Source organism: Eubalaena glacialis, chromosome 3, assembly GCF_028564815.1.
Source record: "Eubalaena glacialis isolate mEubGla1 chromosome 3, mEubGla1.1.hap2.+ XY, whole genome shotgun sequence".
NCBI lineage: Eukaryota > Metazoa > Chordata > Mammalia > Artiodactyla > Balaenidae > Eubalaena > Eubalaena glacialis.
Window position 1 is genome coordinate 78,531,628 of NC_083718.1, and position 144,179 is coordinate 78,675,806.

At 37.2% G+C, this 144,179-nt stretch overlaps 3 protein-coding genes and 2 pseudogenes across 3 annotated transcripts; 4 read left to right on the forward strand and 1 right to left on the reverse strand.

Moving 5' to 3' along the window:
- Positions 1-5,117: 5,117 nt before the first annotated feature.
- Positions 5,118-6,092, forward strand: LOC133087041 (olfactory receptor 6K3-like). The gene is given in 1 exon segment (XM_061183808.1): positions 5,118-6,092. A coding segment is annotated over 1 exon segment (957 nt). The 5' UTR covers positions 5,118-5,135.
- A 7,440-nt stretch (positions 6,093-13,532) lies between these two features.
- LOC133088081 (olfactory receptor 6K2-like) lies at positions 13,533-14,495 on the forward strand (annotated as a pseudogene).
- Positions 14,496-19,672: 5,177 nt separating this feature from the next.
- LOC133087042 (olfactory receptor 6K2-like) lies at positions 19,673-24,589 on the forward strand (annotated as a pseudogene).
- A 6,241-nt stretch (positions 24,590-30,830) lies between these two features.
- SPTA1 (spectrin alpha, erythrocytic 1) lies at positions 30,831-101,265 on the forward strand. Its single transcript, XM_061185863.1, has 51 exons — positions 30,831-31,067; positions 32,142-32,267; positions 33,927-34,067; positions 34,862-35,008; positions 36,853-36,986; positions 37,542-37,686; positions 40,247-40,401; positions 41,348-41,483; positions 41,585-41,686; positions 43,174-43,311; positions 43,905-44,015; positions 45,358-45,435; positions 45,581-45,736; positions 47,072-47,276; positions 54,297-54,478; positions 58,200-58,443; positions 59,728-59,850; positions 61,440-61,657; positions 62,478-62,570; positions 64,291-64,428; positions 65,651-65,802; positions 66,438-66,624; positions 67,833-67,934; positions 72,322-72,413; positions 73,297-73,441; positions 74,964-75,145; positions 77,121-77,220; positions 77,335-77,532; positions 78,334-78,477; positions 79,014-79,117; positions 79,570-79,732; positions 79,995-80,126; positions 80,640-80,777; positions 80,963-81,067; positions 82,122-82,330; positions 83,523-83,643; positions 84,243-84,364; positions 84,857-84,989; positions 85,503-85,600; positions 86,363-86,535; positions 87,134-87,210; positions 90,108-90,317; positions 92,678-92,974; positions 93,803-93,915; positions 95,077-95,094; positions 95,564-95,615; positions 98,014-98,201; positions 99,095-99,148; positions 99,527-99,673; positions 100,455-100,599; positions 101,140-101,265. The coding sequence occupies exons 1-51, from the start codon at positions 30,831-30,833 to the stop codon at positions 101,263-101,265; spliced, it is 7,236 nt and encodes a 2,411-aa protein (XP_061041846.1).
- Positions 101,266-107,083: 5,818 nt separating this feature from the next.
- On the reverse strand, positions 107,084-108,009 carry LOC133088083 (olfactory receptor 10Z1). Its single transcript, XM_061185864.1, is given in 2 exon segments — positions 107,084-107,523; positions 107,526-108,009. Coding segments are annotated over 2 exon segments (924 nt in total).
- Between the last annotated feature and the right edge of the window lie 36,170 nt (positions 108,010-144,179).

The window sequence follows — 144,179 nt, forward strand, 5'->3', positions numbered from 1 at the left end:
GCACCAAAACATAAATATTGATCAAAGGAACAGGATAGAAAGCCCAGAGATAAACCCACGCACATATGGTCACCTTATTTTTGACAAAGGAGGCAAGAATATACAATGGAGAAAAGAAAGCCTGTTCAATAAGGGGTGCTGTGAAAACTGGACAGCTACATGTAACAGAATGAAATTAGAACACTTCCTAACACCATACACAAAAATAAACTCCAAATAGACTAAAGATCTAAATGTAAGGCCAGACACTATAAAACTCTTAGAGGAAAACATAGGAAGAACACTCTGTGACATAAATCACAGCAAGATCCTTTTGACCTACCTCCTAGAAAAATGGAAATAAAAACAAAAATAAGCAAATGGGACCTAATGAAACTTCAAAGCTTTTGCACAGTAAAGGAAACCATAAAGAAGACAAAAAGACAACCCTCAGTATTGAAGAAAATATTTGCAAACAAAGCAACTGACAAAGGTTTAATCTCCAAAATATACAAGCAGCTCATGCAGCTCAATATCAAAAAAAACAAACAACCCAATCCAAAAATGGGCAGAAGACCTAAATAGACATTTCTCCAAAGAAGATATACCGATTGCCAACAAACACATACAAGAATGCTCAACATTATTAATCATTAGAGAAATGTAAGTCAAAACTACAATGAGGTATCACCTCACACTGTCAGAATGGCTTTCATCAAGAAATCTACAAACAATAAATGCTGGAGAGGGTGTGGAGAAAAGGAAACCCTCTTGCACTCTTGGTGGGAATGTAAATTGATAGAGCCACTATGGAGAACAGTATGGAGGTTCCTTAAAAATCTAAAAATAGAACTACCATATGACCCAGCAACCCCACTACTGGACATATATATCCTGAGAAAACCATAATTCAAAAAGAGACATATACCACAATGTTCATTGCAGCACTATTTATAATAGCCAGGACTTGGGAGCAGCCTAAGTGTCCATCGACAGATGAATGGATAAAGAAGACATGGCACACATATACAATGGAATATTACTCAGCCATAAAAGAAATGAAATTGAATTATTTGTAGTGAGGTGGATGGACCTAGAGTCTGTCATACAGAGTGAAGTAAGTCAGAAAGAGAAAGACAAATACCACATGCTGACACATATAAGTGGAATCTAAAAAAAAAACAAAACAGGTTCTGAAGAACCTAGGGGCATGACAGGAATAAAGACGCAGACGTAGAGAATGGACTTGAGGACGTGGGGAAGGGGAAGGGTAAGCTGGGATGAAGTGAAAGAGTAGCATTGACATATATACACTACCAAATTTAAAGTAGATAGCTAGTGGGAAGCAGCGGCATCGCACAGGGATATGAGCTGTGTGCTTTGTGACCATCTAGAGGGGTGGGAAAGGGAGGGTGGGAGGGAGGCACAAGAGGGAGGGAATATGGGGATATAAGTATGCATATAACTGATTCACCTTGTTATACAGCAGAATCTAACACAACATTGGAAAGCAATTATACTCCAATAAGGATGTTAAAAATAAAAGGAAAAAACAGGTTAACAAACAGGACATGTTTGTTAACAGGATAAAATAGAAGTCATACTTGATTTGTGTAGAGTTTAGACAAGTATGTTCACAATGTAAAATTTTATTTAGATACATATTTATAAGTTTTGCACTTTTGTACATGAATTATCATTAAAATTTTTTTTCTGAAAAAAATACACTATTATATTTCCTTTGGGGAGGGGATAAATTTTAGTTAGCCAACTATCTCTATATTTTTCTTTTTGGTTTTATATCTTTTTCTTGATTAAGAAATTCTTCCCCATATATATTTTGTCTAATTATTATTTCCTTTCTTCTCTTTTTTAATCTCTTTGAAGTAATTTTTGGGTGTGGTGCAAAATAATGATTTAAAATTATTTTGTTTTTTACGTATCCACTTATGTCCAGATCATATTAAATAAATCATCCTCTCCAGTGATACAATACCACATTTTGCCACAAGAAATGCTTCATTTCTTCCCCTATTGGTTTCTGGAACTAGCTATCTACCCTCTAACATGTTGACATATGCATGTCCTTACACAATATTGATAGGGTAATTGTAGCTTTACAATAAGTTTGAATATCTAGCAGTTAATTATTTCTCTAAGTAAGCCTTCATTATCCAAATTTTCATGGTTATTTTCAAACATTTACTGTGCCACATGAAATTTTAAATTATTTTTTTATAGTTACTCATCCTACCACAAACAGACTCCATTGAGTTTGCTTTTAAATAGGCAGATATATTTTGTTACATTGGAACAAATACAATCTTATGTTAATAAGTCTTCTCACACACAGAAGAATTCCATTTTTACAGCAAATAGATATGTTTTTATTTATGTTCATAAATTCATAAAATTTTTGGAGGTATTTCTTATGGCAGCAAGGTGAGAAGAAATTATAGGGATTTCAGAAATAATGAGTGGAAGGAAGTGGTATACAAGAAGCACATACAAATCTTTAACACATTTTGTGGTGAAAAACTGGTAATATAAAGAGTTCAGCAGAATCAGTAGAAACAATCTGAAGGAAAACCCTGTGTATATTGGAGAAAAAACTTTCCATTCTTCCATCTTGTTTAGTGTGGCACACTTCCAAATCACCTGTTTCATGGAAACTGTTCCTTTATCTATTCATTCATTTATTCACAGTAATTAACATGCCAGTAAGTCTCCTTCAGCATGTCTTATTTCTAGTGTTTTTGAAAGGAAGGGGTCCAATCAAGGCTCTTCTGTATATGATACACTTTCAACTCCCTACCTGAATGGAGACTGGCTGGTTAAATCATAATGATGACAAGAAAAGGGGTAACAATGGTTACCAGAACCTGTAAGTCTTCCTTGGAGCACTGATTCCCCTTTGATCTGGAGATCTACTGAGAAAAAACTGCAGATGCACTCTGATAATTGACCCCATGGGGAAAAAAAAAGATTGCTTTCTATTTATTACCAAGGGATGAAGCCCCAGTGGAACTCATTTCCTTTTTAGTATTTTTCTTAAGATGGCTATAACAACCCTTCCAGAGAAGATGAAGGAACATTTAAGAATGCAGAGGGCTTCCCTGGTGGCGCAGTGGTTGAGAATCTGCCTGCCAATGCAGGGGACACGGGTTTGAGCCCTGGTCTGGGAAGATCCCACGTGCCGCGGAGCAGCTGAGCCCGTGAGACACAATTACTGAGCCTGCGCGTCTGGAGCCTGTGCTCCGCAACAAGAGAGGCCGCGATAGTGAGAGGCCCGCGCACCGCGATGAAGAGTGGCCCCCGCTTGCCACAACTAGAGAAAGCCCTCGCACCGAAACGAAGATCCAACACAGCCATAAATAAATAAATAAATACTTTAAAAAAAGAAAAAAAAAAAAAAAGAATGCAGAGACCCAGGGAAAAGGATGACCCCTACTGTATCTGGCGGAGGTGAGTTGAGGGTCACTGAGGTCTGGAAAGGAAGTATTCATTTCCTATGTTGGGGATGAGACACACTCTAAAGATTCAAATAATGAAGATTTGGACAGGCTTGAATTTTGGCATTGGACTAGGGTTTATGAGAAATCCCCATCTTTGGAGTTCTGGGCTCTGCATATTTATAATCAGAAATAACATCTAGTTATTCAGAGTTTACAGCTGTCTAAGATATAAGTGCTTATAAGTTTCCTTCCTACCAGTCTTCTGGATTTTTTTACCTTTAATTATGTTTGTAAGTCTGATCCAAACATATTCATTAAAAAATAGCTACTTTCAAGTGCTTAATACATGCCAGGGGTTGTGAAAGACAAAATGTTGATACTGCTGTAATAGAAGCTCACAGTCTAGTGAAGTTAAACAAATAAGTTACAATAAGACATAATAAGGATTATGGTAGAAGCCTTCTGTAGGACACACAGATGAGAATAAACCCAGGTGTGTGTGTGTGTGTGTGTGTGTGTGTGTGTGAATGTAGGGAAGGAGATGAGACCACAGCAAGAGTTGTAGAGCTTCTGATAGGAGGCAATGGCTGAGCTGAAACTTGAGGAAAGCCTAGGAAGTATTCAAGTGAAGAAAAGGGAGTAAGAGTGGCTTCTAAGAAGAGGGTTAACATTCACATAAGCAATGACCCAGGAGAAATCATGGTGAACTCTGAAAACTGCCATAGTGCAGCATGAGAGAGTGGCAGATGGGGAATATTGGATATACAGGTCTAAAGTTCAGGAAACATACCTGTGCTGGAGATCTGAAAGAACTGAAAACTACGGAGAGTATGTGTTCATCAACAACAAGGAAGGACATGGTTTTAGGGACCACAGCAGGAAGTTGGAGCACAGAGCCATTTATAGAATGGGTCAAGAAGATGAGTTTATAACACATAAAATAAGAAACAGTGTTACAACAAAACACCCGAGAGGAAGCTTCCATTCAGGAAGAAGGCAAACCTGGAGACGGTGGTTTCATGAGAGCCAAGGAAGATAATCTTCAAGTACTAGCAATCAGTAGTTTCTGATGCCAAAGTGTAGTTGTAATGTAATGACTGAAACTTTTTCACTGTTTTGCAGTTACCATGTCACTGATACATAGGACAGAATGGCTTCTGTATATAGTAGAGAAAGCAGTCACACAGCAAGTGATTGAGGAGTGAACAAGATCTAAATGACAATTAATAAATTGTTAATGACAATTAACGGTTAATAAATTGTTAATATTATTCTTTTAGAAAGCTGTTCAAAGTAGGAAATGATAACTAACAAATATGGATCGATATTAATATGATGGACTTTGATACATTAATTCCTTTAATACTCATAATTCTGCACTAGTATTTTTCAACTACAGAAGACTCTGAGGCTCAGAGAGATTATGTAACTTGCCTATTTACCCAACTAATAAGTGGCAGAATGAAAATTCAGGCTCAGAATGTTTGATTTGAACCCATGCTACTAATCATCATGCTATATTGTCTCTCAAACAAAAAGATGAGAGATATAGACAGGTTATCAGTTATTTTGAATCTGGGAAATGTCAAAACACAAAAATACCAGGTAACAAAATACCATTTACATTTATGCTGCACTGATTTTCTTCTCTGTTAGTTGGGTGTACCCTCTTCTTCGTTCACAGGTAGCTCTTCTGGGGATATGGAGAGTGGAAATCTATCGGCAGTGACTGAGTTTATCTTCACTGGGGTCCCCAAACTCCAGGATAGTGGCCTCCTATACTTTTTTCCTTTACTTTTCATCTACACATTTATTGTAATCAAGAACCTAATGAACCTAATGATCTTCTTTGCTGTAAGGCTGGATGCCCATCTTCACAATCCCATGTATAATTTCGTAAGTATCTTTTCATTTCTTGAGATCTGATACACCACAGCCACCATTCCTAAGATGCTCTCTAATCTGATCAGCAATAAAAACACCATCTCTTTCATTGGCTGTCTCTTGCAGATGTACTTCTTCCATTCACTCGGAAACACTGAAGGAGGCTTGCTGACTGTCATGGCCATTGACAGGTATGTTGCCATCTGAAACACACTCCACTACCTGACCATCAGGACTCCCCGACTATGTGCTTAGCTTTCTGCAGGATCTTGTATCTTTGGTTTCCTCATCCTTCTACCTGAGATTATGTGGATTTCTACCCTACCTTTCTGTGGTCCCTACCAAATCCATCAGATCTTCTGTGATTTCCCTCCTTTATTAAATTTAGCCTGCATGGATGCCTTTGTGATCTTGGTGCAAGATGTGATTCATGTTCTCGCTAGTCTAATAACAGATCTGATTATTTCTCTTTCTTACATTCGAATTGTCATTGTTATCCAGGGCATCCCTTCAGCTGAGGGTCGTAAAAAGGCCTTTTTCACCTGTGCTGTGCACATTGCTGTCTTCCTGCTGTTTTTTGGCGGTGTGGCCCTCATGTATCTTAGATTCACTGCTACTTATATACCATTCTGGGACACCACCATTGCTCTAACATTCTCTGTGCTTGCTCCCTTTTTCAATCCCATTATATATAGCCTGAGAAATAAGGACATGAAAGATGCTATTAAGAAGCTCCTTTGCTCCCCAAAGGTGTTTAATATATCTGGTATGTAATTTAGGCTGCAGTCCTCTATACAAATGGAACTTCTTCACAAAATATTGAGCCCAAATAGACTAGGGTTTCAAAGAATTATACAATTAGTCCAACTTTCTTCACCATAAGCTGGTGAATAGACTGGTAAAGAAAGTCCTCCGAGGATTTACAGAGATGACAACAATAACAATTCTATTTCTGACTTTCTAGGGTCAGTGTAATTTTTTTTCTGTATCTATAGTCTTGTTTATTTGATTTTAATTTACTCTGTTATTTCAAAATGATTAATTGTATAAATGTTAATATAATACTAATAGGTATTACCTTTACTACTCAATGCCTTTCTTTGATATCTAATCTGTCTTTACAATACTCTTAGTTTCCTTATGAAACCCATGTAGTTCAGTGACAGTACATGATAACTCTCTGTGTTACTAAGATGATTTCTCTAAGCCCTTTCAATAAGTTACTGGACATTAAGAAGAAGCAAGAATTCCTGGCACCCAGGCCATTGACTTTATCCCCCTATCTCTGTTTCTTTTTCAGTCAGCTTTGCTGACATTTAAAATACATGTACTGGCTGGCTTACTTCACTTAGTATGATAATCTCTATGTCCATCCATGTTGCTGCAAATGGCATTATTTCATTCTTTTTAATGGCTAACATTCTATTGTATAAATATACCACATCTTATTTATCCATTCATCTTTAGATGGATATTTAGGTTGCTTCCATGTCTTGGCTATGGTAAATAGAAAAGAATATATATATATATATCTATATATATATATATAAAGTGCATATATATATATATACATATATGTGTTATATATACATATATATATCTGAATCACTTTGTTGTACACCTGAAACTAACACACATTGTAAATCAACTATACTTCAATTAAAAAAAGAAAAAATATATGTACTGATGTGATCTGCATGTGATGCTATCATGACTGGGACATCATGGACTGCATTTGGTATTGTGTTAACTACTATAATAAATCAGTTAGGAAGGTCAGATTCCTACCCATGGAAACTTATTATCTTATTTAGAATCAATGCAAGAGAGTGTTAAAACATAATAAATGCATATATTTCCATCTAAAGTCAATCAAATTTATTAATGATTTAATCCACCTCTCTAAAACATTGTTTATTTTTCCTTCCATGTTGTGCTAAAATATATACTTTGTATAATATTTTTAAGATAATATATATGTGATATGATAATAAATATGTTAAAACAAAATTATGTACTAAAATGTATTCATGTTTCCACAATATATTTAAAACCATCAGTTTAATTATAGTAAAGTATTTCACTGATTGGACATACAAATTATTTCTCCATTTTGTTTCTCTATTGTTTGTTTCTCTGTATTGTTTTTTGACTATCACCATTCTTATAAATATGGCAATTATCATTTTCTTGCATAAAGTCCTTTCCATTTTCAAAAACTTCTGTTTCAAGATAAATTTCAAGAAATTGACATTAAAAGCAAATGTGCAAATATGTTTATAGCTCTTGGTAAAAATATTGCTTTTGTAAATGGTTGCACAAATAATGTATCAATGTAACACTTTTGATACAACTTCAATAGTATGGAAACTGATGTATAGATTAAATGAAAGTCTAGTTATTCTGTGGAGCATATCAATTCTATCACTGGCAAGCTGAAATTGCAGTACAACTATAATAAGAAACTGGTAATTTGAGTCTTTGGTCCCAATTCTTCACATCCCTGCAACAGATTTATAAATTCATAACTTTACAACGAATGGATTCATGGTGAGTAGCATATACTTTCCTGCCACACAGATTTGGATTGGGCTTTTCCTTTAATTGACTATTGAGATATCAATGAATGTTACAGGTATTGAATATGTTCCTTTGTAGTTAGGTTTGCTTCAGATAGCTGCTTCCCTTTCATCACTGGACCCATATGAAGCCCTGTCTCTGAGAGTCACTGGTTCAGAGAACGAGAGATATGTGGAGCTGACCTGAACCCAACCTGCCTGAAGCCTGGTGCCTGGAGCCCAGAACGCAGAGCCCAGAGCCTGAAGTTGAGCATAGCTCATCCTATTGCAGCTGACTAACAGACTTATGTGTGTGAGGATAAATGATTATTGTTTCAAAATCCATGTGTGAAACACTTAATAAATTACTGTACTCTGCTGTGTGTGGGCTTTGTCTGACATTGTACCATCCTGAGATTGCAAAAATTTAATAACTAATGCTTCTTATCTGAATGTTAAGATATTCTTTCGGGTTGTAGGTATTTTAGAACTGTGTTGTTAATAATCTTTTAAAATAATTATATCATTTCCAGAAAGATTACCTGCATCAGATGTGTAGTTATTTAACCATGCTGCCTGTTCTTTTGTATGTTAAAGAACTTTTACACATTAAAGGGATTTGAGATCATTTAGAAATAGAGCAGGGGCTGAGTAGTGGAAAGTAAAGAGATGCAAAGGAGTCATTCTTTGGACGTTACATTCTCCTTCCTATATTTTTTCTTCATTGTGTGGGTGGCTTATAGTCACGTTGCACTTGATCTGTGCTTGAAAATAAAGTTATGGAATTAAAAAATCTTTCAAGGTAAAATGAAAGCTAAAAAACTCTTCAAACCATGTGGGAAAAAGAAATATGCACAACAGACTGAAGAATTTTAACAAGTAGAAAAGACAATTCTACATTTTTATTCTTGTTGCTTGTCGTATGTACATAAGCAAAATGTTTTGGGTTAGTCCAAATGTGGCACAAAATTCTTATTAATTCTATGTGATATTCTTTAACTAGTAACTGTTGTATTAGGAAAATTTGTGAGAGTGTTTTTGTCTGAAATCATAATACCACTTATTACTGCATATTTATTTAGCTTATTTTGAGTAAGAAAAGTCATTACATTTAAAGAAATGAAGGAAATGGATTACATTTTGTTAATCTTTTTTATTCTCAGAAATTTTAGTGAATAAATGAATGAAAATGGAAACAATCTTAATGGGAGTAACATACAAAACTATTGATTTGCTTTAACTTTTGGGGCACTGTCCTGCCTGTCATTTCTCTTCCCTGAGCTTTGTGCACAAAAAAAGAGGCAAAAGAGGGAAAAATCAACATGATTAGCTAAAACACTGGCTACAAATTTCAATATGGAACTAATAGGTGGAGCATATGGAAGGCCAATTATTTTTCCTAAATTTGGCTGAATGTCTTAGAAATAAGTAAGTAGATGTAAGCCCAGATCACTCTTTTTATTGTTCCACCAATCTTCTCCCCTCTACTGCATTAACATTCTTCAGATCTGACTCTTGGAATTTCAGCTTTTGATTTAGTTAAAAGCTAATCCAATCAGAAGTGCCATAGAAAAGGAAGTTAAACAAACAAACATTTATTTCAATGACTCAAGTTCCTGGATTTTCTCATTTTTCCTGGATTGGAGTTGCCTCAGATTGGGGTTCTCCTAATTACAGGCCTGAACTTTTTTCCTAATTGGAACCATTACGTGAATGATTGTTTTCCTACTTATCTTAACTCACTTGTGTAGAATTCCCAAGAGTCCATCTTCCCTTTCTAGTTAGGCTTAGGAAAAGATATACTTGTACACACAAAGGTGTGGGGGAGAGGGAAAGAGCTCTACAGGAAAGTCAGATCTTTTTAATCACTGACTGATGAAGGAAATATAGTTTAGATGGAGAGCTCAGGGTAGAAACATAGCAGCAGAGAAAAAGATGCTTGTCTCTTGTCTCAGTAGCTTTACATGGTTCACCACATCAGGGTAGAGAAAGATAGAGTCTTCACCCATGTTTATTCCAACTTTGGAACCCAACAGCAACAAGGTCAGTAAATTAACTAATTTTGGGGAATGATAGATATCCAGAGAAAGAAAAATACTCACACATGACAATAGACCGCCCTAGTATGAATGTAGATACTGTGAGTAACTGTTGGGAAGGCTGGGCAAGGGGGAATCAGGCAAGATTGTTATAAGGCAAGTTAGTACAAAGAAAAATGATTTTAGTTACTAAATTTCCCAAGAAATGGGTGGGATACAAAGGTGGTCAAAGCTCATGGGATGGCTTTAAAACAACAAATGAGCATTGTGATTGATTTCTGAAATGTTTCAGGAATCAGTGTTTCAGGAATCAAGTGAGATTTCTAGTTCACTGTTAGGTATTAACGTCACTGACAATTGTACTAGACTTTACTGAGTTTTGGATAAAGATAGAGTGTTCACTGGGGAAAGTCTAATAGTTTTTCTTTTTGGTTTCAATTTTCCTTACCTTTTCTTTGGCTAGGCCACATCTCTACAATAGAATAGGGAATTAGACCTGGGTCTGCTCAGGGGCACTTTCTTGAACTAGTAGACCAGTTTAGTTCATAGGACCATAGTCACAAGATGTGGTGACTACTACTGGGGACATCAAGACTTATGGGAAAGATCAAATATGCATATGAAAAATCAAGAACACTTAAAAGGGAAAATTATTTAAAGAGGAAAAGATATGTAGATATATAAATATTACAGGAAATAGAGTGATTAGAGACATGTGAGATTAGCTTGTTAAAACTAGAAAAAACACATGTAGAATTTGGTTAGTTTAAAAAGGAGGCAGATTGGGAGACTGGGATTGACATATATACACTAATATGTATAAAATGCATAACTAATAAGAACCTGCTGTATAAAAAAAATAAATAAAATTCAAAAATTCAAAAAAAATAAAATAAAATAAAATAAAAAGGAAGCAGAGCTTGGAAAGAACAAGAGGATATTTCAGGCAGGAAAGATTTCTTTCAGGAATATTCAGAGACCAGAAAATGAAAGTGACATGTTTGGATTAATAACAGGTTTACTAAACTGGACTGGTAATGAATAATTTTTACAGCAACAGTAGATAAGATGGCTTTGTTTTCTGCTGAAATAACAAAAAATCGTTTCAGTGCAATATTAAAGAAAGACGATGTAGTTGGGAGTTTGATGGGACTTAATCACATAATCAATGAAGAAATATATCTATAGCTAATATAAATAATAGACCATTAATAAAGTGCCCTTTCCTAATGCACACACAACACAAGGTTATTAATCAATGACAGACAAAAAGGGAACTTATTTTTTTCCTATCTCAGTGATTAGAAAAGTGTTATCCTAGAGGATTTGAGATTGTTTCCTTTTTAAAGGACGGACAATTTAGAGGAAGAAAATGATGAGACTGTAAAACTTATGTATAGGTGTGGAAGGGGAGTCACATGAGTAAACTGCTGCTCTAGCAAGATTAATCTTGAGGGAATGGAGGCTTGTATGAGAAAAGTAAGACCGGAAGCAGAAACATTTGGAAACCCATTACAATAGTGTAGACATTATGACTAGACATTGAATTAGGGGTAAGACAATGGAAATAAAAGATATTGGTAATACAGCAAAAAAACAGTTAAGCAGACTTTGATGATTAATTAGGTTTGAGACATGATGGGACAATAGATGCAAAAATATGTAAAGTTGGTATCTAGAAGAACAAAAATAAGAAAATCAGCAAGGGAAATTGGTTGAGTGTTGGGGTTAACAAAGTATCAGACTGAATGGCTTGAACAAGAATTTATTTTCTCACAGTTCTGGAAGCTAGAAGTCTGAGATCAAGGTTTTGACTTGATTTCTTCCAAGGCCTTTCTCCTTGGCTTGTAGATGGCTGCCTTTCCTTGAATTTTCCTATGAGCCTCCTTCTGAAACTGTGTCCAAATTTCCTCTTCTTATGACACTGGTCATATCAGGTTAGGGCCCAACCTAATAACCTCATTTTAATTTAATTATCTCTTTACAGACACTATCTCCGAATACAGTCACATTTTGAGGTATCGGGGTTAGAATTTCAACATATGAATTTTGGGGAAAGGACCCAATTCACTCCATAACGGGTGGAGGTGGCAACTTTGGGTCAAGGTGAGGCGTCTAAGTGGGAGAGTCCTAAAGAAAATGTGGGGCTCAGGACTGAGATACAAAACAAGGAATTCTGGAGTCACATTAATTAATGAGAGTTGAAAACCTAAGGAGCTGATCAATAATCTTGAGTAAATGAGTTCTCTCTGAAGAAGGGAATATGGAATGAGAAACAAAGAACAAAGATAGAATTTTGTGTTATTTCCATAAACTTGGGAGGTGGAAGACAGACTAGCCAATGAGGTAAACCTGTATAATATAGTGTGGAATAAGCAAAAGAAGGAAAGACTTCCAAGGATTGGGTGATTGACCTTCAAAGGTTAGTGGCAACAAAGACAGAGGGAGGCCATTGAATTTTCAATCAGAAAGTCATTGGTATAATTTAAGAAAAGAAATATGGAAAGTTGAAAGATAGTTGATTCAAAGGGATTCAGGAGGGAATGAAGACAGTAAATACGTATTAACATGATAGGAAATAATGATGTTGATACAAAGGAGAGAAATAGTCTGAATAGAGATAGGACTGTCCTCTCAAGATAAGATTTGTGCATATTTGATAGCAGAAGAGAGGAAATCATTAAAGAAAGTAAAACAAATGGTTCTGAACAGGAGATAAATGAATAGGACAATATATTAAAATGTGTTGTATTTAAACTGTATTCTACAGAACACTACAGCTCTCTCTCTCCACCCAACCACCCCATATACTTATACTAGAAGAGCTTTGCATTTATTTCTTGACATAGTCAGTTTCCATGAATTATTTCATTTGACTAAAGGCTTCTGATACAAAATACATTTGAGATCCATTTTCCTAGGAGATGGAAAAGGAAAAGAGAGATGAAAGAAAGGATGTGTTATTTAGAGGCAAAAAAGGGAGGAAGATGGTGGAATTTATTAATGATGTCTGTCTTCATCATTAAAATATTCAATTAAATCATATGCCAAGAATCAGATGAGGAACTGAGAGTTTAGAAGGAAGAATTTTGAAACAGTTATGGGGAGATTGTTAGAAAATCAATAAGACTTGAATATGGGCAAAAACATCACCTTGCTATTCTTTCACTACCTCATCTAGTTCTTTCTTTGTCTAAATGCAGTGGTTTTAAAATATGGTCCTCTAATCAGCAGGATTAGCATTGCCTGGAAATCTGTTAGAAATGAAAATTCTTTGACCCTACTCCAGACCTACTGAATTAGAAACTCTCAGGATGGGGACCCGTAATCTCAGTTTTAACAAGCCCTCCAAGTGATCCTGATGCATGCTGAATTTTGAGAATCATTGGTCTAAAATACTGGCTGTGTTTTCTGACTGTATTTTTTTTTTCCATACTCCAATTTTAGTTGTAAGTATCTATGGAATATGGAATATTCCTTCTTCTTCTATAGCCCAAATACAGGGATTTATTCAGATGCTGGCATTTGGTAAGTGTACTCACTCTATGACCAAATAGTAAGCATCTCCTAGAAGGCTTGAGTGCAGTAGGAATTGAAATCTCATTTCTCACCTGGAGATGGAGAGCCCCAATCAAACCACTGCTCAGTTTATCTTCTCTGCTTTCCCTTATTCCTGGGGAGATCCTGTCATCTGTTTTGTTCCACTGCTCTTCATTTATGTTTTCATTGTTGTTGGAAACCTAGTCATCATCACAGTGGTCCAGCTGAATACTCACCTCCACACTCCCATGTACTTTATTAACTCCCTTTCTTTTCTGGAGATCTGGTAAACCACAGCTACCATACCAAAGGTGCTGTCTTGCCTGCTTAGTGAGAAGAGTATTTCCTTAAGTGGTTGTCTCCTGCAGATGTATTTCTTCCATTCCACAGGCATGAGTGAGGTTTTGTCTCTTGACAGCTATGGCTTTTGACTGTTACCTGGTCATCTGCAGCCCTCTTCATTATCCCACTATCATAACCCCTAAGCTACGTGCCCTGCTGACTTTAAGCTGCTGTATTTGTGGCTTTATCATGCCCCTCACTGAGATTGCCTGGATCTCCACACTGCTATTTTGTGGCTCTAATCACCTTGAGCATATCTTTTGTGACTTCCTCCCAGTGCCAAGCCTGGCCTGCCCAGACACACAAGACATCATCATGATTCAGGCAGTGGATGTTGTCCATGCAGTGGAGATCATTACAGGTGTGATGCTCATTTTCATGTCCTATGTTGGTATTGTGGCTGTAATTCTATGTATTCGTTCAGCGGAGGGTCATTGCAAGGCATTTTCCACATGCATCTCCCACCTCACTGTCTTTCTGGTTTTCTTTGGCAGTGTGGCTCTCATGTACCTACACTTCTTTGCCACCTACTCCTTATTCTGGGATACAGCCATTGCTCTGGCTTTTGTAGTTTTGTCTCCCTTTTTTTAACCCCGTTATCTATCTGAGGAATAAAGAGATAAAGGAAGCTATAAAAAAGCACATAAATCAAGCTAACATCATTTTTCATAAGACCAGGGACCTCAAGTAAGATCTAGCAGTTGGGAGTCTATATAATTGTTGGAGCCTTTTTATCCTCAGCTCTCTGCAATACGTCTTTCCCATCAGCCTTTTGCTAAAACTGGTCTCCCAAAAGTCACCAATAAACAAAATTCACTAATAACTGAACTCAGTAATTTCTTTCAAACTTTATTCAATTTGACATATTTTGGATCTGACTTTTTTGATTAAGTTTTCCGCCACTCAGTTTATTCAAGGTAAATTTAAGTTGTGGAAGTAATCTGGGTAAAAATTTACTAATTTTAACAGAGTTGAGACTTCTGTTTGTAAGATATGGTAATTGAAAAACCGTCTTCATAACACTAAGTTCTCTCCATGGTATTCCCAATGGATATACTTGAAGAATAACCCTAATTTCTAATTGAGTATTCATGTATTGATAAATAGCAGTCTAGATGTTTTTCAGCAGGTTCTATTATGAATCCCTTGTATGATTTATATCTTGGCAGTACTACACAATATTAATTCCATGTCTGTGTCAATAACAGGCACTAAGCCCTGTGTCTACCTCTAATGAGCCTGTGTGTGTCAAGTTAGTGGAGGCTGTTTTGCTGAACCCCAAATCAACTTCATTAATATCAATGACCACTAGAAATGAGGAGAATGGATAGGGCTCTTTAAAACTGACAGAGAGAGAAACCCCATAAAAGGGTTGGTTGCAGTTCTGTGGTAGTTAAGGACTATGGCAAAGAATCTCAGGCCAAAAAGGTCACTGAAGAATATTTTAAGTGCAATAAATGAACAAACAAAAACCTTGGCTCTAAAAAAAAGTTAAGTAATATAACTAATCTATTCATTAGCTAATCAATATTTTTTCATGATAAATTGAAAAATGTAATCCTTGGTTTCACTGTAATCAAATGTTTTGTACTTATTAATTAAGCAATAATATCAATAAATATCTACTGAGTAAATAAACCAATATCACCATGCTGCATTCTGATTGTCCCAGACAACTGATCAACCATATTGGACAGCAATGCTTCCCTTTCAACCTCTTCTCCCTTGGATTTCAGGATGCTGGACTCTTAATTTTTTTTAATCTTATTTTGTTTGAGGGCTCTTTCTCTTGTGGATTCTTCTCTTTATACATGCTTCATAAAAGATGCTTTCCTCCAAGGCTCACACCTCATGGGGATGCAATAATAAAGCTGATTACTATGCAAATGTTAGTAGATTTTCACTCTTCCCTAGCCCACCTAGGAATCCTATGGTAGTCAGCCTCACTTCCCCACTAGTGTGCCATAGCCATGCCCTCATCCTCACCCTTAAGTCTTATGATACTTAAAAGTCAGATGCAAAGACAGAAGTAAAGGGAAATGTCTTATAAGAAGAGGATAATGCTATCTAATAAAGAATTCAGATAGAGAAGAGAGAAAATGTGAGAAAAGTCATAGGTTGTGGGTGGAGAGGTCTTGGTAAATGAAAGTCTTCAGAAAGTATACTTAGTGTAAGAAAATAAGGGAAGAGGAAAAAAGGGATACGAGAAGTGTTGCTGGGTTTAAATAGTGTATGTATTTTTAATGTTCTACATAGAAAATGAGGAATGAAATTACTGATTGATTAATTATTTTAACTGTACTTTTCTAAGTACAATATTGTTACAGAATTGATATACATAAATCTCCAGCATATGAAAGGGTTACACAGTTTTCTTATCTGTTTTGTCTGTTTTAAGATTTTGTAGTATATAATCAATTTCTCAATAAAAGTCCAATTAACAATCAAGTTAAGAAGAATAAAGGGAACTTTATTTGAGCCAAACTGAGCATTATAACCAGGGAGACAGGCTCTCAGAAAGCTCTGAGAACTGTTCCTCTTGTTAGAGGTCAAAGGCACAGTCAGATACATTTTCGAGACAAAATATCATGCATCAAAATGGCATATTGATATTTTACATAAAGTTCAACAAGGATACATAGTCCAGGCAAGCAGTTACAAAGCAAGCATCAAGTCATCATGACTCCCTACAGAGTTGGGAAAGAACAATATTTTTTTTAAAGAAGTTACATTGCTAGGGTCAGAAGAAAGGGAAAAAAACGATCTTTACAGTCCAGCAGACACTCCCATCTTTGAGAAGTTCTTTTTGATGTGTAATGCAGATGCACACTGCACATTATGGAGAGAGAGAGGAGGCCCAAATGGACACACAGAGAGAATTTTATGTTTAAAAGTTCTTGTCCTGCCTTAAAATATAAAATTTATTTATCACTTTCCTAGTCCCTCAAAATTTATCATTGTCCCTAAAAATGCATATAGCTGAAACTACCTTTTTACATCCATACTTTCTCACCTTCTATCTGCTCTCCCAACTGAGACTACTTTATTTCTTAAAACTTAGATCTTATTGCTTTACTACGCTGCTTAAAAAGGTTCTAAGATTAAATACGCCCTCACTCCAAATTGTGAATGTAATTTTCCTAGCTAACCTGTGTATCTGTGCATGAGTGTGTGTGTTCATGTGTGTTGAATAAAGAAGATTCCAAACTGAGAGAAAAACAAAAGGAAAAGAAACAGCGTATGGTAGTGTCTGATGGTCAAAAGTAAGGACGCCATTCAGAGGGGAGATCATGGCGCTAATCTACTGGTGGAACTTCTTACAGTGATTTTTTTTGAATTCACGTTGCTGAGGGTTGAGCAGTGAGTTCTCTCACACTGCTTCCCACCTCACTAACCTGCTTATTATATTTTATGATATTTTGGGGAGATTATATTAAATACATAAATAAATGAATGAAAGAATATATAATCACTTACTGAAAATCCTTCATAACTAATGACGCATGTAATCTGAAGATGGCTATTTATGTTCACTGTTAACTACTTTCCATCACTTTTTTAAATATCAGAAATCTTATCTGCATGAACATATTGAACAATTAATTATTGAGCAAATTTTACATGTCAAGCAGTGTGGTAAGTTCTGGACAAAGATACAACCTCTACCTAAAAGAGTTTCCACTAAAGAATTGGAGAGGCCCATAAAAGTACAATATAAAAAGTAATAACAACAAAATTCATAAAATCATAGCAGAATTAGTAACTGTGCTGGAAAATCAAGAAAAATTGCAAGGAGAAATTGTATTTGTTCTGAGACATGAAGAATATTTATTATATACTTACCTTTATTTTTTAATCTTTATTTATATACCTTTAGAACTCTACTTGCATTTAATTTAGGAAAAGTTTTTGGTACAAACCAACATGGGCTTGAGGACTTGAGGCTGGTTTTAATAAGAACTATGGCCTATAAACCAAGTTTTCACTGGATTAACTCACTTAATCCTCATACAAACTCATGCAGTTGATATTATCACATCCATCATGCAGATCAAAAAACAAAAGCAAGAAAACAATTGAAGCAAACAGACTTTTTAAGTTCACATAGTTGGCTAATGATAGAGCAAGTAACAAAAATGAGTCCAGACTTCAAACTGCCATGCTTTTCTCACCACAGCAATACTTAATAATATTGTCTCAGCATTACTGCCTGTGCTGTTCTTAAACTCTCCTAATAAGCATATTTTAACTTATTCACCCCTTTAAAAAATGAGAATAAATAATTATTTTGATTATAACTAACATATTTATTTTCTCTATGTGCCAAGCACATAGTGTTTCACATCTCTTACTTTATTTAATACTTACAATATAAGTCATCTCATCTTTCTAATTTGCAGTTGAAAATACTGAGACAAAGAGCAGGTAAGAAATTTACCCATAAAAGTAGCCAAACAAGGACAGGAATCCCAACACTCTGACTCCAGAGACAATGGGCAATAACTGCTCTGAAGTTTCATTGTACTTTATCTGTACTGCTCTTATGACACTGCTTGCTTTCTACCTTGGATTATCATTAATACATCCAACTTGAAGCACTGTGTCATTGGTTCATATGTGCATTGCTCCCTGTGCCTAGCACTGGGCTCTACATAATAGTGGCCTCAATAAATGACTATTGAATTGCTTCATGACTTCTGATTTTCTGTACTGTCACATCTATGGAGAGTGCAAAAAGGAGGAGATGCTATGAGTTACCACTCCGTTGCTGACATTATTTTGCTCTTGTTAACTTTTCTGCATTTTGAATAATAGATTTTCAATTTGTCTATTGAAACAGAGCATCTAGAGTCCTAGAAAAAGAGAGTGTTTGTTACTCTTTTAAATTCATTTACCTTAGGGCAAGTAGGTATGAACAATCTAAAAATTAATTGCAGGCTGAAGGTTTTAAAATGTTGATCATTATACAGCTAGGAAACAATTTCTTAGATATTTTACTTATAAGTTCAGAATTTCTCCTCCCATCACTATTCTAACCTATTCATTTGCACATATTCATAGCCTGACGCAATTAACACTTTCACCACTTTTCCTCTGTAATATGAGTATGGTTACCTAATTATATCTCTTCCATCAGCCATAGGGACTTTGAACTATCTCTGTCTTAGGCATTTCAAGAAACTTTCTCTGTATGTAACAGCAACCTGAGAGGAATAGAAATGGTATATATCATATAATTCTAAAGAGGGAATTACATGCCAACTCTGTACCAATTGCTGTTCTAGACATTACATATAAAACTATTTTAAAAGGAGAAAAAAATCCTTGTACTCACAGAGTCTATATATGAAAGGATGGTGGACAATAATCTAAATAAAATGTAATTATATTTTAAATGGTAGTAAGAGATGGTAGGGAGAAAAAACAATAAGATATGGTTAGCAAATAAGGAGTTTTGGGGCTGGAATGTGATTAATTTTAAGTAGGGTAATCAGGAACGGCATCTCTCAGCAAGTATTATTTGAATTATGGCCAAAAGAAGTACAAGAAAATAAGTTCTAGGCATGTGACTATTTCAAGGAAGAATATTCTAGGTAGAGGGCATGGAAGTGCAAAGGCTCTAATTAAAGGGCATTCCAGGTGGCACGTGGATAGAGTGATTGGGGTGGGTGTGGAGACATAGATGATGAAGTCAGAAAAAGTTTTGTTGGGCCAGATTACATAGAACTAAAAGACCATTGTAAAGGCTTTTGCTTTTCATTTGGAGTAAAGTGGGACCCATTGGAGGGTTTTTGGCAGAGAAGCAGAATTATTTCATTTACCTCTTAATAGGATTTATCTTAGTTTGGTGCTGAGGATAGACTGAAAGAGGGCAATGGCAAAAGCAGACACTTTTGGAGGTTATGCAAAATCCAGGCAAGGGTTGATGGCTTGGGCCAGGGTTGCAGTATGAATGTTTTAAGAAGTAGTTGGTTCTAAAGGAGGCAAAAACATACAATGGAGAAAAGACAGCCTCTTCAATAAGTGGTGCTGGGAAAAATGGACAGCTACATGTAAAAGAATGAAATTACAACACTCCCTAACACCATACACAAAAATAAACTCAAAATGGATTAAAGACCTAAATGTAAGACCAAACACTATAAAACTCTTAGAGGAAAGCATAGGCAGAACACTCTATGACATAAATCACAGCAAGGTCATTTTTGACCCACCTCCTGAAGAAACGAAAATAAAAACAAAAATAAACAAATGGGACCTAATGAAACTTAAAAACTTTTACACAGCAAAGGAAACGATAAACAAGACAAAAAGACAACCCTCAGAATGGGAGAAAATATTTGCAAATGAAGCAACTGACAAAGGATTAATCTCCAAAATATACAAGCAGCTCATGCAGCTCAATATCAAAAAAAACAAACAACTCAATCCAAAAATGGGCAGAAGACCTAAATAGACATTTCTCCAAAGAAGATATACAGATTGCCAACAAACACATGAAAGGATGCTCAACATCACCAATCATTAGAGAAATGCAAATCAAAATCACAATGTGATATCACCTCACACAGGTCAGAATGGCCATCATCAAAAAATCTAGAAACAATAAATGCTGGAGAGGGTGTGGAGAAAAGGGAACCTGCTTGCACTGTTGGTGGGAATGTAAATTGATACAGCCACTATGGAGACCAGTATGGAGGTTCCTTAAAAAACTAAAAATAGAACTACCATATGACCCAGCAATCCCATTACTGGGTATATACCCCAAGAAAACCATAATTCAAAAAGAGACATGTACCACAATGTTCATTGCAGCACTATTTACAATAGCCAGGACATGGAAGCAACTTAAGTGTCCATCGACAGATGAATGGATAAAGAAGATGTGGCACATATATACAATGGAATATTACTCAGACATAAAAAGAAACAAAACTGAGTTATTTGTAGTGAGGTGGATAGACCTAGAGTTTGTCATACATAGTGAAGTAAAAGAGAAGTGAGAGAGTAGCATTGACATATATACACTACCAAATCTAAAATAGATAGCTAGTGAGAAGCAGCTGCATAGCACAGGGAGATCAGCTCAGTACTGTGTGATTACCTAGAGGGATGGGATAGGGAGAGTGGGAGGGAGGCTCAAAAGGGAGGGGATATGGGGATATATGTATACGTATAGCTGATTCACTTTGTTATACAGCAGAAACTAACACTACATTGTAAAGCAATTATACTCCAATAAAGATGTTAAAAAAATAAAGTATATGGGAGGAAGTGCATAGGTTACATGCAAAAAAAAATAAACACACCTCCACACACACACACACACACACACACACACACACACTATTTTAAATAAAAAGGATGAATCCTGTGGCCTGCCATTTCCAAATATTAAGTCGTACACCTATGGGTAGTAGGTTTAAAAGAGAGAAGATGGTAAATGAAATCAATGTATTTTTATGAGTTTTGTTTTTAAACCTAGGATTAAACCCGACATTAAAATGGGCTACATATAAAGCCTTCTAACCTGGTGGAGTGCCATGATACACTGTGGTGTCCTTTTCTCTGTACTAGCAAGAGAGCAATTCAACAATTTGGCTTCCTTTTGACAATTAGAATGAGAAGTCCATTTGGTCATTACATCTGAATCCTAAGAATCAGATTCCTTCAAATATCACCAGGCATCATGGGGCCCTTGGCATTGCCTTGGTTCTTAAAACCTGAGTCCCTAAATTCATGACTCACAAACTACTATAATATCTCAAGACTATAGGGGACTCTTTCCAACAGTACCAGGAGTGCTGTTGTGACATTCCCAGGACTTTCAGTGGCCAAGGTGACTTCTCTCTGGTTCTGTTTGAAATAATTTCTGCCCAAAACATCCAGTGATCTCAAATCATATCACAATAAACTTTTAGGATATCTGGTATGCAAAGTGAAGAGACCCCTGAAGCAGTTATATTAGGTCTATTCTTGAGGAGAGGGATATAGTTTATATTGTTTCTTTCTTTAAAATGTTATCTGTTGTCCAATGAGTAAGTACTAAAACTCTATATAATAAAGAAGTTGTAATTAAAAAAAAAAGTAGTTGGTTCTAGAAATATTGTGAAAGTATCACTAATTGATTTGCTTACTGATTGAATATGGGGTGTGAGAGAGGAGACAAGCTTGACTCCAAAGAATTTGGTCTAAAGAACTGGAAGAATGAAGGTTCCATTAAGTGGGATAAGGCATTTTTTTCATTTATATATTTATTCCCTATCTTCTTCCAAAAAGTATTGGAGATCAAGTAGTCAAACACTCTTTCCAACTCCAATTACATATATCATTTTCTTTCTCCACGTTATTTGTTTGCTCCACATAGGACATGCCCACTGAGAAGAACTGAATTTATTGCGCTCATCTACAGGAAAAAGGGAGATGACAAACTTTTTCTCACTTTTCAAAATTCAGGTCAAAGTTGCCATAGTTGTGAATTCAACTTGCTCAGCCATATGTTACTTACCTCTCCACTTTCAATAAAATTCATTTCCATTCATATATTTTTTATTATGTAAGTTTCAAGTGGAAAGCATTATAATTCAACATCTGTGTATGCTACAAAGAGATCACCACCACGAGTCTAGTTACCATCCATCACCATTTTACCCTCTCCCCAACTAATCCAATTAGCAGTTAGCCTTCCCCTCTGCTAACCACTAATCTGTTTTCTGTATCTGTTTTTTTGCTTTATTGTGTTTGTTTTTTTAAGATTCCATATATGAGTGAAATCATATATTATTTTCCTTTCTCCATCTGACTCATTTCATTTAACATAACACTTTCAAGTTTCCTTCATGTTGCTGCAAATGGCAGGATTTCATTTTTTTATGGCTGACTAATAATCCATTGTGTGTGTGTGTGTGTGTGTGTGTGTGTGTGTGTGTGTGTGTGTATCACATCCTTTTTATCCATTTGTGCATCAATGGACACAGGTTGCTTCCATATCTTGGCTATTGTAGATAATGCTGCCATGAATGTAGGGGTGTAAATATATTTTCAAATTAGAGTTTTTGTGCTCTTTGGTTAAATATCCAGGAGTGGAATAGCTGGGTCATGTACTAGTTCTATTCCTAATTTTTTGAGAAATCTCCATACTGTTTTCCATAGTGGTTGCACCAATTTACAGTCTCACCAACAGCGTACGAGGATGTCTCCTATATGTGGGCTGTGTATGCCTTTCTATTGTGTTGGAGCCATGACTGCTTAAGTGTGCTGGTGGGCAAGTCTGCCTCCCCACATTCACACATGTTTACTGAGCACTTATTAGTGTAAAACATCTGATTAAAATAGAGTTTAAAAAGGAATTGGAGAAGCAGACAAGGTATTGTATTATTAGCCATGATATAGAAAGTGCAAAATTAATTGCTATGGGAGTACCACAGAGAGAAAAATTTAATCTAACTAGAATAATTCATGGGAAGTATTGCTTGAGCTGAACCCTGATTTATTCTTTATTCTGAGCAGGAGAGGGGCTGATATAGAGAAAAGAAGTGAAGGAAATATAAAGGGGACAATTCTGCTAATTATAAAGTTGTGTTCTTGGGTAACAGAGGCTATTGACTATATAAGCTGAATCTTATGGTGTGGCTAGCTAGGAGAAATACAGCAATTTATGCATTTGGAATATTGGTTCTTCTTAAGTGATCCCTCTCATTGGACTGTATTACATAGCACATGGAACATAGTAAGCTCTGACCAAATACTTGAATGAACAAATAAAAATATAATAAATGAATGAATTGATTATCCAATTACTACTTCCTTTTTTCTTTCTATTTTTTTTTCTGCCCCACATTGAGAAGATTTTAAGTAAAAATCAGACAGCAGTGATTGAATTCATATTCACTGGATTTTTTTTTTTTTTTTCATTTGCAGGAAGATGAACTCTTATTTTTATCTCTTGCTCCTAACCTGTTCATCATCACTGGGACCCTTATGGTCTTCTTTTTCATCAAACTGGATTCCCACCTCCACACTCCTATGTATTTCTTCATCAGTGCCCTGTCCTTCCTGGAGATCTGGTATACTACAACCATCATCCACAAGATACTCTCCGATCAATTCAGTGGGCAGAAGACCATTTCTCTGACTAACTGCCTTCTGCATATGTATTTATTTTACTCTCTTGTCATTTCTGAGATTTACAAGCTCACCACCATGGCTATGGACAGATACCTGGCCATCTGCAACCCCTTCTATTACCCCACAATCATAACACCTCAGCCCTACACTCAGCTGACTGTAGGCTGTTGCTTCTGTGGCTTCTTCATGCCACTTCCTGAGATTGCTTGAATATCTACACTATTATTTTGTGGTCCAAATCAAATTCAAAATATCTTTTGCAACTTTGATCTCATCCTGAATCTGACATGCATGAACACTGATAGATTATTTTAATCAAGGTTGTAGAAATTGTACATGCTGTGGAGATCATCACAGCTATACTGCTTGTGGTTTTGGGTTATGTTTGTATCATTGCAGTAATCCTGCATTATCTGCTCTGTTGGCTGAAACCAAAGGCCTTTTCTACATATGCTTCCCACCTTGCTATTTTCTTGATATTTTTTTGGAAATGTAGCCTTTATATCCCTGTGCTTCTCTACTAAGGATTCCTTTTCCTGGGACACAGCCATTAGCCCACTCTTTGCAGTGTTATGGCCATCCTTTAACTCAATTATCTAGTCTAAGGAGTAAAGAGATCAAGGAAGCCATAAAAGTTCACACATGCCGATCTACTATAAAATAAGACAAAAGACATACCCATTAACAAAGTATATTTATGCCAGTATCTGTATTTATGTTTTCAGTGTGTTACTACTGTGTTTATTTTTTCTGTGCATTGACTCTAAGTGGGACATTTATCCATCCAATCTCTGTTCACTTAGGAAATGTCCTCAGAGATTGATTAATCATAGAATACAAAGAAAATGGGGCAAAGACTCACACAGTCCCGTCGTTTATTCTTTGAATCCAGAAGGACTCATAAAATTCTACCTCTGTCCTGACACTGTTGCAGCAAAAATAGAAATGAGACTTTTCTGATAAACAAGGAAAATAAGGAAATGATGAACAGGCTGGAGAAACAACATAAACAGGCCTGAAAGAGTTAAGCAATCTTGGTTATTCTTTAGCTGTTACTACTAACAAACACTTGTAGCTAGACTTGTCCTTCACAAAACTGATTATTCTCTGACTCCATATGAATTACTCTTTGCACTTGGCATTTCTTCTCCCCTTACACTCCCTTGTAGCACTCTTCATTTCAGAAAGAAGGTCACGAGCCATAACTTCAGTGACAACAGACCAGTTTGCTAAGCTGCCTGATGCCAGCTTTGGCCATGAATTTGCAGAAGAAAAGAAATGCAAGACCTTCACTACTTTGATCCTTATCACCTACCCCAGACCATGGGCCCCACGTATAAAATCTTTTCCGATTCCCCAAGGAGGGGGGCACAGTTCTCGAGGTGTTAGCCTACTGTGTCTTCCCTTTGCCTGGCAAAGAAAATAAAAAGCCTCTCTATTTCTTATCTTCCAGTTCTCTGTCTCTGTATTTTTATTTAGCATAGGTGCACAGGGAGCCAGATTTGGCAAAACATCTCCTGCTATAATTAGCTGAAACAAGAAAGAAACAGTCTTTGTTTTGTGTTTCTGTAACACATTTCTTGAGCTTCTACTTAGTATGATTTTTATTCTATCCTGTGTTATGGTTTACATGTCTTCTGTGAGCGCTCTAGTTTGTGAACTCTTTAAAAGTAGGTATCTTATTTTGTTCATCTCTATATTCCCCATGCCTGTTAGAATTCTTTGCCCAGAGAAATGCTCAGTAATGGTTCACTAAAAGAGTAAATAAACAGAAGTATTCTTTGTCTCCTGACAAAATTATAATTTATAAAAAAGTTATGTTATACAAAACTAAGGCTATTCACACATTCAACAGAGGATGGCAGGGGAGCCAGCGATAATGAATAAAGATAAGATACATAGTGTATTTACACTTAGAGTAATTTTTAATAGTGAAATGAAGCAATGTCACAGATAATCCACTTAAATTTCAATGACTGGCCTTTATTTACATGTTTAATAAGATTTTATTGATATCTTGGAAATCTAAACCCTTAAATATAAGAATTAAACTTCATAGTTTAGTCATGGTTATAAAGGAAATATGTCTAGTCCTGGCTCCTACTTTCCTTTATTCTAATAAGAAATATTTTTTTTAGTTGTGCTCTTTCTTCCCTGAGTAGGACCATGTCACCAAAAATGCCATTTTTATAAAGTTTGTAAAGATTTAGGCCTATATGGTTTCCTTAAGGGTTGCTGTACTCAGAGATAATTATCACTGGATGGAAACATTCAGCAATTTTATATAAGATTTTCTAATGATACATTGCAAATCATTCTTTAAAAGATAAGCACTTCAGATTTCTGATTCAGAACAAAATATTTGACTTGAAGTAAATGAAATATATGTGCTTGGCATTATTCATAACAATAAAAATTCTTTTTTGTGTATATTTAAATAAAGTGCTTTTTAATCAACCATCTAAATTAAGTCATATAAAAATTCTCTGGAATAAGTAGCCTTGTCATTACTATTCCCATTATATACTTAATAAAATTTAAGCAAATTTCCAATATTCATCTGATTATAAAATGGTAGAATTGAGTCTTCAGATTAGATGGTTTCAGTTTCAAATCCAGTGCACTTTCCATTATCCCAAGGTCTTTTTCAATTATAATTACATAGTTTGTTGTTAAAGGAGACATCATGGGTTTTGTTTTTTCTTATTCGCATTGAATAATAATACCAAATAAATAAAGCAGAAAAATAATAAAATAAGTAAGGGAAAGTGAGAGAAGATAATGGTAAGGGAAAAAAAGAGTTTTATTTTTTATTATAGGATTGTAAACTTTAATTATGTAATTTTCCTTATAGAGTTAAGGGACAAATAACTTTAGAGGACCCGAAAAGATAAGAGTTAAAGTGGATACAGTTCACTGCAAAAAGGTCTTTCTATTTTTTTGAATGACAATATTTAATATTTTAACCCATTTAGGAGACAACTATTTGAGACCTTTTAAAATGAGAACTAACTCTAGAGAAACAAAAATAAAATTTTAAAAATAAAATAATGATGACTTCTATTCCATGGGAAAACTTAGTTTTACGTTAAAGTTAACATATTTTTCCTTGTTGGTAAATGGGCCGAGAAAGTTGAACTCCAAAATATCCACAGTAAGCATATGAATTTTAGTGTTGCAAATTGGAGAGACTTTAGCATTTGGGGATATAAAGCATCTCTTGGAGTTTCTGAGTCCAGGAAAAGAAGATCTGATAACTGAGAAGAGACTCAGGCAAGCTGGGCAGTGCTGATAAAACTAGTGTGCGAAGCACAGTTCTGCCCAGAGCTGATAACCATGATCAAATAAAACAGCTCTCCAAATTACTCCCACCCTGTAAAACTGAATATAAGACTTCTCTTTAATGAAGCTGTCTGTGATCAACTCACGCTTTCCCTGTAACCTCTTAGCACTCATTTATATACATGGCTACATGCAATTTTAAAGATTATACATGATTCTAAACGTCTACAGTGTCTCTCATACATTCTTTACCTGTGTCCCCTGTACTCAAGGCCTCCATGTCCTCAAAGCCAATAAGCATTCTTGGAAAACTATAATAGTGGCAAGAAGGTCAGAGGTCCAAGTGTTAAGCTACCAGGGTTTAAGAGTTTTTCATCATGCCCTTCCATCAATCCCAAGGAGACACCCTGATACTTGTACTAATAATGGTAAACATGCTCAGAGACTGAAGAAACCCTGTCAATCTAAAGGGAGTGAGAAGATAGGGTGGGACTGAATTTAAAGTCAGCAGCAGCCAGAGTGGCAGCCAGGATGTTGGCACAGAAACTATTAGCATGAATCTCTACTGGGTGCGACAACTGAAAACTCAAAGAACACTTCTGTCTTGATGTATAAATTCTCTTCCTTGTCTCCTGTGCACTTTCACATTGATACCTGCTCTAATGACTATTGTTCTGGTCCACTTTTATTCTATTTCATGATGACCAATCCTGCTAATTGGGTCCTAATATTTCTTTGGTTACAATGCTATCACATGGTTGACACTCTTGGTGAGAAGATCCTGGAATAAGTCAACCAGAAATATTGGGGGACTAAGAGAAGATTGACTAAAACAGATGAGTGGCATGATGGTCACACTCACATGGATTTTATCTTTTGTTTAAATACTTACAAACCAAACAACCATGGCATGAGACTACCTCTCAGAGACTACTTTTGTTTTCTCATATAAAAATGAGGTTGATAATATCTGCTTCACAGAATCTTCTAAAGAGTAGAAATTAATGTAAATTAATCATGTCAGTATATAAATTAAGATACGGTAGATTCGAATTGATTCTTATCTCTTGGATAAAGATTAAAAATATATTTCCTCCCTAACCAACTCCAGTCAGAGTTTCCCTGGTTCACGTGATATAATGCATTCTCTAAGATTTGTGTTCATGCCTTTAGAACCCAAATTTGATTTTAATATAAAGGAACTATGTGAAAAAGTAAATATTATACTTTCAAGAAGAGAATTTAAAGCTCTCTCAACTTCATTGGGTGAGATGATCCAGGAAGAAAGGAAACTAGAAATGTAGGACCTTGATCTACCCTAGTAGACCATGAAAGCTAGATTATTCAAATTGGATTTATACTGGAATGAAGTTTGGCATGGATAGACCCACTGTTTTTTAGGAGGGTCTGAAACCATCCCACTGTTTTCTTTTGGTTTGTTTGTTTCATTTTTGTAAAGTTGCCTAAAAGAACTATATGTTTGGAGAAGAATTTCTGTTTCTTTTCTCTCCATTAAAAATAATACATAAATTAGGATGACTTTTATCCTACAGTTTAGAACTCTGTCCAATTTTCAAATATTTTATGACTTCATTAGTTTGTCAAATGAAGTATCCTAGTTTTTGTTTCACAAAATACAAATAAAAAAGCATATATCTTACTTCCTTTGTTCTTTTTATTTAAATGATTAAGGGTAACGCTAAATCAGACTTAAAAACCCAATCTGTGAGGCAAAGAATAAAATTTTCTTTCTATTTTGACAAAGGCTCTACAGCAAGAATTAGGATGTCTTGTTGCTTAAAGTCTGCTAAAAATTTGTAGTTGGGTTTTGACGGAGTCGTTGATTTGCATTTCCTAGAGATAGGTTAGAACAAGAACATACGTATGCCCTGAGTTCTTGTAATTCTGCACAGAATGTAAAGAATGGGCATCCCAGAATTCCTTCCTGATTTACAATTGTCAGATATAAAATCTAAAGCTAATCAAAGAAACAAAACACCATCTTAACACTGCCTCTATCTTACATCTATAACTGAGTTTTTTTCTAATTTTTCATCTAAAAATTTTGCTTTCATTTTTTGTAAAGTCCTGTTGAAAAACTTTGAAAACCATAGTCCCGCAAGCCGCTGAGTCACCCAGCATCTGTGAAAGTTAGCAGCTGCCTCAGCTGAATCTGTCTCCTGAAGATAATGTAGATTGTAGCTGGCGGGATTCTGGCCCAAGTAAAGGGCTATTTTTTTCTTTGTCTTGCCACATATGTAACGTTTCTCTCATCTCTATCTGAATTAGACTAGACAACTACATGTGAATTGTTTCTCTTTCTCTCTCTTTGTCTCTCTCTCTCTCTCTCTCTCTCTCTGTCTTTTGGATACATTTTATTTTGACAGGTTCTTGACCTTTAGGAAAAGCATAACACTTTCCAAAGGAAACCGTGAGTACAGAATTCTTTACAGTACAATTTGTCACCAATATAATTAGGAAAGCTGTCTCCTTTGACTTTTCTGTACTATCTTTGACAGGATCAGCAAGAATTGTTTCTTGATTCTTAAGAAGTAAAGAAGTTTAATTTTAACTCTTTTTATGAATGTCTCACTTTAAACAATGACCCTGAGCTTTTGACTATGCAGCACCAAAATCTAGCAATGACCTGTTTACATGGGTTCACATGGAGAACAACCTAGTAACTTGGAGCAAAGTAACACACAGTAAAGGTTTGAGTCTCCATAGAAGGATTTAATTCTATAGCCAAACTTGTAAAGGCCATCCACAGAATAGCAATTATGTATAGCAGAAGGAGACTAAAATTTAAGCTTTATATTGAATGTTTTCATTGCGGTAAGCTAGGAAAACTGTGCTTATATCCAGAAGAATGAAGGTGGACCCTATGGAGATTTTGCTGAATGCTGTCACAAATAGGTTGGATTCTACTATAGGAAAATAATATTTTATGTTGTTTGATAGTAATATAATGTTTTATATAGCAAAAGCCAATTACTGAGATGCTAATAATTTGAAATTTGTGATAATTAGGTTGCAAATGTGCCAAACTTTTGATTTGTAGTGTTTATAAATAAAGCAAATAAAAAGAGTAAACAATATATTAGTTATATTTTTATGTAAGAAGAATTCAATCTTTTCAAACTTTGGGATATATCATTCATCAAGTTAATTGCAAGCCATTTTTATTTATTCATTAAATTAAGTTCATCCTTATCAGTACATGTTAACACCTTTTCAGCCTTTGAAAGCCATAAAATTATATTTCTTTTTTATCAATCTGAAACTCTGTGATTTTGCTAATTTAAACTTGTCTTCGATTATTAGTCCAATAATAAGCATTTATCGAACTTTATTAAGTTTATTAAATTTATTAATGTTAGCACACACTTATGTGAAAAGTTGGAAAAGTTTTCTGAATGATCAAGAATTATTAGCCTAAGTTGTAGCTGTTTATGGTTAAAATTATATAAATGTACTACAGTCTTTCTAAAAACAGGCTTTTATAGGCTTAAAGATATCTGAACATAAGTCCAATATGAGTAAATGCCTTGAGACATATAAAAGGACAGTATACTAGAGATCTGAGAACCAGCAATAGGTAGAAGCTTTTTAACTTGCAGGCTATGGAGAGTGGTGGACCAAAGGTGCTGGAAACAGCAGAAGAGATCCAGGAGAGGCGTCAGGAGGTGTTGAACCGGTACCAGAGGTTCAAGCAACTGGTTGCTGAGAGGGGTCAGAAGCTTGAAGATTCCTATCACTACCAGGTTTTCATACGAGATGCAGATGACCTCGAGAAATGGATCTTGGAGAAAATCAAGATTGCAGGCGATAAAAGCTATGAAGACCCAACTAACATACAGGTCATTTAGTTTCATTGACTTCCCCAGAGTAGACTCTAAGATCTCTAGGGAGGGAAACATTTTCATAATGTAGGTGTACATCTGGTAAACTGTAGAGGGATGATGTAACAGAAAGATTAGACTTTGGGGACTGTAATTCTGTCTTTAAATAGCACATGTCTTCAACTCCTTAAGCCTCAATGTCTTATTTACAAAGGGAACTCATTCTAGATAATACTTTATAAACTCATTCTGAAGTTAACCCATGGGCCAAAAACTGAGAATTCAAAGAATTTATGACACACTACGTGATTTCAATATTTTGTGACATTAAGGATGGAATTGAGGTGAAGAGACATCAATGTTTCTGAAACAACTGCTCTTCGCTGTCCTCAGAAAGATATGATTTAACCAGGGTTTTTCCCAGATGACTATTCATGCCTCTTGTTAAGTTCAAATGAGAGGTGTCAGGTGGAGAGCTTTGGTGGAAGCTCCCACTCCTACTTGTACAATGTTATAGAAAGAGGCACAGTCAGGATCAGAAGAAAGGCTTGCATGCCTAAAATATGCAATGGATATTGGAGAGGAAGCACCTGGAACAAGAACAAAGTGTTATCTACTAAATGGATCAATTTATATATGACAGCAAAAGCATAATCTGGCATGCAAAAACCTCTCAATTAAAGAAAAAAGCCATTGTTGCCATGATCATCTTCCTCATTGTTCACTACTTTCAGTAACATTTAGTTCCTCTTTTCTGAAGAGGAAAAACTCTGTTACATTATTTCATTTCCACAGAAGGCAATTGAGAATTTAAAATAATATTTACTGGAAATTCCCCGAAGGCAGTGGGGACTGGAAAAAAACTTCCTCTATGGTCCTGGACATTGAGCCTGGGACCCTTTGAAAACCTAAGTGCAGTGGTGCCACCACCTTCTTTTAGGATAGGACTCCTCCAGGTGTGGTCATAGGTTATCACTTAATCTAGGTTGGGAAACAAGTAGTTCTGACTGTAAGAAAGAAGAGGAATAAAAGAACCTCCCTTCCAGGGTGACCAGGCTGCATTAGCCATAAACTCTGATTTCTAATCTTCAGGGGAAATATCAGAAACATGAATCCTTTGAAGCAGAGGTGCAAGCAAAATCGAGGGTCATTCCTGAGCTGGAAGAAACCAGGAAAGTTCGATTTCCTGAGGGGCATTTTGCCCATGAGGACACCAAGGTAAATTTATGGCAGGGCTCTGTGAGAGATGTTTATAATTAAGTTATTATGTTGATTATGTTATCAGAGTTTTAATTGATTACAACAGGTATAAACCTTGATATAACTGGATTGGAACCAGGGTACTGCCTTTTATCTTTTACTTGGGTTGGGGCAGGAAAAATGATGGGATGTTCTAGTGTTCCTTGGAGTGGGGAGAAGAGCTATGATACAAAGCTGTCATCAAATAGCATCACATTCCTGCTTATGCCACCACAGTATAGGTGGCTCAAGTTCAAACCCACTTCAACCCAGATGAATTGGTTTTCTGAAATGTCCTTTCTACTTAATTCTTCTAGCCTCAGGGTCCTTGTCCCTTAAACTCTCTAAACAAAGGATGCTCTTTCTTTGAATCTTCTCTGAAATCTTTCTCCCTTTGTCTATGATGCCTCTTTCTCTTCACAGCCCACATACTATGACTACTATTGTAGTCCTCCATACCCTCTCATCTGTTCATTTTGGGGGAAAAAAACCTCCTAAAATCCGTTGTCTTCCCTAAACCCTGAAGACTGAAGATCACCACCACTATGGAACCCATTATTAATGTATCAGCTTTTTTTCTGACTTAATTCATATACTCTTCCAACAAGTTTGTGTTGATACAGTCAATTCAGGTTCTTTTTGGTATAAGTGATTTATTTTACTGTTTAAATATTAAAAAAAATTTTCAAAACAAATTTGTGTTATATTTAAAAATTAGGTCTGTAGTTCCATATTTAGCATACAAATTCTAGTTTGCTTTACTGTCAACAAAACATGGTCAGGCGATACAGACATTAACCAGAATAAACCTTATTAGAAAGAAGACTCTGTAACAAGAAAATTTCAAATTTTATTTATTGTCATAAAATAGAAATCATTTTGTATAAGTTATACAAAAACCAATCCCTTACATTAATTAAAATGTTTGAGAAATGTTTGAAACATCTTCACATCTATCAGAATCACTGGGGCTATATCAGTCTGTACCACGGCAGGATTCAGAGATAAATGTGGTCTACATGCTACATGTTACCTTAGGGCCATGAAGTAGTTGAAAAATACAAGAATCTTGAAGGTATAACATATATGACACCTTCAATTGTACAGTATATGTAAAATCTGGTCTTCTAAGCTAACTTGGCATTAGAGCCCTCAACTATATACTCCCAAATTCTCATTGCTTTGGTGCCACTATTTCCTTTATAAGTCAGAAAAACGTTGTAACTCTTATCCTTTCTGACAAGCAGTCCATGCTAAGTTTTTTCTATGCCTTTTTCAGTACTTTGAACACCCTCTGCCCATTGTCTACCTATCAAAATTCTACCTATCCCTCAAGGTCCAATTCAAATGAGCACTCTTTCATGAATTCTTATTCTATCCTCTCTTATTGTCTGTAATCACTTCATCCTCTAAAACCCTAAAACATTATTAAGTTTTTTCTATTATGGAAGATCATATGGTTTAATTGCTATTCACATACATGTCCTATTTCCTCCTTTAAATATCTGTTGATCAATTAATGCCCGAGTGAAGGGGAGGAGGGATTTTTATCCAGGTCCCTCTCTGCACAGGTTTCTGAGTCTATACCTGCTGCTCCACAGCAGGTACTGTGCCTGAGCGGTTTTACTTTCCCCATAGGTCCTTCTGGAGGAACTCAGCCACCTGTGGGACCTGCTGCTGGAGCTGACTCAAGAGAAGGGCACCCTGCTGCTGCAGGCCCTGAAGCTTCAGCAGTACTTACAGGAGTGTGCTGACATCTTGGAGTGGATTGGAGACAAGGTATAGGACAAAACAGTATACATATAGGGCTTCCCATCCATCTGCCCCAGACATCCCATAGCCATTTAATGCAGGCCTTTCATGAAGAAGTCAGGATGTCTCTTCCTGGGCTTAGTTCCTTGGAAGAAAGAGGAATGTTGGCAAAGATTTAGGGGTATTCTGGAGGTAGTTAACATCGTAGGGGGATAAGTCTAAATGTATGAATCTGAATATGAAGAAGGCAAGACTTACACAAAAACTGCATTGAAAGATGATCTAGGATTGTCCCCGTTCTACCTTCCATGAGCCTTCACTCCTAGATTTTCACGCTTACTCTGTGTCCAGCTTAGAGCATTTCAGTTCTTTCCCTAATTCTTTGTCTCTCAGTACCAATAGCTAGGGAGGTTTTTATTTTCTACATACTTAAAGAATAATCCTATGGTTAGGACTGAACATTTACACAAGCAAGTGCATAGCACAATACTTTTGTAAATGCTCAGTATGTTGAATTGAGTAGAACCAGGATGAATTTATTTTTCATGTTCCAAAACACAAAAGGGTGTTCCCAGGGGCTTTTGCCAACAATGTTCCTGGTCTCTCCAAAGAATTACCCAAAAGACCACTGTTCCCTGGGCCAGAATGCCACCTCAGGAAATACACTGTTGTTTCTGGCTCTTTCCTGAAGGGTTTTCCCAAGTTCCACCAGTATCTCCTTCTGAATTATCCTGGGAATGTGAGCAAGGGTTTTGGGCATTTGACCTGCAGGAATTCCTAAATGTTTACGGGTGACTTAACAGAGTTTTCTCTGTCTACAGGAGGCTATAGTGACATCAGTGGAGCTGGGTGAGGACTGGGAGCGCACAGAGGTTCTGCATAAGAAGTTTGAAGATTTCCAAGCGGATCTGGCAGTTCGAAAGGAGAGAGTGAATGCAGTGAACCAATATGCCAATGAGTGTGCTGAGGTGAGGTGGGGAACAAGAGAACCAAGCCAGGGAAAGGGTTTGATCTTCAAGAAGACTCTCTGGCCATTAGTAGATGGGACATGAAAGATATAGGACATTGTGAGAAAGCAGAGGTATGCCTGTCCCTGGAGCAACATGCCCAGAGCAGTTTCCTCTCCTTTCTGAATTTATCCCTTGCCAGTCCACGGAAAGGGAGATGTGAGTGAGTGAGTGTATATGTGTTTACATAAAGGAATTCAATCCACAACGGGGTTACTCCTGCACCATGCAGTACATTGATTTCTCAAGTTTATGAAGCACTCTTTCTTCATGAAGAAGAACCAGAATAAAGTGGTAAAGAATATAAAATAATGGTGGGCTATCATAATATATATGATATCATTAAACTAATTTTTTTGTGTTTTGGGGGGGAAGGGAAAAGGAGGCAGATTTACCTTCATTTTCTTAAGAAAGTGCTTAAATAAGTTTTTAATTTCTGGGCATGTAAAAACTCAGTGTGTGAATAAATAATCCTAACATATGTGAGAACTGGGAAGTCAGTCTGATTTTATATGTACATGAAGGAATTAGAAATTCTAACAGTTGGCTATCGTGCTTCTCCATTTAAGGTTTCATTATAACTGCAGCTTGATAATGGGAATGATGTTTCTGTGTTAATAGAACCAAGATTTCAGGATGAATGGGTACTGGAGTAGGGAAAAATAACATATTTCTCAATTTTTTTCCAGGCCACGTTTCCAACAGTCCCCAAATTTTCTCCCTCTATCACCTTTTTCTTATTGTGGAGATTTTTAAGTTAGCTATTACTATCTGCCAAACTACCACAAAACTGAAAACAACAAACAACCTATATTTTTCAGTGAATCGGATTCACTGATTCATGATTCAGTGACTCAGCTTCTCAGCTGGGTTTTTCTGCGGATCTCACCTGGTATTCTTAAGTAACTGCAGTTATACAATGAGTCAGTTGGGGTAGAGGGTCTAAAATGGCCTTACTCCCATGTCTGGAGATTTAGCAAGGAAAATGAAGGTTTTCTCCATATGCTCTCTCATCTTTCAGTAGATCATGCTTTTTTATGTGTTCCAAGAAGGTAAGAACAGAAGCTGAAAGGCCTGTTGATGCCTAAGTGCTGGGGCTCATAGAATATCTTTTCTATTTATGAGCAAGGAAGGAGAAGCAGAAAATTCAGTCCGATGAGGCTTCAAAATAGAAATGGAAATGGGAATAAATAGGGATAGGAGGAGTAGGGAGACTTGGGCATTTAGGAACTACTCAAAATTGTCAAGTATCAAAATGGGCTGATGCTGCTAGTTTAATCTAGTATTCATAAATCTCATTGCTTCAGTTAGTTTGCAAAAATGTGTGAAGTTTTCTGCAAAATTAAGTTTATCTGAATGTCTGTATAATTCTGCAAAGAGGGAAATAGCTCTCATTATATTCTCAAAGGTATCAGGACCCCAAAAGAACCAAGACGCACAGTATTAGAGTTTTGAAAAATTAAGTCAGATTTCACAAAGGGAATTTTCTCTTCTTTTCCTTGGTTTCCAGGATCTTGAGGGGAGTTAGCAGACATCAACATGATGGAGTTCTGAAAATAATGAGGTTGGGCAACCTGTGTTAGTAGGCTAGTCTGGAGCTGTGAGCAAAAGATACAATATCTGATGGTTTGCTTTTCTAGATTTTGGTGATGTGGATCAAGTAAGAGTTAGGGAGCAGGGCTAAGGTGAAGTGTAATATCTGGCTAAATGACCATCCTCCACTTCTGACAAAGTATGGACCAATGTGAAATAAGAAATGTTTAAATGATTTTTTGCATTAGTCCAGCATTGACTTTCTCCCACAGGAAAAGCATCCTGAGATGCCCTTGATTCAGTCAAAGCAGGAGGAAGTGAATGTAGCCTGGGAGCGGCTCCATGGTCTGGCTCTCCAACGACAGAAAATGCTGTCCAGTGCTGCAGACCTCCAGCGATTCAAAAGGTAGGAATCTCACCAATGAACTGTAGGAAACTGCAATAGCACCATGTTTGTTATTTGTGTTAGCCTCTGTCTACTGTTAGCAATTAGTGGCCAATACCTCTAAAAAAAGAAACTCATGCGCTTGCCTTTAAGACAACAAGGGAGAGAGTAGTTAAGAAAATTGTGACCCACTCTATAGCCAAGTATGTGTCTAATGGAGCTTAAAGCAATACAAATAGCACTGGTAAATTAGTGATGGAAGCTCTGCAGAGGCAAGAAAAGCAGATTAAGAACCAGAAGGGAATGGAGGGTGAAGTTGGGAAGAAGAAGGACATTCGTGAAGAGCTGACCCAGGTATAGGAAGTATATCCGGAGGCTCAGTTGTCAGGATGCCCAAGTCTCTAACTCTCAATGGAAACCATTAAAAGCAAGAACACTTTACATTACTTTTTTGCTAGTGTGGGGGAAGATAAGGTAATTTCTGACTGAGTGAGCTAGACTGGTCCTTGCTGTGTGCTGTTTGCTCTGGAATGCCTGCCTTCTTCCTTTGCTGGAGCTCATGGAAATGTCTGACAGGGATGTGACTGAAGCCATCCAGTGGATTAAGGAGAAGGAGCCTCAAGTCACCTCTGAGGACTATGGCAAAGACCTTGTGAGCTCTGAGGCACTGTTTCACAGTCACAAGACACTTGAGAGGAACCTTGCAGTCATGAATGACAAGGTAAGCCTGTTGGAGGAATGGCTAATCCCATGAACTAGAAAAGGCATTTGGTGTTCATCTCATCTCCATAGGACACAGTAAATTCACTATTTCAATGAAGGAGAAATTTTGTGCCAATTGAATATACCTCCTTATTCTAGTGTATAACTTGTACATGAATCTTGGATATCTCTTATTTTATTTAATTATTTTTATTTAAATATACATATATGGTTTATATATGCTCATGCTTTTTATAATATATTTCATAATTTAAACCAAAATAGATAGCTTCAAGAATGGTTTCCTAATCTCACTCAATACCCTATGGACAGAGAGTCTTTTCTTTTATCTAACTACACTTTCTCCTGTTGGAGCTGAACCTTGTTTCTTTTTGTCCTTCACTCAGTCAAAAAGGGAGTAAGTTTCTTCTTCCCCTTTTATAATAAACTCAGACAGTTAAAACACATTACTAGCTCATGCAGCTGAATATCGAAAATAACAAACAACCCAATCCAAAAGTGGGCAGAAGACCTAAATAGACATTTCTCCAAAGAAGATATACAGATTGCCAACAAACACATGAAAGAATGCTCACCATCATTAATCATTAGAGAAATGCAAATCAAAACTACAATGAGGTATCACCTCACACCGGTCAGAATGGCCATCATCAAAAAATCTAGAAACAATAAATGCTGGAGAGGGTGTGGAGAAAAGGGAACCCTCTTGCACTGTTGGTGGGAATGTAAGTTGATACAGCCACTATGGAGAACAGTATGGAGGTTCCTTAAAAAACTAAAAATAGAACTACCATACGACACAGCAATCCCACTACTGGGCATATAACCTGAGGAAACCATAATTCAAAAAGAGTCGTGTACCACAATGTTCATTGTAGCACTATTTACAATAGCCAGGACATGGAAACAACCTAAGTGTCCATTGACAGGTGAATGGATAAAGAAGATGTGGCACATATATACAATGGAATATTACTCAGCCATAAAAAGAAATGAAATTGAGTTATCTGTAGTGAGGTGGATGGACCTAGAGTCTGTCATACAGAGTGAAGTAAGTCAGAAAGAGAAAAACAAATACCGTATGCTAACACATATATATGGAATCTAAAAAAACAATAACAACCAGAAAAAATTGTTCTGAAGAACCTAAGGGCAGGACAAGAATAAAGATGCAGATGTAGAGAAGGGACTTGAGGACACAGAGAGGGAGAAGGATAAGCTGGGGCAAAGTGAGAGAGTGGCATGGACTTATATATACTACCAAATGTAAAATAGACAGCTAGTGGGAAGCAGCTGCATAGCACAGGGAGATCAGCTCGGTGCTGTGTGACCACCTAGAGGGGGGGGGATAGGGAGATGCAAGAGGGAGGAGATATGGTGATATATGTATATGTATAGCTGATTCACTTTGTTATAAAGCAGAAACTAACACACCATTGTAAAGCAATTATACTCCAATAAAGATGTTAAAAAAAAAAAAAGAAAACACATTACTAAACCCACCTTTGGGTTTTCTTCTGGAAACTGGAAAACCCCGGTTCCTATACCTACAGTAGGTATAGACACACTAGAAATTGGAGCAAGCCTGTTTTCTTGAATGATTCCCATTCTTACTTCTTCCCGTCACAACTTAACCATAACTTAAACTAATTATGCCTGAGCTTCTACAGTGGAGTCAGCCCACAGGAAGATCCCTACTTGCTATGCTTTAATCATAGCTTTGTCCCTGGGTCCAGTTACTGAAAATGATTTCACCATTCTACTTCTTTTGTTCTTCCTCATTTTTCCTCTTTGGTCTTTTTTTTTTTTTTTCTAATTATGGATGATAAAATACCATGATTTAATGAATAATGATAATGAAATCTCAAGTCCTAGACAACACCTAATTATAGTTGGGTATAGTAGAAGGTCTAATGGTAACATGTGGAATTTGCCCTAGTAAGCCTGCTCCTCAAGAATTGTGCTCAAAACGGCCTGGCATTACTGAAATTTTCCTTGGCAGAAATGTCTTTCTGATTCCCACAATAATATTTATGGAGTTAGTATAGAGGGTAATGAAGGACAGATGTATGTCTAAACATTGCTTCTGACACTGACTAGCTCAATGACCTTGGGCAAATAAAATACTCAACCTCTCAGTTTTCACATACAAGGGGAACAAGAATAGTTTTGCCTCACAGTATTATTAAAGGAAGACTATAAAACAAGAAAATGCATATGAAGTGCTTAGCACAATGAGAGACAAAAAGTAATCAGTAAATTATTATTGTTAATATAGGTACATGAGTATATTAATATAAATATGTCAATATAAAAGCACTAATAAATTATTCTAATTCTTATGATTATTATGTTACATTCTTCCCATAAAACTTTGCCAAGAGGACCAGAATGCTTGGATTTCCCACTGTGTTTCTTTTTCTTTCTTCTTTTTTTTAATTATATAAGTTTCAGATGTACAGCATTATAATTAGACATCCGTATATACTACAAAGTTGCCATCCATCACCATACAGTTGACCCACCTTCACATACTAGGTTTCTTTTTCATCCCAAAGGTGAAGGAGTTATGTGCCAAAGCAGACAAGTTGAAGCTTTCCCATACTTCAGATGCAGCGCAGATCCAGCAGATGAAAGAGGATCTGGTGTCCAACTGGGGGCACATTCGCACCTTGGCTACCAGCAGATATGAAAAGCTGCAGGCTTCTTATAGGTGAGAAATCTTTCTTCTCTATTGCTTTACCTACCTCTAGGTCAAAGTATAACATCAAAAGCAGAAATAAAAGAGTGAAAGGAGTAAAATAATGAGTGACCCAGCCCTCCTTCCTGCTCAGTACAGGCAAAAGAAATTTTAATTTGCCAGAAGAAGTCCTTTGCAGGCTGATATAATCCTCAGCGTGACACCTCCTTTCACCTGTACCCTTCCTGTCTTCCTCTGTTTGTACAGTTGTAAGAAGCTATGAAGTGGTCCATGGAACTGAAAAATTAGCTGAAGAAACATGTCAAAATCCTGGCCCTAGTTAAGGAACTGGAATTAATTTCCAAGCTGAAGAACACAAAATAAATCTAGAATTATTTCCAGAATTTAGGTCAGCTTACAAAAAACCTGGACATCATTTCAGTAGTTAATTTTTATGATTAGTTATTAAATCACCAGAAAATAGTGTTTATCTTACTGATATGATTTAAAATGAACTGGTGAGCTTTTGATTTTTTTGAATAGGTAATCTTTTTTTTGTAGTTTTTGTTTTTACTGGTATGGTGAAGGGTGAACTAAAATACATGAGGGCTCCTAACCCTAACTCTAGTCGTCCCTTAGGCTTCCTGTTGGTTATGTTATGTCCTTATTTATTGGCCTCCTTGTGAGTACTTTATTCTACTTCAAGTGCATCTGGGATGTGACTTTGTGATGTTGGAGATGTCATGTCCAAGTGCTTCATCACACAATGACGCATCTGCCCTAGGAATACATAACCTGGAGTGAAGGATTTACAACCTGCACTGCTAAAGGAACAGGAAGTACATCAGAGGAATGGGAGGGGTAGGATTAGGGGAAGGTGCATGTTGTACATCTTAGCCCAACCCAACCCTGACTCTTTGTTCAAAGTCCATTTGTATCTGGTTCCTCCTTCCTGTCTTTTCCCTTACCTTTCCCTCAGGTACCAGCGGTTCTTATCTGACTATGATGAGCTCTCAGGCTGGATGAAGGAGAAGACTGCTTTGATCAATGCTGATGAGCTGCCCACAGATGTGACTAGTGGGGAAGCCCTACTGGACAGGCATCAGCAGCATAAGGTAGAGAGGAAAGGCCTCCCTAGTAGGAGGAAGAGGGCAGTTTCCAACAATGCCAGAAGGTTTCTTGCTGCATTTTAAAACATTTTGTCTCATGACCACAGAATGAGATTGACTCTTATGATGACCGATTTCAATCTGCTAATGAGACTGGTCGAGCCCTGCTGGATGCCAATCATGAAGCATCTGATGAAGTCATGGATAAGGTAATCTAGTTTAACAGAATTTGTGAAATTTTGATACATTTTAAGCCTTCACTTAATCCCATACTAATATGACAATCTCTGAAAGAGGACAGGAGACGTATAAACATCTTAATATGGGCCCAAATATCACCCTGCTTCCTTCATATGTTGCTTTAGCTAATTTGAGGCATTTGAAGTTCTCAGGACTTGATGTGTGCTTCCTCACCTCTGAGACATTACTTCATCAACCTAACTAATTTCATCACCTACCTTCTACCTAATTTGAAACCTCCATACCATCTTGCCTTGTCACATGTGCTCTGTTTTATCACTTTCCCATGCTCATCTCTAGATTGTGAATTCTTTGAGGGCTGCACCTTATTCATCTTTGGGTTCCCTAAGGTACCTAGCATGGTTCCTGGCACATGGCTCCCTTTCTTCTCTCCTCTATACAACCTCAAATCAAACTGATTTTCCTATATCTGTGTTTCTCAAGTCTCCATTAAGCAACAGGAAAGCTTTAAACACTCAGAATTCCACTGAATGAAGATTCAGGTTTGCCTTCATCCTAACCTCCTAGATCCCAAGGGCTCACCTAAACCTCTTGATCCCTGAGACATTTTACTCCAGTCACAGAGTCACAGGAACTCCTTGGGATGATAACTGAAATAAGATCTGCAGGCTCTTTGCATATCATTAGATTCCAAGCACAACCCCCAGTGCTATATGATGAAGGTTGAGATGACCGTATTTTCAGTTCATCAAGAACTCTATGGGAAAATTATAATACGGATTTTTATTTTTAACTATTTCCTGCCAAAGGAATAGTGGGACCCTAAATCCTTGAAAACTTACCTATTATCCTGGGATTCTGAGAATTGTTACTGTCTTTTTAATGGAGTTAACACAGCAGCTGTTTTAATAAGCTGGAATTTTTTGGGCAGATGCTTGGGCAGAAACAAAGGCTTTTATGAGTTTGAGACTGTCACTTTCACCATGATGGTTCTTATTTGCTTTTGGAATAGAATGCAAACTTCTCAATCTGATCAATTAAGTGACCTATAAACTTGAATTTCATTAAATGTTTACCTTTTTTAGACACTGCACTTTTCTCTGGAGCACTTCGTATAATCTAATGATTACGTGGAGTAATTACTTGCTTGGGGTATTATGTCCTCCTACAATCCTGATCCACACCTCCCTGCCCTTCAAATCTTTGTTTGATACAATACTTTCTACACTTCTACTCCTTGGTTCTTCGAATCAGAATTAATCTTTCCTTCTTTATTTATACATATTAAGTGTGGTGTACCTCTGTTATGGTATTTATCCCGTTTTTCCTATACTACAGTGATTCACTTAGATGTTGCAGCCTTAAGAGAAAAGCCCGTTTCCTATTCATTTTTGTATCCTTCAAAAAACCTTGCATTTATTAGATGCTCAGTGAATATAGGATAAAATAAATTAATTTAATATCTTCCTGGCACATTATCTCTTCCTTTCCAAAGATGGCAGTACTTACCTCCCATTGGGATGCTCTGCTGGAACTGTGGGACAAGCGTTGGCAGCAGTATGGGCAGTGCCTGGAACTGCACCTCTTCTACCGTGACAGTGAGCAAGTGGACAGTTGGATGAGTAGACAAGAGGTAACCAAGGGGCTCAGAAAGTGTCCAGAAGCCATTTCTCCTTCTCCTTACTTACTACTATCAACACCCTTACAACCACTTCAGTTCACCTGGGAACTGGAGGGTGAGCCACAAGGAGGAGAAAAGATTGGCCTTCTCTGTGAGGCTCTTGAAATTCCCTCGTGGACAAATGCACAGAAAAATACCTAAATACAAAGCAGAGAGTCTTTAAGCTCTACTGAACATGAGGTGAAATGAATATCCAGTTGTTAAGAGTTCAGCAAGAGAAAATGTAATGAGTCAGGCAGGGTTAACGAGAGATTTCCTGGAGGAGGTGAGTGGTCCTGTTGAGTATTTGAGATCTCAGAATAGTGCCTAGATTGGTTGGTTCAGACACAGAGACAAAAGTGATAAAGTTGTATGAGAAGATTGGGAAGGGACTCAAGCTCCTGCTGCTAAATGTTAGCCTCTATCTCCTCTCCTACTTTGTGCTAATTCCCACCTTGCTCTCTATTCCCCTCACCTCCTTCCTTACTCCTTTCTCAGAGATATTCTAAAGGGAATGTTTCTCACCAGTGAGGTACAGCTGGGATGTATCTTTCTGTCTTCTATAGGCCTTCCTGGAAAATGAGGACTTGGGAAACTCCTTGGGCAGTGTTGAAGCCCTTCTTCAGAAGCATGATGACTTTGAGGAAGCCTTTACTGCCCAGGAGGAGAAGATCACAGTAAGAAATGGGTCCTGGTTTGGGTATTGGCTTCATGTTTGTATATATCATCTCATACAATACCAATCCTTAGAATCACTCATAACTGTCAGACATAACATGAGCGTTGTTCTTTAAAGAGAAAACATCTAGAAAAATAATCATACCCATTTTTTATCAATACATTTCTATTCCACAAAACATATTTAGAAAGTTTTAATGATTTTGAGCCATTTACATTTTCTAATGAAGTGCATGATTGTCTTATTTTTTCTGCAGTATAAATAGAAACTATTGGATCCATATCCGACATAGAATCATAACTTAAAAGTTTGAATGTATTATTCACTTTTTATATATTTTCCCCTCCAATAATATCTCCATTTGGTTTTCTTTAGTAATATCTAGATATCTAAGTAGTATCTACTTTTTCCTATATATCTTCATCTATGTGTTTCTCATTTAATGCTACTGTAGTCTTCCTGTGAACTGTAAGTACAATGTCCCAGAAAATGTCTTATGTCAATACATAAGCAAGTCTCAGAGAAGTGTGAAGAAGACTTTATTTGTCCAATCTACTGTATGTTCCCTAGGACAGTGCTGACTTTAAACTTGTATGTATGCATGTATACCACCACCAACATCAACAACCACACTAACAACAAAATTCCAAGTCTTCTCTGTTAGTCTTCAGTCAATACAGAGCTTAATATGGTCATTCCCAGTCCATATGCTTGTTAAGTTGATTTTCACTGGTAAAAGCTAACCGTGTAAAATAAATTACTGTTTATAAAATGCTATTGTTTATTTTAGATCACTTTCCTATTCCCAATCAATTAATCCATCCTGAGCCCTAGCAATTTGGGGAATCACGAATGAATATGAGTAAAAATTCATGTCTATAATTTGTGACTCCATTCCCCATGTAGCTAGAGATATAGATGTAGATAAAAGTATATATGATATATGATGGATGGAAGGATGAATAGATAGACAGATAAATAGATAGGTAGATAGAGACTGGTGGCACTGGACGTGACTATATCAATAAAGCTTCCTCTTAAAAATTTAAGACTAGATCAGATATGCACCTCGTAGTGACATCAGGATTCATTTACTGTAAACTAGATTTAAAAAAGAAAAATTGTGACATAGAGAAGGTAATTAACCTGCCTGAGATACAATACATTTTGAAATACAATTTATTATAACAGAAATCAGAAGTAGGACCTAGATCTTCTGACCCTGAAACTTGTCTACTTCTGACATTGTCATGCTTCCTTTTTAAACAGCTAGCGAAACTGTGGCCACTTACTCAGTGGCCACTGAGGGAAAACCACTCTTTTTTTTTTTTTTTTTCCAGACCTTGGACAAGACTGCAAACAAACTGATTGATAATGACCATTATGATTCAGAGAACATTGCTGCTATCCGGGATGGGGTATGTCCAAGGTCCCAGATGTGCCTCTGCCTGCTTATGCACGGGATCAGGGAAAGTGTTAGAGCATGATAACCTTGGTGGGCAGTGAATCTCATGTATCCATATTTGATTTTGCTGACAGTGAGTTTGTTTATGGTTTTTGCAGCTGTTGGCCCGACAGAATGCTTTACGTGAAAGGGCTGCCACTCGACGCAGATTGCTGGAGGATTCATTGCTTCTGCAGCGACTGTATCAGGACTCAGATGACTTAAAGAACTGGATCAACAAGAAGAAAAAGTTGGCAGATGATGAAGATTACAAGGTAGGCAGGATTTGCAAACTGCAGACCCCGGACATGAATTTCATGGAATTAGTCTTGGAACTGAAAGGACAATAGCGTTCAGCTGGTGAGCCTCATTTTATAGGTGGAGAGACAGAGTCTCAGAGAAGGGCAATGACTCCTCCAAGACTGTACATCTAGTTTCTGGTTTTCCTACACTCTGTTGCCCATCACCCCTTTTCTCTGGCACAATTTCCAGTGGTCCTTAACAGAACGGAGGAAGGGAGGAACTCTCCTTATTTAGCTGCTTATCCCCTTTTCTGTTGCCTTCTGCACGCTTATAGTAGGAAAATGTTGTGTCTAATCATAATGTACAGTCAAGCTACCCGGAACTCAAAAGTAACCTAATGGTTTGATATAATATAGACTTACATGGTTTTGTAGCTGGAAAGGAACAACTCCTTATTTTACAGATGAAGAAACCAAGGATCTGAATTGTGAAGTGAGTTGCCCAAGGTTAGCCAAGAATCAATGTTTAGAATGCAGTTTAACATAAGGGGTAGAAGCATGAATTCTTTTTGGAGAAGATAAAAACTGGGCTTGAATTCTCTCCCTCTCCTGTCTTAGTTTGTATGACTTTGAAAAATTTCTGAATTATCTCTGAGCTATACATAGGTTTCTTTACCTTCTGCTTGTGTAAACACATATTTTTCACTCACAGTATAAACTATTATGCACACACATATATACTCACAAATTTTTGCATTTACAATCAGGGCTAGAATTAGTCTCTTGATTTCTAGGCTAATATCTATTCACAGTATTTACTTTCTAGATATAATTTAGTCTTAAATGTATACCTCTGATGCTTTTGTTCTTACTTTTTTTATAGAACTTTGAGCATCTAATCTGTACCTTTCATTCTGGAAAACTCAGCACTATGTGCTTGTGTTCTCCTGAGGAGTTATGGTCCAATGTATGCAGGGTAAACAGATCTTCTGTATATGCGACAAAAGGATGGATGTTTCATATACTAGGACAGGAATGGAAAATAATCTCCATCTTTCATGACAGCTCTGATAGATTGTTAATGCTTGCATGGGGTGTCGTATTTAAAATGATCTTCAGACTATATCCAGACTCAATAGAAATAAATTCAGAGGTTGATTAGCCATGTCTGTCATTTGTATAGAGGAGGGATTGGTCACACAGTTTCCTAAGCCTCTTCTGGCTCTATACTTGGACTAGGACAGTTCTGCCTTATATCCTCTTCTTAGTTCAGTTAGATTTATAGTGAAAAGAAATTCCTGTCCTCAAAATGTCTGCCCCTCATTCTTCAAGGAATGGTTTTCTTTAGTTGTTTTCATTTTGTCTCAGGATACACAGAACTTGAAGAGCCAGGTTCAAAAGCAGCAAGTCTTTGAAGAAGAATTGGCAGCTAACGAGATCCAGCTCAATAACCTACAGAAAACTGGCCAGGAGATGATTGAGAGCAATCATTATGCCTCTGAAAGTGTGGATGTTCGTTTGAGTGAAGTTGCCAAACTCTGGACAGAATTGCTGGAGGCTACAGCACAGAAAGGTTAGAAGCAGAGTCTTGTTGAAAACGAATTCCTAAGTTCTGAAACACACCTTCTTCATCTTTACCACCTTGAGTTTACCTAGTGACCTCTATAAGAAGGGATGCTACTCATTTGCTTCCCTGTGTCTTCCTCTATTGGTCAAGAAATTTAAAAATCTAACCTAAATTTGTCACACTCTATATTAACACAATTTTATGTTTTCTTCATGTATGTAGGTCTTTTCAACTGAAATTACTTTTGTTTTCTTCACTTTTTTTCCACTTTTTACTTCCTCTTGAATAAATATTCAGATACCATGAATTCAGTATTGGCTATGCACCTAAAACTAGTGTCCTTAAATTAGATTATACATATTTTGGTTCTATAGATGAAACAAGGTTTTCTGCCCCAGGGTATAAAATTAGACATTAAAATATTGTTGCCAGCCAGGCATCAGGGCTGTGCCTCTGAGGTGGGAGAGCCAACTTCAGGACACTGGTCCACAAGAGACCTCGCAGCTCCACGTAATACCAAATGGTGAAAATCTCTCAGAGATCTCCATCTCAACATCAAGACCCAGCTTCACTCAAAGACCAGCAAGCTACAATGCTGGAGACCCTATGCCAAACAACTAGCAAGACAGGAACACAACCCCATCCATTAGCAGAGAGGCTGCCTAAAATCATAATAAGGCCACAGACACCCCAAAACACACCACCAGACGTGGACGTGCTCACCAGAAAGACAAGATCCAGCCTCATCCACCAGAACACAGGCACTAGTTCCCTCCACCAGGAAACCTACACAACCCACTGAACCAACCTTAGCCACTGGGGACAGATACCAAAAACAACGGGAACTACGAACCTGCAGCCTGTGAAAAGGAGACCCCAAACACAGTAAGATAAGCAAAATGAGAAGACAGAAAAACACACAGCAGATGAAGGAGCAGAGTCAAAACACAGCAGACCTAACAAATGAAGAGGAAATAGGTAGTCTACCTGAAAAAGAATTCAGAATAATGATAGTAAGGATGATCCAAAATCTTGGAAATAGAATAGACAAAATGCAAGAAACATTTAACAAGGATGTAGAAGAACTAAAGAGGAACCAAGCAACGATGAAAAGCACAATAAATGAAATTAAAAATACTCTAGATGGGATCAATAGCAGAATAACTGAGGCAGAAGAACGGATAAGTGACCTGGAAGATAAAATGGTGGAAATAACTACTGCAGAGCAGAATAAAGAAAAAAGAACAAAAAGAACTGAGGACAGTCTCAGAGACCTCTGGGAAAACATTAAACGCACCAACATTCAAATTATAAGGGTCCCAGAAGAAGAAGAGAAAAAGAAAGGGACTGAGAAAATATTTGAAGAGATTATAGTTGAAAACTTCCCTAATATGGGAAAGGAAATAGTTAATCAAGTCCTGGAAGCACAGAGAGTCCCATACAGGATAAATCCAAGGAGAAACACACCAAGACACATATTAATCAAACTATCAAAAATTAAATATAAAGAAAACATATTAAAAGCAGCAAGGGAAAAACAACAAATAACACACAAGGGCATCCCCATCAGGTTAACAGCTGATCTTTCAGCAGAAACTCTGCAAGCCAGAAGGGAGTGGCAGGATATAATTAAAGTGATGAAGGAGAAAAACCTACAACCAAGGTTACTCTACCCAGCAAGGATCTCATTCAGATTTGATGGAGAAATTAAAACCTTTACAGACAAGCAAAAGCTGAGAGAGTTCAGCACCACCAAACCAGCTTTACAACAAATGCTAAAGGAACTTCTCTAGGCAAGAAACACAAGAGAAGGAAAACACCTACAATAACAAACCCAAAACATTTAAGAAAATGGGAATAGGAACGTACATATCGATAATTACCTTAAATGTAAATGGATTAAATGCTCCCACCAAAAGACACAGACTGGCTGAATGGATACAAAAACAAGACCCATATATATGCTGTCTACAAGAGACCCACTTCAGACCTAGAGACACATACAGACTGAAAGTGAGGGGATGGAAAAAGATATTCCATGCAAATGGAAATCAAAAGAAAGCTGGAGTAGCAATTCTCATATCAGACAAAATAGACTTTAAAATAAAGACTATTACAAGAGACAAAGAAGGACACTATATAATGATCAAGGGATCGATCCAAGAGGAAGGTATAACAATTGTAAATATTTATGCACCCAACATAGGAGCACCTCAATACATAAGGCAAATACTAACAGCCATAAAAGGGGAAATCGACAGTAACACAATCATAGTAGGGGACTTTAACACCCCACTTTCACCAATGGACAGATCATCCAAAATGAAAATAAATAAGGAAACACAAGCTTTAAATAATACGTTAAACAAGATGGACTTAATTGATATTTATAGGACATTCCACCCAAAATCAACAGAATACACATTTTTCTAAAGTGCTCATGGAACATTCTCCAGGATAGATCGTATCTTGGGTCACAAATCAAGCCTTGGTAAATTAAAAAAAATTGAAATCATATCAAGTATCTTTTCCGACCACAACGCTATGAGACTAGATATCAATTACAGGAAAAGATCTGTAAAAATTACAAACACATGGAGGCTACACAATACACTACTTAATAACGAAGTGATCACTGAAGAAATCAAACGGGAAATAAAAAAATACCTAGAAACAAATGACAATGGAGACACGATGACCCAAAACCTATGGGATGCAGCAAAAGCAGTTCTAAGAGGGAAGTTTATAGCAATACAAGCCTACATCAAGAAACAGGAAACATCTCGAATAAACAACCTAACCTTGCACCTAAAGCAATTAGAGAAAGAAGAATAAAAAAAACCCCAAAGCTAGCAGAAGGAAAGAAATCATAAAGATCAGATCAGAAATAAACGAAAAAGAAATGAAGGAAACAATAGCAAAAATCAATGAAACTAAAAGCTGGTTCTTTGAGAAGATAAACAAAATTGATAAACCATTAGCCAGACTCATCAAGAGAAGAAGGGAGAAGACTCAAATCAATAGAATTAGAAATGAAAAAGGAGAAGTAACCATGGACACTGCAGAAATACAAACGATCATGAGAGATTACTACAAACAACTCTATGCCAATAAAATGGACAACCTGGAAGAAATGGACAGATTCTTAGAAATGCACAACCTGCTGAGACTGAACCAGGAAGAAATAGAAAATATGAACAGACCAATCACAGGCACTGAAATTGAAACTGTGATTAAAAATCTTCTACCAAACAAAAGCCCAGGGCCAGATGGCTTCACAGGCGAATTCTATCAAACATTTAGAGAAGAGCTAACACCTATCCTTCTCAAACTCTTCCAAAATATTGCAGAGGGAGGAACATTCCCCAACTCATTCTACGAGGCCACCATCACCCTGATACCAAAACCAGACAAAGATGTCACAAAGAAAGAAAACTACAGGCCAATATCACTGATGAACATAGATGCAAAAATCCTCAACAAAATACTAGCAAACAGAATCCAACAGCACATTAAAAGGATCATACACCATGATCAAGTGGGGTTTATTCCAGGAATGCAAGGATTCTTCAATATACACAAATCAATCAACGTGATACACCATATTAACAAATTGAAGGAGAAAAACCATATGATCATCTCAATAGATGCAGAGAAAGCTTTCGACAAAATTCAACACCCATTTATGATAAAAGCCCTGCAGAAAGTAGGCATAGAGGGAACTTTCCTCAACATAATAAAGGCCATATATGACAAACCCACAGCCAACATTGTCCTCAATGGTGAAAAACTGAAACCATTTCCACTAAGATCAGAAACAAGACAAGGTTGCCCACTCTCACCACTATTATTCAACATAGTTTTGGAAGTGTTAGCCACAGCAATCAGAGAAGAAAAAGAAATAAAAGGAATCCAAATCGGAAAAGAAGAAGTAAAGCTGTCACTGTTTGCAGATGACATGATACTATACATAGAGAATCCTAAAGATGCTACCAGAAAACTACTAGAGCTAATCAATGAATTTGGTAAAGTAGCAGGATACAAAATTAAAGCACAGAAATCTCTTGCATTTCTATACACTAATGATGAAAAATCTGAAAGTGAAATTAAGAAAACACTCCCGTTTACCATTGCAACAAAAAGAATAAAATATCTAGGAATAAACCTACCTAAGGAGACAAAAGACCTGTATGCAGAAAATTATAAGACACTGATGAAAGAAATTAAAGAGGATACAAATAGATGGAGAGATATACCATGTTCTTGGATTGGAAGAATCAACATTGTGAAAATGACTCTACTACCCAAAGCAATCTACAGATTCAATGCAATCCCTATCAAACTACCACTGGCATTTTTCACAGAACTCGAACAAAAAATTTCACAATTTGTATGGAAACACAAAAGACCCCGAATAGCCAAAGCAATCTTGAGAACGAAAAATGGAGCTGGAGGAATCAGGCTCCCTGACTTCAGACTATATTACAAAGCTATAGTAATCAAGACAGTTTGGTACTGGCACAAAAACAGAAATATAGATCAATGGAACAGGATAGAAAGCCCAGAGATAAACCCACGCACATATGGTCACCTTATCTTTGATAAAGGAGGCAAGCATATACAGTGGAGAAAAGACAGCCTCTTCAATAAGTGGTGTTGGGAAAATTGGACAGATACATGTAAAAGTATGAAATTAGAACACTCCCTGACACCATACACAAAAATAAACTCAAAATGGATTAAAGATCTAAGTGTAAAGCCAGACACTATCAAACTCTTAGAGGAAAACATAAGCAGAACACTCTATGACATAAATCACAGCAAGATCCTTTTTGACCCAGCTCCTAGAGAAATGGAAATAAAAACATAAATAAACAAATGGGACCTAATGAAACTTAAAAGCTTTTGCACAGCAAAGGAAACCATAAACAAGACCAAAAGACAACCCTCAGAATGGGAGAAAATATTTGCAAATGAAGCAACGGACAAAGGATTAATCTCCAAGATTTACAAGCAGTTCATGCAGCTCAATAACAAAAAAACGAACCACCCAATCCAAAAATGGGCAGAAGACCTAAATAGACATTTCTCCAAAGAAGACATACAGATTGCCAACAGACACATGAAAGAGTGCTGAACATCATTAATCATTAGAGAAATGCAAATCAAAACTACAATGAGGTATCATCTCACACCGGTCAGAATGGCCATCATCAAAAAATCTAGAAACAATAAATGCTGGAGAGGGTGTGGAGAAAAGGGAACACTCTTGCACTGTTGGTGGGAATGTAAATTGATACAGCCACTATGGAGAACAGTATGGAGGTTCCTTAAAAAACTAAAAATAGAACTACCATATGACCCAGCAATCCCACTACTGGGCATATACCCTGAGAAAACCATAATTCAGAAAGAGTCATGTACCAAAATATTCATTGCAGCTCTGTTTACAATAGCCAGGACATGGAAGCAACCTAGGTGTCCATCATCGGATGAATGGATAAAGAAGATGTGGCAGATATATACAATGGAATATTACTCAGCCATAAAAAGAAATGAAATGGAGGTATTTGTAATGAGGTGGATGGAGTTAGAGTCTGTCATACAGAGTGAAGTAAGTCAGAAAGAGAAAAAGAAATACAGTATGCTAACACATATATATGGAATCTAAGGAAAAAAAAAAAAAGGTCATGAAGAACCTAGTGGCAAGACGGGAATAAAGACACAGACCTACTAGAGAATGGACTTGAGGATATGGGGAGGGGGAGGGGTGAGATGTGACAGGGTGAGAGAGTGTCATGGACATATATACACTACCAAATGTACAATAGATAGCTAGTGGGAAGCAGCCGCATAGCACAGGGAGATCAGCTCGGTGCTTTGTGACCACCTAGAGGGGTGGGATGGGGAGGGTGGGAGGGAGGGAGATGCAAGAGGGAAGAGATATGGGAACATATGTATATGTATAACTGATTCACTTTGTTATAAAGCAGAAAGTAACACACCACTGTAAAGCAATTATACGTCAATAAAGATGTTTAAAAAAAATATTGTTGGTGCCTCATATGATGTTCTCATGATATTTTATTCTTACGAATAGGGCTTGATGACTTGTTGCTTTTTTTACCTATCTGAGCATGTTCAGGCTTTGTTGTAAGCTCTTAGAAAATTCCCATATCTGCTTGAATAGCCTCTACTTAAATTTAACTTCACCTCTTATTTTGGAAAATTAATCAATTGTCATAATTAACACAAATAATGAAGTTTCTCTGTCAATATCCCCATTGTTATAAACATCATCTATAGACATGATTCTGCCCTGGTTATAGAAAAGATACATCATACTGATTTTGTCAGATGTCATCCTGATTTTTGGTTTAGGAAAAAAAAATTCAACTTGATTGTAACAATAAGAAGTTGCTGCTACTCTACATCATAGTAATTGCTTCACAGAAATAACGCAAATAATTGCTATAAGATCATAGAATAAAGAATTTAGCTGAGAACAATGTGGGTAATCAAGATATTCTCTGGAAGAGAAAATTGTAGGGCATGGTTTGTGATGAAGGACAGGCACTAAGAGAGGGGCCTAGCAAAGTTCTGAGAAAGATATTTAGGAAAAGACACTTCAAAATTTCAAACTGAGCCAACCCCAAGTTTTATACTTCTCTCAGAAAATGCAGAGTTTGTGTTTGAATCCCTTTGAAAAGGAAGTCTCAATAGAGAGTAACAAGTGACATGAAAATACCCAAGATAGTTAAAATCTAACATAGCAGCACTATACCTCAACAAGAAATGAACAAATTGTTTATCTTTGTTTTGAGAACACTACTATCTTCAAAAACAAATGCCATCTGAATTCTACAAATTTATGGTAATTTCTTGTATAATCACATGGGAGACAGTTATACTTTTTCCCACTGGAAGGTCAAAATATTATATTGCTCCTTAAGTTGATGTAACATGTATTAGCATGTAATGAGGATCAGTTATGACACCTGTCTTATACTTGCTATCTTTTCCTAGGGACCCAGTTATATGAAGCTAACAAGCAGCTGCAATTTGAAAATAATGCAGAAGACCTGAAGCACTGGCTGGAGGAGGTGGAATGGCAGGCTAGGTCTGAGGATTATGGGAAAGGTCTGGCTGATATACAGAATCTGCTCAGGAAACATGGCCTCCTGGAATCTGCCATGGCTGCTCGTCAGGTTTGTTGCTAGCTCTTTGGCCAGTTATAGGCCAAATCACCTGTATATGTTCTGAGCACACTGATCATAAGTAATTATTGTTTAAAAAAAGAGAGAGAGAGAGCAGGAAACCAAAGGTAAAAATTCAAAACTTTTAGTTGGTCAACTATCTCTTTCCAATATCTCCTTTAATCCAGCCTTTCTCCTGGGTGCCTTGTATCTTTTGTCAGAACCCCATGGCTGATATAAGACTTTATTGACTCTTCTAAATATAACATTGTACTCTCAATCCAAAAACCTGGGTTTTATATATAGGCTTATCACTTACTAGTTCTGTGATATTTGGTGTATCTTTTCACCTTTTCACATCTCTGTATCCTCACTTGTAAAATAAAAGTTTTTATAAAATTGCCTCTTTCTATTCTGGCACCCTGCAATTCAAAGTTTGAAAATATTTTTAATCGTAACATTTTTTTTTTTTCTTAAGAAAATTGAAACTCAGAGAAGTGAAGTATCTTCCCCAATGTCACAGAGAAAATTAACAGCAGGGCCAGGACTAAGAAGCAGATGTCTAGGCTCTTAGTTTCAGAGTTACCCACTGAAATCCCACCAGACTGTTATTTTAAATAAATTTATCCAATGAGTTTCTAGAGTATAGATACTGCATGTGAGTTTCTGGAGAACTCAGTGGAAATCCACTTCCAGCTGACTCAATCTCTCGTCCCAGGAATCCTAGCTTGTATTTAAAAATTATTCTGCTGTTCCCTACAAAGTCCCACTGACTTGTCCTGCTAAAATACACTTTTATGATGTCTGCTTTTTGATTACTCTTAGTTAAAAGGAAAAGACAGAATAATCTACAGAAAATAGAAATAAACAAAACAAACCCAGTCACTTACATAGCTCTAGGTATGGTTTGATGGAGCTTGAAGTAAAAGGCTGGAGTTAGGAAAACCATATAAAGATAGCTTTGAAATCTACATGGATGAAGAGAGTTTGCAACAGATTTTCAAAGAAGGAAAAAGAAAAGATTTGGTGAAAAGTAAATAAAAACATACAAAGAAGAGGAACAGCATATGTAAACATGTAATAAATAGGAATATTTGACCCTATTTTGGAAAGTTTGACCCTATTTTGGAAAGTTTGGAACAACATGTGTAAACATGTAATAAGTAGGAGTATTTGACCCTATTTTGGAAAGTTTGACCCTATTTTGGAAATTCAATCACCAGGAATTTGTTCTCCTGTTATGGAACACAAGCTCTTGTGCCCAATGCACGGTGAGGCCCAACAAACCAAAATCTCGGAGTTTGGAGCAGAGAAAGGTTTATTGCAGGGCCATGCAAGAATAGATGGCTTTGATTTCAGATGGCCTTAGCCTGTAGCAGCTTGGAGCAGGGTTTCGGTTCCCGGAGAGGTATTGAGCTCGGGCTGAGGCAGTGAGAGCACTGAATCCTAGGCACTAGACCACCAGGGACCAGTGGTCAGTGACAAGGCCCTGGCCCATCAGCTGTGTAGAAATGAATTTCCACAGAGAGACGGAAAGTAGTGAAACAAGTAAAGTGTTTATTAGGAGGAAAATGAGTATGTGTGGATAGACACACGGGTGGGCTCAGAGAGAGAGTCGCGCCCTCGTGATAGTTGGAATCACTTATATGGGGCATTTCTTCCGTGTTTCCTTTGGCTAATCATCTTGCTTTTCCTGGTTCTGAGTCTATATTTGGTATATCTCAGGGTTCTCCCTTGTGTGCATGCACAGCTCTTAGCAAAGATGGATTCTAGCAAAGAGGCCTATGTGTAGGTTGACATCACTTACTATGGGGTGGTGCCCCCTTCCTTTCTACCTTCAGGGAGCCTTTCTGCACATGTGTAGTTGGGAAGGTCTCCTTGACTTCAAGAATGAGGAATATGTGGTTTTTTATCTCTTACCTAGGCAGGGTTCAACACTTCTCTCCTGCTACTTTGGAGTATCTGTCCACAGGGGAGAAACTGTTCAGCCTGGGGGCCATCTATCTCCTGCCTCAACTTGAGCCCCAAAAAAACAGAACTCCCCGAAGGGTTTCAGCAAAGCATTTTTAAAGACCAGGAGAGAGAGGGGGTGTCGCGGGGTATGTGATCAGCTCGTGCACAATTCTCTGATCGGTTGATGCTGAGCTAACATGGCAGTTAACATTATTAATCCTTCAGTTCCAGAAGGTCTGGGAGCTATGTGCTCACGATCATCCAGTATTCTAGTTAATTTCTTCCATTTGGTGCTGGTTTTAGCATCTGAAAAACTCAGGAAATATGCATCAGATACTATTACCTGGCAACTTCAGAGAGGAGCTAAAACAGAGGGTATGGGAGGGATCTGTCCCGGGAAGGCCCCATAGGATTCTCCTTGGTTACACTCCCAGTTGGAGTAGTGGCTAAGATATCATGCTTGCAAAAAAATTTTTAGCTATGGACTATTAAAGCTGGAAAAGATCATGAGTATTCTCTAGCCCAAAGTCCTTATTATATAGATGAGGAAACTATTATGAAAATAGGTGAAGAGCTGGATAAAATGGCAGTTGACTAGCAGCCAAGTCTATCTCTTTAGTCTGAAGCATCTTGCACTACATTAGCTTTCAAATAGTACAGTGGAACCATAATCATGATGACATTTATGATGTTTGAAAATCACTCTATTACACAATGATGTTTTTCAAGGTTAAAATGTCCTAAGAGATGAGAACAGTTGGCTAGTAGGAGATTTTAATTTTAACTCTTTGTGGAGCCTTTATTTCTTTATGGAGAAGTGAGTATACATTTTAAGAAGCTATTGATGATCAATGGTTTGTTCCAAATTAAGAAGAGATAGATCAAACCCTGTGTAGGTTGAGCACTGGATGGCAAAATAGAATAAGTAAAACCAATACCTGCTGCTCATCCATTTTTTGAAGAACTTCTCTTATCACCACCACCCCCATTCCCACAACAAAATGAAACAAGTAGACAAACAAAAATCCTGTGTTCTGTGCTCCTGCTAGACAAGTTACAGTTGACCTCATTAATAAAGATGAAATGAATCTCTCGTATCTATTTTACCATATAGTAATACGATTAAAATTTTATTTCTAGGAAGATCCTTCAAACTTCTGTTTCTATTTTCCTCCTTTCTCAGATACAACCTGAATGGGGACCGTTATTTACTTAAATTCATACAACTAGTTAGTGGCCAAAGAAAGGCCTTTTAATTTCTCTTTCTGAAGTTCTGACATTTGTTTTTGTAACATCACATTTCATCTCATAGGCATGGTTCCTGCTATGCAACAAACTTAAGCCTCAGAAATTTCCTTGTTATTTACAGTTCCAGCTCATTTTAAAGGGTGAGAAAGAGGCTGGAAAGGGAACTGAGATAGAAAAAGCCTCCTGCTCTTTTCTTTGGGACCTCAATTTATCACTACTCCCAAACAAGCAAGCTTTTGTAGTTCTGGTTTTCCTGATTTCTTTGCACACTCTATACATATTTTGTCCTTTCTAACACGTGGTTTCAGAACTACTTTCTTATAAATAGCCTTTAGCTTGAAGAATTGGTTCTTAGTGTAACAAACTTTCCCACTCTATTTCACTGATTAGAAGTTTATACATGAGTACATATAGAGCTGATTCTCCTCATCACCACCCACACCCCGTCCTGCCCTCCATGCCAGATGCCCAACTCTCATCCTTTTTTACTGAATGATGGGATTTTCTGACACCGATGCTATTTCTTCCTCAGGATCAGGTGGACACCCTCACAGACCTGGCAGCATATATTGAAGAAATAGGCCATCCCAATGCTGGGGACATACGGGCAAGGCAGGAGTCCCTGGTGTCTTGGTTTGAAGACCTGAAAAAGCGACTGGCCAACCGGAAGAATAAGCTCGTTGACCTTCTCCTCCTGCACCAGATCTGCAGAGACACAGAGGATGAGGAGGCCTGGATCCAAGAGACTGAACCTTCTGCAGCTTCCACCTACCTTGGTTAGTACAGCCGTACAGCCCAAGCAGGCAGAGCCATAAGGAGAAGACCAAGGTCTGCAGATAGTTTGAGAGATCTGGGATACAGTAGCATAGTGTGCCCTCAGGTCTTTCCCCTTAGACTCTTGAAAATTTTTCCTGCTTTCCAAAAATAAAGGATTTTTTAATAATTCATACTGAGAAGTTTACCTCCTAAAATGAGACATGAAGAATGCCATGAATTTAAGGCCTCTGGGAAGAGCTAATGTGACCAGCTTTTTGCTACTTGCTCTAAGTTAAGTTCTTGCCAAGGTCCTTGGCTGAGCGGTCATGGTTAGCGTTTGAGGTCACAAGTGTTTTTGTTTATATTGTCAGTGGCTCCCTTTTATAAGGGGAGCTATCACAAGGATATGTATGAGCTATTACAAGGATAAAAGGGGTGAAGCAGCAGATAAAGTACATAATTTCCTTTCCTTTGGAATCTATCAGTCCACCATTGTTAGTGTCAGGACACTTGCATTGAAATACAGAAAAAAAGTGCACATAAATATAATGCAAACTTAATATACATGTATTGGGTACATCTGTGAGAGGCTGGACCATATGACAACAGAGGGGCTTGTCTGGGAAAACATCCTAGAAGAGAAAAGATCTCTTTGAGGGAGAGACGGGCATAGAGGGTTTCTGGAGACATTTAGTGTGAAGTATATGGAAGAAAATTTTGGAGGAAAGAGAGTTGAAGTGTGGATGGGAGACAGGGAGGATGAAGTAGACAGCTGGAACTGGGGACTTTAGAAGCAGGAAATTAACGGTACATAGTATTTATTATGTGCTCGTTAGTGTTAACCAATGAGCGAGGCACTTTTTGTAAGTTTTGTCTAATCTTTACAAAGAAAACTACAAAATGGTTATTTTTAGTTTAGAGGACTTAATAACTTTCTGGCATCCATAGAAATAAGCAAGTGGAAGATCCTGCTTTTTATACCACAGTATGTTGAAAGAAAATTGGTTGCATGAAATTATTGGAAGTTTGAGCTGAAGAGCTACGTGCCTTTCTACCTATCATCCAAAGAGAAGAGTGATTTATTCATTGTCTTTTGTATAATAATGCATTTTCTTAGTACAAAGAGGCAAAGGGAAAAACAAAGCTGAGCAGAGTTAATTCAGACAAACAGCATAAATTTTAGGAAGCCCACTTAACCAACTTCAATGGGAAGAATTGTAGGTCCAAGAGTAAAAAAGAAGTACAGTAGCTTCTTATTATTCTGTGCACTATAATAATGACCTTGAAATTATTTTTATCTCTAGGCAAGGACCTGATTTCCTCCAAGAATCTTCTGAACAGACACCAAGTCATTCAGGCTAATATTGCCAGCCATGAGCCACGCATCCAAGTGATAACAGAGAGGGGGAACAAAATGGTAGAGGAAGGTATGTATGATTCAGATGGAATTGACCTGTCATCACTGTGCCAAATTTATGAGAAGTTTTTTTTCAATTTTAGGGCTTCATTCCTTTATCTACGTTGATACTTTTACCTGTATAATTTTCCTTCTACGTGAAGTTCCTCTAACATTTCCTGTAGTGAAGTCCTGCTAATAATAAATTCTCTGGGCTTTTGTTTTGGTCTAAAAGACTTCCTTTTGCCTTCATTTTTGAAACACATTTTCACTGGATATAAAATTCTTGGCTGATATTGTCTTTCTTTGAGCATTTTAAAGATGCTGCTGCACTGTCTTCTGACTTGCCGAATTTCTGGTGAGAAGTCTGCTCTCATTACTATCTTTTCTCCTTTGTATGTAATGTCTTTTTTTCCTCTGACTCTTTTGTCACTGGTTTTCACCAATTTGCGCCAATTTGATTACAATATAACTTGGTGTAGTGGTCTTTGTTTCTTTAGCTTTGCAATCGTTAAGCTTCTTGGATCCTCTTTCTTATGGTTCTTCCAGGGAAGTTTTTATTCTGGAACTAATTTAGAGACTAGTCCACTACTGAGGTATAACCCTTCTGAGGATACTACCTCATGTATTATAATATCTTTCCACTTTGGTGGGAGCTAATTTTAATTATTCACAGCTCTATGTGATCTTAGGAGTTTTTTGACCTACTGCTTTCCAGTCTTCTTTTCCTTACCCTTGAAGAGTTTACTGACACATGCGTGCAAAGGAGTAATCAGTCACATACTTCACGGGACCTCTCTGTGTATCCCCTAAACTCCATCCCCAGTACAGCACCCTTCTCAGTACTCTGCTCCACAAGCTCTAGCTGTCTTGTCTTCCCCCAACTCTGATCTCTGTCTCCTCAGCATGGTGTGATTGCTAGTTCTATTTGGGCTAATCCTCCCAGCACTGCAGTCTACAAACTGCCCCAGGCATAAACTGTGGCAATCATAAGGCATAGCTCATTTCTTTCCCTTCTCTCAGGAGTCACACTCCTCTGCCTATCTTCTGAAAATCATTGTATCTTACACTCTGTCTTGTTTTCTAGTTGTTTAGGATGGGAGAACAATTCCTGTAGTAATAAATCTTTTATGGGCAAAAATGAAAATCTGCTTGTTGATTTTTGCCAACACTTCACTGTATCTTCTTGGTTTATCTGTGGAGGTGTTCACCAAATTCTAAAAAACATACTTAACACAATCCTAAGAATGAATTTTAATTCATTGATATTAAAAAAAAAAAGAAATGAAAATATGCTGAATTTTCTGCTTAAGCTAGAGAATACACGTTTTTGGAACTCTGAGCAGTACCCACACATAGGTATTTTGTTTTCAGTCTGTATATCAGAGACTGTACCACCCAATTCACCACCACACATATACCCTATCCCCCATTAGCATCTATTGATGCTTAATCTCACTTATTATATCCCAGTTCCCAGGAACTTAGGTGAAATGTCACATTGACTACATGCAACATCATTCTCATGGTTCCCTCTCTCTCTCCCAGGTAACCAAAAGGATTAAAGTATAGTGGACATTAATGAGGGTAAAACTCTCCTTTTCTATAACTACTCCATAGGACACTTTGCTGCAGAAGATGTGGCCTCTAGGGTCAAGAGTTTGAATGAGAATATGGAATCTCTCCAGGCTCGAGCTGCTAGACGGCAGAATGATCTTGAAGCCAATGTCCAGTTCCAGCAATACCTAGCTGACCTGCATGAAGCAGAAGCATGGATTAGAGAGAGGGAACCTATAGTAGACAACACTAACTATGGGGCTGATGAAGAAGCAGCTGGGGTAAGGTGGGCACAGGGAAGGATATTGTCTAGTACTCACAAATTAGTACCAAATTAGTACCTGATTAGATTGTGTGACAACTACAGGTTTTCTCAGATTTTTTGGAGTTTCCAGAGTGATTACCTTTGGCCTTCATCTGCTGGGATAACCTGAGTTAACAGAAATCCCAAAAGATACACCATGTTTTCCTAACCCCACAGAGATCCATATTTCTTAGAGATTATCTAAGCCCAAAAAGGCATGACCAGACATCTATGCCTGCCTTGGTCCCATCCTAAATTTCCCAGACTGAGCTTGGGATTTCACAAACCAACTATAGTTTTAACATATACTTAATTACTTTATTGTAATAAAGTCAGGCAGACACATTGGGGCAAGAAGAACTTCAAAGGTCATAATTACCCTTTATATCCCTTTCTTTGTTTTGCTCATTGTCCTATGGTCAGCCAGTATAGTATTTCACAAACCCTATGCACTAGAAGTACTTGACATGGGCATCTAAAATTATGCCAATATTTAATCCTACAAAGCAATGTTTTCAGCAGTATCCTTTTTCAGCTGTGATGTGCATTGAGAAAACACTTGTGCAATTTGACTTTATTTTGATTAAAGCAAATATATTGATATTGTTGCTCATTTAACTCTTATTTTCTTGATACTTGCAAATTTAGAGTTAAAAAATTTATTATAGGTGGAAAGTGTCTCGTACCAGGAATTAGGACAATAAGTATAACACAAAACAATAGTTGAAACCCTCCCCAGGGATGCTTAGTGTTCTTCCTGTATTTGCTTCTGATGATCTTCCCATCAACAAATTCAGGCTCTTCTAAAGAAGCATGAGGCCTTTCTGGTGGATCTGAAGGCTTTTGGAAACAGTATGCAAGCTCTTCGGGATCAGGCAGAAGCCTGTCAGGTAAGAAGGACTTAGGTATGACAAGAATGACATTCTCCACCACAGAGTAAAAGGAATTAGGAGATTCTCTTTGTTACCAGTTTTTACTTTACATAGTCCAGGAAGCAACTGCAATAGAAAATAGTCCTGTGATCTTTAGGCAGGCACTGTAGCATCTTTGTAGCACCTACAGAGATTTAGTTTATAAGAATTTCTCAGTAAGTATTATCATTTATTCACTGGTATATTATTTTTTTGCTTTCCTTTTTCATTTTATATTTTCATTCTCCTTCTTTTCTTACTTCTTTTATTTGCATCTCTCCTCTTATATTCCCTCCTGATTTATTTCCTCCCTTTCTTAGTTTTTTTTTTTTTTTTATACTGACACTTATTAAATGTCTACCATGTGCAAGCATGAATAAAAAATAATCCTGACTTGAAGGAAAATTACAGTCTATTAGGTCATAAATTTTAACAAATAATTGCATATAATAGATATATGAACAGGAAAAATAATCTCAAAGAAAGGAGTGTTTCATTCTCTTGAAATAAGAGTGCTGGAAGATAGGAAAATCTTCATAGCTGAGGCAAGCCAGTTTATTTTTTTTTAAGGGTAGTTTACTATGCAGATAATGAGAAGAAGGGCTCTTCTAGTGAATAAGCTATGAGAGCAAATGCACTGAAGCACAAAATAATCAAGTGTATTTGAGAAATGGGAAATGCAATGGATTGAGAATGTGAGAATGGCTAGACTGCAAGGTGGAAATAAATGTCCTGAAGAGTGATGGGAGCTGGAATCAACTAAATGATATGGGTATCTCATAGTATAGTGGAAGCAACAGAGGTACACTTCTGACATTCAAGGAATTCTGTCTTATGAGGGGCTCTGAATCCATACACTGGGAGTAGAAAAGACATAGACTCACTATGTCGAGTCAATATATATTTAGAGAGCTTTGGTGCTGTGCCTTCCTCAAGCTCTGCACAGTGGGTGCCTACACAAAAACAGGTGGATTTATGAATTGTAAGTTATGAGGAAACAGTACTTGAAGGATACAAAATCAGAGGGATATGTAAGGGGAAGTACATCTTCAGCTCCAATCTGAAGGAAGTGTGAGCCGTTGCTTATGAAGGGGGATTATATTTTGTTCATTCTCTCAGAGATATGATATTTGTGAAAAATGAAAATCAGAGAAGACTATACCTTGGAGGACAGGTTAAAAAGGAGAGAGAGACAAGATATTTGATCTCAGTTTATGTTCTCAATTTTTTAAATTCTGTGGCCTTTCCTGTGCTGTAGATCACCCATCTCTAAAAAAGAAAGTCCACGGTTGCTTGACAAAACGCTTTAAAGACCCAGGGAATGGAGAAGGTGATGAGAGATAGTGGGTCTTTCACTTTCTCAAACAATTTTCTGAAACACGGATGCATACAATCCTTTATTGCCTGCTTAAGAACTGGTGGTTTAGAGCATTTAATATGTTTTTGAAAACTTACATTCTTACTTGCTCACTCTGTGTTCGTATTTCCCAGCCCGCCTGTCCCCTGAGAAGTGTTAGGATGGAACGATATCTCTGAAGATGGCATATTGCAATAGCTCTGTTACTGGCAGCCATGTAAGAGATTTCAGCCAGGGGCTCCTCTCTCCTGTAAGGTGCAGGGACGGCCCACCATGGGTAGGCTGTACAGGGAAATCTTTCCTATGGGTGACTGGCTTGTTCAGCTTACTGTTTTTGTTCAGCAACAACAGGCTGCACCCGTGGAGGAAGCTGCTCGAGAAGAGAGGGTTGTGGCCTTATATGACTTCCAGGCCCGCAGCCCCCGAGAAGTCACCATGAAGAAAGATGATATCTTAACACTGCTCAGTTCCATCAACAAGGTGACTTTCCCTTCTACCTTTCTCCCCGTCAACAGGGTGGCTCTTGCAGTCGACTCTCCCAACCCTGCCAGATACCCATATTTTAACCAGCTAATATTTTTCTATTTCTCTCTCTCTTAAATAACCATAATTTATTGAGCAGTATCTTTCCTCCAGATGCTGTGTAGGATCCTGTACATATCTTTTGAGATTATAATACCAATTTTACAGTTAACAAAGTGAGGACTCAAAGAGCTTAAGTAACTAGCCCAAAGACATGTAAGCCGTGAGTGACAATTCTGTAATATATTTACAGGATTAAACTGCCTCTTTCTTCTCATCTTTCCTTGCTCCTCTTCTGACCCAGTGTTCCTAGTAATGGAACAAAAATGGATGGGGTTAAGAGGAGCCTGGTCAAGGAGAAGTCTTTTGTCAACTTAGATTTTCTTTAGCCCTTATGGCTGTGAGAATACTGACAAAGTATGGTCTAGGATTTTAAATATATTTCTCATAAGAGCATGAGAAATATTTTTATATTCTAATGCTTCATTAATCTCCAAAAATGATTGAGAAGAAAAAAAGAGAGCTTGGGATTTGTTACTCTGAGGGCAAGTAATTTTTTTAGAGAAGCAAGATTTTTATCATCAAATAAGCTGTGTTCCAGTCCTCTTTTCTCTTTGCTCAGTCTTCTTCATTTCACCACATTATTCTCTGAGGATGTTAACTCCAGAGCAGTTAGTATAGCAACCCTCCTGTGGAGATCAAGGTCATACTTAAGCATAAAGCATTCGCATAGGTGAATTTCAGGGCAACACACAATATTTAGGGGCTCTGGGAGAGGGATGGTTAGAAGTTATTATACAATATTGTCATACACAGGTGCTTCACCCACGAAAAGCCCAGTTTGATTCTGGCCCTATGGGTTTTTTGTGAATTCCTAGTGGACAAAATGCCCCATCATGAAGAGAATGGCTGTCAGTTTTTGAAAACCTCATCACAGTTAAGGATCTAACATCAAATATCAGATTCTGACTTCAGAGGCTTATCTCTGCAATTCCTGCAACTTCTGATGTATCTTCTTTGTAATATATAAAAATTATATGCTACCCATAAGCAATGGTTTGCTTCATCTGGCCATCAGCCTGTCCCTTTGCCTAGAGACTTAGTTATGAGGGTTAAAACTTCTCCTATACGTGGCTTTTCCAAGAACTAAGGAAGAAGTGGGGATTTTCTCTCCCTTTAGGACTGGTGGAAAGTGGAAGCTGATGATCACCAGGGCTTTGTGCCAGCTGTCTACGTCAGGAAACTTGCCCGTGATGAGTTTCCTATGCTCCCGCAACGGAGGCGAGAAGAGCCAGGCAACATCACCCAGCGTCAGGAACAGATTGAGAACCAGTAAGTTCTGAAGGCTGGAGAACAGAACAGTGTTTGGCCAAACATTTCAGATTGGTCAAAAACACATCTTATGATTCTATATCTGTTAGATTAAGGATCTTTGCAAATTCACAGATTTTAAGAGCTGAAAGTAAACTTAAGGTAATTCAAACCCTTTACTTTTTAAATGAGGAAAGGGAACCCCAGAACCATTAAGTCAAGTGCCAGAGGTCAGACACATATTAGGGTCACATATTCTGACTTCCTGCCTGGCACTCTTTCACTCTTTCAAGGTTATCAAAAGGTCTTCTGACTTCTGTGTGAACTTTGTTTACTATGCCAGGCTACTTCATATCCAGTTGTCAATAAGAATGTGAGATTTTCACTTCTATAGAATGAGGAAGGCGTATTGTCAGTCATACTATTGGAACATTTACATTTTTATTGTTTTTAAATAGAACACTCTTGTCTCTCTGTTCTCAATGCTATTTTCCTTCCATCTTTATTTCCTCTTCTCTTTACTGTTTTCTTTTGATTTTTTCCTCCCTCTCATTTTTGTCCCTTTCATTCTCTCCCTTTCTCACCCTGCCTCTACTCTTCTGTGTTTTCTCCATCTCTTATTCCACATTTCCCATTCTCTTTGTTTCTCCACCCAGGTACCTTTCTCTCCTGGATCGGGCAGAAGAACGCAGACGTCGTCTATTGCAACGTTACAATGAGTTTTTGCTGGCCTATGAGGCAGGAGACATGCTGGACTGGATCCGAGAAAAAAAGGCAGAAAACAGCGGGGTGGAATTAGATGATGTTTGGGAGCTGCAGAAAAAGTTTGATGAGTTCCAAATGGTGAGAAAGAGGAACCAACTCCTCTAGATGGCTTTATGAGGGTTATCATCATTTCCTTTTACCCCATATCTCCTCCTCAGTAAATCCTTAATTTCATATTTGCTAAATATCCTCCCCCAAACTACTGAGACTTCCACATTTCAAATATTTCCCTGGATATTACAAGTGGAAGGAAAATGCAGAGGAAACTAGTCACCCTGACTTTGCAGCCTGCAGTTCCTGCCACTCCCACATCCTACTGGAAGTGCTGGTCTCCCAGAATCTTCACAACTTGTCCTATACTGTCTTGTGTTCCTGCTGCCCAGGTTGAGATGGGGTGTTATGAGACTCTTGCAAGGTCTAATTATGGGGCAGAAGTTTGGATGGAAAGGTGGGAAGAACAACCTGACTTTACAACCAGAAAATTTCTAATTTTCTGCCTACCTAAAACCTTTCCATTCTCCTTTATTCTCTCAGATCCATTCTATTATTTTAACTAGCAATTAGTATAAACTACTTCCTCCTTTCTTTTCCATATGATACTTTCCTTACACATGGAACTCAAAGCTATACAAAACTATCAGATAGATAGATAGATAGATAGATAGATAGATAGATAGATAGATAGATAGATAGATAAAGATAAAGTACATATATATACATATGGAGAGAGAGAGAAGTGAAAGAAAGGGAAGGAGAAAAAAAGAGGGTACAATTTATAAAAGAATACCAAGAATGAGACTTTCATGAGAAAACTCATTAAAAGGCCATTGCATAGTGAAATAAACAATGTCATCACCATAGGCATGGTGATGAGTTCCCTAGAGCTGTTACAACATATCTTAATATAAGCAAATTGCAACTCAGACAATGAAATTCTACAAAAGGTGGAGGAATTTGTATTGGTAGCAAAGAACATTACATGGCTCAGGTATAGACTCCTTTGATGGTATAATTTAATCCAGGGAGAAATCTAGGAAAATTAATGTGCTCCATAATCCATATAAATAACAGCACTCTTGTCACGTTTTTGATAGCCACTGGGTATCAGGGAGTTTAAAGGTACTCTTCTTTGTGGCAGATTGGAGGAAGGCAGTTTGCTGTGTACTGCAAATGTGGTTAGCAATATGTTTTAACCTGTAACCAAGTCGGGGCAAAGATGAGCAGGTAAGTATGAAAGATTCTTGAGAGGGGGATTTATACTGCTTTGGATACATTTTCCCACCTAGGATTTGAAGACCAATGAGCCTCGGCTGAGGGATATCAACAAAGTGGCTGATGATCTTCAATTTGAAGAGCTTCTGACACCAGAAGGAGCTCAAATACAGCAGGTAACTATTTCTTCTCACTACCAGGTTTGGGGAATCTTCATTTCATTTAAAAATACTTAATTTCATATTCTGAAGATCAACTAGAACATGCAGAAGGTAATGGCAGTATGGAGCTAGCTACAGGAAAGGTCAAAGGAAATAGTTCAGATAGTCCAGCCATGTATCCATTTTAAATGATCTGAAATCTATAAATTGCCACACACACCCCATCGCCACAAGAAATTCAGTGATCAAATGCATGAATACAAAGAAAATGCAGATAAAGGAGCTATGACAGTGGGAAGTGGTTAATCAATAAAATTTACTGGAAGAGATACTCTGATAAAATCTGATGAAAGAAGAATATAGGTAGTAGAGATGGGGGAGAAGGCATTCTAGACCTGACTCAGATTTGGACTTGTGGTTCCATAAAAGATGTAATGAATTAATAGAATGTCTAGTCCAGTTCTCTGAGTTGTCATAAACCAGTGAGGATGAATTCTCTGCCTCCTTTTGTGGTGATTGACCTGGGGTAAGAGTGAGAAGGAAAGTGCATAGGAACAATTTGCTCACTCTCTACAGTAAAACAGAGCTCTAAGAGGCTACCTGGTTTAGTCATTTCAAGACACAGAGTGGTATTATATTTCTCATAGAGAAAGGTAATACCTTCTAACTACCAAGGCAACACTTTCCACTCATTTTTCAGAGGTTGTAATGTATCTCTGTGGCAGCCAACATTAATTGCTGCTCTAAGGTGGATTGTTCCACCCTAGAACATCAGTTTCAGAAGAAAACTAATTCCTTTCTTAACTACATTGGTATAGTTGAGACCCAAGTTCAAGCTATCCAAGAAAGAAAGAAACCTGTGCATTTTCTAAAGGAGATAACATGAAAACAACCAGGGTTTAAGCCCCATCTAGTCGTTTTTTTTTTTTTTTTTCACATCTTTACTTGGATATAATTGCTTTACAATGGTGTGTTAGTTTCTGCTTTATAACAAAGTGAATCAGTTATACATATACATATGTCCCCATACCTCTTCCCTCTTATATCTCCTTCCCTCCCACCCTCCCTATCCCACCCCTCTAGGTGGTCACAAAGCACCGAGCTGATCTCCCTGTGCTATGCAGCCGCTTCCCACTATCTATTTTACATTTGGTAGTGTATATATGTCCATGCCACTCTCTCACTTTGTCCCAGCTTACCCTTCCCCTTCCCCATATCCTCAAGTCCATTCTTTATTAGGTCTGCATCTTTAGTCCCGTCTTGCCCCTAGGCTCTTTATGACCATTTTTTTTTTTTTTTTTTAGATTCCATATATATATGTTAGCATACGGTATTTGTTTTTCTCTTTCTGACTTACTTCACTCTGTATGATAGTCTCTAGGTCCATCCACCTAACTACAAATAACTCAGTTTCGTTCCTCTTTATGGCTGAGTAATACTCCATTGTTCCATTCCATTGCCACATCTTCTTTATCCATTCATCTGTTGATGGATACTAAGGTTGCTTCCATGTCCTGGCTATTGTAAACAGAGCTGCAATGAATATTTTGGTACATGAATTATGGTTTTCTCAGGGTACATGCCCAGTAGTGGGATTGCTAGGATGGTATGGTAGTTCTATTTTTAGTTTTTTAAGGAACCTCCATACTGTTCTCCATAGTGGCTGTATCAATTTACATTCCCACCAACAGTGCAAGAGGGTTCCCTTTCTCCAGACCCTCTCCAACATTTCTTGTTTGTAGATTTTTTGATGATGGCCATTCTGACCAGTGTGAGATGATATCTCATTGTAGTTTTGATTTGCATTTCTCTAATGATTAATGATGTTGAGCATTCTTTCATGTGTCTGTAGGCAATCTTATATCTTCTTTGGAGAAATGTCTATTTAGGTCTTCTGCCCATTTTTGGATTGGGTTGTTTGTTTTTTTGATATTGAGCTGCATGAGCTGCTTGTAAATTTTAGAGATTAATCCTTTGTCAGTTGCTTCATTTGTAAATATTTTCTCCCATTCTGAGGGCTGTCTTTTGGTCTTGTTTATGGTTTCCTTTGCTGTGCAAAAGCTTTTAAGTTTCACTAGGTCCCATTTGTTTATTTTTGTTTTTATTTCCATTTCTCTAGGAGGTGGGTCAAAAAGGATCTTGTTGTGATTTGTGTCATAGAGTGTTCTGCCTATGTTTTCCTCTAAGAGTTTGATGTTGTCTGGCCTTACATTTAGGTCTTTAATCCATCTTGAGTTTATTTTTGTGTATGGTGTTAGGGAGTGTTCTAATTTCATTCTTTTACATGTAGCTGTCCAGTTTTCACAGCATCACTTATTAAAGAGGCTGTCTTTTCTCCACTGTATATTCTTGCCTCCTTTATCAAAGATAAGGTGACCATATGTGCGTGGGTTTATCTCTGGACTTTCAATCCTGTTCCATTGATCTATATTTCTGTGTCTCTGCCAGTACCATACTGTCTTGATTACTGTAGCTTTGTAGTATAGTCTGAAGTCAGGGAGCTTGATTCCTCCAGCTCTGTTTTTCTTTCTCAAGATTGCTTCAGCTATTCAGGGTCTGTTGTGTTTCTATACAAATTGTGAAATTTTTTGTTCTAGTTCTGTGAAAAATACCAGTGGTAGTTTGATAGGGATTGCATTGAATCTGTAGATTGCTTTGGGTAGTAGAGTCATTTTCACAATGTTAATTCTTCCAATCCAAGAACATGGTATATCTCTCCATCTACTTGTATCATCTTTAATTTCCTTCATCAGTGTCTTATAATTTTCTCCATACAGGTTTTTGTCTCCTTAGGTAGGTTTATTCCTAGATATTTTATTCTTTTTGTTGCAATGGTAAATGGGAGTGTTTTCTTAATTTGATTTTCAGATTTTTCATCATTAGTGTATAGGAATGCAAGATATTTCTGTGCATTAATTTTGTATCCTGCTACTTTGCCAAATTCATTGATTAGCTTTAATAGTTTTCTGGTAGCATCTTTAGGAATCTCTATTTATAGTATCATGTCATCTGCAAACAGTGACAGCTTTACTTCTTCTTTTCCAATTTGGATTCCTTTTATTTCTTTTTCTTCTCTGATTGCTGTGGCTAAAGAGGAAATCAAAAAATACCTAGAAACAAATGACAATGAAAACACTATGACCCAAAACCTATGGGATGCAGCAAAAGCAGTTCTAAGAGGAAAGTTTATAGCAATACAATCCTACCTTAAGAAACAAGAAACATCTCAAATAAACAACCTAACCTTACACCTAAAGCAATTAGAGAAAGAAAAACAAACAAACAAACAAAAACCCAAAGTTCGCAGTAGGAAAGAAATCATAAAGATCAGATCAGAAATAAATGAAAAAGAAATGAAGGAAACGATAGCAAAGATCAATAAAACTAAAATCTGGTTCTTTGAGAAGATAAACAAAATTGATAAACCATTGCCAGACTTATTAAGAAAAAAAGGGAGAAGACTCAAATCAATAGAATTAGAAATGAAAAAGGAGAAGTCACAACTGACACTGCAGAAATACAAAGGATCATGAGAGATTACTACAAGCAACTGTATGCCAATAAAATGGACAACCTGGAAGAAATGGGCAAATTCTTAGAAATGCACAACCTGCCAAGACTGAACCAGGAAGAAATAGAAAATATGAACATACCAGTCACAAGCACTGAAATTGAAACTGTGATTAAAAGTCTTCCAACAAACGAAAGCCCAGGACCAGATGGCTTCACAGGCGAATTCTATCAAACATTTAGAGAATAGCTAACACCTATCCTTCTGAAACTCTTCCAAAATATAGCAGAAGGAGGAACACTCCCAAACTCATTCTACAGAGCCACCATCACTCTGATACCAAAACCAGACAAAGATGTCACAAAGAAAGAAAACTACAGGCCAATATCACTGATGAACATAGATGCAAAAATCTTCAAAAAATACTAGCAAACAGAATCCAACAGCACATTAAAAGGATCATACACTATGATCAAGTGGGATTTATCCCAGGAATGCAATGATTCTTTAATATATGCAAATCAATCAACGTGATACATCTTATTAACAAATTGAAGGAGAAAAGCCGTATGAACATCTCAATAGATGCAGAGAAAACTTTCGACAAAATTCAACACCCATTTATGATAAAAACCCTCCAGAAAGTAGGCATAGAGGGAACTTTCCTCAACATAATAAAGGCCATATATGACAAACCCACAGCCAACATCATCCTCAATGGTGAAAAAGTGAAACCATTTCCACTAAGATCAGGAACAGACAGGGTTGCCCACTCTCACCACTATTATTCAACACAGTTTTGGAAGTTTTAACCACAACCATCTAGTCTTTAGACACCACTGAGCTGTCTGAGTTAGCTCCCTAACTAAAGTCTGTGTTTGCCTCTTTCAGGAGTTGAATGCCCGCTGGGGGTCCTTGCAGAGGTTGGCAGAGGAACAGCGCCAGCTGTTGGGCAGTGCCCATGCTGTCCAAATGTTTCACAGGTAAGAATTTTAACTGCAAAGCAGTGTTACTCTAGAACCCACTCAAGAACTGCCAATTCTACTTAGTATAGTAGATCCATAGCTATAAATTTAACCCTTCTTCCTGGAGAAGATCAGAAATCAGGCTCTTCAGTAGTAAATTTCTCACTTGGCACATAGGCTGCACCCAAACAACCAACTTCAATTTTCTAGTACCTAGGCTTGGGCCCTGGTACATACATAATTAGCAGTCTTTATATGTTTTCATGATAGTGAATGAAAATTGAAATTGAAACAAGAGGTTGAAGTAATTACATTTCTGAACTAGAAGTAGACAGTAGAGGGCAAGAAACATCACATTGAATCTAAATGTTGATTCAACAATTTTTTATGTCTGATTTCCAAATCTGTGTCTATACTAAGAAACACACACAACTAAGTAAGCAAACAAATGAATGAACAAGCCTAATGAAAACCAAACACCTTTACTGTGTATAAATGTATTTTTGAATATTCAGAGAAGGGAAAACTGAAATGCAGACAGGTCTTGTTTAGAATGGCTTAAGATGGAAAATCATGAAACGTAACAGTTAAACATGGAGCTTTGCCATCTGGCTACCTGGTTGAAAGTTAGGCTCCACCATTTGGCAGTGGTATAACCTTGAAAAAATAGTTAATTTTTTTTTTTTTTCTGCTTAGCTTCTTAAGCTTTAATTTTCTCATATGTAAAATGGGACTGGTAATAGTAACTAGACCTCAAGTAGTTGTTGTAAAGATTAAATGCACCTAAGTTCTAACACATTAAAAAGGATGATGATGATGGTAGTGATGACTTCTTTGTGAACTCAGCTAGTCTGCCTCTAGTATGCCTATTATTCTTAAACTCTTCACTCTCATGTACCAGAGAAGCAGATGACACCAAGGAACAGATTGAGAAGAAGTGTCAGGCCCTCAGTGCTGCTGACCCTGGCTCAGACTTGTTCAGTGTTCAAGCCCTTCAGCGACAGCATGAGGGCTTTGAGAGGGACCTCATACCCCTGGAGGAAAAGGTGAGATGTGCTTTTAAGCTTTTCCAACATGATCATCTTCATATTTATACCTATTAATGTCCTTTTCTTTAGTTTTATTGTCCAGTCTCTTATTCTTATAGTTCTCTTTATCCTACTGCATACTTGTACTTTTACCTTGTCCCTAAGGTAAGTCCACTAAGAGGGTATGCCCCAGGACCATTCACATGGAGGAAAAACTCTTTAAATTTTTAAAAATTATAGTTGATTTACAATGTTGTGTTAATTACTGCTGTACAGCAAAGTGATTCAGTTATACATATATATATATATATATATATATGCATTCTTTTTTTATATTCTTTTCTATTATGGTTTATCATAGGATATTGAATATAGTTCTCTGTGCTATACAGTAGGACCTTATTGTTTATCCATTCTATATAGAAAAGCTTGCATCTGCTAACCCCAACCTCCCACTCCATTCCTTCCCCAACCCTCTCCCCCTTGGCAACCACCAGTCTGTTCTCTATGTCCATGATTCTGTTTCTGTTTCATAGATATGTTCATTTGTGTCATATTATAGATTCCACATATAAGTGATATCATATGGTATTTGTCTTTCTCTTTCTGATTTACTTCACTTAGTATGATAATCTCTAGTTGCATCCATGTTGCTGCAAAGGGTATTATTTCATTCCTTTTTATGGCTGAGTAATATTCCTTTGTATATATACCACATCTTCTTTATCCATTCATCTGTCGATGGACATTTAGTTTGTTTCCATGTCTTGGCTATTGTAAATGGTGCTGCTATGAACATAGGGGTGCATGTATCTTTTGAATTATAGTTTTGTCTGGATATACGCCCAGGAGTGGGATTGCTGGATCATAGAGTAATTCTTAGAATTCTTCTTAAAAACTTATTTTTAGTTTTCTGAGGAACCTCCATACTGTTTTCCACAGTGTGTGCACCAAATTACATTGAGGGAAAATATATTGAAAATTAACTTCCTACTATCTAAGTACCTCTTTAGTGAGTTCCAATAGGCCAGAACTTACAGAAGTTAGTTGGAGGTCAGCAGCCTAAGATAAATAGGAAATGGCCAGATCTATGCCTGAGTATGGTACAGAGTTTCCTTAGCAAGGGATTGAAGGAGCTTAATCCTACTCTGACCAAAAAATGAACTCTAGAGCTTGCCAAATACACTCTGGAAAAATCAGAGACATCATAGAACTTGCATTATCATGTAAAGCAAAAAGAAGCACAGAAAATGTCTACACTGAATAGATTTTCACATTAAAAATTAGACACTTGCCACCAACCGAGTCAATCACCCTGCCTGATAGCCTTGTTACATACTTACTTATTTGTTTGTTTGTTTATTTATTTATTTTTACAAAGGTTTATTCTTAAATGTACAATATTTTATAAAGTAGCAAGGTGTTCTTGTACCTCATTGAAGTCTATTTGAGGAAGGAGCACCACCGGGGCTTGGAACTCTTCCTTTGCTAGGATTCAGGTGTGACTCCAGGCTAATTGTCAGAGCTTTTGACTTCCTAGGTGGCTGTATTGGGGGAGACAGCAGATCGGCTCAGTGAGTCCCACCCAGATGCCACCGATGACCTGCAGAGGCAGCGACTGGAGCTGAATGAGGCCTGGAATGACCTGCTGGGGCTTACGGAGGAACATAAGGAGAACCTACAGGAGGACCTAAAATTCTTCCTGTTCCTCAGCCAGGCCAGGTAAAGCTCCAGAGGCAGACTTCCACCAGTGGGGTGGGCAATTTCCAAGTCTGGCCCATGAGTGGAGCATCTAGGAGCAGTCTAGGTACAGGTGCTCTTCACTGATGGGTTTGGAGTGTGCCTCTAGGTCCAGATTGTACCTCCAGTAAGGCACAAAATTCTCATTTTCAATATCTCAAGCCAATTCCTTCAAACTGAAATATTTCAGTTTGAAGGAATATGAGGTTATCTATACCAATTAAGTAAGTTTCTATAGAGTGTATATTATATATAGGGTGCTATATCAGGAATTACAGGATATAAGGGGGTTAGTCTACTGGAGAAGCAAAGAAGAATACAGATAACCATGGTAGAACATAATACAGCCCAAAACACACATCCTAACAAATAGATGGAACTATGCAAACAAAAGTGTGAGAATAAGACAGGTACAGAATACCCATGATGTGGGGACAGCTAGAGCCTGGGTTTTGTATGTCACAGGGGTAAGAAGAACTAGCAAGAGATAAACTCAGAAATGTTAAAATCAAGTCCTGGAGAAGTTTCACTGCATTGCTAAAGACTTTAGACATTATCACGTTTTAGCAAATATGCACTTTATCTGTGGAACAGTTCTCACATTCTGCCCCATCATATCAGTCTGCTGAGAGGATCATTTAGAATTGAGGGTTCAGGAAGTAATAGTTTGCAATGTAACACTTTTGAAGAAAAAAGGGGGCAACTTTGGCAAATGATTGCAGTTGCCCTTGGCAACACCCCCCCCCAATTCAGGGTCTCTGGAAAGCTATAATTTTTCATACAGTATAAATAAATAGCATCCATACTCATTCCCCAAAATCATATATATGCTCATATATCTCTGTATGTATAGGTTCTACCTGTAATTCAGATTCCAAGTTAAATGCCGCCTCTTTCTCTTTATGAAGTCTTACTCTTCAATATTTCAAAAGTAATATCCCCACCCTCAGAGCAACTCTAACACCTTATTTTATCTCTTTAGGACAGTCTTGCTTTCTAGTACTTTTTAAAAATATGTATTAGTGTCTATGTTTTTTTTGCTTTTTTTTTTTTTCTTCTTTCAGTATAAAGTGTGAGCTCCTGGAAGGCACAAATATATCTCTTTCACAATGTTTGGTGCTTAGTAAACACCCAATAAAACTCAGTTGTTTAAATAAGTGAATAAATAAGTTTACAAAAGAAGAGACCATTCTGCCCTAAAGCTACTGATTCCTATTTAGCAAACAAGAACAAGGGCATTCTTCATGAGATGCTTAATCTGACCATCATATATAATTTTTTAAGTCAATGCATTATTATTTGACATTTACCATCTGGAGCCGATGGACTTGAGCTCTCCTTGTCTAATTTCTTGACTGCTAAAAGAGTGGGAAATGGCCCTGATTTAGTCAATAGCACAGGAGTAGGGGGTGGGGGCGCTATGCGTGTGTATGTGTTGGAAAGAAACATGTACTGGATTCTATTGGGAATAAAAGTAAGAAGAAAGACATGCCTTCCCTGAGATTCTATACTAAAATAGATCTTTAAACCCAAGATCTATCCACTTTAAAGGAACAGGACTTGTTAGCAGTAATGGAATATGTACCAGTCCAGGATTCCAGTGTCTGGGTTCTACTCCAGATGTCTGCTTTTAGTTTTAGCACATGGGCAAATTGCTTACATTCTCTAGGCCAACTTCTTCATATCCAAAATGGAAAAAAAAAGAATTCCCAGAATTCTACACAAAATTATTGCAAGAATCAAAAGAGATAATAAGTGAAGAAAATTTCAAATGCAAGGGAATGCTATCATTAAGTTATAAAGTGAAAACAACAAAGCTAAAATTTGTGAAGTATATAAACCTGATAGAAAATACTGATATGGAAATGTTTTCTAGAGGAGAAAAAGCCCAAGGACAGACAGTTCTATAGCAAGTTACAAGGTTCTCTTGTCAATCTCAATATGTCTCTTTCTCTAGGGACCAACAGAATTGGCTCAGTGGCATTGGTGGCATGGTATCATCCCAGGAGCTAGCTGAGGATTTAACTGGCACAGAGATCATGATAGAGCGACACCAGGTATGGTTACAAAAGCCGTAGTCCCTGATCACATGACCTCACAACCTTCCATCATTTTACAACTTTGGTGAGATGTCACTGGCCTCACCAGTCTCTGCCCCCTTTTTGCCACAGGAGCATCTTGCTGAAATGGAGGCCGAGGCTCCCACCTTCCAAGCCTTAGAAGACTTCGGTACAGATCTTATAAGCAGTGGGCATCGTGCCAGCCCTGAAATTGAAGAAAAGCTTCAAGCTGTCAAACTAGAGAGAGATGAGTTGGAGAAAGCTTGGGAACAACGCAAGAAGATGCTAGATCAGTGTCTGGAATTGCAGGTACTGCAAATTCCCAATCATTAGGCAGGATTAGCTGCACTCTGTTCCATCTATGCAATTTTACATGGTTAATACACGTGCTTATTTCACTGGACTTCCATGCTGAAAGCATAAGGCCATCTCTTGATTATCTGACATTGTATTTCCTGCTCTGTAGACTGTTCATTGTGGTGTTCTTTACTCCTTATTCCTGTTAAAAAAACCAAACAAAATGGGGGTCAGTCCCAGGGCATGGGGGGTGTAAAATTGGGTGATTATGCTTTATTGATTGATTGAGGGTTTGACTGATTGAGTTTTATTGAGAACCTACTGTGTGTGGGGCCCTGGGAACACAAAGATTAGTAAGATAGTGTCCCTTTTCTAAAAGTAATGAAATTAGACATGTAGGCAGATCATTCATACAGTAAGATAACTACTGATAAAATGTATGAGTGTTTTGAGATTATGGCAGACGGAGTGATTAACGCTTTTGAGGGAAGGGAGTGAGAGTGTCACAGGCTACCCTGAAAAATACCAGAGTTTACCAGAGTCTTAAAGAAATAACCAGCCAGTATTTATGTATAGGATATGGGAAATAATGCCCCAAGAATGGAGTATAGCTTATATGAGAACATAAAACATGTTTTCAGGGAAGAGTAAAAGGTCCAGTATAGTTAAGATTTATGGTATGAATGTTTCTTGGAAGAATATTGGCACCCCTTACAGGGTCCCTTATATCAATATCACAGGAGACTGGGGAGATAATTTCCTCTGTCCACCTGGAATGAATATATCATATACATTCAACTTTATTCCCCATAGTTTTTCCGAGGGAACTGTGATCAGGCTGAGAGCTGGATGGTGGTACGTGAGAATTACCTAAGGTCAGATGATAAGGGTTCCTTAGACAGTCTGGAGGCCTTGATGAAGAAACGTGACGATTTGGACAAAGCAATCACTGCCCAGGTAATAACAACTAACATAAGAATTCCAATAATAACTATTAGTAATAATAACAGAAATTCTACACATGTTTGTGGTTTATACTTATTTTAATTCCCATTTGATTCTTAGAGAAAACTCCGAAGTAGGCAGGGCACATGGTGGCTTAGTCTTAGCCAAGTCGCATGTGACATTGGACTTTTTACTTTAAATCCAGCTTTTTAAAACTTGACTTTTAGAATTGGAAGCTATTTTATATACTGTCTAACATCCCATCCAATGTAGGAATCATCTTCTACAATGGCCATGGGAAGCGTCTGTTCTATAGGGAACTCAGCACCATACTGAGATGGGAATTTGCTCATTTCTGTATCATTACTGTTTCTCCTCTTGTTGAGTTAAAATCCACCTCCCCGTAAGGCATTTACCTTTTGGCCTTGGTTTTGTTTCCCTTTGTGAAGCCACAAAGGATATCACTGTCCTTTTCTAGGAAGGAGTCTGGGATTGCATGAAGGGCCTAATTTCCGTGCATCTGGGTTTTTTCTCCTTCTTTTATCTAGGAAGAGAAGATCACTGAACTAGAACTTTTTGCTGAGCAGCTCATAGCTGATGACCACTATGCCAAGGAAGAGATTGCTGCTCGGCGCCAACGGGTACTAGACAGGTCAGTCCTGAGCACTTGTTTTGTGAGTTATAGGTAGATGTAGCAATGTGGCCTCTTTGTTAACATTGAAGATGGTGGTAACACTGAGTTCTCATTTCTAAATGCCTAAAACTATCTTGAAAATTTGGGAAATGTTTTGATCTAGACTCATAGAATGAAAGACTTGGAAGTTACCTTAGAAATTACCTGACTTAATCACTTTATTTTATATCTGAAAACAATGAGACTGTGTTATATATAACATATAAATATATAATAATATATAATATAATATGTAATATATAAGGAAATATATGAATAAATAATATATAACTATGTTATATATATGACATATAAATATATAAATAATGAGAGGAGAAAGGGCAGGTAAGCAAATAAGAAGATTCATGAATATGGCATCAAAGCTTGGTGGAAGGGTAGAGGACAGAGAGTAATCTAGCCCAAATTTCCAGATGGAAGGCTCTCAAAGAACAGCTGATTGCTGAGCGAACGAAACTTGGAGACTATGCTGACCTAAAACAATTCTACCATGACCTCAAGGACCAAGAAGAATGGATCAGTGAGATGCTGCCCATAGCCTGTGATGAATCCTACAAAGACCCCACCAACATTCAGGCAAGTTCAAGATAAGAATCTTAGAGAACTTCAACATACTCAGATTGTTGGATGAATGGTCACCTTGCGATACTGAACACTTCCGTACTGTTCAGAGCACTGTCACTGCCTTCAGGGACTTCTGAGTCTAACGTGGAGTGAGTTCTTCAGAAGTGATCATCACCTTGGTTATGATAGAAATGTTAACTCTTCCTTTTAAACAGAATTTATCTCATCTTGCTTCCTAAATTAGGTGGTAATTTAGTTTCTGCTTTCTCTTCAGAGAAAATATCTGAAGCACAAGACCTTTGAAAATGAGGTCTATGGCCGAGCTGAGCAGGTGAAAGGAGTCATCACCTTGGGGAACACTCTGATTGAGAGGAGGGCATGTGATGGCAATGAAGAGACCATGAAGGTAGGTTCTGCTCGCAATGGGTTTTGGGCTACAAAGGCACATGAAGAGAAATCTTTTATACTCTTTCAATGTTTCCATGTGTAGGGATATGCAATATGTTTCATAGTGAATTGTCTTTCCTTTGATTTTTGCACAAAGGAGGAGGAAAATAGTGATGCTCAGACCTTATCACTCCCATCATACTCAGTACCTTGACCTCCAAGAAAGCTTTAGACTTAATTCCTATGTGTTATCATGCTTGCCTTATATTTTCTATCCCTACTACCAAGAGCTTTGATATTTAGGCATCAGCTTCCGTAATCAGCCCATGACCCTTTATTCAAAATTTCTTCTAACACCTCCCGTTGCTTTCCCAGATTTAAACCAGCATAACTGATTTAAAATATCAATATATAAGATTCCAGCACTGGCAGATTTTGACTAGACCCTAACTCCAGAGCCTCCCTACGTTATCCTTTCAAGTTGTCACAGGACCCTAAACACCATAATGACCACTCAATTTTGGGAGGCTAGGGTCAAGTAGAAGAGTTGGAGAAAAACTGGGACTACTTGTTTGAGAGAACACTTGACAAAGGACAGAAGCTCAACGAAGCTAGTCGCCAACAGAGGTTCAACACAGGCATCCGGGACTTTGAGTTCTGGCTCTCAGAGGTAATTATACCTGGAAATGGTGTGGGCATGGGAGTTTAATAAATACTTGTCAGATAAACAGACTTTTGCATGAACAATTTCCTTGACTCTTCTTGGGAAAAGTTTGGGGATGTAGTTGCTAATCTTGGTCTCCTTAAAGACAGTTTGCATCTGGCAGCTTTATTTGTTTATCCTTCCATTCCCAGGCAGAGACACTGCTGTCCATGAAAGATCACGCCAGGGATTTGGCTTCGGCAGGAAACTTGCTCAAGAAGCATCAGCTATTGGAAACAGAGATGTTGGCCCGAAAGGTAAGTAGTGTTGGAATCCCACTCCTCTGGCCAGAATGGAAATGTTTGTGACTTTTCTCTCTCCTGTCCTAGGAGTCCATTTGAGAACATAGACTTGCAAAACTGAACTTAGTGTTCTCATCCATCAGTCATTATAATCAGGTCAAGTCCACGGGCTTCAGAGCCATTAACCTATTTTCATTAAATTATATTGAATAGATTCTAAGACTCCAAGAAGTAGATCCTAAAAATGATCTTGTTTACTTTTTAATGACCTATGCATGTAAACTCACTCTCTTCCAAAGCTGAATATCTGATCTGGTCTTTGAGAGAAAATAGAAGTTTATTTTACAGAACTACTGAAAACAAAAAATAGTGGACACATGCTGTGGAGTTGAACTATAAATACACTCTGAAAATTCTATGGAGCATTCCAGTTGTATCCTAATATCAAGCATAGATGTGTCCTGGGAGCTGTAATAAACGTTCAGACAGGTGTTCATTTCACACTGGAGCATTTTATATTATCGGTTTTATTGGGTAACACAGATACCCACAGAAAGGGCAAGAAGTCAAAGGCTTTCTAAGTTCAGTTTCAGGACTTGATGATATTCCCTGTGACATCACTAGGGGGCAGACTTAGAATGCAAAGAGACACAGAAGGAGGCTGTGTTCTGGGTGGGACCAGCCAAATAATATTACCAATAGAGTAGCTTCTTCTTGAATATTTCAATCCATCAATCTGTGTCATATTCTGCACTGTGAAAAGATAGTTCTACTTGGAGACACAGCATTGTTCACCAAGGTCTTATTTTCCATATGGGGAGAGGAAGAAAATACAGGGGAAAACATCAGAAGGCCAAATGTATAGTTCGAATAATGTAGCCATGCTATCCATATTGCCTCTGGTCTTGCACTTATCCAATCTGAGTTAAAAGAGCATAAGGTCAAATTCATTATCTTCAAAAATGATCTATTTGACCCAGTCTTTGAACTTGAACTAGTGGTGGTTAAAGTCCAGGATCTACTTAATATCTATACTATACTATTCACTGAGGACACTTGGGCTTTCTAGGATGCACTCGAGGACCTGAATATGTTGGCTGCAGATCTGATCTCCAGCGGGACTTTCAATACTGACCAGATTGTGGAGAAAAGGGATAATGTCAATGAGCGCTTCCTGAAAGTCCAGAAATTGGCAGCTGAACACCATGAAAAACTGAAAGAGGCCTATGCCTTGTTCCAGTTCTTCCAGGACCTAGACAATGAGGAATTCTGGATAGAGTATGTACTGCCAGCTCACATTGCATAGATAGTCCAAGAAAATAGATAATCCACCAAACATGTTCTTATTTGATGCTGAAATGAAATACATAGTTGCTTCTTGCAGTTTGCATTACTTCTTACTCATGTCTGCCTTAGCCTAAAATGAACATTGGTTTTATTTTTCCCAAATTTTTTCACTGTACGCAGGCAGAGGGAGACAGGCACGGAGGGAGTGGGGAGCAGTTCACATACCTTCTGGGAAGAAAATTAAGAAACTGTATATATTTGTTTTGGATAGTTCATAGAATGTGTAATGCTCATCTGAATGAGACAGCTGAGCATTTACAACTTCCCGGACTGATGAGATCATTGTCGTGATTCTTTCTGTATCTTGTGTATCTCTTGTAATATGCCACTGAACTTGACACTGGCATAAATGTTACATAGTACCTGCTATGGTATTATTGCTAATTCTACTTTAGTTGTAAAAAATATGATTGGAAAATCTTAGCAAATTAAATTACTTGCCCTGCTTCCACCTTGCCTCATCATGTTCCTCTTCTACAAACCTGCTGATTCTTACTTGTAATCAACGAATTAGAGGAAAGAAATGTGCATAGGGCAGCTAGTAGGACATTTTTGAACCTTTTTAGAAATAGTAAGATGATATAATCTTGTCTACGAAGTCTTTTACCATGCTTCATGGTGATATTCAAACATTTTATGCTCAGAACCTAGCCAATGGCCATGGTTCCTATAATGTCCCTCTTTATACCTATTCTACCTAAATTAGTTACTGATATTAATAGATAAAAATACCACAGGTCATATATGCATATATGTTTGTATATGTATATATGTTGGTGTGTGTGTCTCTAATTTTCACGTTTTTTGAAAGAGAAACATTACTGTAAGTTCTTGAGCAAAGAGGAGAAGATACACACATAGACAGGCAAAGGAAGTAATGGGAAGGCTGTTACGGCTATGCATATGGTAGAGATCAGTATGTTATTTTAATTTGTATTGCCATAAGTCAGATATTTTGCTGAAAGCCTCTGCCTCTAATTAACTTTGTGATTAATGACACCACAGTGTTCCAGAATTTACCCCCACCCCACCCCCTGCCAAACACACACTCTTAGAAAACCTTCATTTTAGGATGACATCAGATGTCTAAAGTCTACATTTTTTGTTTTTTCCTTGGTCTTAGGGAGAAGTTGGTACGAGTGCGATCCCAGGATTATGGGAGGGATCTGCAGGGGGTTCAGAACTTACTGAAGAAGCACAAACGCCTAGAAGGGGAGTTGGTGGCACATGAACCCACCATCCAGGTAAGAATATGAAACCTGAAAAGACTGGGATAATCTAATAGTAGTCCATGTTATGGATAAATAGGTTGAGGCTACAAAACGTGAAGGTGGCATGCCAAGGTCACACAGAGAGTTAGTCGTAGAGTTCACAAGTGTTCTCCTCTACATTTTGTCTCCTATGAGTAGAAGAATCTGCATGGAAACTCATGCTCTTCCGTGGAAGGAGCACTTTTAGTCCAGGGCACAATTGCCGACAATTAGGTTACAGGTTGGGACATCTGGAAAAGCTGTACCTGAGCTGAGCTGTATGAAAAGAGGGCAACCCTGAGTCTTGGCTTGGCAGCAGGGTCACCCTGTGACCACGAATAATGCATAAAGCAGATCCTGGAAAGTAGCCTCATTCAAACGTCAAGGTATTTGTTCGAATACTTGGTGAAGTTTAGCTTGCTAGATCTTACTGCAGCTTTCTTCATTCTCCCAGGATTGTCAGGACCACCTCGAGTACCTCCAGTTTGTAAATGAGCCAGAGGGTGTGAAGGGCTAGATACTTTGCCAGGAAACTGTGGATAAATGGGGAGAGGTTGTGGGGTAACGTGACATGGAGGGGGTGTGTTCTTCAGAATGTGCTGGATATGGCGGAGAGCCTAGGAGACAAGGCTGCCGTGGGGCGAGAGGAGATCCGGGAGAGGCTGGATCAGTTTGTTCAACACTGGAACCAGCTCAAAGAGTTGACCAAGGCTCGGTGAGTTGGGGCTATGAGGCCCAATTCTCTTCTTGGATTACAGGTATTAGGTTGGTATTGAGAAGATACTTAAGTGCTTGCTCAGCATTTCTCCCCAGCTACCAATCTCTGTCTAATTTCTAAGTGCCTGCTCAAATCCCAAGTCTTCCATGAAGCTTTCCCCATGTACCTCAGGCAGAAATGGCACTGCCTCTGTGTTCTGAATATACCTCTACTCTTGTGCTTACTTGCAGCTGTCTTTTATCATTGTCACCCTACATGTGTTATCCTTCATACGACATTGTCCCCCACATCCCCGTTTTACTTTATACATCTCCCCAGTTTTAACATTACACGCAGTGCTTAGTAATAAAAGAATGACGGAATATTTTTCTCCCTTATAACCATATAGTCCTATAGCCAATTAAAATCTTACAAGATAGTTCCACTCAGCTACATTCCCACTGCTTACTAGTTTTTTCTTATCTTTTGGGGTTTACTTTCCTCTTACAGAGGGATTCGGTTGGGAGAGTCCCTAGAATACTTGGAATTCATGGAGAATGCTGAAGAGGAGGAAGCTTGGATCAGTGAAAAGGAAGCTATGGTTACCCGAGGGGATTCTGGAGACACTTTGGCTGCTACTCAGGTGAGTAACAGGCTGAATGGATCTATTTTCTTCTTTTCAATTTGAATCTTTTCTTAAGTAGTCAACATTTTCACCTGTAAAATTAGAATCTTTCTTCTGGTGGAAGAAAACTTTCAGGTCAGTTCTTAGTATACGATGTTCTTGATACTTAATATTTTTCTGCTAGATGGAATGTTTCCTAGAATTATGTAAATTTCAATGTGGAGAAATCCTTATGTATTACCTTGATCAACACTCATTCCCAAATCCAGAAAAGTCTAAGGTCACATGGTAAGTTAGAAACAATGTCACTTGTATTCCTTTGGCTCTTTTTCTGGTAAGATTGCCTTTCTGGCAAGTGAAGAGTTTGGGGAGAGGAATTTAGTGGAGCTATGCAGGAGTAAGTGGACACTCATCTAGTCTGCCAATTTAGTTGAATCATCCCTGGTGAATGGCATCAAAGGGAATCAGAATGTGAGTGGGATAGATTGTCTAGTCTTGGAAGTTTTGATTCTCACTGACTCATTTACACAGAGCTTGCTAAAGAAACTCGAAGCTTTGGAGAATGACTTCGCTGTCCATGAGATCCGAGTGCAAAATGTGTGTGCTCAAGGAGAAGACATCCTGAGCAAGGTGAGCTGCACTAGGTGTTCTGGGTCAAAAAAGGATTTTCAAAAAGGGATTGGCCCAAATGTAGAATCATGAGCAGTGCTAAAATCATACATAGAACTTTGATAATCTCTTCTAAGCTGCCTTTTTGTTATTGTTGTTATTGTTTCAGTAAATAATTATTTATTCAATTTCTGTTTTCTGGAAGTTTTTTTTCAAGTTCTTATAGGTACACTTTTTAGATTTTTTAAAAAATCATTTGTTGACACTCTTACTCTTATCCTCTGCAGAACATGGCCTTTAAAAATATCTTATACGTGACTTGCTTTGGTCATAGAGTATTGTAAGAATGTGAAGAAATTTCTTTGCCCGCCTCTAGAGATGAGGACCCCACTGAAACCTCTTTGTAATTTGAGAACTATTGTTTTGTTTAACTGCCTGTTTTAATGGAGGCTCAGTGATCTAAATGCTGAATCCTAAAGAATACAAAAGAATCCTAAATAAAGATGACTTTGTACCTTCGAGATGCTTATGCCAACTAAGAAGATCACACTTATATGGACAAACATGAGAAGATTGTCCAAATGCTGGGGTAGAAATAATCATCTGGGTGGAATAGATATTATTCTATTATAGGTGAATAATAGAATAATTTCACTAGACCTAGACGAGAGTAGCTATATATTTGGAATAGGAGAGATGAGAGCTTTTTAATAGTACTAAAGAATTCACATTTCTGTCACTGGACACTCATCAGTATATCTGTCTCTCCTCCTTTCGACCTTGGTGTTACAGGAGGAAAGTCAGCATAAAGAGAAGATTTCTACCAAGATAGAGGCTCTAAAAGAGAAGGCCCCATCTCTGGCCAAGGCAATGGCTGCTTGGAAGTTACAACTGGAAGATGATTATGACTTTCAGCAGTTCAACTGGAAGGCTGATGTGGTTGAGGCCTGGATAGGTACGACATGTGAGGACCAGGGTCTTAGGTTTGAGAAACGCTGACAATTCCATTTATAGAATGGATCCTGGGGCTCTGTTGCTTACCATGGGAAGAAAGATGCTCCCTTCATTACTCACTCCTATTCCGTCTGGACACAATTACAATTACACTCACACATGTGCAAACACACACATGCCCACACACACACAAACACACAGAGACACATGCTGAGGGGATAACTAAGTACTATAATTCCAGAGAACATCTTTTTTGGAAACTGGTGATTTCACATGTGATATTCAGCAATATAGAGCCATGGCAAAACATTCTAGGCAATAAACTGTGTGTTTGATTTACCTAAATTTATGTCTAGTCTGCAGTTTTCCTTATGAAACTTTCAGAAGTCCTCTTGGCTCCAGCTCTGTTTCAGTCAGTTTTATCCTGCATAAGTCTAGAAAAACAATTCATTGGACCCTACACCCCCCATATTCCAATGAATCATCTGCTTTGAGAGTCAGGAGGCTCTCTTGTGCCCTATAGTAAATATTCCTTTTCTCCTTACCAAGGCTGATACAAGACCAGCTCTATTTCCCTTCTTATTATCTTTGCTCTTCAGCTGAGAAAGAAACAAGCCTGAAGACCAGTGGCAATGGTGCAGACCTCGCTGCCTTCCTCACTCTCCTGGCAAAGCAGGTGAGAGCAGGGTTGCCTTGTTGATAGATGCCCGTGAAGTCCAAGACCCACATCACACAGAAGCTTCACACAGGATTATTTCATTCCTAAATTTGTGGTTTTAGTGTCTGTAGGACCTGTAATATTGTTCCTCTTTCCTTCATGATAGAGATAATTTGCTAGTTTTCTCTCCCTCATCAGTCTTGCCAGTAGGTGTTCATTTTTATTAGAGAACCAACTTTTGGCTATATAATTTTTCTCTGTTGTATCTTTGTACTATATTCCATTAATATCTTTTTATATCTTTATTATTTTTTAACTTCCTTTGATATTACTTGATTTTTTAAAATTTTAAGATAGATATTGAGGCTGTTAAATATTTAACCATTCTTCTTTTCTAATATATTGATTTGCGGATATACATTTTCCTCTAAGTAAACCCTTAGCTGCATCTCACAAATTTCATATGCTATTTTTGTTATCATTCAATTAAAAATGTTCTGTTATTTCTAACGTAATTTCTTTTTTGACCCATTGGTTATTCTGTCATTTATTGCTTAATTTCCAAATATTTGGGAATTTTCTAATTATCTTTTTTGACATTTATATCTATGTTATTCAACTGTATTTTAAAAACACAATCTATATTATTTTAGGAGGTCTATATCCAAAAATGGTCTCTTTTGGTGAATAGTCTTTGTACAATTGAAAAGAATGTGTATTTTGCAATAATTTATATTACCTATCAGATTTTGTTACTTATGTTGTTTAAATATTTTATTTTTATATATTTTAAAGCTAGGTTAAAAGTTGTGTTGATATTTAGAATTATGAAATAATCTTGATGAATTGATTCTTTTAATTATGAAAAGTTTCTTTTTCTCTCCAATAACCCTTTTTTTAACACTTCTTAAAATTTTTTCATATATTACTATGCTATACCAATTTTCTTTTGTTTACTGTTTGCAATGTATATCTATTTCCAACCCTTTTAAAAATATTTCTATGCCTTTATATTTTTTGTTTTTGTTGTTGATTTGGTACATTTATAAATAGCAAAATGGTTACCACTATAGCATTAGCTAACACCTTCATCCTGTGATATAATTACCATTTCTTTTTTAAGGTGAGAACATTTAAGATCTACTCTCTTAGCAACTTTAAAGTACATAATACAGAAATATTAGCTATAATCACCATGCTGTGCATTAACTCTCCAGCACTTGTTAATCTTATAAATGGAAGTTTGTTCCCTGTGACCAATTTCTCCCCATTTCCCTCACCTCTCAGCCCCTGGCAACCACCAATGTACTCTAAGTTTGGCTGTTTCTTTAAGTTTGGCTTTTTTAGATTCCACATGTAAGTAACATTATACAGTATTTGTCTTTCTCTCTGACACTTATTTCACTTAGCATAATGCCCTCAAGTTTCATCCAAGTTGTTGCAAACAGCAAGATTTCCTTCTTCCTCATGACTGAATAATATTCCATATGTGTATATCACATATCATCTTTATCTATTGTTCTGTTGACGGGCACTTAGTTTGCTTCCGTATCTTGGTTACTGTGAATAATGTTGCAATGAACATAGAAGTGCAGAGTGTCTGTATGTCTTAGATGTGTCTTTTATAAATATCGTATAGATGAGTATTGATTTATTATCTATTGATGATTTTAATGGAGTAGTGAATCCATTTACATTTAAAGTAATTAATTCATGAGTTTTATTTAAAGCTATAATTTAACACCTCCCCTACCCTATCCCCTATCTAACCCCACTTTTTTCAGTAATGATTCAAGATGTGATTTCAGTTTTCCTGAGGACTAGTTTTTTTCAGTTTGCTCTTAAACCTAGGGCCTTTAGAGGTTTCAACTAAACCTCTTTCACTAAGTCTGCTCCTACTTGATGTGTCCTGATCTCAGCACTGTGTGACTGCAGAAAATTCTTAGATTTTAGATTCTTTAGACTTTAGATTCTTTAGATTTTACATTCTTAGCTACTGTTTTCTACTTGACTTCTAGGACTTGTGTTTAGGAATCTATAAATGCCCTGAGGGGGACATACAGGGAGATTATTGAGCCTCCTTTTCTGCAGCTCCCTTTTCATGATTTCCTCAAACCGTGGATACCCCAGTCTCCCAGAACTCCAATTTTTGTCCCTTTAGTTCCATGAGATGATCAAAAGATCTGAGCATCTGCTTCCTCCACTACCTAACCCTGTACAGCTTATACTTCAAAGGGAAAAGTGACAGAGAGTATTACTCTTAGTTTGCTACTATTTCCTTCTCCCTGGAATTTTGATCCCTCAAGTTATAGCTACCTGAGTTGCATTCTGATCCCTTTCAAACAGCTGATTTTTTGTACTTTTATCCAGCATTAAAAGTTGTTCTCAAAGGGAGAGTTGGTCAAATACATACCACCTTGTTAAAGCTGGAAGTGGAACATCCTGAATTTTGTGATTCTGATATCATTTGCACACACACACGCACACACACACAATCATTTGTATAACTGGCACCTGTATAAGGTCTTTTGTTAGTTTGCATACTTCCACGATTTCTAGTAGTGCACTACTGCTAATTAGAATGCAAAATCTAATAAGTGATATAAAAGAGTCTTAGAATGTGAGCCTTAAGAAGGATTTAGTTTTGATTTGGAAAAATTTGGAATATCACATCATGCTCCAATACTCCCTTAATATTAATTTTGTACCTAATCTAAAATTCAATTTTAAAACACTGGAATTTAACTATAATTCCAATCCCAAATGTTTATGAAAGTCTCTAAGTCCTATTTCCTTTTCCTTGGGCATCACTCTAAACTCTTGTGTAGGTCCAATCTGGTGGAACCCAGGTATGAATGACCCCTTGGAATCTGCATTATTTTTCTGCTCACAGCTTCTCTATGGGTCTTTCTCAGGACACACTGCATGCCAGTCTGCAGAGCTTCCAGCAAGAGAGACTGTCTGAGATAACTGACCTGAAGGACCAACTGGTGGCTGCTGAGCACAGCCAGACCGAAGCCATTAAGGAGCGCCATGCTGCCCTGCTGAGGCTCTGGGAACAGCTGCTGGAAGCTTCTGAAACCCACAGACAGGAATTACTGGAAAAACAGCTGCCCCTACAGAAGGTAAAAAAAAAAAAAAAAAATGATGAACCACCATCAGGCCTCGATTATCTGTACCTTAGCCATGAAATCCAGAAATAGATACTGGAAACCATGTTTGAATACTATAGACATTTAAGTGAGTACATTGCAAAGAATCCGGAAGACATTCTTATGAGCAAGAAGCAATTCATTTTTTTAGATTGATAGGGAGTATTTTTTTGACTGATTTATCAGTTATCCAGCTGACTTATGATGGAAGCCAAGTACATATAATGGAAACAGGTAGGTGACACAAGGGATAGAAGATCTTACTCTATGGAAGAACTAATACTGGCATGTAGGAGTCAAAGTTGTCCTTGTCTTTTTTTTTTAACTCAAATAAGAGGAATATTAGACAAGTATAACTTGTGTTCTCATCTTTCCTAGCTGGGAGACCTTGCATGTGTCACTTAACATTTCTGAACCTTGATTTCTCTATTTATAAAATAGGGTAATATCACCATCATATCTGGTTCTATGTTATTACTATTAAAAGAGATAATAGATCTGAAAATGCAATATAAACCACCATGTTCTATATGGATATAAGTTATTAAAATGTTCTTTCTAGTGGTGGCTGCTAAGGTATTGGATGTTGATGATAAAAATATTAATAGTAAAAGGAAGTCAAGATGGTCAGTGAAATTACTGAGTATTTCTAGACCATAAGAAGTACTGTACTTGGCAACAAGTTAAGGTAGGGAGTTACAGAAATCAGAAAACACACAAATAAAAAATCAGGCCCTTAACTAATTTCTACTCTATTGAAGGACATGGAACCTACAGAAATTAATCTTAAATGAAAATTTAAAGCAATTAATGGACAACTGCATATCCATATCTATATATATATACACACACACATATATGTACATACACACATTCTACATAAGAAGATACTTCACGTTCTGATTCTATTTTACTTAGTTTTCAAACTGCAAAGAGTTTTGTTATTTTATTTTATGATTTTAAAATCTTTGTAAAATATTCAGTTGATACATAATATTATGAAAGTAATATGACATTATTTATAGGTTTTCATGTCCTTCTTGGGTAGGGGCAATATTAGTTTTCTCTGTGTTTGGTCTATTTTAGTGTATAGATTGCTGAAATGAATACAGAGAAGGTGTAATGGTGTAATACCTTTGTAATCTCCTTCCATTTGGGTCAATTTTCTCCTCTTTAACCCCTATGTTTGGAGATGAAAACTGATTTTCATATCTATATAACATAAATCTCTTTGAAAGTACAATCTGCTGACCCAAAATATATGATGTATTTTATTTCATTTTTTTGTTATAAATTTATTTATTTATTTATTTTTGTCTGCGTTGGGTCTTCGTTGCTGCGCGCGGGCTTTCTCTAGTTGCGGCGAGTGGGGGCTACTCTTTGTTGTGGTGCACGGGCTTCTCATTGTGGTGGCTTCTCTTGTTGTGGAGCACAGGCTCTAGGTGCATGGGCTTCAGTGGTTGTGGCTCGCAGGCTCTAGAGTGCAGGCTCAGTAGTTGTGGCGCACGGGCTTAGTTGCTCTGCAGCATGTGGGATCTTCCCGAACCAGGGCTCAAACCCGTGTCCCCTGCATTGACAGGGAGATTCTTAACCACTGAGCCAACAGGGAAGTCCCTATGTGATGTATTTTAAACCTAAAACTTTTCTATTACCTACTGTTTGGGACAGCCATGCTATTTCTCTCATTTAGAAATTCAAAGTCATTCAGAGCATATGAATAACTCCAAAGAGTATTGCATGGATAAGGATACAGGTTAGAGGGTAGGAAATGGGTTTAAGCAGGGGATTCAGGCATGAGATGAGCCCTGAACAAGGCTTAGAAGGAAGGTAAGATGAGAACTCATTATATGCAAAGAGACATCAAAGAAGTGTGGTCTGCAGAAGATCAGAGGAGAGAAAGAAGAAATGCCTATCCCACAAATGATATTTTTTTATTCAATCAATTACCCATTCATTCATTTAACACTTATTTGTGTATGTTTACTATGTGCCAAGTAGACTTGGAACACAGACGTCAGAACAAGAAATCGTGAAATCTTATCATTGAAATCTATCCTTGCCACTTTTGGAATCTTATAGTTAATATAATCCTAGGAGTCATCCTTCATTTGTAAGTGTTGGAAGAAAAAGAGAAAATGCTAGGATCAGGGCTTGTACCTTGAACTTACATGTCCATCCATCTGATCACATGGTCTCCATTGGTTTTAGTTCTGCCCTCTTAGAGTGTTGGCTCTGATAATATTTGAAGACAGTCATTTCTTTTATCCTCAGTCTTCTTTTCTGCTGACGAGCTTCATCAGAAAAGATGGAGGTGTCTTTTTTTTCCTCTATAGGCCGAGGATCTATTCATGGAATTTGCACACAAGGCTTCAGCTTTCAACAACTGGTGTGAGAATGTTGAGGAGGACCTGTCAGAGCCTGTGCGCTGTGTCTCACTGGATGCAATTCGGCAACTGCAGAAGGACCATGAGGCCTTCTTGACCTCCTTGGCAAGGGCCCAAGGAGACTTCAACTATTTGCTAGAGCTAGACAAGCAGATTAAGGCCTTAAATGTGTCCTCTAGCCCCTATACCTGGTTAACAGTGGAGGTGCTAGAAAGGATCTGGAATCACCTATCTGACATCATCAAGGTAGCTTGGGGTAGAGGAGAGAGTTCCTTTGGCTATAGTGAGCATGCTTACTTGATATATTATCCAAGTTTGGGGACTTTTGAGAAAGAAAGGAACACTATTAATAATTATATTGGGACAGCAGTCATGCACTGAGACAATCTAAGAAAAAATTTGGAAATATGTTCACAGCAGGCATAGCCCTATGCCCTATAGGTTAGAGTCTCAAGCATCTGGGTGTTGAGTGGTGATTCAAGGAAGCAAGCACAAGCTCCAGGAGATGGCTCTAAAAATAGGTTATGAGAAGTTCATGAGGCTTGTATATATCTTTACAGTGTATATACTCCAAGGCATTCTCTATTTTATACACATCTCCAAAAGTGCCTTTTTAATGTGTTTGTGTTTAATTTTTGTCTGTCTATAGTAATGCTCATTACTGAAGCTATGGAAAGTATTTTAAAACTTTACAAAGAAAAATTTCACTATAAAATCACCAATTTCATTTGGCAACTCATTATCTTTTCCTTTAAAGCTACTTTTATGTTCATTTAAATGAAATTTCAACTGGAAAAAAGTTGAGTTGAGGAAAGATTTGCCTTTGTTACTAGTTTATTTGTTACTGGGCTTGGTAACACCTGTAAGTACTTATGGGAATTTGCATAAAATTCTTTCACATTTCTGAGATGAGAAGAGGTGGGCTGGAAGAAAAGTGAGCACACAGGCAATAGTATTGGAAGATAGGTGAGATTTGGAAGAAGGAAGATGTGCAGGTGAGCCTCAGAAACAGTTATTTTATTGCAAAGAAAGGTCTACAATGTGCACATTACTATCTGTGATTTGGGGTTTTAGGAAAGGGAGCAGGAGCTGGAAAAGGAAGAGGCAAGACAGGTCAAGAACTTTGAGATGTGCCAAGAATTTGAACAGAATGCCAGTGCCTTCCTTGATTGGATCGTGCAGACCAGGTGTGCTGTGATACCCCCAAACTCAAGATCCCTATGCTATACTTTCCATTTACTATAGGGAAGAAATACATAACTGAGGGAAGGAAGGGGAACTCTTACAGTATTTATGCTGTCCTAAAATCACCATATCCTGTCTGTGCTTTGTATTTGGAATTGACTGTACTCTAAATCAATCATTGCAAAATTGAGAAATGAGAATTTCATCTCGTTGCCCATTCTGTATTCTCTCCTTGATACTCTCACTTTTTTTCCCTCTTGCCTATAATTACAGTCTAAAAATAATAACAGTTCCTTATGTTTGCCTTCCCCTTTGTACTTTACAAAGTATTTCTATGATCCATTATCTCAACTTTCAGAGCAACCTTGAAAAGTGTAAAGAGCTGTTCCTATTACCACTGTTTCCAAATGTGGAAAGAAGTTCAGTAGATAAATTGACTTGATCAAGGTCACATATGTATTTATTGGCACAACCAGAGCAGAGTACACTCTGAATACTTCATAGGAAATTATTATGTTGCTTGACTACTAAAACTGTGAAGAGAATCAAGTGAGATAATATATGCTAATTGCTTTTATTAAATGCAAAATGTTCTATACATGAAAATAACATTTGCCACATCTTCTGGGGCAAATGACCTGGAAAAGAGGAGACTTAGAGGGTATAATAAATGAGTAAATGGTCAAAGGTGGTAGACTGTATTCAGCAGGTGGGTCAACATTGTGGAGTTAAAGTGTTGGTTTAGGCAATCCATGCTACTGTTCCTACAAACCCATTGACAAGGATAAGTCAGACAATGAACAAAAAGAAATTCTGTATCATGGCTAAATAAAACTTCTGACAGAAGGCAGAGGATACACAGCTCACCCTCATTTGCCTCTGGTTTTGGTCCCTCCTCTCCTGGCAGCAGGTGCCCAACACTGAGCATATCACCTGACACCTGAGCCCTTCATCCTAAAGTAAAGAGATGCACAGAAGGCTCTGAGCTTCTCAGTGTGGGGGACACTTTGGGGACAGTGGGTGGAACAGGTTCATACTTTTTAGGTACAAAGAATTTAGAATGTATCATAAATCTGAAGAAAGAAGATCATTTAAGTAAACCATGTTAACATGTGATTTCACTTTTCTCTCTTCTGATTCCTGTTCTGGACCTCCATATCCAGGGATTATTTTCTGGATGGGTCAGTATTTTATGTTATCATGTTTGTTTTGTCGTATCATTCTGAAAGAATTAGTTAAGGAGGCCTTAGTACTAAAGCATCTTCATCCCATTGCAATCTGATGGTCCCTAAGTAAAATGTGGGGTAAGAAAGAGAAGCAAAGTGTATATCATTCTGGCCCTACACCCCATTAGATGAAGTCTTGCCTACATTAGGTTAAGGGTATATTTGAGAATAATAACTCGGAGGGAAGTATGGAAGCTTTCTCGTAGGCAGAGAAGAATTGGGACAGCCTTACTTTCCTTTTCATTTGTTGCCAATAAACAGAGAGGGTTTGGTCTCGTGAAAATTTGGCATCATGAAAATTCATTTCAGAAAATCCATATAACTTGGAAGAACTATAGAAGTGTAGGGGTTTTGAGTCGGTCTGTTTGTGTAAAATACTGACCTCTGATATTATAAGTAACGTTTTCCTCTGGTTCTTAATTAGATCTTTGCTGAAAGAAACAGGAACTTTGGAATCCCAGCTGGAAGCAAATAAAGTAAGTAATGTTCATTCATTAGCTCTAAACATTGCTGGAATTACAAAGAGTGCAAGAAAAATTACTCAGAGGAAACTGGTGATTCTTTTAGGTAAGTCCCCTGGCCCAAAAGTCAAAAACCTAAGGCTCTGGTGTCAACCTTGCCAACAATTGCATTCTAACCTTTGGTCACCACTTCATGGACATGGATGTCAGCTTGCTTAAATCTCAACTTCAATTTCTGTATCTATACAATGGAGTCAATAATAGCTACATTATAGACTTACTCTAATGATTAAGTAAGGAAACAAATGCGAAAGCTCCTGGCCTACAACTTGTAACATTGACAAATTTCTGTTATTATTTGATGTGGTAAGAAAATAAAATTGAATCTAGATTATCTCTTAATAATTGAGTGAAGCAGTGGGCTACACTTCCTAGAGAAATGGAAATAAAAACAAAAATAAACAAATGGGACCTAACGAAACTTAAAAGCTTTTGCACAGCGAAGGAAATCATAAACAAGACCAAAAGACAACCCTCAGAATGGGAGAAAATATTTGCAAATGAAGCAACTGACAAAGGATTAATCCCCAAAACATACAAGCAACTCATGCAGCTCAATAACAAAAAAACAAACAACCCAATCCAAAAATGGGCAGAAGACCTAAGTAGACATTTCTCCAAAGAAGATATACAGATTGCCAACAAACACATGAAAGAATGCTCAACATCATTAATCATTAGAGAAATGCAAATCAAAACTACAATGAGATATCATCTCACACTGGTCAGAATGGCCATCATCAAAAAATCTACAAACAAGAAATGCTGGAGAGGGTGTGGAGAAAAGGGAACCCTCTTGCACTGTTGGTGGGAATGTAAATTGATACAGCCACTATGGAGAACAGTATGGAGGTTCCTTAAAAAACTAAAAATAGAACAACCATATGACCCAGCAATCCCACTACTGGGCATATACCCTGAGAAAACCATAATTCAAAAAGAGACATGTACCACAATGTTCATTGCAGCTCTATTTACAATAGCCAGGACATGGAAGCAACCTAAGTGTCCATCAACAGATGAATGGATAAAGAAGATGTGGCACACATACACAATGGAATATTACTCAGCCATAAAGAGGAACGAAACTGAGTTATTTGTAGTGAGGTGGATGGACCTAGAGACTGTCATACAGAGTGAAGTAAGTCAGAAAGAGAAAAACAAATACCATATGCTAACACATATATATGGAATCTAAAAAAAAGAAAGAAAGAAAATGGTCAGAAGAACCTAGGGACAAGACAGGAATAAAGATGCAGACCTACTAGAGACTGGACTTGAGGATATGGTGAGGGGGAAGGGTAAGCTGGGACAAAGTGAGAGAGTGGCATGGACGTATATACACTACCAAATGTAAAATAGATAGCTAGTGGGAAGCAACCGCATAGAGCAGGAAGATCAGCTTGGTGCTCTGTGGCCACCTAGGGGGTGGGATAGGGAGGGTGGGAAGGAGGGAGATGCAAGAGGGAAGAGATATGGGGATATATGTATATGTATAACTGATTCACTTCGTTATAAAGCAGAAACCAACACACCATTGTAAAGCAATTATACTCTAATAAAGATGTTAAAAAAATAAAATAAAATGGCACCAAAAAAAAAAAAAGCAGTGGGCTAGAACAGTGTTTTTAACCTTAACCTTATTTTCTTTCCCCCCACCACCACAAGAAAAAATTAACTAATTAAATCTAATTTATCCCTAATGAGAGAACTTAATGCTAAAAAGATGTCAGACAGGATTGATTTTTGGAGGGCCACAAACCATTGTAATATCTAATATGTTTTCACAACTACCCCCCTCATCACAACCAATTCACTCCTCTCCTCTTTAGGAAAAGACATTCCCCTGTTCAGAAAACATGACCTAAATGCAGATGTTTGGCATATAATATGCCTGAATGACAGAAGCGTCTTGTGGAAGTCTGTCCAAGCCAATGAAGGAGACTGAAGTGTGAACACTGGGAAGTTTAAGTGGACCTCAGAGCTCAACCACAATCAATAGTGCAAATAATTCATGATGCAGATCACTGGGAACACGGATCCTGGAAAGCCTACCCTTCTTTATCTACAGTATATAACTGTTGACACTTAGATTTATATATTACAGATTACCAGAATGATAGAAGTCATATCACTTAACCTTTCCGCCACTTTATAAATGAGGAATACAAATATAAGTGAGGTGGTTTTCCTGAGTAGCTCATTTTTTACAGAGGACAGGAAAATTCCTGAAGATAATTGAAAAGGAGCAATGAAGGGGAGACTAAACTTATCAGCTTCTTACCTTCTGTATCATCCCTAGGTTTGGATCTGGTACGCTGGGTGACTGCCTCTCTTCTTTGTCTTTTTCCAGAGGAAGCAGAAGGAGATCCAGGCAATGAAGCGTAAGCTGACCAAGATTGAGGACCTGGGGGAAAATTTAGAAGAGGCTCTTGTCCTGGACATTAAATACAGCACCATTGGGCTGGCTCAGCAGTGGGACCAGCTCTACCAGCTTGGGATGAGAAGGCAACACAGTCTGGAACAACAGATCCAAGCCAGGTATTGAGAACCTACAGCCAGGGCTGGGCAAGGGTGTGGATGGTGTTAGGTATTAGAAACTTAGCTCCAAGAGCTAAAGTTTGCGGTACTGTATACAGGAGTTGCTTCAGTGATAGTACCCTCACTATCCCCAGAACTGATATTCTCTCTCTTTACTGACCCACAGAATTACTATTTCTCTTTTTATAGGAGGCTATTATAAACTGGGACACAGTGCTCCCATCCCCCTGTGTCTATTTACCATCCATTTCTCTGAGTCTATTCACAATCTTATATGACCTCTTCAGAGAGCATTCCCTTTTGTAAAATTCCCACCGAAATGTCTAGAATGAAATAAATATTCAAAGTATAGAGCAGAAGAGAAAATTACATTTTTTTTCTAAATAAATTAATTATATCAGGGCAGCCTTAGTTCTCCAAAGCTTTTTTGGCAGCATTAGTTATCTGGATCAGAGATTGGCAAACTTTTTCTGTAAAGATCTTGATAATAAATATCGTACAATTTGTGAGACATATAGCCTCTGTTTTAACTACTCAGCCCTGCTGTTGTGAAGAGAAAACATCTATTGATAATTCATAAATGAATGAGCATGGACATGTTCCAATAAAATTTTATTTATGGACACTGAAATTTGAATTTCTCACAATTTTTAATGTTTAAGGAAACAGACTTCTTCTGATTATTTTTAATCATGTAAAAACCATTCTCAGTTCATTGACTATACAAAAGTGAGTGACCGACTGGATTTGGCCCATGGACCATAGTTTGCCAACCCCTGAACTAGATCACTTGACTAGCGTAATAGTCACTAAAATTCCTCTCTTATTCTTATGGCATGTCTTTTTCTATTTCTCTGTTTATTTCATGGGTTAATTTTTGTTTTTCCTTTCAGAGACATCACTGGTCTGAGTGAAGAGACACTACAGGAGTTTGAAACAGCCTTCAGGTGAGTATAACTTCAGGTTCTTTGTTTTCCAGACAATCAGAATGAATTTCCAAGTAACTATTATTTTTTTTCCTCAGTGTGGTTTAGTAGGATCTTAAATGAAGATCTAGATATGTTATTTAGCTTCAAGTCTTGACTTTTAGTATGTCTATGAGATTCCTTGATTTTTAGGAAATACATTTATTTTATGTTCAACATTTTATTCATTTCTCTCCATTCATTAGGTTTAAAAAAAAAATGTGGAAACACAGGCAAGCTCTCCACTCAACTGATAACCTTATGAAATGTTACTAAAGCCCCAACTAGTACAACAAGAACTATTCTTTTCTTTTTTAATCTGATTCCTATTGAACTTGATAAAATGTTTTTATTCTTTAGGCACTTTGATGAGAATTTGACAGGTCGCTTAAGTCACAAAGATTTCCGGTCCTGCCTGAGAGGGCTCAATTACTACTTGCCCATGGTGGAGGAAGGTGAACCTGAGCCCAAGTTTGAGAAATTCCTGGATGCTGTTGATCCAGGGAGGTAGGAGGAAGACCAAGGGCCAGACCATAGCAGGGAATGAGGCTTGGGGAGGGGGGGGGCAAGCACAGAAAGTAAAATGATCCATAAAATATGAAATTAATTCATCTTGAGAGTAGGAATATACAGACTACCATAAATGAATTGAGCAGATTTTGGTGCCCTTTTAGGATTAGCTCAGAAGTTCATGGCACTAACTCCAACTCAGGCACCAGCTCTGCAATTTGTTCAATTCCTGGTTTATGTTTGATCTATGAATTTCAGCTGGTTCTGAGAAAGGCACTTGAGAGAATAATTCCTTCCCTTGTGTAAGATCTTAATGAGATATGGATTATTCAAAGGCCAGCTCCTGCAGATGGGGTTGTTGTGTGCTTGTGAGGGTGGAACAGAGTCATAGAAGGATTACGTTACTATGAGGGACCAATTCTTTCTTATACCAAGGACCAAAGAAGATCAGAAATAGAGGTCTTCAACTCAACTTGAAGAGCTTGAGATACTTAGAGACTGGTGCTAGTGGAAAATCCCCAAATTCTACTTAGAGAGTCAGGCTGACTGACCCATGTGAAAACAGAGGCTAGAACTTAGGAAACTGTTTATTTGGCTGTAAGGGCATGAGGATATGGGTCAAATAGAGATCATAGCCCATAGTCTCAGAGAGCTGAGATGGGAAAAGCACTTGGAGAATCCAGCTTCTCTCTGTCTGAGACACTGAGTAGGATGAGAAAGGGATCTGCCTTCCTCTTTGTCTTAAGAGGGGACAATTCCTGATCTTTTTCTCCAACAGAAAGGGCTATATCTCACAAACCGACTATACCGACTTCCTGATCGACAAGGAGTCAGAGAACATCAAGTCCAGCGATGAACTAGAGGATGCTTTCCAAGCCCTGGCAGAAGGCAAGGCCTATATTACCAAAGAGGACATGAAGCAGGTCAGATTCCAGTTTGCATCCACTCTCATTACACTCTCATCATAATCTACATTTTGCTCATCTCGGGCTTGGCTGCCTACTTACCATAGGCAACCACATTCCCCTCCCCCACTTTTTCTCAGATAGTGTTATGTACTGGATATCATTTGCTTTGATCACTCATGTTGTCTTGACACAACTCAGAAACCTACAGTCAATCTCTAATGACTATCAATGTCAATCACAAACATGCTACTTGGCTTTTAAGGTTATTTATTTATCCTGTTTATTTAATAAATCAAATTTAGAGAATGGTATAGATAGTGCAGCCAGAGTGAGATGGGACTCTTTGGATAAGAACTAAGTTGAAGAGATGAGTTGGTCTTATTCATTAGAAATTATAGATTTTTTTCTATAAGAAAAGCACGTGATAGGACCAGGGCTGGCTTCTTCTTCCAAAGTCTCTCCACTTCCTGAGTTTAGGGCATATTAGAAGCCCCAAAGAGCCAGCTATTTTTAATTCTTATTACTGTGTTTCTTTTCTTTTTTTTTATGTTTCAGGCCCTAACCCCAGAACAAGTGTCATTCTGTGCCTCACATATGCAGCAATACATGGACCCACGGGGCCGAAGCCAGCCTGCTGGCTATGATTATGTTGGCTTCATCAATTCCTACTTTGGCAAGTGATAAGCAGCTTTTCCTAGGTCAGGGAATCTTGGTGTTGTGGGAAGTATTGGGAGATGGAGACAGGCAAATACGGAGGGTGGAAAGACAGTCGTGTGTGTGTGTGTGTGTGTGTGTGTTTTACATTTATTGCAGGACCTGAAAAAATTCTCGAGCTTGGGAGATAAAGGCATTAACAAAATTGGAGGAGAGGAGGCCATGGGTTTATTTTACATGCAACTAGTCATTGCTGAGGGGTATTAAACAAGGTCTCTATTTTTCGTTTGTTGGGTTCTACCTATCCTTATTATTTTTTTTTTCTGATTATAGAATAAAGTATTTCCTTTAAAAAAAAATTTTTTGAAGTTCTTTTTGATAGTGCAATATGAAGTAAAATGTTTCTGACTCAATTGGGTTTCTATATTTCTGAGAATTGTACTGTAATGTAAATATAGGCAGCTAATTACACTGTAAATAAGTGCTTGGGTACAGTAGATACATAAAATGCAAGATAACTTACAAACAATGTTTCTTGAGCTTGAAATGTGTTTAAATTCTTATATTTGAAAATGGAGATATTTGATATTCTGGGAAACCCCAATATTTTAGTCTATGAAATGGAATCACACAGAGAAGACCAGCACAACAGACATTTTCTTCTCAATCTGTCCATTTTTCATACTTCCCCATTAGAGTGAATGTTATTAGTCTCAGAACAGCAAAATATGAGCATGGCAGGTCTTCTTTTTGTCCTGTATGTCCCTGAATTTTCTCCAAAATTTTAATGTGATAAAAAGAATCTTTGTTTTGATTTACTTATATCTCCTATTAGTGTTGAGTCAGTAGAATTTTTATAGAATTAAGGAAAAAAACAAATGACCCAATTTTGTTCCTATTTATGGCTGAGTAATATTCCTTTATATATATATGTACCACATCTTCTTTATTCATTCATCTTTCGATGGACGTTTAGGTTGCTTCCACGGAGTGAAGTAAGTCAGAAAGAGAAAAACAAAGATTGTATATTAATGCATATATGTGGAATCTAGAAAAATGGTACAGATGAACCTATTTGCAGAGCAGGAATAGAGACACAGATGTAGAGAACGGACATGTGGACACAGAGGGGGAAGGGGAGGGTGGGATGAATTGGGAGATTAGGTTTAACATAAATACACTACCATGTGTAAAATAGATAGCTAGTGGGAACCTGCTGTATAGCACAGGGAGCTCGGCTCGGTGCTCTGTGGTGACCTAGACAAGTGGAATGTGGGGGAAGGAAGTCCAAGAGGGAGGGGATATAGTTATATATATAGCTGATTCACTTCACTGTACAGCAGAAACTAACACAACATTGGAAAGCAATTATACTCTAATAAAAAAAAAATAGCTCAAAAAGAAAAAAGAAAAGAAAAGAAAAGAAACAGGAGGTGGTGCTATTTCCAAATAATTTCCAGACCAGGTTTGATCTGAACAGGTTTGAATGCTGACATTCTGTTCTGACTTGTCAAAATTTATGGTGTCATTTGCTTGTGAGAAGACTTAGTTCATTTCTTTGCTTAGTATGAAACTGCCTAGTTGTTTTTGTATCCTGCACGAACAGTCTCCACCTCCCAATCCATGTATATTGCCACTTGGTTACCATTTCAAGTCCCAATCCCATTCTTTGTATAGAAATTAGCCCTTGATAAGGGACAAATCCTGTCACAGGAGCCATTTAAAGAAATTTTGGTTAAAACTATAAAGCTGTCTTTGCTGCTAATAATGTATAAGTGTTTTTACTGATTTTTGCTTAAACAATTGGGTACTATGAAATATGACAATAAAAAAAAATTTCAAAAAATGTTCATAAATGTCTAAATTGTGTTACCAAATTATGAGTTACAAAATATGATTACAGTTGAAAATATTCATAGCCCAGTAGGCCATCAAAATTCAGTATCATTTAATATCACACTGCCCGAATATGGAAAATCTAAAAAATGTATGTTTGTAATAACCAAAGGCAAAGGTGACTATGGTTCCATTCTTCTCCTGAACCCTGCCAAGTATCTGTAAGTCCTAAATCAGATTATTAGGCGTGTGGTGAGTCTTTAAGGCAAAGGACCATTAGTACCATCTCATAAAAAGAGATTAATAATGTAGAGGCTAAAGAAGATAGTATTTATCTAAAGAATCAACAAAAATGCCCTAAGAAGATGGTACTGTTAGAGTTACATACAGCATCTTCTGAAATCAAATTCTGACCACCCATACACTCAAGCAAAAAATGGTAATATGGGAATTATCATACATAACTTAATTGGGGACTATAAATATTCAATTTATAATATTATAACAATTAGATCTTGTATCAAATTTTCCTCTTGATCTCAGGGTTAAGTTCCTCATATTTCATAGTGATCTTTTCTTGACCTTCTGTTTACTTACTTTGAACTGGAATCCCTGCTGCTCCTTGGTAACTCTCTTCTTTACAATTTATAGAGGGGAACCTGCCTCTGAGACCCAGCCCTGTGGCTACATTCTTGATTTTTCTTTTATGATTTCTACTGCTTGGTTGGGACTCAAAAACTATTCCACTCTTAACAGAACTCTCCCTTTTACATTTTATGGGCTTCCCTGATGCCAAACATTTGCCTGGAAGCCATCTGATTCTTTTTTCCTATAGCCTGATCCATTTCCCAGTATCTAATCTTCTCAGGTCTCTGGATCTAGGTCCATCTTCCTACATTCTCCAGTCAGACACTGTGCCAGGTAACAGCACTTTACTCTTCTTTAGCTGGTTATATCATGAAATATAAGATGCTGGACACTGCCAGCGCTGGCTTCTGCCAGCATGAACTAGGTAACAAATATGTCAAGCTAAAGTGATACTGCCTAGAAACTCCAAATAATAAAATATGGTCGGGCTTCCCTGGTGGCGCAGTGGTTGAGAATCTGCCTGCCAATGCAGGGGACACGGGTTCGAGCCCTGGTCTGGGAAGATCCCACATGCCGCGGAGCAACTAGGCCCGTGAGCCACAACTACTGAGCCTGCGCATCTGGAGCCTGTGCTCCGCAACAAGAGAGGCCACGATAGTGAGAGGCCCGCTCACCGCGATGAAGAGTGGCCCCCGCTTGCCGCAACTAGAGAAAGCCCTTGCACAGAAATGAAGACCCAACACAGCCAAAAATAAATAAATAAATAAAAATAAAGGAATTCCTTAAAACAAAAATAAAATAAAATATGGTCATATTGAGTGTTTCACGTATGGCAGATTCTGTTATAAAGATTTTATCTTAATCATCACAAAAAGGCCTACAAAATAGATACTGTTAAAATTTCATTTTGCCATTGAGAATGGAGGCACAGAAATGTTAATAAACTTCCTTTAGATCACACATATAAAAAGTGGCAAAGCTAGGCTTTAAACTCAGGAAATATGACTCCAGAGCTTTATGGAATTAATTGACTCTTCAAAGAACCATGAGTTGGGCATATGTGGTCATGTTCACATCAGAGGGACCTCTGCTTTGCTATGTGTATATGTGTGTATATACCTGGGAGAAGGATTTGTTCTTTTTAAGCACATGGCCATATTCGTAATCCAGGGAGGGAATTTGAATCATCTAGGCACGTTTTGTAAACTATTTCTGCCTGTCACCCCAGATCAATTGTGTCAAGGTCTATTGAGATTGTTCCCAGTAACATATACTGAAAGATCCCTCATGTGATTTTTATACCCTTTCATACTTAAGAATACCACATTTGGAAGGTAGATTGACCTTTGAGTATTACATAGCAATTTTTAGAACATCTTTACCCATCATTGTTGAGTGTGCATTTAAGGAATGTTATGCTAGATGAACTGAATATGTTTTGGAAATGAATTTGCTCAAATACCTCAATGCAATGAGGAGATTACTTCCAGACCTAGTGAAAAGGAGCCTAGAGTACATGGCTTTTCTCCCCTAACCCAAGTCCTTTCTGCCATTTAACTAAATCTCCTACTTCTCTACAACCTATTCTCTTCTCTTGGACTAGCTTTCTTCCTGCCAAATTTGATTTCCACCGAATTCTCCCTAGAGGATGTGTTTCTTCCCTGAGAGCATGGAAAAATATGGATTCCTATCTGAAAAACATTCCCCCAATGTAAGTTCTTTCCTCTCTCTTAAGTCTTGCCCCACTTCTAACTCATTGAAGAATCACACGAATCTGACATTTTCAAAATCTCTTATGTTTCAATTTCTTTCAATTTCCAATACCTCTATCCTTGTTCAGGTCTTTTTGCCTTTCTTTAAATGATGGCAATGGATTTCTTACTGATCTTCTTGCCTCTGTTTTCTGCTTGCTGAGATTTATCATCCTCTCTGCTGCTGGATTAACCTTCCTAAATCACTTCCCAGATTCACCTCCACTCTCTGCTCAAAGGTATACTGTGTCCTATCTTCCACTGCCAAAAGCATCAAGTCTGAAGCAAGGTATTCACAATGCTCTCCTCAAAGAAATCGTAACCCAAGTTAACTTCACCCTTTGTGAGATATTTTTGTCCCTCTGGACAACTCACCACACTCTATAATAAGCCTATATTGTCTTGCCACTGAGACTGTAGTTATTCTGTTCCGTCTTCTTAGAATATATGTACTTTATTTCTACTTACTGCATTCAAAATTTACTCATTCTTTAGGAACAATTTCAAGTACTACCTTAGACATGAAATCTGCTCTGATCCTCCACCGAGAATAACCTCTCCCTAAACTAAAAGCCAGTATCACTTTGCTTAGCACATTATTAATAGTAGTAGCTGACATTTATTGGAAGACTATTATGATCCAGTTATTGCACTAAATTATTTACATGTATGACCCTGTTTAGTCAGCAACACAAAACTACGAAGTTACAACCATTTTACAGGTGAGGACTTTGAAGCTGAGAAAGATTAAATAACTTACCCAGGGTCACACTGTAAGTGGCAGAATCTGTATTCAAACTCCTTCCTGACAACTGTGTGAATTCATTCCACCTTTACTTATCCCTAGAAATGTCTGGTACCGTGCATGACATATTGTGAGTGGAAAGTAATATAGGCAGGATAGAGAGTTCCACCATAGATTCTAAAGAGTAGTATCCATACTAGGGAGTGACCCAAGTGAGGAGGTCCTTACACCCAAGATTAGGAGGCCATTAGAGAGCAACAGCTATTATCGAGGAAAATAGGAAATAAATATATTTTCTGAAATAGAAGTTACCCAACTAGAAGAGCCAATTCAAAAGAAGAGGGCAAAGTAATAATGAGCCAGAGATAAAGAAGACAACTACATAAAAAGATTAAAGACACCTTTTGGGAGAGAAAAAATAATAATAACTGACCTCTTCATTTAGGAAAGCATTCAAACTGATTTGCCAACCTGATAGTCACTGAGTTTCAGATCTTGGAAGAACATTATTGGTCAGATAATCTAATTATGTAATAATTTTAGAAATCTCTGCAGTATCCCTGGCTGGGCCCCAGCCAGCCCTGCTTTGAACTTGGGCACTTGAAACTCCCCTCATCTTGTTCAGCTCAGTTAGAAAATTCTTAATGAGCTGGGTTTCAGGAACTAAGCGTGGTGTATGGGAGGCTGAAAGTGAAAATTCAGATTCTGAGATCAGTGTGAGTTAAGCACAGTAACAAGAGCAGGAAGCCCTGCATCTGCATTCCCCAGAAGCCCTGGGGGGGCATGCAAGAGACAGGATGGGGCTCTCTCGGGGAATTGGAGGTGGGGTAGCTTTGGCCTAAAGCCCTGAATATCTGGCACATTGGCCTGGGTTTCTGGTGTATGTCCAGCCTACATAGAGGAGACTGTCCCATTAGGGTAGCCTTCATCCTTTACCCAGCTATCTCCCTCAGAAAGCATTTCTCAGGGCTGTCTGCACAGCCCGATTTCTTAGACTATAAACAGTGGGATTGAGGAGGGAAGTCACCACAGTATAGATGACAGCAATAAGCTGGTCCCGCTCAAGGGAGTAACTGGCTTTGGGTCTCAGGTACATGAAGGAGGCACAGCCATAGTGAACAATGACCACTGTGAGGTGTAAGGGGCAAGTAGAGAAGGCCTTCTTCCTCCCCTCATTGGAAGGGATCCTCAGGACTGCTGTCAGGATGCAGGTGTAGGAGATAGTGATGAAGGAGAAGGAGACCAGGATGACCAACAGGCTGAGGGTAAGGATCCTTAGCTCACTCAGGCCTGTATCTCTACAGGCCAGGCTCAGCACTGGCAGCGTGTCACAAAAAAAGTGCTGGATCTCACGGGAGATGCAAATGGGAGGTGGAAAATGACCAGTGTCATTCCCAGCCCAAAGAGATACCCACTCAAGAAGGAGGTGCCAACCCGGCTGGCATAGTGTAGTGGGGCACAGATGGCTACATATCTGTCAAAGCCCATGACAGCCAGGAGGAAGCAGGTGGTACAGGCCCACGAAGCAGAGAAGAACATTTGGACAGCACAGCCCACATAGGAGATGGCCTGCCCGCCCCTGACCAGGCCGGAAAGCATCCTAGGGATAATGCCCAAGGTATAGCAGGTCTCAGAGAAAGGTAACAAGGAAAGGAAGAGGTACATGGGGGTGTACAGATGGCTGTCGAGCCTGATGACTATGATAATGAAGACATTGCTGGTCAGGGTGAAAAGATACAGGGAGAGGAACAATGCGAAGAGCAGGAGTTGCAGTTTCCCAAAGATGGAGGAGCCCAGGAATACAAAGCCCCTGCAGAAGGTTGCATTGATCTGCTCCATTCTGAGTGACATCCCTGATAGATTTGATTCTTTCCACCTTGCCAGAAGATGCCTTGTTTCTTTAGAAGGCAAGATGAGGTGGATTCTCATTTCTTTGTACCTGTTGTAACTCAAAAAGAAAGCTCTTTTTTAGATAGCAATAAACTTCAGAAATACACTTATTAGACACACGGATGTATGGATCTATTCTCACATGTGTATATGTGCATACATGAATACAAATATACACAATATGCACATATGTGCACATACATACATGACTACACATATGCAGGCACATATATACATGCATACCCATGCAAAGCACTCACACATAATTATGCACATTTTACACATTCAAAACTCTGCACTGCACATTTACCATTAATATTATATTAATGGTAATATTACATTACCATTACAGTGCACATACATTGTAAATGCATATATATTCAGAGAGCACATACATATGTAGATATGTACAACACACATTTATTCATACCAACCTCATACATAACACTGCCACATAATACACATGTGGACACAGACATGTTGCCTGTTAGAACTTGAGGTTGGGTGGATTGATGGATATTATTTTATAGACTAAGCAACAGAGACAAGATGGTAAAGTGACTTCCTTGAAGTCATAGAAAGCCAAGCCCAGAGAAAAAGTGCCTTGAGTCCTAATCTAATATTATTTCCCCCAAACAATGATGACTCTTCGCAGACACTGTAGGACACTAACATGAATACAGAATAAGAAACAGTTTGCTCAACAATAATCTCTTGTATCTATAACACCCATTCCACAAGCCCTTTTTCATGTGAGTCTATGCAGAGCGCTGAAGGAAAAATCAGAGCTCAGGGCAAGTTGCATATCTCTTAGCCAAAGATCAGCTGTCAGGCTCCACTGTCCCTGAGAGATTAGGCAAAAGAGGATTCTCCACTCACCTGAAGAGGCTCATAGTGAGGGCTAGTCCTGCCTTTCAGCATCCATGTACTAGACTGACCCACTGCCTGTGGGAGAAGGGACCTGAGATCCAGCTCAGAAACTCCTATTCTAAACAAAGAGTGATGTTCCCAGATGATAACAGGGAATCTTCCAAACTCCTATGCCCAGGTGGTGAATCATATCTGCTTCCATCAAAACAGCTTCTCTCTCTGAATATTCTCCAGTCCCAGTGGGCCATGTTTCGGGAAGCAATCTATTTGTGCTTGTCATTAACTGGAAATATTCTTCTGGGAAAAGCAGAAAAGGAAATGTGAACAAAGGGATGCTAAGATTGTGATTCAAACAATAATTTATATATCTATTTTGCATTAAACATTGTATCATTTTCTTTTATTTTTCCGAGAGAGATTTTATTTAAAATAAACAGAAACAAATTTATACACTTAACACATCAAACCTTTTTTTCTCATTTTATTTTTTTATTTTAATTTTTTAAATTAATTTTTATTGGAGTATAGTTGATTTACAATATTGTGTTAGTTTCTGCTGTACAGTAAAGTGAATCGGTTATATATATACATATATCAACTCTTTTTTTAGCTTCTTTCCCCATAGAGGTCATTACAGAGTATTGAGTAGAGTTCCCTGTGCTACACAGTAGGTACTTATTAGTTATCTATTTCATAATAGTAGTGTGTATATGTCAATCCCGGTCTCCCAATTTATCTCTACACCCCTTACCCCCTGGAAACCATAGGTTTGTTTTCTACATCTGTAACTCTATTTCTATATAGTAGACACGTTCATTTGTACCCTTTTATTTTTTAGATTCCACATATGAGTAATATCATATATTTGTCTTTCCCTGTCTGACATAGTTCACTCAATATGACAAACTCTAGGTTCACCCACGTTGCTGCAAATGACATTATTTTGTTATTTTCTTATGGCTGAGTAATATTCCATTGTGTATATGTACCACGTCTTCTATATCCATTCCTCTGTTGATGGACATTTAGGTTGCTTCCATATCCTGGCTATTGTAAATAGTGGCACAATGAACATTGGGGTGCATGTATCTTTTCGATTATGGTTTTCTTCAGATATATGCACAGCACTGGGATTCCTGGATCATATGGTAGTTCTATTTTTAGTTTTGTAAGGAGCCTCCATACTGTTCTCCATAGTGGTTGTACCAATTTACATTCCCAGCAACAGTGTAGGAAGGTTCTGTTTTCTCCACACCCTCTCCAGCATTTACTGTTTGTAGATATTTGTTTAATTTATTATTTTTTAAATTTTTAAATTTTATTTATTTTTTTATAGAGCAGGTGCTTATTAGTCATCAATTTTATACACATCAGTGTATACATGTCAATCCCAATCACCCAATTCATCATACCACCACCCCAACCCCCCTGCCGCTTTCCCTCCTTGGTGTCCATACGTTTGTTCTCTACATATGTGTCTCAATTTCTGCCCTGCAAACCAGTTCATCTGTACCATTTTTCTAGGTTTCACATATATGCATTAATACACGATATTTGTTTTTCTCTTTCTGACTTATTTCACTCTGTATGACAGTCTCTAGATCCATCCACGTCTCTACAAATGACACAATTTCGTTCCTTTTTATGGCAGATTAATATTCCATTGTATATATGTATCACATCTTCTTTATCCATTTGTCTGTTGATGGGCATTTAGGTTGCTTCCACGACCTGGTTATTGTAAATAGTGCTGCTATGGACATTGGGGTGCTTGTGTCTTTTTGAATTATGGTTTTCTCAGGGTATATGCCCAGTAGTGGGATTGCTGGGTCGTATGGTTGTTCTATTTTTAGTTTTTTAAGGAACCTCCATACTGTTCTCCAAGGTGGCTGTATCAATTTACATTCCCATCAACAGTGCAAGAGGGTTCCCTTTTCTCCACACCCCCTCCAGCATTTGTTGTTTGTAGATTTTATGATGATGCCCATTCTAACTGGTGTAAGGGGATACCTCATTGCAGTTTGGATTTGCATTTCTCTAATAATTAGTGATGTTGAGCAACTTTTCATGTGCTTCTTTGCCATCTGTATGTCTTCTTTGGAGATATGTCTATTTAGGTCTTCTGCCCATTTTTAGATTGGGTTTTTTTAATATTAAGCTGCATGAGCTGTTTATATATTTTGGAGATTAATCCTTTGTCCGTTGATTCATTTGCAAACAGATTCTCCCATTCCGAGGGTTGTCTTTTCGTTTTGTTTATGGTTTCCTTTGCTGTGCAAAAGCGTTGAAATTTCATTAGGTCCCATTTGTTTATTTTTGTTTTTATTTCCATTACTCTAGGAGGTGGATCAAAAAAGATCTTGCTGTGATTTATGTCAACGAGCATTCTTGCTATGTTTTCCTCCAAGAGTTTTATAGTGTCCAATCTTACAATTAGGTATCTAATCCATTTTGAGTTTATTTTTGTGTATGGTGTTAAGGAGTGTTCTAATTTCATTCTTTTACATGTAGCTGTCCAGTTTTCCTAGCACCACTTATTGAAGAGACTGTCTTTTCTCCATTGTATATCCTTGCATCCTTTGTCATAGATTAGTTGGCCATAGGTGCGTGGGTTTATCTCTGGGCTTTCTATCCAGTTCCATTTACCTCTATTTCTGTTTTTGTGCCAGTACCATACTGTCTTGATTACTGTAGCTTTGTAGTATATTCTGAAGTCAAGGAGTCTGCTTCCTCCCGCTCCAAATTTTTCCCTCAAGACTGCACTGGCTATTTGGGGTCTTTTGTGTCTCCATACAAATTTTAAGATTTTTTGTTCTAGTTCTGTAAAAAAATACCAGTGGTAATTTGATAGGGATTGCATTGAATCTGTAGATTGCTTTGGGTAGTATACTCATTGTCACAATGTTGATTGTTCCAATCCAAGAACATGGTATATCTCTCCATCTGTTGGTATCATATTTAATTCCTTTCATCAGTGTCTTATAGTTTTCTGCATACAGGTCTTTTGTCTCCCTAGGTAGGTTTATTCCTAGGTATTTTATTCTTCTTGTTACAATGGTAAATGGGAGTGTTTCCTTAATTTCTCTTTCAGGTTTTTCATCATTAGTGTATAGGAATGCAAGAGATTTCTGTGCATTAATTTTGTACCCTGCAACTTTACCAAATGCACTGTTAAGCTCTAGTAGTTTTCTGGTGGCATCTTTAGGATTCTCTATGTATAGTATCATGTCATCTGCAAAGAGTGACAGTTTTACTTCTTCTTTTCCAACTTGTATTACTTTTATTTCTTTTTCTTCTCTGATTGCCATGGCTAGGACTTCCAAAACTATGTTGAATAATAGTGGTGAGAGTGGACATCCTTGTCTTGTTCCTGATCTTAGAGGAAATGCTTTCAGTTTTTCACCATTGAGAATGATGTTTGCTGTGGGTTTGTCGTATATGGCCTTTATTATGTTGAGGTAGGTTCCCTCTATGCCCACTTTCTGGAGAGTTTTTATCATAAATGGGTATTGAATTTTGTCAAAATTTTTTCTTCATCTATTGAGATGATCATATGGTTTTTCTCATTCAATTTGTTAATATGGTGTATCACATTGATTGATTTATGTATATTGAAGAATCCTTGCATCCCTGGGATAAATCCCACTTGATCATGGTGTATGATCCTTTTAATGTGTTGTTGGATTCTATTTGCTAGTATTTTGTTGAGGATTTTTGCATCTATATTCATCAGTGACATTGGTCTGTAATTTTCTTTTGGAGTAGTATCTTTGTCTGGTTTCGGTATCAGGGTGATGGTGGCCTCATAGAATGTGTTTGGGAGTGTTCTTTACTCCGCAATTTTTTGGAATAGTTTGATAAGGATGGGTGTTAGCTCTTCTCTAAATGTTTGATAGAATTCCCCTGTGAAGCCATCTGGTCCTGGACTTTTGTTGTTGGAAGATTTTTGATCACAGTTTCAATTTCATTGCTTGTGATTGGTCTGTTCGTATTTTCTATTTCTTCCTGGTTCAGTCTTGGAAGGTTATACCTTTCTAAGAATTTGTCCATTTCTTCCAGGTTGTCCATTTTATTGACATAGAGTTGCTTGTAGTAGTCTCTTAGGATGCTTTGTATTTCTGTGGTGTCTGTTGTAACTTCTCCTTTTTCATTTCTAATTTTATTGATTTGAGTCCTCTCCCACTTTTTCTTGATGAGTCTGGCTAATGGTTTACCAATTTTGTTTATCTTCTCAAAGAACCAGCTTTTATTTTTATTGATCTTTGCTCTTGTCTCCTTTATTTCTTTTTCATTTATTTCTGCTCTGATCTTGATGATTTCTTTCCTTCTGTTAACATTGTGTTTTGTTTGTTCTTCTTTCTCTAGTTCCTTTAGGTGTAAGGTTAGATCGTTTATTTGAGATTTTTCTTGTTTCATGAGGTAAGATTGTATAGCTATAATCTTCCCTCTTAGAACTGCTTTTGCTGCATCCCATAGGTTTTTGATCGTCATGTTTTCATTGTCATTTGTCTTTAGGTATTTTTTGATTTCCTCTTTGATTTCTTCTGTGATTTCTTGGTTATTTAGTAACATATTGTTTAGCCTCCATGTGTTTGAGTTTTTTTCCCTGTAATTCATTTCTAATCTCCTAGCGTTGTGGTCAGAAAAGATGTTTGATATGATTTCAATTTTCTTAAATTTACTGAGGCTTGATTCGTGACCCAAGATGAGATCTATCCTGGAGAATATTCTGTGCGCACTTGAGAAGAAAGTGTAATCTGCTCTTTTTGGATGGAATGTCCTATAAATGTCAATTAAATCTATCTGGTCTATTGTGTCTTTTAAAGCTTCTGTTCCCTTTTTTTTTTTTCATTTTGGATGATCTGTCCATTGGTGTAAGTGAGGTGTTAAAGTCCCCTACTATTATTGTGTTACTGTCGATTTCCTCTTTTATAGCTATTAGCAGTTGCCTTATGTATTGAGGTGCTCCTATGTTGGGTGCATATATATTTATAATTGTTATATCTGCCTCTTGGATTGATCCCTTAATCATTATGTAGTGTCCTTTTTTGTCTCCTGTAACATTCTTTATTTTAAAGACTATTTTATCTGATATAAGTATTGCTACTCCAGCTTTCTTTCGATTTCCATTTGCATGGAATATCTTTTTTCATCCCCTCACTTTCAGTCTGTATGTGTACCTAGGTCTGAAGTGGGTCTCTTGTAGACAGCATATAGATGGGTCTTGTTTTTCTATTTATTCAGCAAGCCCGTGTCTTTGTTTGGAGCATTTAATCCATTCACGTTTAAGGTAATTATCGACATGTATGTTCCTATGACCATTTTCTCAATTGTTTTGGGTTTGTTTTTGTAAGTCCTTTTCTTCTCTTGTGTTTCACACTTAGAGAAGTTCCTTTAGCATTAGTTGTAGAGCTGGTTTGGTGGTGCTGAATTCTCTTAACTTTTGCTTGTCTGTAAAGCTTTTGATTTCTCCATCGAATCTGAATGAGATCCTTGCTGGGTAGAGTAATCTTGGCTGTAGGTTCTTCCCTTTCATCACTTTAATTATACCATGCCACTCCCTTCTGGCTTGTAGAGTTCCTGCTGAGAAATCAGCTGTTAACCTTATGGGAGTTCCCTTGTATGTTATTTGTCATTTTTCCCTTGCTGCTTTCGATAAATTTTCTTTGTATTTAACTTTTTCCAGTTTGATTACTGTGTGTCTCGGCATGTTTCTCCTTGTGTTTATCCTATATAGAACTCTCTGCACTTCCTGTACTGGGTGGCTATTTCCTTTCCCATGTTAAGGAAGTTTTCACTTATAATTTTTTCAAGTATTTTCTCTCTCTCTTCTCCTTCCGGGACCCCTATAATGCGAATGTTGTTGCGTTTAATGTTGTCCCAGAGGTCTCTTAGGCTGTCTTCATTCCTTTTCATTCTTTTTTCTTTATTCTCTTCTGCAGCAGTGAATTCCACCATTCGATCTTCCAGGTCACTTATCCGTTCTTCTGCCTCGGTTATTCTGCTATTGATTCCTTCTAGTGTAGTTTTCATTTCAGTTATTGTATTGTTCATCTCTGTTTGTTTGTTCTTTAATTCTTCTAGGTCTTTGTTAAACATTTCTTGCAACTTCTTGATCTTTACCTCCATTCTTTTTCCGAGGTCCTGGATCATCTTCACTATCATTATTCTGAATTCTTTCTCTGGAAGGTTGCCAATCTCTACTTCATTTAGTTGTTTTTCTGGGGTTTTATCTTGTTCCTTCATCTGGCACCTAGCCCTCTGCCTTTTCATCTTGTCTATCTTTCTGTGAATGTGGTTTTTGTTCCACAGGCTGCAGGATTGTAGTTCTTCTTGCTTCTGCTGTCTGCCCTCTGGTGGATGAGGCTGTCTAAGAGGATTGTGCAAGTTTCCTGATGGGAGGGACTGGTGGTGGGTAGAGCTGACTTTTGCTCTGGTAGGCAGAGCTCAGTAAAACTTTCATCCACTTGACTGCTGATTGGTGAGGCTGGGTTCCCTCTCTGTTATTTGTTTGGCCTGAGGCAACCCAACACTGGAGCCTACCTGGGTTCTTTGGTGAGGCTAATGGCAGACTCTGGGAGGGCTCATGCCAAGGAGTACTTCACAGAACTTCTGCTGCCAGTGTCATTGTCCCCACGGTGAGCCACAGCCACCACCCACCTCTGCAGGAGACCCTCCAACACTAGCAGGTAGGTCTGGTTAGTCTCCTATGGGGTCACTGCTCCTTCCCCTGGGTTCCGATGCACACACTACTTTGTGTGTGCCCTCCAAGAGCGGAGTCTCTGTTTCCCCCAGTCCTGTCAAAGTCCTGCAGTCAAATCCCACTAGCATTCAAAGTCTGCTTCTCTAGGAATTCCTCCTCCCATTGCCAGACCCCCAGGTTGGGAACCTGACGTGGGGCTCAGAACCTTCACTCCAGTGGGTGGACTTCTGTGGTATAAGTGTTCTCCAGTCTGTGAGTCACCCACCCAGCAGTTATGGGATTTGATTTTACTGTGATTGTGCCCCTCCTACCTTCTCACTGTGGCTTCTCCTTTGTCTTTGGATGTGGGGTATCTTTTTTGGTGAGTTCCAGTGTCTTCCTGTTGATGATTGTCCAGAAGCTAGTTGTGACTCTGGTGTTCTTGCAAGAGGGAGTGAGAGCACATCCTTCTACTCTGCCATCTTGGTTCCTAATCTGTTTGTAGAGTTTTTGATGATGACCATTCTGACTGGTGTGAGGTGATAGCTCATTTTAGTTTTGATTTACATTTCTCTAATGATTAGTGATGTTGAGGATCTTTTCCTGTGCTTTTTGGTCATCTGTATGTCTTATTTAGAGAAATGTCTATTTAGATCTTTTGCCCATTTTTTGATTTTTTTTTTATATTGAGCTACATGAGCTGTTTGTATATTTTGAAGATTAATCCCTTGTTGGTTGCTTCATTTTTAGATAATTTCTCCCACTCTGAGGGTTGTCTTTTTGTTTTGTTTATGGTTTCCTTTGATGTGCAAAACTTTTACGTTTAATTAGGTCCCATTTGTTTTTATTTTCATTACTCTAGGAGGTTCTTTGTAAAAGATCTTCTATGAGTTATGTCAAAGTTAGTAGAAGGAAAGAAATTATAAAAATCAGAGCAGAAATTAATGAAATAGAGATGAAGAGAACAATAGCAAATATCAATAAAACTAAAAGCTGGTTCTCTGAGAAGGTAAACAAAGTTGCTAAACCTTTAGCCAGACTCATCAAGAAAAAGAGGGAGAGAACTCAAATCAATAAAATTACATATAAAAAAGGAGAAGTTACAATGGATACCCCAGAAATACAAAGGATCATAACAGACTACTACAAACAACTATACACCAATAAAATGGACAGTCTAGAAGAAATGGACAAATTCCTATAAAGGTACAATCTCCCAAGACTGAACCTGGAAGAAATAGAAAATATGAACAGACCAATCACAAGTACTGAATTTGAAACTGTGATTAAAGATCTTCCAACAAACAAAAGTCCAGGACCAGATGGCTTCACGGGCTAATTCTATCAACATTTAATGATGACTTAACACTTACCCTTCTGAAACTCTTCCAAAAAATTGCAGAGGATGGAACACCCAAGCTCATTCTACGAGGCCACCATCACCCTGGTACCAAAATGAGACAAAGATATCACAAAAAAGAAAATTATATCATTTTTGTATGTTAAATGTATTTTAATACTTATAAGGACTTTGAAAGTGTTAACAGTTGCATTTTATTGTTGAAGAAAATCAGCCTGATAGAGTTTGTGACCAGTCCAACATCACAGAACTTAAAATTGATGTTTTAAATTCATACTCTAAGAGGTATAAAAAGAAAATAGGTATTCACTCTCCCTTACTGTTTTCTCAAAAGCTTTAGATGACCATTTCTGATGTTTTTTCCAGTTTTGAGGTCACTTATACATTCACACTCACATATTGAAAATATTCCAATCTACCTTATGTTCAATTTTTTCTAGTATCTTCATCTGTCTATCCCACCTCCTTCAGATACATTTTTTTTTAAAGTAACTTTACGGTACTTTCATTTTCTTTCTTCTTTCCACAGTACTGCAGTATCTGCACCCAGATCTCCCATCTACCACTCAGAGTATCTTGAAGTGTAAAAATGTCCAGAAAGTCTGTCCAGGTTAATCATCTTATCTAACTCTTCACTCTCATTTTCCTCTAGTATATAGTGGTGTGAATATTAGCACTTCTAATATACATTTTCACCCATTCACAGATTCATTAGAAACAATAATGATGTGTTAACATGTATTCAATGCCAGGCTTTTTACTAACCTCATTATATGAATTTAACAGTCACAATATTTAAAGATTATTACTAATACTCTCACTTTTCAGATTAAAAAACTGAGGAATGGAAAAAATTAAATAATTTACTGAATATAAGACTGCTTGTTGGTAACACAGTGGCAAGTGGACTCAAGAACCCATTTTCTCAATACTATGTAATGACCTGTATGGGAAAAGGGTCTAAAAAAGAGTGGATATATGTATATGTATAACTGATTCACTGTGCTGTACAGCAGAAATTAACACAACATGGTAAACCAACTATACTTCAATGATAAAAAACAAAAACCCATTCTCTTAACTACCATATAATCTCTGGTGCTCTGCACTGATTAGGAGGATCCAAAAGATGAAATGTGGAAACTCGGATTACATTAGTGTAACTTTTGACTTTATAGCACTCTTCTTTGCACTATTTTTATTTGTTGGTCTAGAGATTATAGCATGCATTTTTAACTTAATCTACTTAAATTTAATAATGAATTACTTCCAGGAAAATATAGAAAATTTACAATGGCATAGTTCCATTTACTTAAATCCACCAACACATTGTTATATTTTTTAAACAGACATATGCCTTCTTAAGGAAATTAAGAGGAAAATTATGTGTGTATAAAATCCTTTGTGTTTAACCATACAATTGCCATTTTCAGTGCTCTTAATTCTTTGCTGTATATCCAAGTTACCATGGGTTAAATTTTTCTTCAGCCTGAAGGACTCCTATAATGCATGTTTGCTAGCAACAAATTATCTCCATTTTTATCTGAAAATGTCTTCATTTTGTCTTTATTTGTGAAATATAGTTTTGCTGGATAAAAAAATTCTTGATTAATGGATTATTTTTTCATTTATTCATATGCCATTTAATATGTCTGTCCTCCCTAGTTTCTGATGAAAATGTTGCAAATAATTGTTTTGCTCTATGTAATGTGTCAAATTTCTCTTATTTCAATATTTTCTCTTTTCCTTCAGCTATCAACAATTTGATTATGATATGGTTCTGTGTGCTTTTTATGTTTTTCTTACTTGTTGTTTGTTGAACATCTTGAGTTTGTAAGTTATTGTCTTCTACCAAATTTGGGAAGTTTTCAGCTATCATTTTTTATTATTTATTTATTTATTTTTATTGAGGTATAGTTGTTTAACAACAATTAGTTTCTACTGTACAGTGAAGTTAGGTAGAGTTCCCTGTGCTAGAGAGCAGGTTCTCATTACTTATCTATTTTATACATATTAGTGTATATATGTCAAGCCCAATCTCCTAAATCATCCCATCCCCCCTTTCCTCCCTTGGTCTCCATAGTTTGTTCTCTACGTCTGTGTCTATTTCTGCCTTGCAAACTGGTAAAACTGTACCATTTTTCTAGATTCCACATATATGTGTTAATATATGATATTTATTTTTCTCTTTCTGACTTAGTTCATTCTATATGACTGTCTCTATGTCCATCCACATCTCTACAATTGACCCAATTTCGTTCTTATTTATGGCTGAGTAATATTCCATTGTATATATGTACCACATCTACTTTATCCATTTGTCTGTCTATGAACATCTAGGTTGCTTCCATGACCTGGCTATTGTAAATAGTGCTGCAATGAACATTGGGGTGCATGTGTCTTTATGAATTATGATTTTCTCTTGGTATATGCCCAGTAGTGGGATTGCTGGGTCATATGGTAGGTCTATTTTTAGATTTTAAGGAACCTCCATACTCCTCTCCATAGTGGCTGTATTAATTTACATTCCCACCAACAGTGCAAGAGGGTTTAAAAAGTTTCCTTTTTCCCCACACCCTCTCCAGCATTTATTGTTTGTAAATTTTTTGATGATGGCCATTCTGACCAGTGTGAGTTGATACCTCATTGTACTTTTGATTTGCATTTCTCTAATAATTAGTGACGTTTACCATCAATCCATGTACCTCTTGGCCATCTATATGTCTTCTTTGGAGAAATGTCTATTTAGGTCTTCCGCCTAGTTTTTCAGTGGGTTGTTTGTTTGTTTTTTATATTGAGTTGCATGGGCTGTTTGTATATTTTGGAGATTAATCCTTTGTCCGTTGATTTGCTTGCAAATATTTTCTCCCATTGTGAATGTTGTCTTTTCATCTTGTTTATGGTTTCCTTTGTTGTACAAAAGCTTTTAAGTTTAATTTGGTCCCATTTCTTTATTTTTATTTTTATTTCCATTACTCTAGGAGGTAGTATGAAAAAGATCTTCTGTGATTTATGTCAAAGAGTGTTCTTCCTATGTTTTCCTCTAAGAGTTTTATAGTGTCCAGTCTTATATTTAGGTCTTTAATACATTTTGAGTTTATTTTTGTGTATGGTGATAAGGAGTGTTCTAAATTTGTTCTTTTACATGTAGCTGTCCAGTTTTCCCAGCACCAGTTATTGAAGAGACTATCTTTTCTCCATTGTATATCCTTGCCTCCTTTGTCATAGATTAGTTGATCATAGATGCATGAGTATATCTCTGGGCTTTCTATCCTATTCCATTTATCTATATTTCTGTTTTTGTGCTAGTACCATACTGTCTTGATTACCGTAGCTTTGTAGTACTCTGAAATCAGGGAGTGTGATTCCTCAGCTCCGTGGTTGTTTTGTTTGTTTGTTTGTTTGTTTTCTCAAGATTGTTTTGGCTATTCGGGATCTTTCGTGTCTCCATACAAATTTTAAGATTTTTTGTAATAGTTCTGTAAAAAACGCCATTGGTAATTTGATAGGGATTGCATTGAATCTGTAGATTGCTTTGGGTAGTATAGGCGTTTTCACAATATTGATTCTTCCAATTCAAGAACATGGTAATTCTCTCCATCTGTTTGTGTCATCTTTGATTTCTTTCATCAGTGTCTTATGGTTTTCTGAGTACAGGTCGTTTACCTCCTTATGTAGGTTTATTCTTAGGTATTTTATTCTTTTGGTCGCAATGGTGAATGGGATTGTTTCCTTAATTTCTCTTTCTGATCTTTCATTGTTAGTATATAGGAATGCAAGGGATTTCTGTGCATTAATTTTGTATCCTGCAACTTTACCAAATTCATTGATTAGCTTTAGCAGTTTTCTGGTGACATCTTTACAATTTTCTATGTATAGTATCATGCCATCTAAAAACAGTGACAGTTTTACTTCTTTTTCAATTTGGATTCCTTTTATTTCTTTTTCCTCTCTGATTGCCATGGCTAGGACTACCAAAGCTATGTTGAATAATATTGGCGAGAGTGGGCACTCTTGTCTTGTTCCTGATTTTAGAGGAAATGTTTTCAGTTTTTCACCATTGAGAATAATGTTTGCTGTGGGTTTGTCAAATATGGCCTTTATTATGTTGAGGTAGGTTCCCTCTGCCCACTTTCTGGAGAGCTTTTATCATAAATGGGTGTTGAATTTTGCTGAAAGCTTTTTCTGCATCTATTCTGCATCAGTGATCTCTTGGTTATTATGTTGCATATTTTTTAGCATCCATGGGTTTGTGTTTTTTACAGTTTTTTTCTCCTGTAATTGATTTCTTATCTCATAACGTTGTGTTCGGAAAAGAAGCTTGATACGATTTCAATTTTCTTAAATTTAAAGAGACTAGATTTTTGTGACCCATGATGTGATTTATCCTGTAGAATGTTCCATGTGCACTTGAGAACAAAGTGTAATCCACTGTTTTCAGATGGAATGTCCTATATATATCATTTAAATCTATCTGGTCTATTGTGTCATTTAAAGCTTGTGTTTCCTTGTTAATTTTCTATCTCGATGATCTATCCATTGGTGTAAGTGAAGTGCTATAGACCCCCACTATTTTTCTGTTAATGTTGATTTCCCAGTTTATAGCTGTTAACATTAGCCTTATGTATTGAGATGCTCCTATGTTGGGTGCATATATATTTATAATGTTATGTCTTTGTTTTGTATTGATCCCTTGATCATTACATAGTGTCCTTCCTTGTCTCTTGTGACATTTTTATTTTAAAGTCCATTTTAACACACACACACACACACTCACAAAATGAAAATAAAAGAAAAAAAAAAGAAGAGCAACCAAACAAACTAACCCATAAATGAAAAGAAAAACCACTAAATCTAAACTATCAATAACAAAAAAAAAAACAAATCAATTACAGAAAACAAGCTAAAAAAAGACAAAGAAAGCATAAACCAAACACACAAGAGCGATAACAAAAAGATACAAGCAAAACAAAGGTGAAAACAAAAGGAAAGAATACAAAATAACCAGAAAGTAAAGTAAAAAAATAGAAAATATAGTTAAAAGGAAGATAAAAACAAAGCAAAACAAAGGAAAAAAAACAAAAACAAGGAAAAAACACAATATAATGAAAAAGTAAAGTAGATATAGAAAAAAAGTAAAAAAAATATTAAAAATAAAAGCATAAAAAAGAAAAGAAAAAAGTACATAAAAAATAAAAATTAAAAGAATAAAAAAGGAACAACAACAGAACAAAACTAAACAAAATAATAGTAATAATATTAATATATTCCTGTGGCTTCAGCTGTCAATGTTCTTGCCCCCACAGTGAGCCACAGCCAATCCGTGCCTACCCAGGAAGTCCTCCAATACTTCTAGGTAGGACTCTGGACCTGCTGTGGGCACTGTGGGGCTAGCTCAGATTCTGACCGGACCCTACTCCCTGTGTACTTGCCTCACAAAGTCCACAGTTGCCTCCCAAATCCATGGCCTCAATTGTGGGAACACTCATTTTCTATTCAAATATTCCACAATTTCAAATTTTTGAGACACTATCAAGTGGTCCAACATATGTGTAATTGGAATAACAGAAGGAAACAAAAAGATAAGAAGGAAAAAATAAAGGTTTACCAAGCTGATTGCAGGAATTTAATCCACTCCTCTTGCGCCTGCACAGAGAGATTTCTCTTTCTCTTCTTTGGTTACACCGTCCCTGGAGTTCAGCTTTGGTTTTGGCCCCACCTCTGAGTGTGGACCACCCACAGGCATCTGTTCCCTGCCCAGGCAAGAGGGGGCAAAAGCAGTGGCTGATTAGAGCTCACTTGCTCACTCAGGCTGGGGAGAGGGAGCGATACAGCAGTCACAATTTGGATGTGTGAGGAGTGCCTGCAGTGGCAGAGGCTGGCAGGAAGTTGCAACAGCTTGAGGTATGCCATGCACTCTCCTGAGAAAGTTGGCCCGGGATTGCAGGCCCTTTGGCAGTGGTGGGCTGCACAGGCTCCCAGGAAGGTGTAGGCAGTTACGTGTGCTTACTCACAGGACCTTTGGTGGCAGTGGTGACAGCAGTAACAGTCACAACTGCCTCTGGTGTCCGAGATAACAGCTGTGGCTCATGCCTGCTTTTCAAGCTTGTGTAGGTGGTACCCTGCTATCTGTGCACACACAGAGAAAGAAACTCCTATGGCAGGCCTGCCCCTCTCCTCACACATCCCCAACAGTAGCCTCTTGCCTCTCTGGCAGACCCAGGCTTTTTTCCAGACTCCCTTAGCTGTGACACACTAGCCCCCTCAGGCTGTCTTCATGCAGCCAACCCCAGTCCTCTCCCTGGGATCTTACCTCCGAAGCCTGAGCCTCATCACCCAGCCCCCACCCACTGAGACAAGTTACTCAGGTTGGGGTGTGCCAGTCATAACCGACTCTCTATGTGGGATTCTCTCCTCTTTGCCCTCCACACCCCTGTTGCTGCATTCTCTTCTGAGGCTCCAAAACTTCCCCCACCCCTGCCAGTGATGGGGCTTCCTAGTGTGCAGAAACTTTTCCTCCTTCACAGCTCCCTCCCAGAGGCATAGGTCCCATCATGATTCCTTTGCCTCTTTTGTTTTCTTTTTTTCTTCTGCCCTACCCATTAACGTGGAGATTTTCTTACCTTTTTGGAAATCTGAGGTCTTCTGCCAGCACGTGTTCTGTAGGAGTTGTTCCACATGTAGATATATTTTTGCTGTATCTGTGGGGAGGGAGGTGATCTCCACATCTTACTTCTCTGCCATCTTGTAGGTCCTCTCTCAACTATCATTTACTTAAATAATTTTTCCTCTTTATCTTTTTCTTTCCTTCTGTTATTCCAATTACACATATGTTGGACCACTTGATAGTGTCTCAAAAATTTCAAATAACTTGTTCATTTTATCTCGATTTTTTTTCCTCTTCAGATAAAATTATTTCTGTTGATTTATCTTCAAATTAACTGATCTTTTCTTCTGTTAGTTCCAATGCTCTTGGAGCCTTTTTCATGACTTTTTCACTGCAGCTATTATGACTTTAAAGTCACAGAAAGAAAAATACTGTATGATCTCACTTACATGTGGAATCAAAAATAGATGCATAGAACAGAGTAGAATGGTGGTTACCAGGGGCTGTGGGGATGGAGGAATAGGAAGATGTTTGTCAAGGGGTACAAGTTTCAGTTATACAAGATGAATAACTTCTGGAGATCTAATGTATAGAATGGTGACTATAAGTGACAATACTGAACTGCATACTTGAAATTTGCTAACAGGGTGTATCATAAGTTTTCTCACCACATGCACACACACAAAAAATCTTAACTTCATGAGGTGATGGATATGTTAAATAGTTTGATTGTAGTGATTATTTCACAATGTATACATACAGCAAATCATCAAGTTGTACAACTTAAAAATGCATAACAAAAAAGAAAAGAAAATCAGCACCCAGTTTTTCTGCAACAAAAAACCTTCAGATTCCACTAGCAGAAGTATGCTTTAAACAATAGAGTGTGTTTAAATATTTTAATAATGACAAATAAAAGTATGTGTTTTCATATATATGGAATCTAAAAAAAAAAAAAGTGTTCTGAAGAACCTAGGAGCAGGACAGGAATAAAGATGTAGATGTAGAGAATGGACTTGAGGACATGGGGAAGGGGAAGGGGAAGCTGGGACGAAGTGAGAGAGTGGCATGGATATATATACACTACCAAATGTAAAATAGATAGCTAGTGGGAAGCAGCTGCATAGCACAGGGAGATTGGCTTGGTGCTTTGTGACCACCTAGAAGGGTGGGATAGGGAGGATGGGAGGGAAACTCAAGAGGAAAGAGATATGAGGATATATGTATATGTATAGCTGATTCACTTTGTTATAAAGCAGAAACTAACACACCATTGTAAAGCAATTATACCCCAATAAAGATGTTTAAAAAAAAAGTAAGTGTTTTATTTATGAAAAATCTCAAACTCTACTCTCTGGTCTGTGCATTCTGCTGTATGCAAATTATGCCTTAATTAAAATATAAACTGATTTCATAGTAAAAATTAGAGATAGCAAAATTTGACAAAGTCTTCTTGGATAATGGCTTTACATTGAAGAAAGAATTTAAAATATTTGGTGTTTAGAGAAAATATACTTTATAAATTACAGTGGTTTATGATGTATTTTTAAATGAAATATGATGTTCAATGTTTTGGTGAATCATGATTCTCTATTTTTATGACTATCATGAACTTAATACATATTTTCATTTTTTATGGTGAACATGTGTTTAAATTAAGTAAAAATTTAGATACAGTAGTTTCTAAAATATGACATATGTGCTTTGAGACAATTAATTCTCATTATATTATAACCTCAGTTGTGTCTTAATTATGAGTTGGTATTTTTTCTCATTTTAAAAGCTTGTAATGTGGAATATAAAATAAACAAGCAAACAAAATAAATGAACAACAAAATCCAAACAAAAATAAACACGTAGATACCCAGAACAGAGTAGTGGTTGTTAGAAGGGAAGCAACTGAGAGGAAGGCAAAATAGGTAAAGGGGCTCAACTATATGGTGACAGATGGAAACTAAATTTTTGGTGGTTAGCATGCTGTAGGGTATATAGAAGTAGACATATAATTTTGTGCACATGAAATTTATATAATGTTATAAACCAATGTTTCCTCATTATCTCAATAAAAAGTAAATTGAAAATAATTTAAAAATAAAAACTTGAAATAAGAAAATTATTAGTGTTACATCATTTGCCTCTGCTTTTTAGACAATTAAGTAATATTAAGCTGAAGATGTCTACTATGGGAAATAAGGGTTTTTTTTTTGTTAAGGGCTCATGTTTATGGAATCTTGAAAATACATACTATCCATCAGCTAGCAAAGATGCTGTTCATTTCTCTGCAACAAACTTTCTTCTGTTTCTGATGAAAAATCCGTTGTTCTTCAAATTGTTTTTCCCTACAGGTAAAATGTCATTTTCTTTTTCTCAGGGAGTTTGGGATTTTTCCTTTGTCTTTAGTTTTCAGACATTTGACTATTTGCATCTTGGTGTGGATTTCTTTAGGTTTTTACTGTTTGGTATTCATTCAGCAAAGAAGTGGAGCTCATTGCCAGACTTCAGTGATCCTAGCTCCCTACTTGCTCTTCTCTGACATCACCCCAGAGAAGATGTTAGGACACCTGTCACAGCCTCATAATGATGAAAGTCCAAGCTCCCCACTAGGCCTTTTTTGGCATGGGAGCAAGTAGGGTCAGAGTATTTTCTAGCGTGTTTGGCTGTAGTAAAATGGTTATTATTTAATAGTTTTTCTTCTACCTTAAAAGGTTGCCCTCTTCCTGGTCCTCTGACTAGAGGGGGCAGACCTTTTGTTTGTCTGTTTATATAGAGGAAGCTCTGTGGTGATGTAAGAGATTTCTTCTATATGTTTGTTTTTGTTTTTTGGATTTTGTTTTTTAATACAATGCCCAATTTCTAGTTGTACTAGGTGGGTGGAATGAGGAAAACTGTTTCTACTCCATCTTCTGGAAGGAAAAGTCCAATTTTTGGCTGACAGGTTTTATTACACAGAGTTTCCTAAATAGAATGAGTGACATCTGTAACTCAAACCTTTTTGAAGTTATGTAAATAGAGGTATAGACGCACAGATAGTAAGTGTGTATTTTGGAGATTAACCCTTTGTCAGTCTCTTCTTTTGCAAATATTTTCTCCCATTCTGATGGTTGTCTTTTCGTCTTGTTTATGGTTTCCTTTGCTGTGCAAAAGCTATCAAGTTAAAATATACAAATAGCTAATGCAGCTCAATATCAAAAACACAAACAACCAAATCAAAAAATGGGTGGAAGAGGCAGCATGGAGGCTTACCTGTGGAAGTTGCATTGGGAGGTTGGACCACAGTGGCATATGGCTCGCCTACCCACAGGTGTTCCTTTGATAGAGTGAATGGTGACTCTGCTCTTCTGCCTGCGAGTGGTTCATAATGATTTTTAAAAAATAAAAAAAGACTCACCAAGATGGTAGAGGAGTAAGAAGATGTGGAGTTCATCTCTCTTTACAAAGTTATCAAGAATACATCTACAGATGAGATAATTCTCACAGAACATCAGCTGAACTAGAAGAAGACTTTGGACACCAGAAAGGACAAGAAAGATCCCCAAATAACCAGGTAGGATGAAAGAAAGAAGGGGAAAAGGAGAGGAAGTGGGACAGGATCTGCTCCCCTTGGAGGCAGCTGAAGTAGAAGAGAGGTCCCCGCATCCATGGAAGCCCCCTCACCAACAGGGAAATCAGTGAGGACAGAAGGGGAGCATCTGAGGCTGTCAGAGGAGGGTGAAAAGGCCAGTCTGTGCCAGACAGGACAGAGTGAGACCTACACAGATGGTCTGGGCCACAGCCCTGTGCACCTCAGACTGGGATGTGTGTTCACCAGTGCACAGGGGGACTGAGAGCTGGAACGTGGGGATTGGAGAACAAATCCAGGGAGGGGACTACTGTTGGCTGAAAGGAGACAGACTGAGGGGACGGGAGGGAGGAAACTTATAAATGAGAATGCTTGTGGAGGAAACCCAGACTGCCATAGAAGCAAGGAGCCACTGTTGAGTGACACACAGGGGTGGAGCCACCATTGTTGCCTCTCTTTCTATGTACCAGTCCCCTGCTCCACCAGGCACTAAGAAAAGCTCCCTGCATGGCTGAACTTTTGGCTCCTGCTGCCAGGCACTAAGAAAAGCCCCTAACAGGGCTGAACTTCTTGAGCCTGCAGACAGGCTCTAAGAAAAGCCCTCTCCAGGGCTGACCTCATGCCGGCTGCCATGCACTAGTGCTGGATCTATTGTGTCCATGGCCTCTGGTTTTCCCACACACCTGTCACCACCAGGGACCCCGTGACCCAGGCAGTTGTGCCACTTCCATGCCATGTCTTCACAGGGGCAAACTCAAGTGCTCCAGGGCAGTCTCGGGAGCAGACTCCTGTGGGTGGCCCACACACAGAGGTGAGGCAACACCACAGCTGAGCTGCAGGGGCAGGGCGACTAAGGAAGAGGAATGAAAGTATTCCTGTGCAACTGCACAAGCTGCAAACTAAATCTCCGTGATCAGCTTGGTAAACCCTGCATCTATGGAATATCTGAATGGACAAAATTGTACCCACAAATGAAACCAGTGTAACTATAGCAGCTGTGGACTTTGGACTAGTACACACAGGAGTTGGACCAAGTCAGAGTCTGAGCTGACCCCACAGTGGCCACAGGGGGAACAGAGACCTACGTAGAGGTTTTGGAGAACTTCCTGGGGAGGCAGAGGTTGGCTGTGACTCATGGTGGGGGCAAGGACACTGACAACTAAGACCCCAGGAGAATATAATTATTACATTTTTTATGTTTTGCAGTTGTTGTTTTATTTCTTTTTATTTTTATTTAGATTTTTAAAATTTTTCATTATATATTTTTTATGTTTTTAAATTTTTATTTCTATGTCACTTTTGTGGTGCTCTGTGTTTTTTCATTGTTTTCTTTTTTCTTTCCTTTGCTCTGTTTTGTTTAAATCTTTTTCTTTGTTCTATTTGTTCTTATCTTTTTAAAAAATTTTTTGTGTGTTTGGTTTGTTTTCTTTGCTTTTTCCTTCAGTTTACATTCTGAAGGAAATTTTGTTTTTTATTTTTTTGTTTATGTCAGTTTTGTTTTTAATTGTTTGATTTCATATTCAGGTTTTTTTGTTTATCTGGTTGTTCTCTTGTTTTTTGTTTTCCCTGTTTTTGTTTTTGTTTCTTTTTTTGTATGTGTGTGTTTCTTTGGTTTTTTGTTTTTGTTTGGTTCTGCTTTTATCATTGGTCTGGGGTTTTGTCTGTCTGTTCTTTTGTTTGTTTGTCCTTAATTGTTGTTGTTGCTGTTTCCTAGGTTTTGTCTTTGCAATTTGTCTTGGGTTTTTTTTTTTTTTCTGTTTGTTTTCATTTGTTTTCTTCCTGCCCTTTCTCTCTCTTATTTTTTTTTTTTTTTTTTTTTTGCTTTTTTCTCCCTTTTGTTGCCAAGCCATGCAGGGTCTCAGTTCCCAGGCCAGAGGTTGGGCCTGAGCCTCTGGGGTGGGAGCATTGAGTCCAGACACTGAAACACCAGAAAATTTCCGACCCCAAGGAATCGTAATCAGTGAGAGCTCTCAGGAGGTCTCCATCTTAACTCCAAGACCCAGCTCCACCCAACTGCCTACAGGCTCCAGTGCTGAATGTCCCACACAAAACAACAAGCAAGACAGGAACACAAAACCACCCATCAGCAGACAGGCTGCCTAAAGTCATATTAAGCCCACAGACACACCAAAACACACCACCTGACACCACCCTGCCTATTAAAGGGAAAAGATCCAGGTCCACCCACCAGAACAAGGGCATGAGTCCCTCCCAACAGGAAGGCTACACAGCTACTGGACCAACCTCATCCACTGTGGGTAGACACCAGAAGCAAGAGGAACTACGACCCTGCAGCTTGTGGAAAGGAGACATCAAAAACAGTAAGTTACACAAAATGAGAAGACAGAGAAATATGTTGCAGACAAAGGAGCAATATAAAAACCCACGAGACCAAATAAATAAAGAGGAAATAAACAAGCTACATGAAAAAGAATTCAGAGAAATGATAATAAAGATGATACAAAATCTCAGAAATAGAATGGAGAAAATACAAGAAACGTTTAACAAGGACTTAGAAGAGCTAAAGAAGAAATGAACAGTGATGAGCAATGCAATAACTGAAATTAAAAATAAACTAGAAGGAATCAATAACAGAATAGCCGAGACAGAAGAATGGGTAAGTGAGCTGGAGGATAGAATGGTGGAAATAACTGCCACAGAGCAGAATAAAGAAAAAAGAATGAAAAGAATTGAGGACAGCCTCAGAGACCTCTGGGACAACATTAAACACAACAACATTCAAAGTATAGGGGTCCTAGAAGAAGAAGAGAAAGAGAAATGGTCTGAGAAAATATTGGAAGAGATTATAGTCAAAAACTTCCCTAATGTGGGAAAGGAAATAGTCAAGTCCAGGAAGCACAGAGAGTCCCATACAGGATAAACCCAAGGAAAAACATGCTGAGACACATATTAATCAAACTAACAAAAATTAAATACAAAGAAAAAATATTAAAAGCAGCATAGGAAAAGCAACAAATAACATACAAGGGAATCCCCATAAAGTTAACAGCTGATCTTTCAGCAGAAATTCTGCAGGCAAGAAGGGAGTGTCAGGATATATTTAAAGTGATGAAAGGGAAACATCTACTACCAAGATTACTCTACCCAGGAAGGATCTCATTCAGATTTGATGGAGAAATCAAAAGCTTTACAGAAAAACAAAAGCTAAGAATTTGACACCACCAAACCAGCTCTACAATAAATACTAAAAGAACTTCTCTAAGAGAGAAACACAAGAGAAGAAAAAGACCTATAAAAACAAACCCAAAACAATTAAGAAAATGATAATAGGAACATACATATGTATAATTACCTTAAATGTAAATGGATTAAATGTTCCAACCAAAAGACACAAACTGGCTGAATGGATACAAAAACAAGACCCGTAGAAATGTTGTCTACAAGAGACCCACTTCAGACCCAGTGACACATACAGATTGAAAGTGAAGGGATGGGAAAAGATATTCTATGCAAATGGAAATCAAAAGAAAGCTGGAGTAGCAATACTCATATCAGACAAGATAGACTTTAAAATAAAGACTTTCACAAGAGAGAAGCAAAGATATGACATAATGATCAAGGGATCAATCCAGAAAGAAGATGTAACACTTGTAAATATTTATGCACCCAACATAGGAGCACCTCGATACATAAGCCAACACTAACAACCATAAAAGGGGAAATCGACAGTAACAGAACAATAATGGGGACTTTTAACACTCCACAGACTGTACTACAAAGCTACAGTAATCAAGACAGTATGGTACTGGCACAAAAAAAGAAATATAGATCAATGGTACAGGATAGAAAGCCCAGACATAAACTCACACATTTATGGTCACCTAATCTATGACAAAGGAGACAAGAATATACAATGGAGAAAAGACAGTCTTTTCAACAAGTGGTGCTAGGAAAACTGGACTACTACACGTAAAAGGATTAAATTAGAACACTCCTTATCACCATACACAGAAACAAACTCAAAATGGATTAAAGACCTAAATATAAGGCCAGACACTATAAAACTCTTCAAGGAAAACATAGGCAGAACACTCTGACATAAATCACAGCAAGACCTTTCTTGACCCACCTCCTAGAGTACTGAGAATAGAAACAAAAATAAACAAATGGGACCTAATTAAACTTAAAAGTTTTTGCACAACAATGGAAGCCATAAACAAGAGGAAAAGAGAACCCTCAGAATGGGAGAAAATATTTGCAAATGAAGCAACAGACAAAGGATTAATTTCCAAAATATAAAAACAGCTCATGCAGCTCAATATCAAAAAAACAAACAACCCAATCAAGAAAATGGGCAGAAGACCTAAACAGACATTTCTCCAAAGAAGACATACAGGTGGCCAAGAGGCACATAAAAAACTGCTCAATATCACTAATTATTAGAGACATGCAAATCAAAACTACAATGAGATATCACCTCACACCAGTCAGAATAGTCATTATCCAAAATTCTCCAAACAATAAATGCTGGAGGGTGTGTGAAGAAAAGGGAACCTTCATGCATTGTTGGTGAGAATGTAAATTGATACAGCCACTATGGAAAATAGTACAGAGATTCCTTAAAAAACTAAAAATAGAACTGCCATATGACCCAGCAATCCCACTACTTGGCATATTCCCAGAGAAAACCATAGTTCAAAAATACACATGCACCCCAATATTCATTGCAGCACTATTTACAATAGCCAGGACATGGAAGCCACCTAAATGTCCATCAACAGAGAATGGATAATACAGGTGTGGTACATATATACAATGGAATATTACTCAGCCATAAACAGGAATGAAATTGGGTCGTTTGTAGACATGGATGGACCTAGGGACTGTCATACAAAGTGAAGTAAGTCAAAGAGAAAAACAAATATCGTATATTAACACATATATGTGGAATGTGAAAAAAATTGGTAAAGATGATCATATTTACAAAGCAGAAAGAGACACAGACATAGAGAATAAACTGGATACCAAGGAGGAAATAGTGGGTGTGATGAATTGGGAGATTGGGATTGACATATATACACTATTGATACTATGTATAAAATAGATAACTAAGGAGAATGTACTGTATACCACAGGGAACAGTACTCAGTGCTCTGTGGTGATTTAAATGAGAAAGAAAACCAGAAAAGAGGGGATATATGTATACATAAAGCTGATTCACTTTGCTGTACAGTATAAACTAACACAATGTTGTAAAGTAACTATACTCCAATAAAAAAAGTTAAATTAAATTAAATTAAATTTTAAAAAATGATAGCTGTGTGCTATAGACTAAGAGGATTTTAATTAAAAGTCCACTGAACAAGACGATTGAAATCAATAAAATACTTATTTTTCTCAAACTTCTGAATATATAAAGTATTCAAAGTGTTTATAATTAAGAGATAAAGAATCATAATTGAGAAACATTTGATAATAATTGGAAAACCCTATCAAAATAAAATTTTCAGACTTTAAAAAAATGAATGTTAATGATAGGCAGCAGTATTTTTTACAAGTCAATTAGATTCCATACCATTGTTTTTGAGAAAATAGAAAGAGGAAGTGATAAAATTATCCTTCAATAAATTATTCAATATAACTTTTAATGATAAACCCATTGGCTATGAATGAAATATAATTTAGAAGAAATTCAAACAATTGAGTAGCATTCATTTAAAAATTATTTTGGAAGAAAATTGATCCTTAGCTGTCTTGTTTTAGCAAAAAGAAATATTAGTCATGGGTATATGAGGTAATTCTTTAAAACACCATTTCATTCAGGCACAGTTTTTCATTAAAATTTTAATTTTCACATTTAGTCAAATTTTCTTTTTTACATAAAATATAGTAAAAAAGTTTACAAAATCAACCTATAAACATTTTTATTGCAGAGCAGTATAAGATGATTAATCAAAAACTTTTAAGTAAATAAATATATGTGTGTGTAAATATATACATATAATATCAGAGAAATTCATAGAGAAAAAAGATATATTTTAAATGTAATATGTAACATAGCAAATTACTTTTGCATTTAAATTTCATTAAATATTTCTTTTAAAACGAGCTATAGGACTATGTTAAAATGTCACTATATGCAATATATGGGAATATTATATATGGGGACATTTTTTTATCTCCCTATATAAAGAATGGGCAACTCAATATAAAGGGCACTTCCCAAGAAGATCTGAAATAACTTGAGACAGTGGGAAAAAGAGACTATCTTAGCATTTTTATGATAAATAGGGGATGGATACAGTGTGGCATTTCCTGCGCAGAAGCTTGCATGGTGGGAGCACCAGGTGTTTTTGTCAGCTTACCCAGATGTGTGGCAAAAAAGGCAAGAGGAAGAATTTTAAAGGTTTAAAAGCTGTCAGAAAAACAAAAAAGTTGAGTCAGACTCTTTATTAAATTCTGCCAGTATTACACTGTGTTGATTATTGTAGCTATATAGTAGGTCTTAATATTGTTAGTGAACTCAACTTCAGCTGCTCACCGCTCAAAATCAATACTCAAGAGACAAGTGTTGGTTGGAAAAGGAAATGTTGCTTTATTCAGGAGGCCAGCAACCTGTGGAGAAGTTTGAAACATGTCCCAAAACTGGCTCCAAAGGTTCTGCTTGGCCATGAAAAGTTTTGAAAGAGAAAAAGGGGAAGTAATCTCAGTTAATCATTGAGGTACATGGTCAGATTCTTCACTGTCTCCCACTGCTTGCAGGCTTTTTGACTCTTTGTCATCCCTCTTTCGATGCTACCATCTGCTCACGAGATTACTGAAGGGGAAGCTGGGGAAAAGGTCTAGTTATATGTTAATTACTTATTCTTCATTTCTACTTTTTTAATCTAAGAGAAGAATCTACAGGTTAGGCGAGGCATGTGTGATCAGAAGATTTGAAAGGTGTACTTTGGCTGGAGGTTACTTAAGCACATGGGTGCTTGGTGTAAATGTTAGTTATAATACAGCTTTGCTAAAGTGACAAGACAAAGGGTCCTCCTACAGAGAGCTGCTTCCTGAAAAGAGGTGTTTACAAATACCCACTGTCAGACGTTATTCCATTTCTGTGGGATTACGGGCAAAGGTCTGGCTTCTGTAATTTCTTCATGCTGACATAGGGCACTGTATTCTTCAGAAACAAACTTAGAGTGTCCTTTTAATAATTCAATTAAACTTTACAATTATGTAGCTTGACAACAAGGGACTATCTGGGAGGTGAGTCTTAGATAGTAAATACAGACCTCAATTAACAGAATCAGAACTAGATATACACTGAAACATAATCTTTTCTCTCTAAAATTACCCTCAGTTTTACCAAATATAGCCAAATTAAGATCGTTTGTAATTTAAGTCTGATTTCAATAAACTTGGCCTGATTACTTATGTATAATTGATCCAATAGGCCTTTTTAAATTGGCTGTGCTGGAACTTTTCATAAGGAATCTAAGACTGAACTTTTAAAAGGCCTCTCAGAGCCAGAAAATCCAAGCCAAGGGCTTGTCACAGATTTTGCCTTACAGATTTGGATGAATTTCTCCCTTTTTTAAGCCCCCAAAATATCACCAGTATGGAGGTGGCCTTCCTTATGTACCTGATAAGACTGTTTGGAACCTATGAGTTTCCAATTTCTGGAGAGATCAGGTAGAGAGAGAGGAAAAATGTTTAAATTTTACTTACAAAGGTATAATCTACCAAGTTGCTACACATCATAATTACCTTAAGGGGAAAAGGCTCCCCACATCTGGAAAACATAGATTAAAAGCCAGTAATATTTCAGACAAAACAAAAAAATTATAATCACATTTATCAGTTTACACAATCCCATGTAACTAATCGTTTTTGTAAACGGTTTTATGAAATCAGAGTTTCCATTAGACTTTTTTTTTAACATCTTTATTGGAGTATAATTGCTTTACAATGGTGTGTTAGTTTCTGCTTTATAACAAAGTGAATCAGTTATACATATACATATGTTCCCATATCTCTTCCCTCTTGCATCTCCCTCCCTCCCACCCTCCCTATCCCACCCCTCTAGGTGGTCACAAAGCACAGAGCTGATCTCCCTGTGCTATGTGGTTGCTTCCCACTAGCTATCTATTTTACGTTTGGTAGTGTATATATGTCAATGCCACTCTCTCACTTTGTCACATCTTACCCTTCCCCCTCCCCATATCCTCAAGTCCATTCTCTAGTAGGTCTGTGTCTTTATTCCCATCTTGCCACTGGGTTCTTCATGACCTTTCTTTTTTTTTTTTTCCCTTAGATTCCGTATATATGTGTTAGCATACTGTATTTGTTTTTCTCTTTCTGACTTACTTCACTCTGTATGACAGACTCTAACTCCATCCACCTCACTACAAATAACTCAATTTTGTTTCTTTTTATGACTGAGTAATATTCCATTGTATATATGTGCCACATCTTCTTTATCCATTCATCCAATGATGGACACTTAGGTTGCTTCCATGTCCTGGCTATTGTAAATAGAGCTGCAATGAACATTTTGGTACATGACTCTTTGAATTATGGTTTTCTCAGGGTATATGCCCAGTAGTGGGATTGCTGGGTCGTATGGTTGTTCTATTTTTAGTTTTTTAAGGAACCTCCATACTGTTCTCCATAGTGGCTGTATCAATTTACATTCCCATCAACAGTGCAAGAGGGTTCCCTTTTCTCCACACCCTCTCCAGCATTTATTGTTTGTAGATTTTTTGATGATGGCCATTCTGACCAGTGTGAGATGATATCTAATTGTAGTTTTAATTTGCATTTCTCTAATAATTAATGATGTTGAGCATTCTTTCATGTGTTTGTTGGCAATCTGTATATCTTCTTTGGAGAAATGTCTATTTAGGTCTTCTGCCCATTTTTGGATTGGGTTGTTTGTTTTTTTGTTATTGAGCTGCATGAGCTGCTTGTAAATTTTGGAGATTAATCCTTTGTCAGTTGCTTCATTTGCAAATATTTTCTCCCATTCTGAGGGTTGTCTTTTGGTCTTGTTTATGGTTTCCTTTGCAGTGCAAAAGCTTTTAAGTTTCATTAGGTCCCATTTGTTTATTTTTGTTTTTATTTCCATTTCTCTAGGAGCTGGGTCCAAAAGGATCTTGCTGTGATTTATGTCATAGAGTGTTCTGCCTATGTTTTCCTCTAAGAGTTTGATAGTGTCTGGCCTTACATTTACGTTGTTAATCCATTTTGAGTTTATTTTTGTGTATGGTGTTAGGGAGTGTTCTAATTTTATACTTTTACATGTACCTATCCAGTTTTCCCAGCACCACTTATTGAAGAGGCTGTCTTTGATGTTCAATGTTTTGGTGAGTCACGATTCTCTGGTTTTTCATATCATTAACTTAATAGTCATTTCCGTATATGGCCTTTATTATGTTGAGGCAGTTTCCCTCTATGACTACTTTCTGCAGAATTTTTATCATAAGTGGGTGTTGAATTTTGTCAAAAGCTTTTTCTGCATCTACTAAGATGATCATATGGTTTTTATTCTTCAATTTGTTAATATGGTGTATCACATTGATTGATTTGTATATACTGAAGAATCCTTGCACCCCTGGGCTAAATCCCACTTGATCATGATGTATGATCCTTTTAATGTGTTGCTGGATTTAGTTTGCTAGTATTTTGTTGAGTATTTTTGCATCTATGTTCATCAGTGATATTGGTCTGTAGTTTTCTTTTTTTGTTACATCTTTGTCTGGTTTTGGTATCAGGGTGATGGTGGCCTTGTAGAATGAGCTTGGGAGTGTTCCTTCCTCTGCAATTTTTTGGGAAGAGTTTAAAGAGGCATTTGCTGCAATATGGATGGACCTAGATATTATCATACTGAGTGAAGTAAGTCAGACACAGAAAGACAAATATCATATGATATCACTTATATGTGGATTCTAAAAAAGAAAGGGTACAAATGAACTAATTTGCAAAACAAAAGTAGAGTCACGGATGTAGAAAACAAATTTATGGTTACCAGTGGATAAGCAGGGAGAGGGATAAATTGGGAGACTGGAACTGACATATACACACTGCTATAGATAACTAATAGATAAAATAGATAACTAATAAGAACCTGCTGTATAGCACAGGGAACTCTACTCAATACTCTATAGTGACCTATATGAGAAAACAATCTAAAAAAAAAAGAGTGATTATATGTATAACTGATTTCACTGTGCTGTATACCTGAAACTAACACAAATTTGTAAATCAACTAAACTCCAATAAAAATTTTAAAAAAATAAATAAAAGCTTTTAATATGGAATATAAGGAAAAACAAGCAAACAAAATAAATGAACAAACCAATCCAAACAAAATAAACACATAGATATCTAAAACAGAGTAATGGTTACCAGAGGAGAAGCAGCTGGGGAGAGGGAAAAGAGTAAATGGGATCAACTATATGGTGATGAATGGAAACTAAAATTTTGGTGATTACCACACTGTAGTATATACAGAAGTAGACATATAAAGTTGTGCACATTAAATTTAATAATGTTATAAACCAATGATTCCTCATTATCTCAATAAAAAGTAAATTGAAAAATTAATAAAAGTTTGCAATAGATTATTAGTGTTAGATCATTTGCATCTGCTCTTTGGACAATTAAATTATATTAAGCTGAAGATGTTGCTTTCTCTGGAAAATTAGGTTTTTCTCTTAAGTGCTCATGTTTATGAAATTTTGTAAACACATACCACCCATCAGTTGGCAAAGAAATTCATTTCTCTGCAAAACATTTCCTTCTATTTCTGATGAAAAATCTGTACTTAATTGTTTTTCCCATTAGGTAAGATGTCTTTTTTTTTTTTTCCAGCGATTTCAAGATTATTCCTTTATCTTTAGTTTTCAGAAGTTTGACTATTTGTATCTTGGTGTGGATTTCTTTGGGGTTTTCCTGTTTGGTGTTCACTCAGCAACGAGGGGAGCTAATTACCAACCTTCAGGGATCCTAGTTCCCTACTTACCCTTCTCTGACATCATCCCAGAGAAGATGTTAGGGCACCTTGTTACAGCCTCATAAGCGTGGAAATTCAAGCTCCTTACTTTATTTGGTATGGGTGCAGGTGGTGTTAGAGTATTTTCTATGGTATTTATCTGTAGTAAAATGGTACTTCTCTAAGTAATAGTTTTTCTTCTGTCTTAATAGGCAGCCGCCTTTCTGGTCCTTTGACTAGAAGGAGCAGGGCTTTTTTGTTTGTTTGTTTTTGTTGGGAAAGCATCTGTGTTGATTTCAGAGACTTCTTCTATATGTTTTATATATAATGCCCAGTTTTTAGTTGTATTAAGTGGGAGGAATGAAGAAAAGTATTCCTACTTCATCTTCTGGAAGCAGAGGTCCTATTTTTGTCAGATAAGTTTTATCACAGAGAGTTTCCTGAATAGAATGAGTGAAATCTGTTAACTCAAACATTTTTCAATATTAGGAAAATAGAGGGATAGATCTATAGATAGCTGAAGTATGTTATAAGCTAAAGATTTTAATAAAAAGTCTACTGAACAAGGTGATTGAAATCAATAGTATTTATATTTCCCCCAAGCTTCTGAATATAGAAAAGTTTGTCAAAGTGTTTATAAGTAATAGATAAACAATTATAACTGACAATCACTTGATAATAAATGGAAAATCCTTTCATGATAAGATTTTCAGAAATTGAAAAGTTGAATGTTAACGATAGGCAATAACTTTTTTTTTGCAAGCCCAGTAGATTTCACATCATTGTTTTTAAAAAAAAATAGAAAAAAAGAAGTAATAATATTGTCCTCCAATAAATTATTAAAACTCACTTTTAATGATGGACCATTAGGCTACTAATGAAATATAACTTAGAAGGAATTCAGAGAATTAAGCTGCATTTATTTTTTAAAAACTGGAATAAAAATAATCCTGATCAATCTTGTTTTAGCAAAAAGAAATATCATTCATGGATATATTAGATATATCTATTGAACATATCTAATAAATATATTATAATGAATAAATATTATTTATTCATTATAATAAATATATTATAATGAATAAATATTATCCATTAGATATATATTAGATATATATTAATTTTTGAAGCATCTCTTATTCATGGATAATTTTCTATCAAATTTTTATTTGCATTTATTCAAATTTTCTCTTTTACCAAAAATATATTAAAACATTAAAAAATCAACCTGTAAATATGTTGTTGCAGAGAAGTTTGATAAGATGATCAGTTAAAAACTTATAAGTATATATATGCATATATATAAACATATATCAGCAAAGTTCATAGAGAAAATAAAAGCTTTTTTTTTTTTTTAAAAAGGAAGCAAGGTTTTTTTTTTTTTTAATTTATTTATTTTTTATTTATTTTTATGGCTGTGTTGGGTCTTCATTTCTGTGTGAGGGCTTTCTCTAGTTGTGGCAAGTGGGGGCCACTCTTCATCGCGGTGCGTGGGCCTCTCACTATCGCAGCCTCTCTTGTTGCGGAGCACAGGCTCCAGACGCGCAGGCTCAGTAATTGTGGCTCACGGGCCCAGTTGCTCTATGGCATGTGGGATCTTCCCAGACCAGGGGTCGAACCCATGTCCCCTGCATTGGCAGGCAGATTCTCAACCACTGCGCCACCAGGGAAGCCCAAAAGCTATGTTTTAAATGTAAGATGCAAGGTAACAAATTACTATTGCATTTAAATTCCATTATTTTTTTTTTAAAAAAAGAACTACAGAAGTACATTAAAATATCAATATATGCAATGTAAGGGAATATTTTATGTGGGGAGATTATTTATCTCCCCTTACTAAGAATGGACAACTCCCAATATAAAGGACATTTCCCAAAGAGATCTTAAATGACTTGATGCAGTGGGAAAAGGAGACTGGCTTGGCATTTTTATGAGGACTAGGGAGAGAATGGAGGGTGAGATTTCCCATGAAGAAGCTTTCCATGGTTGGAGCACTGGCCTTTTTTATCAGCTTGCCCAGATATGTGGTAGAAGGGGAAGAGGAAGGGATATAATGGTTTATAAACTGTCAGAAAACCAAAATATGAAGTCAGGCTCTTTAATAAATTCTGCCAATATTGCACTGTCTTGATTAATGTAGCTATACAGTAGATGTTAGTATCAGATGGAGTGATTACTTTCATTTTATTCTTCTTTTTCAAGAACTGTTGTAGATATTCAAGGGCTTATGACTTTCCATGTAAATTATGGATTAATTTTTTCTTTCTCTACAAAAACAAACAAATAAACAAAACCTTTCTGGGATTTTTGAGAGGCATTGTATTAAACCTATAATGAAGCTGGGAAACAATTTTGTTCTTCTTTTACTAGTTTCTTGAGATAGAACTTAGATTATTTATTTGAGACCTTTCTTCTCTAATGTAAGCAGTTATTGCTATAAATGTACTTTTCAATACTGCTTTAGCTGCATCCCACAAATTTTAAGTTGTAATTTCATTTTGATTCAGTTATATGTATTGTTTTTATTTTCTTTGAGGCCTCCTCTATGACCTATGGATTGTTTAGAAATTTTTTTCACATGTTTATAAATTTTCCTAAAGTCTTTCTGCTCTTGATTTCTAACTTGATTCTATCAGGTTGGCGAACCACAATAAATTCTGTACAGTTCCATCCCTTTAATTTTTTGATCTTGTGGTACAGGATATGGTTCATCTTCCTGTTAGATGTAGGATGGGCTACTTTCTAGGCCCTGCTGGCAATGCTACTTTAGACAGACAGGCAGGGCTGGCTGGTATGAAGTGGGGACTGAGTTAGAATTCCAGGTCTGCTGACACTACAGCTACAGGCAGAGTAGAGTCCCCACTGCCATTGACTATGTGTCTCTCTATTAAGTCCCTTCTGGTTTCCTGGTCTTTTGGCAAGAGAGAACATATTTTTACTATTTAATTTAATCTCCTTCCTCTTTTTTTTTTTTTTTAATGTCTGAAACATTTATATTAACATATTTCCATACAGATAACCCAATGAAAGTTTAGTATTAGTTGTTTTCTTTGTTTGTTTGTTTATACTGTAGGTTCTTATTACTCATCAATTTTATACAAATCAGTGTATACATGTCAATCCCAATCGCCCAATTCAGCACACCACCATCCCCACTCCACCACAGTTTTCACCCCTTGGTGTCCATATGTCTGTTCTCTACATCTGTGTCTCAATTTCTGCCCTGCAAACTAGTTCATCTGTACCATTTTTCTAGGTTCCACATACATACGTTAATATATATTTGTTTTTCTCTTTCTGACTTACTTCACTCTGTATGACAGTCTCTAGATCCATCCACGTCTCAACAAATGACTCAATTTCGTTCCTTTTTATGGCTGAGTAATATTCCATTATATATATGTACCACAACTTCTTTATCCATTCGTCTGTTGATGGGCATTTAGGTTGCTTCCATGTCCTGGCTATTGTAAATAGTGCTGCAGGGAACATTGGGGTGCATGTGACTTTTTGAATTATGTTTTTTTCTGGGTATACGCCCAGTAGTGGGATTGCTGGATCATACGGTAAATCTATTTTTAGTTTTTAAGGAACCTCCATACTGTTCTCCATAGTGGCTGTATCAATTTACATTCCTACCAACAGTGCAAGAGGGTTCCCTTTTCTCCACACCCTCTCCAGCACTTGTTGTTTGTAGATTTTCTGATGATGCCCATTCTAACTGGTGTGAGGTGATACCTCATTGTAGTTTTGATTTGCATTGCTCTAATAATTAGTGATGTTGAGCATCTTTTCATGTGCTTCTTGGCCATCTGTATGTCTTCTTTGGAGAAATGTCTATTTAGGTCTTCTGCCCATTTTTGGATTGGGGTGTTTGTCTCTTTAATATTGAGCTGCATGAGCTGTTTATATATTTTGGAGATTAATCCTTTGTCCGTTGATTCATTTGCAAATATTTTCTCCCACTCTGAGGGTTGTCTTTTCGTCCTGTTTATGGTTTCCTTTGCTGTGCAAAAGCTTTGACGTTTCATTAGGTCCCATTTGTTTATTTTTGTTTTTATTTCCATTACTCTAGGAGGTGGATCAAAAAAGATCTTGCTGTGATTTATGTCAAAGAGTGGTCTTCCTATGTTTTCCTCTAAGAGTTTTATAGTGTCCGGTCTTACATTTAGGTCTCAAATCCATTTTGAGTTCATTTTTGTGTATGGTGTTAAGGAGTGTTCTAATTTCATTCTTTTACATGTAGCTGTCCAGTTTTCCCAGCACCACTTATTGAAGAGACTCTCTTTTCTCCATTGTATATCTTTGCCTCCTTTGTCATAGATTAGTTGACCATAGGTGCGTGGGTTTATCTCTGGGCTTTCTATCTTGTTCCATTGATCTATGTTTCTGTTTTTGTGCCAGTACCATATTGTCTTGATTACTGTAGCTTTGTAGTATAGTCTGAAGTCAGGGAGTCTGATTCCTCCAGCTCCGTTTTTTTCCCTCAAGACTGCTTTGGCTATTCGGGGTCTTTTGTGTCTCCATACAAATTTTAAAATGATTTGTTCTAGTTCTGGAAAGAATGCCATTGGTAATTTGATAGGGATTACATTGAATCTGTAGATTGCTTTGGGTAGTATAGTCATTTTCACAATATTTATTCTTCCAATCCAAGAACATGGTATATCTCTCCACCTGTTGGTATCATCTTTAATTTCTTTCATCAATGTCTTATAGTTTTCTGCATACAGGTCTTTTGTCTCCCTAGGTAGGTTTATTCCTAGGTATTTTATTCTTTTTGTTGCAATGGTAAATGGGAGTGTTTCCATAATTTCTCTTTCAGATTTTTCATCGTTATAGGAATGCAAGAGATTTCTGTGCATTAATTTTGTATCCTGCAACTTTACCAAATTCATTGATTAGCTCTAGCAGTTTTCTGGTGGCATCTTTAGGATTCCCTATGTATAATATCATGTCATCTGCAAACAGTGACAGTTTTACTTCTTCTTTTCCAATTTGTATTACTTTTATTTCTTTTTCTTCTCTGATTGCCGTGGCTAGGACTTCCAAAACTATGTTGAATAATAGTGGTGAGAGTGGACATCCTTGTCTTGCTCCTGATCTTAGAGGAAATGCTTCCAGTTTTTCACCATTGAGAATGATGTTTGCCATGGGTTTGTCGTATATGGCCTTTATTATGTTGAGGTAGGTTCCCTCTATACACACTTTCTGAAGAGTTTTTAGCATAAATCGGTATTGAATTTTGTCAAAAGCTTTTTCTGCATCTATTGAGATGATCATATGGTTTTTATTCTTCGATTTGTTAATATGGTGTATCATATTGATTGATTTGTGTATATTGAAGAATCCTTGCATCCCTGGGATAAATCCCACTTGATCGTGGTGTATGATCCTTTTAATGTGTTGTTGGATTCTGTTTGCTAGTATTTTGTTGAGGATTTTTGCATCTATATTCATCAGTGATATTGGTCTGTAATTTTCTTTTTTTGTAGTATCTTTGTCTGGTTTTGGTATCAGGGTGATGGTGGCCTCATAGAATGAGTTTGGGAGTGTTCCTTCCTCTGCAGTTTTTTGGAAGAGTTTGAGAAGGATGGGTGTTAGCTCTTCTCTAAATGTTTGATAGAATTCACCTGTGAAGCCATCTGGTCCTGGACTTTTGTTTGTTGGAAGATTTTTAATCACAGTTTCAATTTCATTACTTGTGATTGGTCTGTTCATATTTTCTGTTTCTTCCTGGTTCAGTCTTGGAAGGTTATACCTTTCTAAGAATTTGTCCATTTCTTCCAGGTTGTCCATTTTATTGGCATAGAGTTGCTTGTAGTAGTCTCTTAGGATGCTTTGTATTTCTGTGGTGTCTGTTGTAACTTCTCCTTTTTCATTTCTGATTTTATTGATTTGAGTCCTCTCCCTCTTTTTCTTGATGAGTCTGGCTAATGGCTTATCAATTTTGTTTATCTTCTCAAAGAACCAGCTCTTAGTTTTGTTGATCTTTGCTCTTGTCTCCTTCATTTCTTTTTCATTTATTTCTGCTCTGATCTTTATGATTTCTTTCCTTCTGCTAACTTTGGGTTTTGTTTGTTCTTCTTTCTCTAGTTCCTTTAGGTGTAA

What these genes read in the sequence shown, in the direction of transcription:
- SPTA1 (XM_061185863.1), top strand. Translation starts at nt 30,831, where the DNA reads ATGGAGAGTGGTGGACCAAAGGTGCTGGAAACAGCAGAAGAGATCCAG. An exon ending in GAGTTTGAAACAGCCTTCAG is followed by an intron (nt 99,149 to 99,526) that starts GTGAGTATAACT and finishes TTTATTCTTTAG; the next exon opens with GCACTTTGATGAGAATTTGA. An exon ending in GATGCTGTTGATCCAGGGAG is followed by an intron (nt 99,674 to 100,454) that starts GTAGGAGGAAGA and finishes TTTCTCCAACAG; the next exon opens with AAAGGGCTATATCTCACAAA.